General features: G+C 41.8%; 5 protein-coding genes and 1 non-coding gene across 13 annotated transcripts; 2 read left to right on the top strand and 4 right to left on the bottom strand.

Moving 5' to 3' along the window:
- Positions 1 to 1,116: 1,116 nt before the first annotated feature.
- Positions 1,117 to 16,906, bottom strand: UPF3B (UPF3B regulator of nonsense mediated mRNA decay). Of its 2 annotated transcripts, XM_030849779.3 has the most exons (11): positions 16,639 to 16,906; positions 15,874 to 15,980; positions 15,593 to 15,699; positions 11,238 to 11,336; positions 9,827 to 9,937; positions 8,750 to 8,793; positions 8,100 to 8,282; positions 7,657 to 7,695; positions 5,644 to 5,804; positions 5,014 to 5,308; positions 1,117 to 2,120 (listed from the first exon to the last, which is right to left on the bottom strand). In XM_030849779.3, the coding sequence occupies exons 1-11, from the start codon at positions 16,813 to 16,815 to the stop codon at positions 1,971 to 1,973; spliced, it is 1,473 nt and encodes a 490-aa protein (XP_030705639.1). In that variant the 5' UTR covers positions 16,816 to 16,906; the 3' UTR covers positions 1,117 to 1,970. The 2 variants fall into 2 exon arrangements, with proteins under 2 accessions (XP_030705639.1, XP_030705641.1); XM_030849781.3 differs by lacking the exon at positions 7,657 to 7,695 and having other exon boundaries at positions 16,639 to 16,904.
- A 229-nt stretch (positions 16,907 to 17,135) lies between these two features.
- NDUFA1 (NADH:ubiquinone oxidoreductase subunit A1) lies at positions 17,136 to 62,210 on the top strand. 3 transcript variants are annotated; one of them, XM_060292595.2, is made up of 4 exons: positions 17,136 to 17,441; positions 28,456 to 28,521; positions 54,818 to 54,907; positions 57,270 to 57,422. In XM_060292595.2, the coding sequence occupies exons 1-4, from the start codon at positions 17,349 to 17,351 to the stop codon at positions 57,288 to 57,290; spliced, it is 270 nt and encodes an 89-aa protein (XP_060148578.1). In that variant the 5' UTR covers positions 17,136 to 17,348; the 3' UTR covers positions 57,291 to 57,422. The 3 variants fall into 3 exon arrangements, with proteins under 3 accessions (XP_060148578.1, XP_060148577.1, XP_030705636.1); XM_060292594.2 differs by lacking the exons at positions 17,136 to 17,441; positions 28,456 to 28,521; positions 57,270 to 57,422 and adding exons at positions 53,553 to 53,775; positions 60,566 to 62,210; XM_030849776.3 differs by lacking the exons at positions 17,136 to 17,441; positions 28,456 to 28,521 and adding an exon at positions 53,571 to 53,775.
- On the bottom strand, positions 38,681 to 38,753 carry TRNAW-CCA (transfer RNA tryptophan (anticodon CCA)). The gene has a single exon. It is a non-coding gene; the product is annotated as a tRNA-Trp (tRNA).
- Positions 52,276 to 53,506, bottom strand: RNF113A (ring finger protein 113A). Its single transcript, XM_030849774.3, has one exon. The coding sequence runs from the start codon at positions 53,361 to 53,363 to the stop codon at positions 52,332 to 52,334; it is 1,032 nt and encodes a 343-aa protein (XP_030705634.1). The 5' UTR covers positions 53,364 to 53,506; the 3' UTR covers positions 52,276 to 52,331.
- A 4,315-nt stretch (positions 62,211 to 66,525) lies between the features above and the next one.
- Positions 66,526 to 77,765, top strand: AKAP14 (A-kinase anchoring protein 14). 2 transcript variants are annotated; one of them, XM_060292638.1, is made up of 6 exons: positions 66,526 to 66,800; positions 69,309 to 69,436; positions 69,526 to 69,617; positions 74,135 to 74,314; positions 76,980 to 77,032; positions 77,571 to 77,765. In XM_060292638.1, the coding sequence occupies exons 2-6, from the start codon at positions 69,319 to 69,321 to the stop codon at positions 77,758 to 77,760; spliced, it is 633 nt and encodes a 210-aa protein (XP_060148621.1). In that variant the 5' UTR covers positions 66,526 to 66,800; positions 69,309 to 69,318; the 3' UTR covers positions 77,761 to 77,765. The 2 variants fall into 2 exon arrangements, with proteins under 2 accessions (XP_060148621.1, XP_030705635.1); XM_030849775.2 differs by lacking the exon at positions 66,526 to 66,800 and having other exon boundaries at positions 69,085 to 69,436.
- Positions 77,766 to 84,003: 6,238 nt separating this feature from the next.
- On the bottom strand, positions 84,004 to 103,516 carry NKAP (NFKB activating protein). 4 transcript variants are annotated; one of them, XR_009560715.1, is made up of 10 exons: positions 102,985 to 103,516; positions 99,945 to 100,025; positions 95,415 to 95,485; positions 95,096 to 95,233; positions 92,556 to 92,619; positions 90,501 to 90,610; positions 90,328 to 90,403; positions 90,021 to 90,132; positions 88,820 to 88,969; positions 85,632 to 85,769 (listed from the first exon to the last, which is right to left on the bottom strand). XR_009560715.1 is itself a non-coding variant. In XM_030849771.2 (9 exons), the coding sequence occupies exons 1-9, from the start codon at positions 103,371 to 103,373 to the stop codon at positions 85,595 to 85,597; spliced, it is 1,254 nt and encodes a 417-aa protein (XP_030705631.1). In that variant the 5' UTR covers positions 103,374 to 103,516; the 3' UTR covers positions 84,004 to 85,594. The 4 variants fall into 4 exon arrangements, 2 of the variants coding, with proteins under 2 accessions (XP_030705631.1, XP_060148421.1); XM_030849771.2 differs by lacking the exon at positions 90,021 to 90,132 and having other exon boundaries at positions 84,004 to 85,769; XR_009560714.1 differs by lacking the exon at positions 85,632 to 85,769 and having other exon boundaries at positions 88,842 to 88,969; positions 89,155 to 90,132.
- Between the last annotated feature and the right edge of the window lie 18,380 nt (positions 103,517 to 121,896).

The raw sequence follows: 121,896 nt of genomic DNA, 5'->3' as shown, positions 1-121,896 counted from the left end.
CCAGGTCATCAATGATTTGTAAGTCACTGAATCCCATGGCCTTTTTTTAAAAAAATATTTTTTGGCTGTGCCACATGGCAGGTGGGATCTTAGTTCACAGACCAGGGATCGAACCCCCACCCCCTGCAATGGAAGTGTGGAGTCTTAACCACTGGACCGCCAGGGAAGTCCCCCCATGGCCTTTTTTCAGGCATCACACTTGACCTTCCAGCAGCATCCAACCCTGATGGCCACTCCCCTTCTTCATTCTTATCCTTGGGTTAGGTAATATAATACCAGTCTTCTGGTTTTTCACCTGCTCTCTGGCTACTCCTTTTCTGTCTTTATACATTTCCTTACCTGTACAGTATCCTTAGAGTTCTTTAAGGCTGGGCCTTAGGCCTGTTTCTGTTCTTTCTCTACTCTCTCCCCCTAAGTGATTAAATCCAGGCCCATGGCTTCAATGATCACCTAAAAATAGATGAATTCCAAACCTGTATCTCTAGCCCAAATTTTTTCTCTGAGCTCCAAGACCTGTATATCCAACTGCCCCCATCTCCATTTCCCACCTGCCACTCACCCTCACTGTAACATGGTTTCTGCCTCACCAGTTCACACGTGCCTCAATACTGCCAAATCCAGTGAACAGTGCACATTTCTTATCTTTCTTAATCTCTCTGTGGCATGGGACACTGCCAGCCATTCTCCTCCTTGAAAATACCCCTTCCATTATGCCAGTACTCTCTCCCAGTTGAGGACCATTCTCTTTCAATCACCTTCGATGGCTCTTCCTCTTTACCTGCCTCTTGGGCTACTGGTTTCTAAAAGCTGAGTAAACATAAAGCAGTGACTTATAAAGTAAAGGCAAACTGATGTCACATTAGAGAAGATGGCAGGATGGAAATGAAGCAGCAGCTCAAGGATGTTGTCCAGACGTTTTGGTTCTTATGGAACAAGACTGGTGAACAATGATTTGGTCTTCTAGGTGAGCAAAATATAGGCATAGTGCTAGTGAAGGTAGTAACAAATATCATTCATCCACTTTCAAAATTCCCAAAAGGTTAATTAAGTATCAAAAGCTTAATTTCTCAAAACTAACAGCTATTTTGTAAAGTTAATAAACACTTAGCTTCGTACTTGAGTGATGTTGATGTTTATTGATATCGACGCAAAACAAACTAAGATTAAAAGTTGCTATTTAACAGGAACAAATATTGGTGCAGTTTCCTTCCTGGAGACGGTAGGCACTCAGCTCCAGACCTAAGATAAAACAAAGACTGGATTGTCAAGCACCAACTAAGGGTTAAGCTTTAGTAATATAAAAATTGCTAAAGGCAAAAGGAGATGTTAAAAAAGTTTTTTTTTTATGCTAAGCTCACGTAAGCAAACAAAAAACTAAAACTAATCCTAAAACTTTAGGACATAGGATATAGACAAGACATGACTATTTAAATTTTTGCAGAAGCGAAAATCTGTTATATCCTTCACTGTACTTGTATTACAATTACATGCTTGTTGCTTCTACACTACACAAAGTCAACAGTTATCAACAACAATGACTATAACTAGATCTGAACAAGACTTCAAAGTGACTCTGCTCCACTGAAATTAAGAAAATTCAATCCAGGATTAACAAAACCTTTTGATTTTAGAGCCAGTTCCCGTATCTTCTTCTCGTGTCATACCTAATTAAGTCCTCTCTTGACGTCTCCTGCCTGCAAACTGCAATGTATGTCCTCTCCCTCAGCTTTGTCTGACACTTTAAAATTAATTTGTATGAACTGCATAAAAAATGAAATTGTACTTCCAATCTGAACCTGCAATCGGGCTCCTGCTTTGACGCAAAACATACTCCTCTGCAGTGTACCCCACCAGCACAGCGACCCCCTTTCTCTCTCTCTATTCCTTTGCCCTGAAGGCACTTCTGGATTGCTTAATTCGTGCTCTTTGGCTGCCTAGACAGTCAGGACACCTAAGGCCATTTGGACCTATCACTCCTCGCTTCCTTCTTTTCTATGGCTAATACCACTTTCCTGCTTTTTTTCTATGGTTGAATCTCCAGACTTGGTGCTGTCATCATGGGGACAGAGTCGATTTCGGCTTCGAGCTCCTGGTTGGTAAAGCTGCATTGCTGGGCGATCCTAAAGTAAAATGAAATGTTAATGTTACAACATTGCTACTAAGCATTTACAGGGGATTTTCAGAGTCATAAGTTATATATTGACATATACCAAAAAGAACCCACACAAGACCAAAATGTGAGGGCACAGTACGTGACAGTAAGTGCCGATGGTTAATTTGCTTCAAACTGCCCGCTTCCTTTCCCCTATCTACAAAGAAAAACAACCGTTTCACTTTTTAAGCAACAGTTAAAAATACGTATTATTTTATATGCCTAGAGTAAATTTTTGATAAGTCTACTGCCTAATTTTCTCAACCATCTCAAGATGAACTGAATCAGCTTGAATAGTTTTTCCTTAGAAACCATGGCCACTGGCTCTCTTCCCCATCAGTAAATTCACTTTAAAATGCACCACCACCTGAGAAAATTTTAGGAGTAAAAACAAAAATAATAAAGAATGCAAAGTCTTAAATGAAGACCTCCCTGAAGTTATGAGCTCAGACCCTTGTAACTTAGCACAAATATGACTGTCTCTTAATTCAGGTTTAACAAGGTAATAGCCTAGTTTGAGACTCTCTAGGTGGCACTTTAGATCTCAGGTTCCTAAATAATCCTCAATAAAGTCACCAGGTACCCCTCAGTTCAAGTAATGTGTTTGGTTATGACAGTATGACCCTGGAAAACTTACATGTATAGGCCTTTTTTCAAATTCAATAAAACAAGACATGAGCCTTCCTTGCCCTTTCTCTCTGACATATGAAAGTTAGGCTTAAAGCATTATTCCCAAGTGAATAATTCCAGCAAAATATTTCACTATTTTAACAAGATGAAACGTTAAAACAAATGAGACTGCTGCGTAGCATTTAAAGAAACAGATGATGGGGCTCCTACTGTGCAAAGATGGGACAATTTAAACATCCATCAACAAGGACAATAACTGATAGTAACAAGTTGGAGTACACCAAATATTTCTAAATCCACAAGTTCTTAAAGACTAAACGGAACAAAACTCATGGATAGCCCCTACAAGTTGCTGGGACACCAACTCATTACTCTGAATACTGTAAATAAAGGGAAAGGATCAAATGCTTTTCTTGCCTTTCCTCCACCTTATGAAATAACGCATCTAAACAAAATTATCAGGAGAAAAGCTGATAAAAATTTTTATAATATATGGATCAGGCTTATAATACCTGAACTAATTGATCAGTTGTTTTTCCAACTTTTTATCTTAAAAATTTTTAATCTATAGAAATGTTGCCAAACTTGTACAACAAATACCTCATACCTTTCTCCTAGATTCACGATGGTTAACATTTTGTCACATGTGCCTTTTCCGACTCTAGTGTGTGCAGGCATACACGTATATAGACACATTATATTTTTGCAGAACCATTTGAGAGTAAGTGCAGACATCATGACCCTTCATTGCTAAATATTTCAGCCTGTGTATCTTAAGAGCAAGGACATCCTATCACATAACCATAATACGATTACTATTGGTCAATCTTAACGTCACAATAAAAGGATACCCAGACATTGTATGCTTCCTGATATGATGCAGTAGGAACTGCACAACACCACCTATCAAGTATTCTTGCCAACAATTGAGTCTGAATATATTCAGGCCTCTAGATGAGGGGCCACCTGTTTTTGTGAATAAAGTTTGATTGGCACACAGCCAGGCTTATTCTTTTACATGTTGTCTATGCCTACTTTCCTACAAAGCTTACCGGTTGTGACAGAGACCACATGGCCCACAAAGCCTGAAATATTTACCATCTGGCCCTTGACAGAAAAAATTTGCTGACACTGCTCTAGATATGACTACTGGTTTTCAAGGAAACACAGAAGGTAGAGGAACATGTTAAATGATACCACAGGGATGTAATTAGCCAATCTGGACTGTTAGAAGCTCTACAGGGCAAACTGGATTCTGCAACAAATAAATGGTAGGAAAGCAAGAGGAGGAGGAATTGTCTAGATTAAGAGACACTTAAGGGAACATTTCAAGCAAATACAGTTTGTGGACCTTGTTTAGAGCCTATAAAAAAGATGTTAATGAGACAATTGGGAAAATCTGAACACTGAGTAGGTAGGATGCTAAGGAGTTATTGTCAGTTTTTTTTTTTTTTTCTGGTGTGAAAATGATATTAGGGTTATTTTATTAAGAAAAAGAGTCTTGGGCTTCCCTGGTGGTGCAGTGGTTGAGAGTCCGCCTGCCGATGCAGGGGACACGGGTTCGTGCCCCAGTTCGGGAAGATCCCACATGCCGCGGAGTGGCTGGGCCCGTGAGCCATGGCCGCTGGGCCTGCACGTCCGGAGCCTGCACTCCGCAACAGGAGAGGCCACAACAGTGAGAGGCCCGTGTACCAGAAAAAAAAAACAAAAAAAAAAAAGAAAAAGAAAAAAAGCCTTTGGGACTTCCCTGGCAGTCCAGTGGTTAAAACTCTGCATTTCCACTGCAGGGGGTATGGGTTCGATCTCTGGCTGGGGAACTAAGATCCTGCATGCCACCTCGGGGCGTGGCCAAAAAAAAAAGTCTTTACTCTTAATATTGACGTATTTAAAGAAGAGATTATCTGTCTAGGATTTGCTTGAAAATAATCCAGTAGGAGTAAGATAGGCTAGAGTAGAAAGAAGATTGGCCATGAGGTGATAATTGCTGAAGCTGGGTGATGGGTACATCACATTATTCCTCTGTTCTCTCTACTTTTGTGTGTGTTTGAAATACATACACAAACTTATTAACAATAAGTTAATAAAAGGACCCCACCAAGACTGAAAAAAAGGTGCAGATAGTTAAAGTTCCCCTAAAATTCTATAATGAACAACGAGCTAGCCCTTTCCTTTATACTTGCAGGAAAAGAAAAAGAAATCCTCATGAAAATAAGTTTAACGAAAAGCAGCACCTTGTTTCTTATGCGATCTCTCTTAACCACTTCTTCTTTCTTTTCAGTTTTTTCTGAGCTGCCTACTGGTTCTGTACTTTCAGGCTTCTTTCCTTTATCCCGAAGGGCTTCTTTCTCTTTTTTCATTTCTTCTTCCTTTCTTTTAAAAGCCTTCTCTTTCTCGTAGCGCTCCTTCTGCCTGCGGCGCTCTTCCTCCTGCCGCTTCAGCCTCTCTCTTTCCCGCAGGGCGCGCTCTTGGTCTCGTTCATAATCCCGCTCCCTCTCCCTGTATTCTCTGCCACTCTCATCTTCAGGTCTGCGTGAGAAACAAATCTGAGTATGCACCCTCAAAGTTCTTCTAATCACAAATGCAGGAACATTCTGATCCTGACTTGGCCACTACAATGAGGTTGAACTTTTGGAGCAGCATTAAAAAAAAACTACTAGTATTTTGAAAAACAGTAAAAAAAAAACCCCAAAGTCATTCACCCAGATTAAGATACTAAAATATTTGAAACCTGTCCTCCTCATCCCCCTACACCTCGTAAAACCAAGTATCTTGATTCAGGTACAGGTCCAGAAAGTAGCAGTAAAACTAGCACCTAGAAACATACCAAAAACAAATGTACCAAAGAGCCCTCAACTACCGACCTCTTAGGCTTTTCATCTTTAAATTCACCATCAGAACGTTTGGGCAATGGACAACTCTGCCCACTGGCTCTTTCATCACTCAGATTCTCTTTGTCCAATTTCTTGACCTTTTCTCTTTTGTCCACTTCTTTTTCATCGCCTTTTTCTGGCTTCTTGAGCAGCTTTAAAGAGAACAAATTTAAGTTTATTTTGAAGGGTGGGACATTGTCTTCTGATTCTACCAAAGAAAATAATATACTAAATATTTTCAATTTAGGCTATAGAAGGCCCCCGTCTCTACAGGTACTCATAAACTTTCAGGTGAACAACTAGTGCATGAGAGCAGTAATTTGCTAAAAGGACGCTATTAATGTGAAAGTGTTATCCACTCAAATGAAGTGGTTTAATCACTTTGTGGCAATAGGATCAAGACTCCTTTGGCTTAAATGGGTCAACCTTTAAGTAGACCAACGTACACTTTCAAGTATGCCTTCTGTAGCCCAGCATGTTGGCATAACTTGATAGGAAAATATGGTATGAATTTAAAATGCTAAGCAGATCATTACTGCTGGACTATTTTTACGTAGTAATTATAATGACAAATACCTTGGTCACCAAAGGAGAGATCCATTGCAGGAATAATTTTGCCTTGAGTCTGAGAGTAGTTACATACTTATGATGGTACAATCATATTATCATTAGAGATGAAAAGCAAAAATTATTTGGCATTTGATTTAAAAATCCAAATACCTCATACAATGGAACTGTGAAGTTCCATCTGTACTGAATAGGAATTCTGCTCAATGTCATATATATGACAGAATGCAATTCTAAACTAAAAGTGGTTTATAAAGTCCAAATTGCTAACAAAAATTTCTTTCTCATGCCACTGCTATAAATCTCTCTAGAATACCCTCAAGTGTTGGATATTCAGAGAGATTTTTAGTCAAAATAGAAGAATTTCAAGTCTCAGAGTGAAGGCATCATAGAAAGTTTCATCTCAGGGTGAAGGCATCATACAAGCCACCAAGCAAGAGGCAAAGCACCACAAGACTTAAGCATGAAGTGTTTCAGCACACAGACAGCCACTGCAAATGGTGAGTCCAAACTGGACACTAAGAAGGCACCAGTGTAAAGTGAGGATACCATGTGCAGGTTTCACTGGAAGTGTTCTTATTTCTCTAATGAACATCTTTGTTAGAAGCCAAGATGTTCATTACTCTAATAAGAACATTAACGGATATCTCTAGCATGGCTGGCTCTACCTTCTGCCTTGCTGACAGAAATAGCAAGTCAAGTCACTTGTGGCATGGCGGACAGAGAAATCGCTAGAAGGAATTAAGATGGGAACCTCCCCACCCTGCCGCCAAGCCCCTTATCACCAATAATGAGTCCTGGAGAGCCTAGGGGAACCCTAGCCACGTGAACGGCTGAATTTTGAGGAGGTAAAAGGAGACCCTGCCATCACCTCGGTGAGATTTTCTCTGACTTTCTCTGAAGTACTATGTACAAGTACTTCCCCAGGAAGTTCGCTGAAGTAAGGGCTGCCAAGCCATGCCCTCAGAAGGGAAGTAGCAAGGCTGGGATCTTTCTATAGGTTTTCCTCTTCCTACATGCAATATATTAATCAGAATCTGCTGCTCACAGATTCCCAGGTAGATGCAAGAAGGTAACGTGGAGAATCCTGTGAGAGGGGAAAGGACATAATGCAGGGGGTATATCCCTAGTACTCCCACAAGGCAGCCAGTTATGAGAGGCATATAAAAAGAAGAGAAGGGAAAGAGCTCTTTAGGCATGGTTGTCCTCTAGCTGTATATTGTTGAAGCTCCTGGGTACACAGCAGAGCATCAGCAAGTCATCTGAGCTTCCTTCTAAGGTAGGAATTTAAAATGGCTCAGCTTTTAAGAAGACTTAGGTCAGTCTGAAGGGGTTTTCTACAGGTAACACTACCACCACCACCAAAAGGACTTATTAACTAAGACCTGTGTGTGTGACATGATACTAGGTGCTCTGTATCATGTACTTGGTCCTTACATTTTTCTGATTCACAGCTTGTAACAGAAACCTGTGTACCTGAGGACAGTGGAAAACAAACAGATGAGGCAACTTCATGTATCAAAAATGAAGGAAAAGCTGAATAAAACCCGTAATTCATGCCAGCCAGCCCTAAGCCCTTATTTATGAAGAATTGAGAAAATAATAATCCAAAATTGAACATTTTCAATGATTAAAAATAACACAGATCTGCACTGAATACCATGTAAACTACTTAATCTTTAAAATTATCTTAAATTAAAAGAATAATACTATTACTATTATAGGAAAGGCTTCTGTTGATTCACTCCCCCCCCCAAAAAAGACAAAAACAAAACCAAAAAAACTGTTTACACCAACACAAGATGCATGCATATTTGAAGAAGTAGATACAGTACATGCAAATTTCAGCAACATGCAGTCAGTTTAAGTTATTTTCATACCTTAATCTTTGGTTCATCCTTTAATTTGTCCCTTTCTGGAACTCTGTCTATCTTCTTTAGCTTTTCTATATCTTTCCTTTTTCGTTTCTCTTCTTCTTTCCACTTCCTCCTCTCTTCTTCTCTTTGTCTTTTTCTTTCTATTTCTCGCCTCCTCCTTTCTTCTCTCTTTTCTTCTCTCATCCTCTAGAAAGAAACATCAACACAAACCTTCAAACAAGATAACTGCCACCAAAAACTTAGTCTTGAAGGTACGGTGGGCACCCACTTAACTATATCATCTTTCCTTCCCATTTTCTATCTCCTTAACCCCCTCACCACCCCATTCAAAATATGAGAGAGAATAAAGACCAGGGCCTGCTAATATCAGAGTCTCCCAATGCTGCCTTACTACATTATCCAGAGGCTTTCAGGAAATCAAGAGAGTGTCTCTGGAGCAAGCTAAGGACTCCCTGGTTTTGCAGAGTGAATCTTTGGTCCAACAACCAGAGTGAAGAAGAAGGCCAGAGAGTGAGGCCAATGAGCCAACTCTTTAAAGAATAATGGTAGAAGAAGCAGCTATCTCTCCTATAGGATCCCAATGCTCTTATATTCACAGAATGCAAACCAATGAAATAGAAGTATTGAGAGAACTATAAAAACAAAAGGTTTACCTGCTTGTTTTTCAGGAAGCTCAAAAGTGGGGTTGTCTTTTTAGCTACATAAATGTAAACAGATTATTAATAATACTTAATCAACCCCTAGAAAGGATTCTGTTTTCTGACATTCCCTGCCAACCACCCAAGGTGGGAAAACTATACCCCTTAAACAGTAAGTTCACAACTATATTATTGGAAAGAAGTTTTACAGTATTCTATTTCGATTCTGAAGGTTTAAAATAATTTTTTAAAAGTTAAGAAATTCAAATTAAAACAATAAAACAATTATTAAAAAGAGCAATTCCCGGTCAGTGAGAATAAAGTGCAAAGGACATTCTCTTGTTTTACAGATGGGAGTATAAATTTGCTCAACCAGGAAGAAACTGGGGTAAGGGGCTAAAAATATCTAATACTTTTGACCCCATAATTCCACTTCTGGGAATTTATTCTATGGAAAGTATCGGAGATGGGCTTATATTATGCATCCATTAATAAAAACCAAGTTTTAGAAGAATATTTAACTCATTCTTCAATATTCTGAACAATGCTATCTAACCTTGTAGCTAGCTTTTTGCAAAGCATACTTCCTTCCTAGCATAAATTCCTAGGAGTGGAAATCCTGGGTCAGAGGCTGTGCTTATGTTTAGAGCTGATATAGTAGTGACAACTTACTACTAAAACCAATATCCAAGCTAGAATTTCTCAAGTGGTTTTCAATTTTGCAGTAACTAACTTCATTTTTTGACATTTTCAGGTCAAAATTTTTTTTAGGAATATGAGCTTATTACTAGAAAACACCAATTGATCTTCAAAGGCTTACCAACATCTTAAGGTCCTATATGAGTCTTCAAACTTTTTATACTTCTGTTACATTTGTGTGGCACTAAATAAGTCAGAATTTTTCCCATCTTATCAATGCATTCTCATAATCCTGTGAGGCAGGTATTATCTGCACTTTATAGTAGAACAAACAGAGTCTTAAAGAAGTTAGTGCCTTTCCCATGGTCAAACAGCTAGCAAGTGACAGAAGTGGGAGTCTGACAGGTCTTCTGATGAAAAAGCTGTTGCCCTTAATTCCTTTTGCCCACTTACCTATTAATTCTCTATTTTTTGCTTCTATTTCCTCTAGCAGTGTCTCTGGAGTAGATGTCATTTTCTCATTATCTGCAGCATAACTTTCCAAAAATTTTCTATATTCTGGATCTAAATAATTGTTTAAGTAAATAGAAAACATAGCAGACTTTAAACAAAATAGGAAATATTATCTATGGGAGAACTGCAAGCCATAGTTATGGGACCTTCAGAGACTATCATTTATAGCATGTAAGCAGTTTCTGCATCAGTACACCTCACTTTAATTAAACTCAGCATATGAAAATCAGGTGTTCTAAACAGATAAATGAGGGCAGATGTCCTAGATGTGGCACTAGAGGTGATAGTAACTTCTGGAATTCTTTCCTAGATGCCTCCGACATCAGAAAGGGTAACACATCTGAGTCATTATGTTGTATCTGGAGCATGCACTGTGGAGCATGTCACTTGATCTAGTCTTCACGGTCTGAATCTATGATATAATCAATAAGCAGCTGTGTGTTGAGTCTTTTCTGTGTTTTCCTTATAAAATACCCATTATAGTAATAAATAATGGAAACCAAACTAGTTGATTCTAAAATGCCCATCTGATATAAAATATTGCAGCTAAGTCCTTAGCCAACACAACCACATTACAGAGATCTCAAAATCTGGATCCAGTTTACCGTAAATGGCAATTATTTCAGTTTTTTAGTTCTAGTATTTCAGTTCAATGGAATTACTATGTGTGCAGTTAACTGCATATTCAAAGCCTAGAAAACAGGACTGGCCACTACAGATACTTTATATTAAGTTACTCAAGTATAGAAAATTTTCCATCACAGCTCTCAATGATAACGCTTCCTCTTTATAAAAATGGAAACCAAAAGTCAAATAAATAATCATAAAAATGGTAAGAGGCCTCAAGGAGTTGTAATTTGAAACATCTGATTTTTTCCCATTGTCTTCTAATATACCTAAGGTGATTTACTACTCAACAGTCAAAATATATTGCTTAATGGTGAAGGGATGAAAAGCCATTAGCCAAAGAGAGTGAAAACTAGAGGAAACCCACCTCCATTCTAACAAGCAAAGCTTTCATCAGTGAATTACATCTCTCATGAACTTTATTTCCTATGTTTTCTTAATTTAAAAGATTGGAGTCCACTTAATTCCCACAAAGGTAATATTTTTAAAAAACCCATGGCCCTACTATATATACAACACAGGGAACTCTACTCAATATTCTGTAATAACCCATATGGGAAAAGAACCTGAAAAAGAATAAATATATGTATATGTATAACAGAATCACTTTGCTGTACACCTGAAACTAACACAACATTGTAAATCAACTATATTCCAATATAAAATAAAAATTAAATTAAAAAAAACATGGCATTAGCATTACATAACTAGAGCTATACTGTACCATCATCGATAGTCCCAACTTTAGTATCTCTTTTCTTAGTCTTCTTTTTTGCAGCTTTTTGAAAAGGTGCAAATTCTACTATGGCAGGATATTCCTGACCTGTTTAGAAAAAATAGCATACTTGTTGTAAGAAAGAAAAGGTCAAAAGTGGATACAAGAGACTCAACCCACCACTCTCTAGGCTTCCTTTGATGACAGTGGTCTGAATAGGTCTCCCAACAGGCATAAATCACATTGGCACAACTAAAATCAACATGTTGCCAAAGGAGCTCCCAGTTCATACTGATAACTTAGTGAAAAGATATGGGAGGGAATTAAAATACTCACTTAAATTCAACTTCTAAGTGTGATATTGTGATATGTGGGAGAAAAAAATCTACAAACTAATTTTCATTTAAAAAATACATCAGAGGGAATTCCCTGGCAGTCCAGTGGTTAGTACTCGGCACTTTCATTGCAGGGGCCTAGGTTCAATCCCTAGTGGGGGAACTAAGATCCTGCAAGCCATGCAGCATGGCCAAAACAAACAAACGAACAAACAAAAAAACCAGATCACAATACTGATTATACAGGGGTATAAATATGTCAAAAGTCACCAAATGCACACATAAAATGGATGCATTTTAATATGTAAATTATACCTTAATAAAATTGATTTTTTATAAGTGCAAAAATATACACCAGAAATCTCTAGAACAGGTAAAGCTACAGAGATAGAAAGTAGGTTAGTGCTTGTCTAGAGATAAGGAGTAACAGCTAATGGGTACGAGGTTTCTCTTTAGAGAAATGTGTTCTAAAATTAGATTGTGGCGACAGCTGCACAACTCTGTGAATATACTAAAAAACACTGAACAGTACACTTTAAAAGGGTGAATTTTATGGCATATGCATTATATCTCAGTAAAGCTGTTATTAAAAAATACACCAGGAGACACCAAAGCACAGGCAACAAAAGTGAAAAATAGATAAACTGTGCTACATCAAAATTAGGAACTTATGGGGCTTCCCTGGTGGCACAGTGGTTGGGAATCCGCCTGCCAATGCAGGGGACACGGGTTCGAGCCCTGGTCCAGGAATATCCCACATGCCGCGGAGCAACTAAGCCTGTGTGCCACAACTCCTGAGCCTGTGCTCTAGAGCCCGCGAGCCACAACTACTGAAGCCCGTGCGCCTAGAGCCCATGCTCCGCAACAAGAGAAGCCACCACAATGAGAAGCCCGCGCACCACAATGAAGAGCAGCTCCACTTGCCACAACTAGAGAAAGCCTGTGCCCAGCAACAAAGACTCAACGCAGCCAAAAATAAAAATAAATAAAATAAATAAATTAAAAAAAAATTAAGAACTTCTGTGCATCTAGGGACATAATCAACAGAGAGAAAAGGAAGCCTATAGAATTGGAGAAAATATTTGCAAATCATATATCTGATAAGGGGTCAATATACAGAATACGTAAAGAACTCCTACAACTCAACAAAAAAAACCCCAAATAATCTGATTAAAAAATGTTCAAAGGACTCGAACAGACATTTCTCCAGAGATGGTATACAAATGGCCAATAAGCAAATGAAAAGATGCTATGTGCTCAAGCATATGAAAAGATTAAACTATTACCTCACTAATCATTAGGGAAATGCCAATCAAAACCACAATGAAATACCATCTTATACCTGTCAGAATGATTACTATTAAAGGGGAAAAAAACCCCAGAAAATAGCAAATGTTGGCAAGGACATGGAGAAATTAGAACCTTCATGCATTGCTGGTGGGAACAGAAAATGGTGCAGCCACTATGGAAAATGGTATGGTGGTTCCTCAAAAAAATTAAAAATAGAATTACCATATGACCCCGCAATTCCACTTTTGGGTATGTATTCAAAAGAAGTGAAAGCAGAGACTTGAACAGATGCTTGTACATTCATAGCAGCATTATTCACAATAGCCAAATGTCCCTCAACAGATGAATGGATAAAGAAAATGAAGTATATACATACAATGGAAAAGGAGATTCTGACACATGCTACAACATGGATTAACCTTGAGGACATTATGCTAAGTGAAATAAGCTAGTCACTAGAAGTCAAATACTATGATTCCACTTATATGAGGTACCTAGAATGGTCAACTTCATAGACAGAAGGGTGGTTCATGGAGGTAGAATGTAGTTGCAAGAGGCTGGGAGAGGGAGAAATGGGGAGTTGTTTAACAGGTAGAGTTTCAACCTTACAAGAAGAAGTTCTAGAGATTGGTTGCAGAACAACGTGAATGTACTCAACACTACTGAACTGCACATTTAAAAATGGTTAAGATGGTAAATTTTATTTGTGCATTTTACCACAATTTTTAATAATGCAAAAAACCAAAAAAAGTAACGAGGTAATGATACATACTATGACATGGATGAACCTTGAAAACATACTAAGTAAAAGAGGCAGTCACAAAAGGCCACATATTGTATGATTCAGTTCATATGAAATGTCCAGAATAAGGAAATCCATAGTTAGATCAGTGGTTGCCAGGGTCTAGCGGGAGAGGAGAATGGGAGATGACTGCTAATGAATACAGGATTCTTTTTGAAGTGATGTATACATTCTGGAATTACATAGTGGTAATGGTTACAAAACTTGTGAATATACTAAAAACCATCGAATTTTATGGTATGTGAGTTATATCTCAATTAAAAAAAAAAAACCCAAGTGACTACTGGAAAAATACACCAGATCCCTGCTATAGAATAATGTCATACAAGGTATAAAATTCCATCCTGGGCTTCCCTGGTGGCGCAGTGGTTGGGAGTCCGCCTGCCAATGCAGGGGACGCGGGTTCGTGCCCCGGTCTGGGAGGATCCCACATGCCAGGGAGCGGCTGGGCCCGTGAGCCATGGCCGCTGGGCCTGCGCGTCCAGAGCCTGTGCTCCGCAACGGGAGAGGCCATAGCAGTGAGAGGCCCGCGTACTGCAAAAAAAAAAATTCCATCCTTAGATCTTTGGCATGTAAACATAAGCCAGGATAAATTACTAGAATTGACCATTAGGCATCACAAAGCAGTCACACAGGAAACAAGGTTTTAGAAATCCTAGTGAATGCAGAATCCTATTACCTTAATAACTGATACATTTGAGAAGGAACAGATAAACCAGACTGAAACAAAAGGAAATTGTGGAAGACAGGCTGAAAAAAACAGAAGTGAGGCCAAACTATGGAAGATGCTGACTACCAGACTAAGGAATTTGGACTTTTGTTCACAACTGCTATCTTAAGTCACTATTTTCAAAAAGATTAATTTCATGGCAATATAAGACTATTAAATTATACAGAAAGTGGAAAAAAATGGAAAATCCTATAAGGTTAGAGACTGGTTTTCTAAGCATTTGGTGATGAGGATATAAAGTGTGAAAGTATTACTAAGTCTAGATGAACAAGATATTAAAAAGCAGTAAATTGACAAAATCCATCACTTGTTTAAATGTAAGGGATAAAAAAGAGAGGAAAAAAGTTAAACACAACTCAGATTTCCAGGAAATCACTGCTATCTACTGGAATAAACTTGGAGTGGAGAAGTAGCCGGTTTGAGGGGATTAATAAAAGCTGGACAAACACAGTAGCAATCCTTCAACTTTTACTGGCATATTTCCTGACAAAGATTTCCTTTTTACCAACTTTGAACTAATACTGAAAAAACATAACCTAACAAAAAGACACATCATTCACCTATGATTGCAAAGTCAAAAGAAAAGTGGCAAATGGAAGTGTGGACATTCTCTGACTAAATGTTGCAAGCAGCAGATAATAAAATGAGAGTTAAGGCAGAAGTTTTTCTTCCCTATAAACTCCTGGATACAAAGTGGGAAATCATCAAGTTCAATGTTTTAATTATATACAACTTAGAATGTTAAACAGTACTCCAGCTGGCAACTATTGACATAAAGAATCTGACTTAAATAAGTGTTAGTCCTTGAAGCAAGATGAGAAGTAAATATTTAAAATTTGTCATACAAGTTTAAAGAGTCATTTATCAGTATCACTGTTGAAACTAGTAAATACTCAAAACAACAGATCATCTAATACCGGGCAAAAGAATAGTCACAGGAGGAGAAAACTGTGGCAATTTCATTCAGTTGATCAAACTACAGAAATAATAGGTTAATACAAATACCTGAGGACTGTAAAAAGTCATATTATCTATTTATAAGGCTGTCATAAGCTTATCAAATGTGTAAAACTCTTTAAATGTTGCTCATCTTATCACCCAGGATTTTAGAAACGCCATGAAGGCATCGAGAAAACACTGTGATACACACATTGTCTTAAACATACAAATGACAAAGAAACCACCCCCCTCAGTTAAAAGGACTTACCTTTATTGTCGAGGAACACATAACCATCGAAACGATCCCTGAACAAAATAATGTCCTCCTGGTTTTTAAAGTTGATGTATGCTCTGGCATACATATGAGGATACAGGCTGCAGGGAGGAAAGCAATTATGTCAATGTGCTTGCAGGTGTCTGACTGAACTACAAGTATGCATATGTTAAAAAGATAGGCTCAAAAATCAAATGGAAAACATTAGTAGGATTAAAAAGAATGGAAGAAACCTTTTTCATTTACCCCCTCCCTCTTTTATTTATTTATTTTACCTAGTATCATTAGAAAAAAACTCAAAATAATCATGCTCAGGCATAGGCTGAAGATGTTCCTGAAGCTGCTCCTTGGTCAAAGTGGGCGGTAATCTCCGTATTACCACCTTAAGAAATGAATAAGGAAAATAAAATTAGTACAAAGCAATTTTCTGTCAAACCTGAATCACTGTCCCTGAAGAAAGTTGGCCTTTAAAAGATGAGATCACTTATAAAAACCCAAGAGAATGTTCAGAAAGCTCAGAATGATTAGTCAAACATAATAGTAACGTAGTTAAAAAAAACCACCAACTCTCAAAAACGAGAACTGCCTGGAGCAAGGAAAATCTCAGGTTCTGTTAACCTGAAGCCCCACAGTTTACTAGGTCTTCGCCTCATTTTCTATCACCCATTTTCAGCAGTGGTAAGAAATTAGTAAACCAACCCTGGTCTTTTGTGGGTGCCATGAATTCTTGATTTATTAATATTTCCCTACCACATCCAACACATCCTAAAATATAATCCTTACTCAATCAGCATAAAGAATTCAAAATTCTAAGGAATACCACAAATTCCCTCATTGCTCCCCAAATAAGGATGCACCCGATCTGGCCCCCAGACCATAATATCCCCCACCCACCCACTCCCTCAACTAGCCTCTATTAATTTTCCTATCACAAACTACTCCCATCCTTGATGGCCTCTTCACTATTGCCCCTTCCCAACCATCCTCCACGGGTGGCGGAACGGTCCCGCCCTCTCCTGGGCCGACAGCCGGCCAGTCACCTTGCTCAACGCCTCTTTCTTCTCCTTGTTCCGATCCTGCTTATCTTCCGCTTTGATGCTGTCCCCCGAAGGCCCACAGACGCTGCCTGTGGCCCCCGGGGGAGTCAAGAGGGTTACTCGCTTCTCCTTAGGCCTATGCTCCTTCTCCTCCTTCATGGCCACGGTTTCGCTCCTCATCGCGGTGGCCCGGCCTAAACGCCACTACGCCAGCACCTAACGACTCCCGGCCCACTCCGAACAGAACTCCGCCCCCAACGGACGCCCCGCCTTCTAAGCGGAATCCTGCTTTCTTTAGGGCCCCGCCAGGATCTCGCGAGACTTCAGGACGCCTGGTCTTAGCTTCCCGCCCGCGGAATCCCCGCACCGCCCAATCCCCTTGCGACCCAGACTCCCTCGGGGCACGTCATTAGCAGCTCCGCCATCTTGGCTGGGACGAGTATTTCACGGACTACAAATCCCGGCATGCAAAGCACTTACTCGGGCTTCCCTGGTGACGCAGTGGTTAAGAATCCACCTGCCAATACAGGGGACACGGAATCGAGCCCTGGTCTGGGAAGATCCCACATGCCACTGAGTAACTAAGCCCGTGTGCCACAACTACTGAGCCTGCGCTCTAGAGCCCACGAGCCAAAACTACTGAGCCCACGCGCCACAACTATTGAAGCCCGCGCACCTAGAGCCCGTGCTCCGCAACAGGAGAGGCCACCGCAATGAAAAGCCCGCGTATCGCAAGAAAGAGCAGCCCCGGCTCGCTGCTTCTGGCCGGGAGGTCTGGAGTCGTAGGTGTTTCAGGGTTCCTATTTGTAAGTAAATGGAATCCTTAATCTTGAAAGTGTAGTGTTTTTCAGATCTAAAGATACTTTCTGCGGGCTTTGTTTTCCTCAGATAAACCCGATGTTATCCAAAGTTTACCTCACTAGGGGAACGACTTGTATTTTCTATCATTGGTTGTGAAGTGTCCTTTCAGAGTTTTTAGAGGTTTTTTTCCTTATATTGATTAGGATTCAGACACTTAATAAACACGCACAGAACACTGACATTAAAGGATCATTATAACCAAAATGTATGAGATTTGTTTTCATCACCGTTTTTAAAAGTAAAAGGAACCTATCATGGTACTGATGCCCCGCAGGGAGGAGAAAATAAAATAAAACCCAACTTGCTTTAGATGGGATTGCCCTCCTTCCCGCTTTTAAAAAGGCTAATTATGCATTATTTGTAATAGCCCCAAACTGGAAACAACCCAAATATCTGTCAACCGGCTAATGCATAAACAAAATGTGGCACATCCATAGATCTAAATACTACTCAGCAATAAAAATGAAGCGATACGTCCATCCACATGAGTGAATCTCAAAACGATTATGCTGAGTGAAAGAATCAGGACACAAAGAGAATACATGCTGTATGATCTCATTGATATGAAATTCCAGAAAAGGTAAAACCATAGTGAGAGAAAGCAGATCAATGATTGCCAGGGGGCGTCGGGGGTGGGGAGAAGGGATTGACTGCAGAAGGGCTCCAGGGAACTTTTTGGAATTATAAAAAATGCTCTTTATCATGATTGTGGTGGTGGTTGCATGACTGCAGACATTTGTGTAAACTCATTGAATTGTACACTTAAAATTGGCAAATATTATTTTATGTAAATTATATTTTATTGAAATTCAGCCCCTCAGATTAAAAGAAATGCAAAACTTGAAAAATATTGCTCAGCAAAAGCCCCAGGGGGCTCCTCAGGAGAATGGAATGGAATCTGTCTCCTTCTCCAAACCCAAGAAAAATCTTTTTCCGTGGAGGAGCTGGTTAGTAGTGATCTTGAAGAGACAGCTGGCAGTGGAAGTCTTTACAAGAGGAAGAAATCTTTCTCCAAAAAGGAACCAATTAGTGACCCTAAAGAGGCAGGAAACAAGTGTCCCCAAGAAAAAGAGGAAATTCTCTTGTAAATGTCAAGTATTCTGATTTGGGTTTTTTTAATGTTTTATTATACTTTGTTAAAAAGGAAAAATTGTACATTTTAGAATGTTTTTATGAGTAAATTTAATGTACTGAAAATGTAAAAAAAAGAAAAGAAAAAGAGGAAATTCTCTTCCAAGGAGGAGCCACTCAGCAGTGGACCTGAAGAGGCTGCTGCCAGCAAGAGCAGCAGCTTCAAGAAAAAGAAAAAGCTCCAAAAGCTGTCCCAGGGTGATTAGAATTGACATTTCCCTGGTGAGGCATAACTTGCAGAGATATTTCCCAACCCAAGCCTATATCTCAATAAAAAGAAAAATATTGCTTTAAATGATAGAGCGTTTGTATTTCATCAAATTTAAGATACCATCGAATCTAAAACCATTATTTTATATACAAAGAAAGAAAAAATGCTGCCAATTGAACTATGACACACTATCAATTTTAAGATGTATCTTGATTTCAGAGGTGTTAAAATGTGAAAAAAAGTGTTAGTATCAATTGAGCATAGTATATCTCTATTATGTGCAATTAAGGAAAAAGGAGGTGAAATGGGAGAGAAGGGCAAATGATAAGCCAGAGAGAGACACAGACATCCCCAGCAGGCAGGAACCAAGTTAAGGATGCAATAGAAACCCAAGGCAGAAAGCTGGCTCAGGGCCAAGGACCCATTTTTGCTGACGTCTGGAATATATTATCCAGACTCCGTTCTTAAACTGTCTCACTTCTGTTGCCAAGCATATGCTTGTGTTCCTAATTCCTGTTGCCAAGGCTATTTCCCTGTATTTGGGATCTGTTACTCACTCTTGCCTCCAGCACCTGCCCACTCGTACAAGCCTAGCTTAAGTATCTATCTGCCTCTGAACTCCTACTTAGCTTTGCATTTACATCTTGGTGTATGCCTGTTTTGGAGTGCTTGCTAGCTTTAAACAACTGCTGTATTTCAGTCATCAGAGTTGGGTGTTCCAGGGCTCAGTCCTTAGACCCCTTTTCTATCTACGCTCACTCCTCTGTTAGTCTCATCTGTTCTTGTGGATTTTCTCTCTTCGCTGACTACTCCAAAATTTATATCACCAGTCCATACATCTCCTCTGAATTCCAGACATATATCCAACTGCCTAATTTGACATCTCCACTTAGATGTCTAACACATTCAGATTCTCTGAACATGTCCAAAACTGAACACCTGATCACTCCCCACAACGCCTGTATTAGTTTCCTATTACTGCTGCAACAAATTACCACAAATTTTGGGGGTTAAAATAACACAAATTTATTATCTTACAGTTCTGTAGGTTAAAAGTCCAACAGAGGTCTCACTGGACTAAAACTGAGGTGATGGCAGGACTGAGTTGCTCCCTGGAGGCTCTAGGAGAGACTCTAGTTCCTTGTCTTTTCCAGATTCTTGAGGTTGTTCATATTCCTCAGCTTGTGGCCCTTCCCTCCATCTTCAAAGCCAATAATATAGCATCTCTCGGGACTTCCCTGGTGGTCAAGTGGCTAAGACTCCGTGCTCCTAATGTAGGGGGCCTGGGTTCGATCCCTGGTCGGGGAATTAGATCCCACATGCAGCAACTAAAGATCCTGCATGCTGCAGCTAAGACCCATCATAGCCAAATAAATAAATAAATATAGCATCTCTCTCGGACCATCTTCATCTATGTCTCTTTCACTCTCTCTTCTGCTTCCCCCTTCCACTTTTAAGGACCCCTGTGACTACGTTGTGCCCACCTGGATAATCCAGGATACTCTCCTTATGTTAAAGTCAGCTGATTAGCAACCTTAATTCCCATTGCCATATAATGTAACATAGTCACAGGTTCTGGGGATTAGGGTGTAGACAATTTAAGGGGGCATTATTTTGCCTACCACACACTGTAAAGTTTCTTTTTTTTTTTTTAAGGGAATTTCATTTTCATTAATTTATTTTTGGCTGCGTTGGGTCTTAGTTGCTGCGCGCGGGCTTTCTTTAGTTGCAGCAAGTGGAGGCTACTCTTCCTTGCGGTGTGCGGGCTTCTCATTGCATTGGCTTCTCTTGTTGCAGAGCACGGGCTTTAGGTGCGTGGGCTTCAGTAGTTGTGGCACGTGGGCTCAGTAGTTGTGGCGCACGGGCTTAGTTGCTCTGCAGCATGTGGGATCGCCCTGGACCAGGGCTCAAACCCATGTCCGCTGCGTTGGGAGGCGGATTCTTTTTTTTTTTAACTGCTTCTGAAGCATTTGTTTGCAAATGCAGGTTATATATATATATTTCTCAACATCTTTATTGGAGTACAATTTTTTTTTACATCTTTATTGGGGTATAATTGCTTTACAATGGTGTGTTAGTTTCTGCTGTATAACAAAGTGAACCAGTTATACATATACATATGTTCCCATATCTCTTCCCTCTTGCATCTCCCTCCCTCCCACCCTCCCTATCCCACCCCTCCAGGCGGTCACAAAGAACCAAGCTGATCTCCCTGTGCTATGCGGCTGCTTCCCACTAGCTATCTACCTTACGTTTGGTAGTGTATATATGTCCCTGCCTCTCTCTCGCTTTGTCACAGCTTACCCTTCCCCCTCCCCATATCCTCAAGTCCATTCTCTAGTAGGTCTGTGTCTTTATTCCTGTCTTACCCCTAGGTTCTTCATGACATTATTTTTTCTTAAATTCCATATATATGTGTTAGCATACGGTATTTGTCTTTCTCTTTCTGACTTACTTCACTCTGTATGACAGACTCTAGGTCTATCCACCTCATTACAAATAGCTCAATTTCGTTTCTTTTTATGGCTGAGTAATATTCCATTGTATATATGTGCCACATCTTCTTTATCCATTCATCCGATGATGGGCGCTTACGTTGTTTCCATCTCCGGGCTATTGTAAATAGAGCTGCAATGAACATTTTGGTACATGACTCTTTTTGAATTATGGTCTTCTCGGGGTATATGCCCAGTAGTGGGATTGCTGGGTCATATGGTAGTTCTATTTGTAGTTTTTTAAGGAACCTCCATACTGTTCTCCATAGTGGCTGTACCAATTCACATTCCCACCAGCAGAGCAAGAGTGTTCCCTTTTCTGCACACCCTCTCTAGCATTTATTGTTTCTAGATTTTTTGATGATGGCCATTCTGACTGTTGTGAGATGATGTGAGATGATATCTCATTGTAGTTTTGATTTGCATTTTCACAATCCAAGAACATGGTATATCTCTCCATCTATTTGTATCATTTTTAATTTCTTTCATCAGTGTCTTATAATTTTCTGTATACAGGTCTTTTGTCTCCTTAGGTAGGTTTATTCCTAGATATTTTATTCTTTGTGTTGCAATGGTAAATGGGAGTGTTTTCTTGATTTCACTTTCAGATTTTTCATCATTAGTGTATAGGAATGCCAGAGATTTCTGTGCATTAATTTTGTATCCTGATACTTTACCAAGTTCATTGATTAGCTCTAGTAGTTTTCTGGTAGCATCTTTAGGATTCTCTATGTATAGTATCATGTCATCTGCAAACAGTGACAGCTTTACTTCTTCTTTTCCAATTTGGATTCCTTTTATTTCCTTTTATTCTCTGATTGCTGTGGCTAAAACTTCCAAAACTATGTTGAATAAGAGTGGTGAGAGTGGGCAACCTTGTCTTGTTCCTGATCTTAGTGGAAATGCTTTCAGTTTTTCACCATTGAGGACGATGTTGGCTGTGGGTTTGTCATATATGGCCTTTATTATGTTGAGGAAAGTTCCCTCTGTGCCTACTTTCTGCAGGGTTTTTATCACAAATGGGTGTTGAATTTTGTGAAAAGCTTTCTCTGCATCTATTGAGATGATCATATGGTTTTTCTCCTTCAATTTGTTAATATGGTTTATCACGTTGATAGATTTGCGTATATTGAAGAATCCTTCCATTCCTGGAATAAACCCCACTTGATCATGGTGTATGATCCTTTTAATATGCTGTTGGATTCTGTTTGCTAGTATTTTGTTGAGGATTTTTGCATCTATGTTTATCAGTGATATTGGCCTGTAGTTTTTTTTGTTGTTGTTGTAAAGCTGGTTTGGTGGTGCTGAACTCTCTCAGCTTTTGCTTGTCTGTAAAGGTTTTAATTTCTCCATCAAATCTGAATGAGATCCTTGCTGGGTAGAGTAATCTTGGTTGTAGGTTTTTCTCCTTCATCACTTTAAATATGTCCTGCCACTCCCTTCTGGCTTGCAGAGTTTCTGCTGAAAGATCAGCTGTTAACCTTATGGGGATTCCCTTGTGTGTTATTTGTTGTTTTTCCCTTGCTGCTTTTATTATGTTTTCTTTGTATTTAATTTTTGATAGTTTGATTAATATGTGTCTTGGTGTATTTCTCCTTGGATTTATCCTGTATGGGACTCTCTGTGCTTCCTGGGCTTGATTAACTATTTCCTTTCCCATATTAGGGAAGTTTCAACTATAATCTCTTCAAATATTTTCTCAGTCCCTTTCTTTTTCTCTTCTTCTGGAACCCCTATAATTCGAATGTTCGTGCGTTTGTTGTCCCAGAGGTCTCTGAGACTGTCCTCAGTTCTTTTCATTCTTTTTTCTTTATTCTGCTCTGCAGTAGTTATTTCCACTATTTTATCTTCCAGGTCACTTATCCGTTCTTCTGCCTCAGTTATTCTGCTATTGATCCCATCTAGAGTATTTTTCATTTCATTTATTGTGTTGTTCATCATTTATTGTTTCATCTTTAGTTCTTCTAGGTCCTTGTTAAATGTTTCTTGCATTTTGTCTATTCTATTTCCAAGATTTTGCACCATCTTTACTATCATTATTCTCAATTCTTTTTCAGGTAGACTGCCTGTTTCCTCTTCATTTGTTAGGTCTGGTGGGTTTTTATCTTGCTCCTTCATGCTGTGTGTTTTTCTGTCTTCTCATTTTGCTTAACTTACTGTGTTTGGGGTCTCCTTTTTGCAGGCTGCAGGTTCGTAGTTCCCGTTGTTTTTGGTGTCTGTCCCCAGTGGCTAAGGTTGGTTCAGTGGGTTGTGTAGGCTTCCTGGTGGAGGGGACTAGTGCCTGTGCTCTGGTGGATGAGGCTGGATCTTGTCTTTCTGGTGGGCAGGTCCATGTCTGGTGGTGTGTTTTGGGGTGTCTGTGAACTTATGATTTTAGGCAGCGTCTCTGCTAATGGGTGGGGTTGTGTTCCTGTCTTGCTAGTTGTTTGGCATGGGGTCCAGCACTGTAGCTTGCTGGTCGTTGAGTGAAGTTGGGTGCTGGCGTTGAGATGGAGATCTCTGGGAGATTTTCGCCGTTTGATATTATGTGGAGCTGGGAGGTCTCTTGTGGACCAGTGTTCTGAAGTTGGCTCTCCCACCTCAGAGGCACAGCAGTGACTCCTGGCTGCAGCACCAAGAGCCTTTCATCCACATGGCTCAGAATAAAAGGAAGAAAAAGTATAAAGAATTATAAGTAGAAAGAAAGAAAGAAACGAAGGAAGAAAGAAAGAAAGAAAGAAGGAAAGAAGGGATGAAGGAAAGAAGGAAAGAAAGAAAAAGGAGGGAGGGAGGGAGAGACAGAGGGATGGAGGGAGGAAGGAAGGAGGGAAGGAAGGAAAAAAGAAAGAAAGACGATAAAGTAAATTAAAATATAAAGTTATTAAAATAAAAAATAATTATTAAGAAAAAAAATTTTTAAAAAACGGACAGATAGAATCCTAGGACAAATGGTGGAAGCAAAGCTATACAAACAAAATCTCACACAGAAGCATACACATACACACTCACAAAAAGAGGAAAAGGGGAAAAAATCATAGTTCTTGCTCTCGAAGCCCACCTCCTCAATTTGGGATGACTCGTTGTCTATTCATGTATTCCACAGATGCAGGTACATCAAGTTGATTGTGGAGCTTTAATCCACTGCTTCTGAGGCTGCTGGGAGAGATTTCCCTTTCTCTTCTTTGTTCGCTCTGGTCCTGGGGTTCAGCTTTGGATTTGGCCCGCCTCTGTGTGTAGGTCGCCTGAGGGCATCCGTTCTTCGCTCAGACAGGACGGGGTTAAAGGAGCAGCTGATTCGGGGGCTCTGACTCACTCAGACCGGGGGGAGGGAGGGGCACGGAGTGCGGGGCGAGCCTGCGGCAGCAGAGGCCAGCATGATGGTGTGCCGTTGCACCAGCCTGAGGCCTGCCGTGTGTCCTCCCGGGGGAGTTGTCCCTGGATCCCGGGACCCTGGCAGTGGCGGGCTGCACAGGCTCCCCGGAAGGGGGGTGTGGATAGTGACCTGTGCTCGCACACAGGCTTCTTGGTGGCGGCAGCAGCAGCCTTAGCGTCTCCCGCCCGTCTCTGGGGTCCGCGCTTTTAGCCGCGGCTCACGCCCGTCTCTGGAGCTCCTTTAAGCAGCGCTCTTAATCCCCTCTTCCAGGTACGTGGGGAGTTTCTTGCCTTTTGGGAGGTCTGAGGTCTTCTGCCAGCATTCAGTAGGTGTTCTGTAGGAGATGTTCCACGTGTAGATGTATTTCTGGTGTATCTGTGGAGAGGAAGGTGATCTCCGCGTCTTACTCTTCTGCCATCTTCCCTGGAGTATATCGAGGCAGATTCTTAACCACTAAGCCACCAGGGAAGCCCTGTGAAGTTTCTTTTTAATTAAAATTTTAAAGTACAACACGTACAGATAAGTGCACAAATAATAAACATATAGCTTGATGAATTTTCACAGAGTGAATACACTCATGTAACTAGCACTGAGATCAAGAAGTAGAACATTGCCAGCATTCCAGATGCTCTGTTGGCGTTCCTGCTCAGTCACTTCCCCCACCAAGAATACCACCATCCTAACTTCTAACACGATTGATTAGTTTTGCTTGTTTTAAACTTTATGTAAATCGAATCACACAGCATGTATTCTTTTATGCCGAGCTTCTTTCTCTCAACTTTTATTTATTTATTTATTTAGGCTGCACCATGCAGCTTGTGGGATCTCAGTTCTCTGACCAGGGATTGAATCCGGGCCATGGCAGTGAAAGCCCAGAACCCTAACCACTAGACCGTCAGGGAACTCCCTCTCTCAACTTTTATGACTATGAGATTCATTTATATTGTCGTATGTAGCTTTGAATTGTTCATTCTCGTTGCTGTATAATATTCCATTGAATGAATCTACCACACTTTATTTATCTATTCCAATATTTGGGGTGCTGCTCTGAACATTCTAGTACGTGTTGTTTGGTGATCATATGTATGCATTTACGTTGGATACATACCTAGGAGTGGAATTGCTGGATCCCAGAGTAAGCATATGCTCCACTTTATTAGACACTGCCAAAGAGTTTTCCAAGAGGTTGTACCAATTTACACTCTTATCAACAGTGTGTGAGAGTCCCAATTGCTTCACACCCTTCCCAACACTTGCTAATGTCTGGTGGGTGTGTAGTGGTTGCTCATTGTAGTTTTACTTTGCATTTTTCTGATGATTAGTGCAGTAGAGCACCTTTTCATATGTTTATTTTTTACTGTATGCCTTTTTAACCTTTTGGTTATTGCACCATGTTAATATATTATTTATTCCAAAGCAAAATTAAAAAAACAAAACCAAGGTGCGGAGGTGTTACGGCTCCTTTTCACCAGTTAAGGGGGCGAGTAAAGGAGAGACAGAGAGAGAGAGAGAGAGAGAAACTCTCTTCAAAGTTCCTTACATCATTGATTCTCAGCATTTGATTGTACACTCCAAGATCCTTCTTCCCGCTTCCCAAGTTGGCAATATCATGGTTGGGACTCCACCGTAGAAAAGCAGAAAGAAAATGTTTACACATACACAGAGAAAAACCCTTACTTTAAAAATTCTTCCCTGGCCTTCATTGAGCAGACTGCTTTTTATAAGTTGTATTGCCCCTTTTGTATTAACTCCTTTCACAAATAAAATTCCTTGTGGGAATCACGTGGGACTGCCCGATGTTCAGCTCCACCCAGCATAATGGGCAATATAACACTAACACCCAATTTCAAGATCAAAGTGCCTTTCATTTAAATGCTGTTGTGTTTGTTGTTGTTTTTAATTAATTTTTGATCCAGAGCAGCTCTGAAATTACCCAAATCCCAAGCAGACATGAGAAAAGGAGTTGGATAATTTGTAAAGTACAAAAAAAAAAAAATCCACTTAAGTGCCTGCTGATTCTAAAGTTATCTGTAAAGGAAAGGATAATAGTTTACTTTATATATTAGCCAAGTTAAAGATATGTTTGAGAACTTTGGACTCCAATGTAAAAAGGAGGATTACACAGTATAATTATTTAAAGTACCTTCCCATTGGTCAAGGATTATAACAAAAGATGTTAACCAGCTATACCCCATGTGTACTGATGACATAAAACAAGAGGTAATGGGAGATATGACATAAGCAATTCAGTTTCATGGGAAACAAAGGTGAATTTCTCAATTAAAAAAATTTTTTTTCAGTTTAAAATTGGTGTCTGAGGCTTGGAGGAGTGACATTAGATTCTGAGTGAGAATACCACACTTATGTGAACTTGTAAGTAAATAAAATACGGTTTAAAATCCTGAAAATGTATAATTTTCTCGGGTGAATAAATTTACAAGATATAAAAGTCAAACAAAAATTACAAGTTAATCATATTCTCTAATATGGACTTAGAAAGAGCCTATGTACTGAGAGTGAGATTATGTTTAGACAAAAGACTTACAGACTCACAACAACAGAAACAATCGTGAAAAAAGCTCAGTTTTACCCTGTGCTGGGCACATTAGGTGTAATAACTTGTTTAGCCCTCACACCAGCCCTATGAGGTGGCTGCTATTGCCTTCACTGTTTTGCAGTGGGTGAAATTAAGACATATTTTGGTGACTCAAATCCAAAATTACATGGTTAGTAAGTAATACAGCTGATTCATGAACCCAAATTACATCTCCAAGGCTGCTAGTTTAAAAAAAAAACAAACCTAGAAAAAATTAATTATCTTTTATCTTAAAAATACTGGTAAATTCTCAGATGCAACAGTAATGTTAATAAAACGATGTTTATATTATAAAAATATGAAGAGATTTTGTCAAATATTAAACAAGTACAGTAACACATTCTATAGATAGAGAAGTAAAGGAGGACAATTAGAAAGGGAAATAATGAACTTATAGAAATTCAGGTTCGAGGGATTTGGAGCTATAAAAAACCCCAAAGGGGAAAAAGACATCAAAGACGAATATATAAGAAAACAAAAAAGTTATGACCAGAAGTGTTTCTTCTCTATGTATGGTAAACAGCTACTAAGCAGAAACTTCTAAGGCTAAGGGGGAAAATGGTTCAAAATTAATACTTTCCTAATTTCAAGTAGGGCAATGTTCCAAAGACAAAAGAAAGCTTCTAATGTTAAAAGATCTCATAGTGTTACTGAACCAAACTTGTGTCCACTCACCCTATGCAGTCAAGCCAATCTACTGACACTGGATTGTGGTGAAGGAAAGTACAGTGTTTATTATAAGGTGCCCAACATAGGGTCAAGCAAGGAGAATAGCCAGCTCATGCTTATAAGACCCAAAGTCCCTGATGGCTTTCAGGGAAGGGTTTTTAAAGACAGTGTGAGGGAGTGTGATCAGCTCATGCACAATTCTGATTGGTTGATGGTGAGGTAACAGAGTGATGTTTTGGGAATCTCAATCATCAACCTGCTGGTTCCAGCCAGTCTGGGGTCTCAGTGCTGGTGGTCAGCATGCAGTTAACTTTTTCCAATTGGTGGCGGTTTTAGTATCTGCAAAACAACTCAAGGATGTAGCTCAGGATATTATCTCTAGCCATTGAGGAGAAACTAAAGGTCCTTGACTTTGTTTTATGGATAAACTATTATTATGTTGTCTTGCTTGACTACTTTCCTTTGTTTCTGCATTTTCTCACTTCTCTAATTAAATTTACCCTAGGGAAGGCCTAGGAGGCTAAAGCTTTTCTGCAAACAGATGCGAGGGACATGGAGCGGTCTGTCCCAGGTAAGGCCCCTCGGGGTTCTGCTTGGTTTCAGTAGTTCATGTTTTCTCTTTATAGACATTAGAAATCCTTTGCCTTTTGGTTGTTTCAAATACTTTAAACCGTGGTTCAGCTAATCATATGAGTAATGAATAATAGTGAGTTTAAAAATGATGGGCTTCCCTGGTGGCGCAGTCGTTGAGAATCTGCCTGCCAATGCAGGGGACATGGGTTCGAGCCCTGGTCTGGGAGGATCCCACATGCCGCAGAGCAACTAAGCCCATGAGCCACAGCTACTGAGCCTGCGCGTCTGGAGCCTGTGCTCCGCAACAAGAGAGGCCGCGACAGTGAGAGGCCCATGCACAGCGATGAAGAGTGGCTCCCGCTCGCCGCAACTAGAGAAAGCCCACGCACAGAAACGAAGACCCAACACAGCCAAATAAAAAAAAAAAATGAAATCACTGGCCTCTTGTCTTCTAAAATGGCCCACACTCTGTGGAGTGTTTCTCCCAGGGTCATTCTTGCCTTTTGAGACGAACCGCATTCTGTCTATGGAATGTGTTTCTCTCTAAATAAATCCACTTCTTCCCTAAAAAAAAATGATACCATCTAGAGTCACCAGCTAAGAACAGGGTATTCAAAATAGCAAAGATTTATCTTGGGAGTTCCCTAGTGGCCTAGTGGTTAGGATTCCAGGCTTTCACTGCTGTGGCCTGGGTTCAGTCCCTGGTTGGGGAACTGAGATCTCAAAAGCTGTGCAGCACGGCCAAAAAAGAAAAAAGAAAAAATTTATCTTGATGATGTTAACATAAATAATTTTAGATTAGTTTCTGCCACAATTTTAAAAAGTTATTTGGATTTCTTTTCCTAAATATTAAAACAGAAGATTGCTTGCCTAATTAATTCCCCAAATTCTTCCCCTATTCCACTCAGTTTCACATAGAAACAAAGGAAGTAATTATCTATTGAATTTTATTGAAGATGAGCGTTGAGTTCTCTTATAGCCACTGCCACCCACAAACACGCATGTGTGGGCACACAAGTAGAGTCAGAAAGTATCTGAGAGGGAAAATGTACAATACAATTATTTGTCTCTTCTGTCCACTCTCAATTAAAAGAGAAAAATAGACATGGAATATTGGATGAAGAAAAAAGTTTTTTGGACCTAAGATATTCTGTTCATTTATGTGCTTTGTTTTTTTTGTTGTTGTTAGTAATTTTTTATTTTTTTAATATGTGCTTTGTTATAGATTACTTTCCTCTTTACTAATTAAAAAAAAGCTGGAGAATATTTAAGACCTTGTTAGCTAAATAAGAAACCTTAACCATCTTGAAGGCAAATTTCCAAGTAAGAGTAAATTTGACTATGCTTTTCTCTTTGTCATAAGCCATAGGGGTCCTTTCTATTGTGCCTCCCTGACATTTAGTATAAGGAATTAAGGACTCATAATATTTTGCTAAAGAACCTGTCTTTACCCACCCTGTGTTAGGCATGTATTAGCTCCAATAGCTTGTAAAACATGTTTTGGAGAATTTCATGATGTCATAAATATGTCTATTGTAGAAAATAGTTCCAGCTCACAAATTGTATATGTTATTAATCACTCAAGTCATGGCAGACTGATAAACCACAAGTAAATAACAGTAGTGCTTCTAATAGGATTTATTCACAATGCCACATCTTGTTCTTGCATATACTTCCCCTTATCCCATTTAGTTTTATTTCTTTCATTTAATCCTAAGTCGGTGTTAACATTATTATGACTATGTAAATGTTGTTCCTAGCTGAGACATATAATATACCATTATTATGCTTCCTTTCATATATGACATTTTGTTTTTCCTGGAGTTATTAATTACTTTGGTTATTTTATTTTATTTTTTTGGCCACGCCCTGCGGCTTGTGGGATCCTAGCTCCCCAACCAGGGTTGAACCCGCACCCTCAGCAGTGAAAGCGCGGAATCCCAACCGCTGGACTGCCAGGGAATTCCTATTTTGGTTATTTAGTTAGTTTGACTGATTTGTTTCCTCGTATTACCTATTACTAATTTTTCTGCCAAACCCCTCCAGAGATGTAAAGCCATACTCCATAAGGTCAAACAAATCAGGTAATCTAGTTTTTGTTTTTGTTTTCTATTTGGAGACATATTTCCCCCTGAAGGTAGAAGTCATTCATCTACGCTTCTACTCCTGTAAGGATTGATTGATCTTTAGGCCTGCTACACAGATGTTTTCCTGGGACTTCACTTTGCCTTTCTTGGATTCCCCTGTCTGCTGGATGTCATTCTGTTTTTGACTATTTGGGTTGTTTCCAATTTTTGGCTATTATGTACTTTTTTTGGGGGGGGGTATGCGGGCCTCTCACTGTTGTGGCCTCTCCCATTGCGGAGCACAGGCTCCGGATGCGCAGGCTCACTGGCCCAGCCGTTCCGCGGCATGTGGGACCTTCCCGGACCGGGGCACGAACTCGCATCCCCTGCATCGGCAGGCAGACTCTCAACCACTACGCCACCAGGGAAGCCCCTATTATGTACATTTTTGTACATGATTCTTCACATAAGGATTTCTGTTGAGTGTATACCTAAGAGTGGAATTGCTGGGTCATAGGTTGTGCATATGGTGAACTTGTGAAATTGGATGGAAAAAATTCCCGTCTTTATTTTCACTAACCATTAAATGAAATTTAGCATTTCCCTCAATTATGAATGTAGACAACAAACCATAGCAATATTAGCAGTACTTGTGAGTTTGACTAATAGAAATCATAGATCTTTTCCTAGCACATTACAGTTGTTGCACATAACATGAAATACTGTTTTTGCTGATGTCTTCAGTTCCTGAACTTTTCTGGGTTTCTGCAGCACAAACTGGCTTATTTCCTGTTGGCTTTCCCCATGCGTGTACTTAGTCTCATAATTCCTCCATTCAGCTAAGCAAGTTTTATGTCCTTGTGGGTCCATATCTTTTATCCATTATCATTTTAGTGGGATTTCAGAGTGTTGTGGAGATGAAAACATGTTTCCAAAGTGTTCTATATGGCTTTAAATTTAAATCAGATCTGTAGTTATATATCTTTTTTCCAATATTATTTATGTATACCTTTAATCTTTTTAATAGGTCAATATAATTTTTTAAAATTATATTTATTTGTTTTTTAAAATTTATTTTTGGCTGAGTTGGGTCTTTGTTACGGCACTCGGGATCTTTTGTTGCGGTGCACGGGCTTCTCTCTAGTTGTGGCACGCGGGCTTGGTAGTTGCAGCACACGGGCTTAGTTGCCCTGTGGCATGTGGGATCTTAGTTCCCAGACCAGGGATCGAACCTGCATCCCCTGCATTGGGAGGTGGATTCTTAACCTCTGGACCACCAGGGAAGTCCCAGCAGGTCAATCTTGATGGAGGTATGTCTGTTATGTTAGTCTTTTCAAAGAACCAGCTTTTGGTTTTGTTGATGATCTCCACTTTTTTGGGGTGTTTGTTTTATTAATTTTGCTCTTTATTATTATTTTTTCCCTCTATCTTAGGGATGTTCTGCTCTTTCTCTAGCTTCATGAATTGAATGCTTTATGCATTAATTTGGAATATTTTTAGAGGTGCACTTAACACTAAATTTTCTTCATGATTCCATTTTAGATGCCTCTCCTATGTTTTTTATATGTGTTTTATTGTTATTCAGTTTTAACTTTTTCATGATTTTCATTAGGATGTTCTCATTAACTCGTTGGCTATTTAGGGTTGTGTTTTTAGTTTTTAGATGTATGTTTTTGCTGTCTTTTTAGTATTGATTTAAAATTTCAACATGCATGTTTAATTTTTAATGAGTTTAGAGTTGATAGATGGAGTTTCCAGTGCTTTAACTCCAGTCCTTCCAATCACACCATCCACTTTTCTGTTATGGTTGTAAGGTATTTGGGTTTCTTTTTGGGGGGGGGGGCTTCATTTTTTTAACCTCCCCTTTTTATATTAACAGTTAGTACATATTTAGATTTTACAAAGTCTTTACTCACCATTTCTTTTTGCTTTGTTCTCCTTTTTTGGGTTCAATTTCCTTCTTGCAAAAATCTTCATTTTAATAGTTATGTCAGTGAGGGTCTGCAAATAAATAGTAAATGCCCACAAGCTTTATATATCTAAAAATGCTTTTATTTCTCTTTCATTCTCAAATGAAAATTTAGCTGGATACATTTAACCAAGTACCTCACCTTTGCTCCAATGTCACATTCTTAATGAGGTGACCCTGACAAACCTTTAATAACTTTCAAACCATTTCCTGCCCCAGGCAGTATCAATTCCCTTACTTGTTTTTGCCTATTACATAATTCATCTATTTGTTTATTGCTTATTTCCTATCTCTCCCCACTAGAATGTCAATTCTATGAGGGCATGGATTTCTGTCTATTTCATTCACTATGTATCCCAAGCCTTTAGAAAAATACCTGGCAAGCAGAAGGTGCAGAGTTTTTAAAAAATAAATTCATTGCACTTGCTGAGTTTGTTGAATGAATATAGAATTCCTGATTGACTTATTTTCTTCAGCACTTTGAAGATATTATTTTATCACCTTATTCTATCATCTCTGGTATCTTTTTTTTTTTGAGAAGTCTGTAGTTATTCTTCTTTTGTTACTTTTTGGGTACTCTACCTCTCTTATCTTTTAAGATTTTCTCTCTGTTTTTGATGCTCTGCAATTTTACTACAACATGTCAGATGTGGATTTGTTATTATTTATCTTGCTAAGTACTTAAGGTTGCTCCTTTACCTTGAAGATTTACTTTATTTCTAAAAATTTCTCAATTGTTATCTCTTCAAATATTGTCTGTTTCCCATTCTCTCCTTCTTGACTCCCTATTAGATGTGTGTTAGAATGTCTCATTCCCCCTACCATGTAACCAGGTTTTCCTTTTCTTTTTCATTGTTTTGCTGTGTTGGGTTCCAGGTCATTTCTTCATATGTGTATTCCAATTCAGTGATTCTTCCTTGGCTGTGTCTAGTCCATAATTTTTAAACTTTGTTTAAAATTTAATGACATTTTTCTAGTTGTTACAACCAGGAGAGTGCTACTGGCATCTAGTGAGTAGAAAACAGATATGCTGATAAAATTTCTATTTGTATATTTTTCAAATCCATCTTTTTTAATGCTTTAACATGTTTGTTTTATGGTTCTTATTCCTTCCTTTTTCCAAAAGCTCTTTGGGATTGCTCTATTATCTCTAGTTCCTTAGATGTAAATTATCCCATTTGTTGCCTATTGTGACTCCTCCCTCAAGGCAGTTAATTTCCTGATATGGTCTGTAATCTTAGCTGTAAGCCCTTCTTCATTGGGCTTGCTCTCTGTAGAAGTCCCATGTACCTGTGTATGACAATGTCCTTACAGAGAAAGTTTGTGTTTGCCTTTACTGGGTCCCTTGATTCCCACCAGTTCAGATCTGTTTTACTGTTGTTTTTGTTGTTACTATTGTTTGTTTCTCAGTTTGAGGGACCCTGCACTTTGCAGGTGTGAAAAATTTAAACCCTACTCCCAAGCATCTCTGGGCCTGATGCATCCTTGATGTTGCACCCACTTTTGAATTTGTTTACTCTTGTGCAAACTACCTCATGCCTCCTGGGATTCTGTTTCGCTCTTCTGCTTCAATCCAGTCTTGTCTGCTTTGGGTATTCCCAACTCAATTATTTAGGATTAAGTTTAACACTGTTTTAAACAAGATAAAAGTTTATTTCTTTCTGCTATAAATGAAGTCAGAAGGCATGAAGTCCAAGGTGGGTATGGTGGCTTGATGTTCATGAGGGACACAGGCATGTTCTCTATTGTTGCTCTACCATCCTTAGCATGAGGCTTCTGCTTCATAGTCCAAAATAGCTGCTTGAAAACAAAAAACAAAAAAACCTAAAAACAAAAACCCAAACAAAAAACCCCCCAAAATAGCTGCTTGAGCTCCAGCCACTTCATCTGCATTCTAGCCAAAAGGAAGGAGGAAGGCACAAACAGCATGCCCCCCTCTTTTAAAAGACACATACCACTTTCACTTACATCACTTGGCTAGGACTTAGCAAGGGAAGTTGGGAAATGTTTTTACTAGGCAGACATCAGGGCTTCTTTTATTCAAGACAAAAGGAGAGAAAGGATAATGGGGGATAATTAACAGTTTCTATCACACCTATTAAATTATAAACCACCCTAGAATTAGGATTCTGCTTTATACCTTTTATGAAATTCAGTGCTCACAAGGAGCTCAATAAAAATCTCTTAATAATGATGATTAATCCTTTTAGCAAACATTTATTCAGCACCTATTTTTTTCTTTTACCTTTTTTTCATTCAGCATCTATTCTATGCCAGGAACTGTGTTAGGCACTGGAGCTACAAAAAATGAAATTAACACGGGAAACAAAGACTTTACCCAAGAAGTATTGCTTTAAAGCAGGTATTTGAACCATTAACAAAAGTTGTCAGGCAGAGGAGGAGGGGGAAGATATTCCAGGCAAAGGAAATAGTTTATGCAAATTATCAGAGGTATGAAACAGCATGTCATGTTAGGAAATGCTGGCTGTGTGGTATACCTAGACCAGCGGTCTCAACCATGGGCTATTTTTCTAGAAACAGGTGCTAACTTCTCTGCCACCGCGACTTAGTTCCCACCACCCCCAAATTAGGACCCACAATCTGACAAGTTTGATTTTGTTTTATTATCATTAGATAATGTTTATAAAATGCTAGTCACGTGTGTCTCAATAAATAGTAGCAGTTGTATGCTGCAGAGAAGTCAAGGTAAATACTAAAAAATGTAATTTGGAACTGGGTCGTACCTTAGAAAGGTATAAACCTTTTGCTAAGACTGAGTGACCTTAGCAAAAGTCATTACAGTGGAGTGCTGAATTTTTTTTAAAGCCCTTTATTTTTTATTTTTTTGGTCACGCCACACGGCTTGTGGGATCTTAGTTCCCCCAACCAGGGATCAAACCCAGGCCACGGGAGTGAAAGAGCCGAGTCTTAACCACTGGACCTCCAGGTAATTCCCTGGAGTGCTGAATTTATCAGGATAGGTTAGGCTATGTTGCAACTACAGACAATACCAGAAATTTCAATGGTGTAAGATAAGAGTCTCTTTCTCCTTCATCCAAAGTCTGCAGCAGGTCCAGACAACTCCTCAAAACAGCTGCCTTTCTTTTTATGGCTGAGTAATATTCCATTGTATATATGTGCCACATCTTCTGTCATACAGAGTGAAGTAAGCCAGAAAGAGAAAGACAAATACCGTATGCTAACACATATATATGGAATTTAAGGAAAAAAATGTCATGAAGAACCTAGGGGTAAGACAGGAATAAAGACACAGACCTACTAGAGAACGGACTTGAGGATATGGGGAGGGGGAAGGGTAAGCTGTGACAAAGCGAGAGAGTGGCATGGACATATATACACTACCAAACGTAAAATAGATAGCTAGTGGGAAGCAGCCGCATAGCACAGGGAGATCAGCTTGGTTCTTTGTGACTGCCTGGAGGGGTGGGATAGGGAGGGTGGGAGGGAGGGAGATGCAAGAGATATGGGAACATATGTATATGTATAACTGGTTCACTTTGTTATAAAGCAGAAACTAACACACCATTGTAAAGCAATTATACCCCAATAAAGATGTTAAAAAAAAAAAAAAAACAGCTGCCTTCCCTGGCTTGACTAAGCAATTGAATATGCTTTGATATGTTAACTTCACCATCTCAACCTGAGGCTTCCAAGTTCACTTGAGCAGAGGAAGAGAGAAACTGGAGAATCACATAGAGGCTTTGTGCACGTATTGCTTCTGCTCACATTTCCTTGGTTAGATCTAGTCATGTGGCACTGTGTAATACAAGAGTATTGGGAAGTGTAGTCTCCCTATGCCCCATAAGGAAGGGAAACAAGATATTGGTCAGCATTAATAATGTCCCTGAGAAATGGTAAAGCCCAAAGAGGGCTTTTTTGGTGAGCTAAAGAGGAAGTGGGAGGAGAGATTGCATTCTTGTAGACAGCATGAGGAGCTCCATGGACCCACTCCCCAGTGAAACTGGTGAAGATTATTAAAAAGCAACAACCATTTACAGTCTCTGGAAATAATCCTAAGAGTATACACCAAATGAAGAAAATATCTATTCAAGAATATCTACTAGGATTCCATAAGAACAGCAAGAGCCTGTGGTATTTGAACCAGGACTGTTCTCTCCCTTCCTTTCCCAGCTCAGTGAGATGGAAGCTCCATTCCAGATGGGTGTAGCCAAGAATACAGGGCTCGCCCTCTATGCAGCTCCCATAGAGGACTATCTTCCCAGAAGGGGTGGGACATCACCATTTTTCATCCTGCCTCCAGCTAGCTACCTGTTGCTGAGGCTAAGTTCTGGGGTAATGTGGCTGAAAGGTAGGGGTCCCTTCTTTCACCCAGCCCCCTCTGGTGGGACAGAAGCTCTACCTTGAGCATGGTTGGGCTGAAAATACTGGGACCCTGATTACCGTTGCCCAGGCTGGTATGGTGGTTCCACACTGGCAGAGGCAAGCTGAGAAGACCTGAGGCTACCACCCCACCTCTACCTAGCACTTAAGTCCTAAAGTGGGGATGTTGCTCAGAGAGAAGCAACCTCGCCCCTCAATCCCATAGTCTTGGCTTGGAGATTTTTCTTTGGGGGAGAAGGTTACAAAACAGTCCATAATCTCTTCCCAAAGGAACTGACTTCATCAGCAACACAGAATAGGAAGTTCGAGCTTAAGGGTATTCTCAAAAACAGTGGAGGTAGTGGCCTTTGGGAGGAGTTTGGTAGGTTCAGTGGAGATATATAAACTAAACTGTAGGCCACCTCATCTACAAGAGAGAACTGGGTAAGGAGATGGCTGGGAGGAGCCCTCCTAGGCTCAGAACAACTCTCAAACATTGATCTCAGGAACTGTTCCTCCAAAGGAGCTCTAGGGACTTCCCTGGCTGTCCAGTGGTTAAGACTCCATGTTTCCAGTGCAGGGGGTGTGGGTTTAATACCTGGTCAGGGATCTAAGATCCCACATGAAGCATGGCCAAAAAACAAAAACAAACAAAAAACAAAGGAGGGGCTTCCTTGGTGGCGCAGTGGTTGAGAGTCCGCCTGCCAATGCAGGGGACACGGGTTCGTGTCCCGGTCCGAGAAGATCCCACATGCCGCAGAGCGGCTAGGCCCGTGAGCCATGGTCGCTGAGCCTGCGCGTCCGGAGCCTGTGCTCCGCAAGGGGAGAGGCCACAGCAGTGACAGGCCCACGTACCGCAAAAAAAACAAAGGAGCTCTAATTTGTATGCTGCAGAGAAGTAAGGTAAATACTGAAAAATGTAATTTGGACAGTAGAGCAATTTATGCCCCAGGGTGTTGTTGAAGACAATAGAACAATCATTTTGCAAACAGAGTTTAACAGCTGGGCACTGTCAGGAAAAGAGACAAAGAAAAACCTGTTAAAACCACTGTCATCTTGGGAGACTAAGGGTTCACCCAAGGCCGCACCCCTTGAGGACCAACATCAGAGGATTAACACTGGGGGGTGGGGGGACAGCAGGGATAGACTTCAGTAATGATCCAGCCATTCACTAAGCAAGTAACAATAATAAGCCCAGAGTGGTGGCTGGGGGGCCTCCACCCATAGTTAGTATATTACCTAAAACATTCAGTTTCCAAAGAAAATATATTATGGGATATACAAAGAAACAGGAAAGTATTACCCATACACTATAGGGTGGTGGGGAGAAGCAGGTAGCAAAAACTTCCTGTGAGAGTAACCAGATGTCAGAGTTAACAAAGGCTTCAGAGTAGCCATTATAAATACATTCAAAGAACTAAAGGAAACCATGATTAAAGAAATAAAGTATGAGACAATGTATCAAATAGAGAATTCAATAAATATAAATTATATATAAAAAAGAACTGGAAATTCTGGAGTTGAAAAGTACAGTAACTGAAAAGAAAAACTCACTAGAGGGTCTTATATTACCTTATTAGGGCTGCCATAACAAAATACCACAGACTGGGTGGCGTAAACAGCAGGTATTTATATTCTCACAGTTCTGGAGGCTAGAATTCCAAGATCAAGGTGTCAGCAGGTTTGGTTCTTTCTTCCTTCCTTCCTTCCATTTATTTATCTAGCTGTGCTGGGTCTTGGTTACGGCATGTGGGCTCTTAGTTGCAGCATGTGGGATCTAGTTCCCTGACCAGGGATCGAACCTGGGCCCCCTGCATTGGGAGCGTGGAGTCTTAACCACTGGACCACCAGGGAAATCCCCAGGTTTGGTTATTTCTGAGCCCTCTCTCCTTGGCTTGCAGATGGCTATCTTTAACTGTGTTCTCACATGGTCATTCCTCTGTGTCCATGTGCCCCTGTTGTTTCTTTTTGTATCCAGATTTCCTCTTCTCATAAGGATACTGCTCAATGGTAAGTAGACTTATCATGGTGATCATTTTGAAATGTATATAAATATTGAATCACTATGTTGTATACCAGCGACTAACATAGTGTTGTAGGTCAATTATACTTCAAAAACAAACAAATTCATAGAAAAAGAGATCAGATTTGTGGTTACCAGAGTTGGGGGGGAGGGAGAGTTGGGTGAAAGTAGTCTAAAGCTACTGGAAAAAACACATACAATGTAAGAGCTGTGAGCTGAGTCTATTCCGTGTCTTACTGAGGACTGTAGCCCAGGAGACAGCCCCTCAGATAACTCTGAGAAACAGTTCCGAAGAGGTAGGGGAAGAGCCAGCATATATAGTGCAGTCAAGATCTCGGTAAAGGTTTACTGCTCATGAGGATCAAATATCTCAGTCAATGATTTTAGTACTTTTCTAAGTATGGGAAGGTGCGAGCATATGGTGTCATTGAAATTCTTCCTTACATATGCATTTTAACTATCCAGGGGCTCATATATCCAAAACACACAATGCTTCATCCTGAATTCCTTTCAGGGTGCCCTTGTAGGTCAGTGACTGCAGTGGCCAATGACTTGATCCTTGTAGAACTGGAATGGCAGGCCACATTCTCTGTTTACAGTATAAACTTCCAGTTATAAGATAAATAAGTACTAGGGATGTAATGTACAACATGATAAATATAATTAGCACTGCTGTGTGTTATATATGAAAGTTGTTAAGAGAGTGAATCCTAAGAGTTCTCATCACAAGGAAAACATTTTTTTCTATTTCTTTAAGTTTGTATCTATATGAGATGATGGATGTTCACTAAACTTATTGTGGTAATCATTTCATGATGTATGTAAGTCACATCATTATGCTGTATACCTTAAACTTACACAGTGCTGTATATCATTTATATCTCAATAATACTGGAAGAAAAAAAATTAGGACACCACTCAGATTAGATTAGGGCCCACCCTAACAGTCTTGTTTTAATTTAGTCACCTTTTTTTTTTTTTTTTTTTTTTTTTTTTTGCGGTACACGGGCCTCTCACTGTTGTGACCTCTCCCGTTGGGGAGCACAGGCTCTGGACGCACAGGCTCAGCGGCCATGGCTCATGGGCCTAGCTGCTCCGCGGCATGTGGGATCTTCCCGGACCGGGGCACAAACCCGTGTCCCCTGCATCAGCAGGCGGACTCTCAACCACTGCACCACCAGGGAAGCCCAGTCACCTTTTTTTTTTTTTAAGTTTTAATTCTTTTTTGAATTTTATTTTATTTTATTTTTATACAGCAGGTTCTTATTAGTTATCTATTTTATACATATTAGTGTATATATGTCAATCCCAGTCCCCCAATTCATCCCACTGAGTTTTAATTTTTTTTACAGTAGGTCCTTGTTGGTTATCTGTTTTATTTTATTTTATTATTTAAAAAATAATTTATTAATTTATTATTTATTTTTGGTTGCATTGGGTCTTTGTTGCTGTGTGCAGGCTTTCTCTAGTTGCGACGAGCAGGGGCTACTTTTCGTTGCGGTACGCAGGCTTCTCATTGCAGTGGCTTCTCTTGTTGCAGAGGATGGGCTCTAGGCACACGGGCTTCAGCAGCTGTGGCTCGCAGGCTCTAGAGCGCAGGCTCAGTAGTTGTGGCACACGGGCCTAGTTGCTCCGTGACATGTGGGATCTTCCTGGACCAGGGCTCGAACCCGTGTCTCCTGTATTGGCAGGCGGATTCTTAACCACTGCGCCACCAGGGAAGCCCTCCATGGTTATCTATTTTAAATATAGCAGTGTGCATAGGTCAATCCCAAACTCCCAATCAATCTTAAAAAAAATTTTATTGGCATATAGTTGACTTACAATGTTGTGTTTGTTTCTGCTGTACAGAAAAGTGAATCGGTTATACATATACATATATCCATTCTTTTTTAGATTCTTTTCCCATATAGGTCATTACAGAGTATTTTTAAAATATTTATTTATTTATTTATTTGGCTGTGCCGGGTCTTAGTTGTGGCATGCGGGATCTAGTTCCCTGACCAAGAATCGAACCCCAGCCCCCTGCATTGGGAGCATGGAGTCTTAACCACTGGACCACCAGGGAAGTCCTGGTCATTATGGAGTATTGAGTAGAGTTTCCTGTGCTATACAGTAGGTCCTTATTAGTTATCTATTTTATATATAGTAGTGTGTAAATCTCCCAATTTAGTCCTCCCCCTTAGTCAACTCTTTAAAGGCACTATCTCCCAATATAGTCATATCCTGACGTCCTGGCGGTTTCAACATATGACTTTTGGGAGGGAAACAATTCTGCCTATATAACAGGTCTCCACAGTAAATTTGAATTGGCAGAAGAAAGAATTAATAAACTTGAAGATATATTCATAGAGATTATGCAATCCAAAGAATAGAGAGAAAAAAGAATGAAGAGCCTCAGAGAAATATGGAACACCATTATGCACACCAACATATACGTAGCAGAAGTACCAGAAAGAGAGGAGTGGGAGAAAGGAGGGAAAAAAAGATATTTGAAGAAATAATGGCTAAAAACTTTCCTGAATTTATTGAAAAACAATCTACCCATCTAGGAAGCTCAATGGACGCCAAGTAAAACAAATGCAAAAAGATCCATAAACAGACACATCATAATAAAAATGCTGAAATATAAAGACAAGGAACAAATCTCGAAAGCAGCAAAAGAAAAATGACTCATCATTTACAAGGGAATCCCAATAGGATTAAAAGCTGACTTTTTATCAGAAACAGTGGAGGCCAGAAGAAAGTAGGACAATGTATTCAAAATGCTCAAAGAAAAATAAAAAGACAGTCAACTAAGAATCCTGTATTGAGCAAAGCTATCTTTCAAAAATGAAGGTGGGGCTTCCCTGGTGGCGCAGTGGTTGAGAGTCCGCCTGCCGATGCAGGGGACATGGGTTCGTGCCCTGGTCTGGGAGAATCCCACATGCCGCGGAGCGGCTGGGCCCGTGAGCCATGGCCGCAGAGCCTGCGCGTCTGGAGTCTGTGCTCCGCAACGGGAGAGGCCACAACAGGGAGAGGCCCGCGTACCACAAAAAAAAAAAAAAAAAAAGAAGAAGGTGAAATAAAGACATTCCCAGGTATATAAAAACTGAGAGACTTCATTGCTAGTAGACCTACCTTACAAGAAATAGGAAGTTGTTTAGGCTGATATCAAGTGACCCCAGATATTAGTTCAAATCCATACAAAAAACCCCAAAGAACAAAGGTAAAGGTAATTGTTGGAGGAGGTCATCAAGATGTGATCGTTGGTTGACCCAAAAGCTGGACCCAGGCAATTAGAGGCTCCTTATCCCCACTACCTGAGTCAGTGGAATATGTATTCTACCCACCATTCCCACACTAGGTGCCATTTCAAGAATGTAGCCTTGAGAGAGTAATGCTGAATTGTTGAGACCACCTGGACTGAATATGTGACTGAACCCTGTTAAGGCCTCTATGTAAACTTTTAAGATTCTGATGGGTGGATGCAGAGATTTACTTAGCTTGCAACCACCCAAGACACGCCTCCTATGTAAGTTCCCTTGCTTATTAAAACTGCCACCTACAAATCTGGAGTGGTCTGCCTCTTTCGTTGGTATCTCCTTACCCTCCATGTAAGGGGGCCAATTTCAGATTTCACCTGGGGAACTCCTGAGGTTACAAACCAACAGTAGTTGTATAATTATTAAAGACAATATAAATGCATATTTCTTCTCCTTTCTTCTCTTAACCAGTTTATATATTAACTGTAGAAAATGATATGTCTATAGTGTATTGTTGGGCCTATAACATAGAAATGTAATATATTTTCCAATAGTAGCACAAAGGAGGTGGGTGGAACAAAGATGTATTGGGCTAAGGAAAAATGATAAAAAGAAGGTTAATATAACAGAAGGTATAAATATATACTTGTTCTCCTTTCTTTTCTTAGCTCCTGTAAAAGTCATAAAATTATATAAAGTAATATAATAATGTATTATTAGTTTGTAACATTTATAGATGTAATATGTGTAACAGTAATATCACAAAAAGGGGCAAAAGGGAATAGAAGTATATAGGAATGTTTTATATCTCACTGGAAATAAATTAGTATAAATTAGTATAAATCTGAGTTTTTTTTTATAAAGGATATATATATATATTTTTTGCGGTATGCGGGCCTCTCACTGTTGTGGCCTCTCCCGTTGCGAAGCACAGGCCTAGCCACTCCGCGCCATGTGGGATCTTCCAGGACTGGGGCACGAACCGGTGTCCCCTGCATTGGCAGGCGGACTCCCAACCACTGCGCCACCAGGGAAGCCCTAATTAATTAATTTTATTTTTGGCTGCATCGGGTCTTCGTTGCTGTGCGCAGGCTTTCTCTAGTTGTGGTGAGCAGGGGCTACTCTTTGTTGTGGTGAGCGGGCTTCTCACTGCAGTGGCTTCTCTTGTTGTGGAGCATAGGCTTTAGGCGCATGGGTGTCAGTAGTTGTGGCACGTGGGCTCAGTAGTTGTGGCACGCACTCTAGAGCCTGTGCTCCACAACAAGAGAAGCCACTGCAATGAGAAGCCGAAGCATGGCAGTGAAGTAGCCCCTGCTTGCTGCAACTAGAGAAAGCCCGTGCGCAGCAATGAAGACCCAGCACAGCCAAAAAGAAAAAAGACATGAATGGTAAACCCTAGAGCTGCCATTAGGGAAATAATTCCAAAAATGTGAAAAAATCATTAAAGAAGTTAAAATGCTATATTAGAAAAATATTCACTTAATGCAAAAGAAAGCAGTAAAGTTGGAACAGAGGAACATAAATGAAAAAAAGTAAAATACAAACATACATTCAACTCTATCAACAGTAACAGTAAATGTGAATGGATTAAACAACGCAAAAGATAAAGTTTGTCACACTGGGTAAAAAAACAAGATCCAACTGTTATTGTCTACAGGAGACACACCTTTTTTTTGGGGGGGGGGGGCTGTGCCATCTTAGTTCCCTGACCAGGGGTTGAACCTGTGCCCCTTGCAGTGGAAGCAAGGAGTCCTAACCACTGGACCGCCAGGGAATTCCCGGGAGACACGCTTTAGATTCAAAGATATAAATAGGCTGAAAAAGATATATCATGTAAACAGCAACCACAAGAGAGCTGAAATGGCTATACTAATATCAGACATAATAGACTTTAAAACAAAAAAGTGTTACTACAGATAAAGAGGGACATTCTATAATGATAAAGGGCTCAATCCATCAAGAAGATATAACAATTATAAAATATATGCACTTAGTAAAGGAGCACCAATATACATGAGGGAAAAACTGACAGGAATGTAGGGAGAGATGGACAATTCAATAAGTTTTGAGACTTCAATACCCCATTTTCAATAATGGATAGAATAAGTAGGCAGAAGATCAACACAGAAATAGAAAAATCTAACAACACTATAAACCAAATAGATCTAAGAGACACATCCCACTCTTAGAACCCTCCACCCAACAAGAGAATGTACATTCTTCTCAAGTGTACATGGGACATTCTCTAGAATGGACCAAATGATAGGCCATAAAACAAACCTCAATAAATTTAAAAGGATAGAAAGAATACAAAGTATGTTCTCTAGCTACAGTGGAATGAAATTAGAAATCAATAACAGAAGAAAAACTGGAAAATTTATAAATATATGGAAATTAAACAACATACTCTAAAACAATCAATGAATCAAAGAAGTCAAATGGAAAATTAGAAAGTACTTTGAGATGAATGAAATGAAGACACAACATACCAAAACTTATGAGATGCAGCAAAAGCAATGCTTAGTGGGAAATTTATAGCTTTAAATCTGTAGATTAAAAAAAGAAAAACCTCAAATTAATCACCTAACTTTCTACTTTAACACACTGGAAAAGTGTCTTTTCCAACTAAACCTAAAGCAAGCAGAAGGAAGGGAATAATTAAGATTAGAGGGGAAATTAATGAAAGAGAGAACAGAAAAATAGAGAAAAATCAATGAAACCAGAGCTGGTTCTTTGAAAAGATCAATAAAATTGGTAAACTTTTAGCTAGATTGACTAAATAAATAAATAGCAAAAGAGAGAGGACTCAAATTACTAGAATCAGAAATGAATAGGGAAGTCCCTGGCTGTCCAGTGGTTAGAACTCGGCACTTTCACTGCAGGGCCTGGGTTCAGTCCCTGATCGGGGAACTAAGATCCCACAAGCTGTGCGGCGTGGCCAAAAAAATAAAAAAAATAAAAGAGGGGACATTACTGATGATCTTATAAAGATGAAAAGGATTATAAATGAATACCATGAATAACTGTAAAAGAAATTAAAGATTAAAATGAATGGAAAAACATCCTGTGTTCACTGATTAGAAGATTAACATTAATTTTTTTAGTTACTTTATTTATTTTGGCCACGTCGCCATGAGGCTTGCAGGGTATTAATTCCCTGACCAGGGATTGAACCCAGACCCTCAGCAGTGAAAGTGTGGAGTCTTAACCACCGGACTGCCAGGGAATTCACGATATTAATTAATATTATTTAGATGGCAGTGCTTCCTAAGTTGATCTACAGATTCAATGCAATCTCTATCAAAATTCCAGCTGATTTATTTGTGGAAATTGACAAGCTGACTCAAACATTCATAAGGAATTCATAAGGAATTGCAGGAGATACAGGATATCCAAAACAATAGGAGGGCTCACACTTCCTGTTTTCAAAACTTTCTACAAAACAACAGTAATCAAGACCTTGTGGTACTGGCATAAAAATAGATATATAGATAAATGGAATAGAATTGAGAGTCCAGAAACAAGCCCATCTGTCTATGGTCAACTGATAATTTTACAAGACTGCCAAGAACATTCAATGGTCTTTTCAACAAATGGTGCTAGGTCACTTGATAGCCACAGGCCAAAGAATGAAACCAAACCCTTATCTCATGCCATATACAAAAATTAACTCAAATTGTATCAAAAACCTAAAAGTAAGAGCTAAAACTATAAAACTCTTGGAAACATAGGGGTAAATCTCTATGACTTCAGATTTATTTATCAGATTTATGTATTCTCAGATGTGATGCCAAAGTATGAATAACAAAAGAAAAATGGTTAAATTGTACTTCATCAAAATTAAAACCTTTTGTGCTTCAAAGAATACCAACAAGAAAGTAAAAAGACAACCCACAGGTTGGGAGACAATATTTGCAAATTATATATCTGATATGGGCCTGGTATCCAGAATATATAAAGAACTCTTACAACTGAACAACCCAAAGTCAAAGAAACCAATTAAAAAATGGGTAAAGGACTTGAATAGACATTTCTCCAAAGATGACATACAGATGGCTAACAAGCACATGTAAAGATGGTCGTCATTAGTCATTAGGGAGGTACAAATCCAAGCCATGATGAGATACCACTTCACAGCTACTAGGATTGCTATTAAAAAAAAAAAAGGAAGTAAGTGCTGGTGATGTGGAGAAATTGGAGCCCTCTTACATTGCTGGCAGGAATATAAAATGGCACAGCTGCTGTGGAAAACAGTTTGCCAGTTCTTCAAAAAGTTAAAGATAGCATTACCAGGGACTTCCCTGGTGGCACAGTGGCTAAGAATCTGCCTGCCAATGCAGGGGGCACGGGTTCAATCCCTCGCCTGGGAGGATCCCCCATACTGCGGAGCAACTAAGCCTGTGCGCCACAACTACTGAGCCTGTGCTCTAGAGCCCGTGAGACACAACTACCGAGCCCACGCGCCTAGAGCTCGTGCCCCGCAACAAGAGAAGCCACCGCAATGAGAAGCCCGTGCACCGCAATGAAGAATAGCCTTTGCTCACCACAAGTAGAGAAAGCCCGTGCACAGCAAGGAAGAACAAACGCGGCCAAAAAAAAAAAAGATAGCATTACCATATGACCCAGCAATTCTACTCCTAGGTGAATACTCAAAAGAATTGAAAAACAGGTACTCAGAGATATGTACACATTTTCAGAGTAGCCCTATTCACAATTGCCAAAAGGTGGAAAATAAAAAATGTCCATCAACAGATGAATGGATAATAAATTGTGGTATATACATACAATGGAATATTATTCAGCCTCAAAAAGGAAGTTCTGATACATACTACAATGTGAATGAACCTTGAAAACATTATGTTAAGTGAAAGCCAGACACAAAAGACTACATATTATATGATTCTATTTATATGAAGTATCTAGAATAGCTAAATCCACAGAAACGGAATGCATATTGGCGGTTGCCAGGAGATGCTGGGAGGAGAGAATGAGGATCATTTGCTTAATGGGTATGAGGCTTTCTTCTGGGGTGATGAAAATGTTTTGGAATTATATAGAGGTAATGTCATCAAACTGTTCCTTTTAAACCGGTTAACTTCTTGTTATGTGAATTTCACTTCAGTTAAAAAAAATGTTTTAAAAAAGGTTAAACAGTTACCATATGACAGCATTTCCACTTCTAGGTATCTCCCCAAGAGAAATGAAGATGCACATCCACACAGAAATGTGTGTACATGAATGTATCATTACTCATAATAGCCAAAATGTGGAAACAACCTAAAGTCCATCAACTGATGAATGGGTAAACAAAATATAGTATAACCATAAAATGGAATATTATTCAGCCCCCTTAAGGAATGTATTGATATACTGTACAACATGGATGAACGTTGAGAGCACGCTCAGTGAAAGCAGGCAGTCACAAAAGGCCACATATTATATGATTCCATTGATATGAAATGTCCAGAAGAGGTGAATATGTAGAGACAGGAGATTACTGGTTGCTTGGGGGGATGGAGAGTGACTGCTAATGGGTATGCTTTTCTTTCTATTTTTTTTTATTAGCAAACTTTTTTAAATTTTAAAAAATTAGAAAAAATTTTATTGGAGTATAGTTGATTTACAATGTTGTGTCAGTTTCAGGTGTAGGGTATTGCTTTTCTTTTTGAAGTATTGAAAATTTTCTGAAATTAGATAGTGGTGATGGTTGCACAACCTTGGTGAATATACAAAAAGCCCCTCAAATGCATATTTTAAAATGGTGAATTATATGATATGTGAATTATATCTCAATAAAGCTGTTACAAAGAAGAGTACATGGGAGAGAAACAAAAGACATTAAGTATACATTATTCTTGGTTGGGCGAGAGGGAAGGAGAGATAAATAGCTAAAGAGGAAGATCAATGGAAAAAAAGCAAGGGAGTGATTACCATAAAAATCAGCGTAGTGGTTACCTGTGTGTGTCATCTGGAGAATCTGGATAATGTGATGGGCTTCTTGCGTGTTGTCAGTTTTGTATTTCTTGACCTGGGTGGTGGTTATGCAAGGGGTTCCTATGTAACTACTTGTTATACTGCAAAGTTATGTTTTATGCACTTTTCTCTATGTGCCTCTCTCCATCTCACTAAGTGGTACCACTTTCCACCTGGTTGCTCAGGTCAAAAATCTTGGAGTCACCTTGACTCTTCTGTCTTACACCTCATATCTAACCTGTCAAGACAACTTGTCAGTTTTACCTTCAAACTACATTCAGAATCTGACCCCTTCTCACCACCACCTGGCTTGAGGCACTTACCATCTCTCACCTGGACAACCTTTTTTTTTTTTTTCTGGCTGCGTTGGGTCTTCATTGCTCTGTGCTGGCTTTCTCTAGTTGTGGCGAGCAGGGGCTACTCTTCGTTGCAGTGCGCAGGATTCTCATTGCAGTGGCTTCTCTTGTTGTAGAGCACAGGCTCTAGGCACACGGGCTTCGGTAGTTGCAGCATGCTGGCTCAGTAGTTGTGGCTCGTGGGCTCTAGCACGCAGGCTCAGTAGTTGTGGTGCACGGGCTTAGTTGCTCCGCGGCATGTGGGATCTTCCCGGACCCGGGCTCGAACCCACATCCCCTGCATTGGCAGGCAGATTCTTACCCACTGCACCACCAGCAAAGTCCCAACAGCAGTAGCCTTCTAACTGATCTCTGTGCTTCATCCCTTGACCCTCCTGCCCTGGTTTATTTTCGACATAGCAACCAGTTTCTTTTTTTTCTCCTTTGATCTGAAGGTGTTTCTTAATGAGATATAATCACATACAATGAAATGCACATACATGTACAGTCCAGTGAGTTTGGACAAATGTAGACACCTGTGTAACAAATACCCCGGTTAAGATATAAAACATTTCCATTATCCCCCATAAGTTCCAGAAGGATCCTTTTTAAAGCCAGTGTTAGATCATGTTAGTCCTCTGCTCAGAACCTCCCAGTGACCCTCCATGTCACTGAGAATAAAAACTCAAGTTCGTACAATGGCTCATAAGGCTGTACACAGTCTGCCCTCGCCCCCGCCATTACCTTTCTTATCTAATCTTAGAGTTCTTTCCTCTTCCTTCAGTCTACTCTGTACGGGCTCCCAAAACAGATAATTACATTTCTTCCTCACTGTTCCTAGGACACGTCAGGCACTTTCCTGCCTCAGGGCCTTTGCACTTGGTGTTCTGTCTGGAATGCTCTTCTCCCAGATATCTGCTTCATTTAGGTCTCTGCTCAAATGTCACCTTATCAGAAGAGGCCCTCCCTGACCACCCTATATAAAATAACATGCCCCCCCACCCTGCACTCTCATCCCCTTACCTTGCTTCATTGTTCTTCATAGCATTTAGCTCAATCTATTATATATTATGCATGTATAATTCTGTTAGTCTCTCTCATGTAAGTTCTAGAGTGCAGGGACTTGAATGCTTTTGCTTTGGCTGTATCTCCAGTGCTTAACTCAATGCCTGGCATATAGTGGGTGCTCAAAAACTATTTATTAAATGAATGTCCACAGCCTCCGGTCTAGTCCAGTCTGCCATCATATCGCCTGGACTAGTGCACGAGCCTCCTAACTGATCTCTCTGGCTTGTGTCCAGTCTCCACAATCCATTTCCCACACTGCAGAATTATCTTTTTAAAATTCAGATCTGATCATCTCACTTTCTTTCTTAAAACCCTTTGATGGCATCCCTTTGCCCTTCTGATAAAGTCCAGAGTCCTTAACATGACTTGCAATGTGGCTGACTTGGCACTGACTACCATCTGTCTTTTGCCTCCAGCATCCTGGTCTGCTTTGAGTTCTTAGCTGAAGCCAGTCCCTCACTTCAGGTCCTTCGTGTATACTAACCTTCTGACTGTGATACTCTTCCTACCACCCCCCTTTCAGGTCTCAATTCGAGGGTCATCTCCTAGGGGAGCCTCCTCTGAGCTCTCAGACTAGGTTAGCGCCTTCAGAGTCCAGCTGCAACTCATCTCTGCTAGCATGCTTTCTTCCCCCCTCCCCCATATTTATTTATTTTTTGCCACGCCACAAGCCTTGCGGGATCTCAGTTCCCCAGCTAGGGACTGAACTCGGGCCACGACAGTGGAAGCCCGGAGTCTTAACCACTAGGCCACTAGGGAACTCCCTCCATGTTTAATTTTTTTTTAATTTGTAGGAATAACTATTTAGTTTTCACCTATGAAATGAAGTTGCACCATTTAATTGAACGTGATAAAAATATTTCTTTTAAAAACTTTAATCATAAACTTTGTAAACATGAAAAATACCTTGAGTACACCACTGATTTTTGCTAGTCATTGTCCTGTTTCTTTCCATGACACTTTTTAGAACACTGTCTTCCTTTGCGTTCCACCTCAGTGTAAGCTTCTCTTTCTCCATCTGCCTCTACAACTTCCTCTTTCCTGTTCTGCTGTTTTTTTTGTCTCATCTCTTAAATGCTGTTTTCTGTGTGATGCTTTCTTTAGCCCTTTTCCCACTAGGCTTCTCATGTATCCCCACTGTACTTAATACATTCTGTTAAAGAATGTTATCACATTATATCAAGTGAGTTTGATTCTGAACTCTCCCAAAGTCTGGGATCGGCTTAATCCTGAGAGATCAACCCACTGCACTTTTGTTCTTGTACTCATCACACCTGCACTGTTTGATGTCCAGCTCCATGAGGTAAGGGGCTATGTCTATCTTGTTTGCTAATATCCTGTATGCCAGGCATGGTGCCTGACAGAGTTGCTCAAAGAATATCTTTAAATGGACTAATGAATATGAATATAGAAACTAACCCACAATTTATTCTTACATCTGTTTCCTGGGATCAGCCCAAATTCTAGTCAGATCAAGAAAAATTTACTAGTCATTTTCCCTAACTGGCCTCCCTGCCTTCCATCTCCCTGCCATCTATCCAATAGCCTGCAACCACAGTAACATTAAAAAAAAAAAAAAGTCTGATTGTGTTCCCTTCCCCAAGTCTCTATATCGTCATTACCAACGGAATATAGTCAAAGCTCCTCGGCTTGGGTTCAAGGCTTTGGCCCTGATCTCCTTTTTCAAACCTCTGTGGGTTTATTTATTAAGTGCTTATTATATGCCAAGCACTGGCCTGGTCACTGAGGAGTTCACAAACTAGTTGGGAACACAGGTACATAGATTAACTTTAATAGGGCGTGATCAGCTCTATTACAGGGTCTGAGAGAACACAGTTTCAGACAATGGATCATAAAATGTTAGATTTTTGCCCTCTGCAGGTTCACAAGTTCAGTGTAGAACTGCATGTCCAAAACGGTGGCTACCAGCCACATTTCAAGTGCTGAACAGCCACACGAAGCTAGTGTAGTGGCTGTCATACTGGACCACGGAGCATAGGCCATTTCAGTCATCCATGGCAGGGGGTTACCTAAAGGTGCTTTAAGGAGAGCAAGGAGCATCTCCCATACGCACAGGCTGTGGGGCTATAGCTACCAGTCTCCCGACCCAATTCTCCCACTCCCACTGCTGCCCTCAACCCCCAACAGACACACCTTGGCTGGGGTGTATTTTGTTTTGTTTTGTTTTTTGCGGTACGTGGGCCTCTCACTGCTGTGGCCTCTCCCGTTGCGGAGCACAGGCTCCGGACGCGCAGGCTCAGCGGCCATCGCTCACGGGCCTAGCCGCTCCGCGGCATGTGGGATCTTCCCCGACCGGGGCACAAACCCGCGTCCCCTGCATCGGCAGGCGGACTCTCAACCACTGCGCCACCAGGGAAGCCCGGCTGGGGTGTATTTTGAAGTAGTACGCGCTCCCAAGACGGATAATGTATGAAAGTACTTTTGTAAATTATTAAGTGATGCAAAAATGTGATATAATAAATAGGTCCAGTTCTTGCTTTCATCACAGGTTTGGTCACTTCAAGCAAATTCTAGCTCTTTTCTCGAACTTCTCCCATCCCCCAAATTTATGCTAAAGGGTTTTGAAAAGTATCTGTTACACACAGGCAGCATTTATACCAGGTAAAAATCCAGATTATACCTACCTTGGTGCTTTTACAAGCCATCCATCCAGCACCCTACTTCACCACCCGCCTTTTACTCTCACTTTCCCTAGAAAGGAAGGACACAAATTAAGATTTCCAAAACAAAAAAACATTTATTTTGAGATTTGAGAATAATGGGAAAATTAAGTAATGGGAATTGGACCCTCATCGGGGTCTTCTGGGAAATCGGAAGCACCATCCTCTTCTGGAGCTCTGTGCTTCTCCAGTTTAGCAATCAATTCTTTCGCTGGATTGAAGACGCCATTGGTCTGCTGGTCACAGACATAGCAGCGCGGGGTGGTGCGGAAATGCTGCAGGGCACAGCTCTCGCAGAAATAATGCCTGCACTTGGTGACAACTGGGTTTTGGAAGGTCTGGCGACAGATGAAACACTTGAATGGTATTTCCTCCTCATCACTTCCCACTTCATAGTTTTCATCCTCATAGACACCATAGCGACCCTCATCAAGCTCACGTTCGATCTGCCACCCATGCTTGTAATCTGAACGGTCATGAAGGAATTTGCAGCTGTCTCCGAAGCCGCAAAAGCCAGTCTCCTTGTAGTCCTTACAAATGTCGGGCTGGTAATCCCAGCGCACGGTGGCACGCAGATGCTCGGGAGCTCGGATGGGGCCCTTCCTCACCATCCCGGAGGAAGCATTGCCCATAGACGTATCCTTAGGCTTCATGTATTTCTGATAATTATTGATTCCCCGATAGATCTTGTCATCTTCCTTGCCCTTCAGCTCCTCCTGGATCTTCTGGCTGCGCTCAAAGATGGCTTGCGCGTCACGTTCCTTCTCTGTGTCTAGTTCGTAGACAGCAGTCGCCCCCATATCTTCTGGCCCCACGGGTTTCGCCGAGCGAGTGGACTTATACACCACGCCGAGGCTCTCGGGCTCGTTCTCCCCCTCCCCCTCTCCGCTACTCAGGTCGCCGTAAGCCGCATTCTGTTTACCACTGCCACGGGTTTTCTGTATCATCGGATTGTGGGTCGCCCGCTTCTTTTCCGGGCGGATCACAGTGTTGCCTTCGTCACTGCTGCTGCTGTCTCCGGACTCTCGTTTGCAGACCGGGCGCTTTCTGCGGCCTGCAGCCCCTTTTCGCACAGGCTTTTTGAAAAAAAAGGTGCACACCTGGTCTGTCGTCTTTCCTGGAGAAAGTTGCTCTGCCATTTTAAGAGTTTCGAGCTCCGAAACGGCTGTGGCCTGCTGGGTGGCGCGGAGCTGCTTCACGTCACTGCACGTCTTGCACTTGACCGCGAGTCGGTGCAAAATCCGCTGCGGAACGATGGGTGTGGGAGCAAGAGTGTGCGAGAGCGCAGGCGCGCGCCACGCTTGGGCCCTGCCGCGCTCCGTAGCTTCCTCCGCGTACATGACTCCGCCCCGCTCGTTCGCTGCCGCGGAAGTTACGGGAAAGGGATTGAAGCCGGGTCACCTTTAAGGAGCGTGGAAGGAAGTGTTTGGCCTTGGTAACGGTGTCGCGATGTGGTTCGAGATTCTCCCCGGGATCGCCGTCATGGCCGTGTGCTTATTCATCCCGGGAATGGCCACTGCACGCATCCACAGGTTCACTAACGGGGGCAAGGTAAGGCGGCTTCTCCGGCCCGGCGGCTGACTCCACCGGCTGGCGTTACGAAATGGGCGGTGGGGTCGGGAACCCATTAGAACCCGGAGCGTCTCTCCGAGATGGGGAATACCGAGATCGGCCCTTTTTCTTTTTATTGCCTAAAAGCAGAGGCTTGTGGAACGAAGCCGACGGGAACCGTATTCTACTTTAGCAAGAAACAGCTGGCTGCTAGGTGAAGCGTGGGCAGGAGGGCGGAGTAGAGTTTTGGGGGCTGGAAAGATAGGAGATTGAAAGAGGTAGGTCCAAACTGCTAGGCAGAGGAGAGAGGCGTCGATTAGTCTTGGCCCCACTCCATCTGACCTTTGGTCTCCTTTCTTGCTGGATTTTGGTTTTAATTTCTCGCATCCATATCTTGGTATCTTCATGTTTTTCACTTTTTTCTAGCCTTTGTTTTGTTTTTGGCTGCGCCGCACGGCTTTCGGGATCTCAGTTCCCCGACCAGGGGTTGAACCCCGCTCGGGCAGTGAAAGTGCCCAGTCCGAACCACTGGACCTCCAGGAAATTCCCCTTAATTAGGTTTTTTTTACCTTGACATTTTTTTATCCTCCCACTTTCTCTTGCAAGCCTTTAGGAACTTAGGTCATGCTCCTGTTTTTCACATTAGGATTTGTGATTTTCCTCTCTAATTAGTCCTTCACATTATCTCAGAGTATAAATGTACTTACTTTCTGGTTTTGTGATTGTCTTTCACTTGTGATCTACCACTGTCGTTTCTTCTCACTAGGGTCCCCAAAGGGAACAAGTAGTCATGACTTTAAAAAAAAAAAAGAAAGGAGGAAAGAAAAAAAATGATGCTGGTTAAAATAGAAAGTGTAAGAACTCATGGTTACCATCTTAGCTCTAAAGTTTAGTGGTCCGATTTTATTTAGGATTCTGGTCTTATATTGTTAATTTGGTTTTTATATCAGTGATTCCATTTTTCTGGAATGTCACTTATAAATATCCCTCTATTGGGTCACTCATCTTTGTAAACTACAATAACAATTTCTTTTAATTGTAGGAAAAAAGGGTTGCCCATTATTCATATCAGTGGAATTTGATGGAAAGAGATAGGCGCATCTCTGGAGTTAATCGTTACTATGTATCAAAGGTAAGATGGCTCTGACGCTAGCCCATCTGTCAGGGTTGAGGTGCATTCTGGTTAATGTTTTGCCAAAGGTCTTACAGCAGACTGGGAAAATGCAAACTAAAATAGCACTGTCTTTTACATATTTAATGATCCTTTGCATTTCTTATTATGTGGATCATCTGCCTATATCCTTTCTTGTTCTGTTGTCTTTTTCTTTTTGATTTATAAGGCTTCTTATATGTATATTACAGATATTAATCTTTTGTCTCTTTTATATGTGGCAAATATTTTTCTCAGTCTGCTGTCTTTTTTACTTTATGGTGGCTTTCATCAGATAGTTTTTTTTTTAACGTCTTTATTGGAGTATAATTGCTTTACAATGGTGTGTTAGTTTCTGCTTTATAACAAAGTGAATCAGTTATACATATGTTCCCATGTCTCTTCCCTCTTGCATCTCCTTCCCTCCCACCCTCCCTATCCCACCCCTCTAGGTGGTCACAAAGCACCGAGCTGATCAGATAGTTTTTAATCTTGATGTTCAGTTTATCATATTTTTATCGTTCTGGATTTTGGGTTTTATATCTTGTTTACAAATGACTTTTGTACCCAAGATTCTAAAAATATATTTCTACAGTTTCTCCAAATACCATTAAAGTCTTTTTTACATTTAGTGCTCTGACCTGTCTACAGGTCATTTTGGGGTATAATGTGAAGCAAGGATTTAACTTTAGTTTTCTCCAAGAAACAGCCAGTTGTCACAGTTATCTACATATGGAAAAGTCCATTTTTTATTTGAAATACCACTCTAGTAAACTAAATTTCCATATACACATGGGTCTGTTTCATGAATGCACTCTTCTATACTCCATTGGTTTGCCAGTTCCTGCACCAGTACATTAAAGAATTACTATAATTTTTTATTTGATTGAATCATATGAAACTGCTGTTTTTGTGGGTCAAAAATGGCCAAGCAGGGCTTCCCTGGTGGTGCAGTGGTTGGGAGTGCGCCTGCCGATGCAGGGGTCGCGGGTTCGTGCCCCAGTCCAGGAGGATCCCACGTGCCGCGGAGCGGCTGGGCCCGTGGGCCGTGGCTGCTGGGCCTGCGCGTCCGGAGCCTGTGCTCTGCAATGGGAGGGGCCACAGCGGTGAGAGGCCCGCGTACCGCAAACAAACAAACAAACAAAAAATGGCCAAGCAGTAGCATTTTCATATGGTTCAACTTAATAGTATGTTCTTATATATTGTAGGAGTTCATCCTCATTATTCTTGTAAAAATTTTACTATTTTATACTTTCTCCTTGCTGATTCACCCTTCACAGCAAATCTAGGTAAATATTAATTCCATTTTATAGATTAGAAAACAGAAGGTCAGAGTGATTAAATTATAGTATAAGGACTCAACCTATGTGATCTGCCTCTCAGTATAGTGATATTTGAGAATCTAATCTGATGAACATGATGATAGATATCTACTCATCTAGAGTGGTATTTCTCAAAGTATGGTTCAAGAATAACCAAAAAAAGGGGGAGTGGGGGAGGAATTCCTTGGCTGTCCAGTGGTTAGGACTCTGAGCTTCCACTGCAAGGGGCAGGGACACGGGGCACGGGTTCGATCCCTGGTTAGGGAACTCAGATCCTGCAAGCCGCACAGCCAAAAAAAAAGAAAAAAAAAGTATGCCATCAGGATCACCTGGCATGTGAGATAAAATACAGATTCCTAGGACCCTGACTGGACCAAATGAATTAGGATTTTTACAAGGTGGCTCCTAGGACTATGCAATTTTAATTTCTCTCAAGGTGATTCTTCCTTCAATTGAAACGGAATACGTGGAATGTGTTATTTTAACACCTGGAAGAAATGTCATCACTGATTACTCTTTTACTTTGTTGTTTCTGAAGTATTTGGTTGTGAACTGAGTAAGATAGAGTGGTCTTCTGAATAGTGTCATGCTTACAGGGCAAGAGTTCTGGAGTTGGGGGTCCCTGAACTTGAATTCTGGCTCTACTGCTTCCTTACTGACTTAAACGAGGGACTTTAAATCTCTCTGAGCCTCCATTTTTTTCACCTGTAAAAAAGTAGAATGGGGCTAATAATATCTTTCCTGATGTTGGCTGTTATTTTATAAAATGGATTTACCTTACTGTCCTCTGACGCTGAGGGTGCTTTGTAGAAGGATCCAGGTGGTAAATAGTTGCTTTACTTTAGTCTTGATTGCAAGTGGAAGGGGGGGTTGTCTTTTCATATAAAGTGGTATGTTTGCTACTGTCAGAAAATGAAAATTAGGAGCCATTATAGGTTATAGGAATCATTGTAGGTTATAGTACATGTACATCTTTGACAGGAACAGAATTCTCACATCATCCTTTTTAAACTGTTTTTCAGGGTTTGGAGAACATTGATTAAGGAAGCATTTTCCTGATTGATGAAAAATAACTCAGTTACGCTTATCTACCCCTGCTAGACGGTTATGCAGTGTATTGTGTAGCATGCAGTGTATTTTGTAGTGTGTAATAAAAATAAAACAAAAAAGTAAAATCAGAGGTTTTCTTTACTTTTTAGAATGGTACTACACAAGATCAAGCAGTCTACCCAATGTAGCCTTATCACTTTAAAAAAACTAAAGGCAACTGAGGCTTGTAAAATTAGAGACATAATGTACACCAAGTGCCGATCACTGTGCCTGGTGCCTAATGTGTCACAAATGGTAGTTCCTGCTATTGTAATATTACTGAAAACCATTGTTTCTTCAGAGATTGCTAGGAGAATACAGAAAAAGTAGTACTTTGTTTTTTTTCTAGTTCCTTTTCTGGGTGAATCCTATGTGCTTAAAATTCCAGACCGCACCTTCAACTTTCATGCACTCTGTATCCAGCACATAGTATTCACTTAAGTGTTGATTTTTATTTTAGATTGCTGTGTAGAGCAGAAACAACAGTGATTATGTTTATTAAAATGAGTGTACCGACCATTTGAAATAAAGAATTGCATGTTCAGATAATATGAAGATCTGAAAGGGTGTAACTACTGTGAAGATGGTGATACTCCATGTGTACAGATCAACACCCCAGGTGACCACAGGACGTCTGGGTGAGAAAACTAAGTTATTTGTCATCCCCATCTTTTATTTAGTTTAACATTTGATCTGCTGGTGACCTTAAACACACCTGCACTGTATAGTTTCCATTGACCTCATCTTACAGGACAGGGCTTACAGAGGAAGGAGGTGGCAGTCCCACTTAGAGGAATACTGTATATTGTGCCACCCTGTGATGATGAAACTGTTTAAGGAAAGCTGTGGTCATGGTTACAAATTTAATACAACCTCTAGTCTTTATTTAGTGCTACACAGGGCTCATTTTGCTGACTGTTATGAGAACTATCTCTGGAAAGGAAGAGAGAGGGCAGGTAGTACAGATAGGAATACAGGAGACTTACTGACAACATTACCAAATTTGTCACTAAATCTATTGATTTTTAGGTCTGTTCTCTGTCCACTGTACCTCTAGGCAGGGCTCATCCACTAGAGGATTCATCCTTAGATGAATGTCAGGGCTGTATAGCGAGGGGCTACAAAGTGACAGAAAATCAGTTGGTCAGGTTTAGCATTAGCGTCCGAATTTTTCACTCCCTTTTTTGTGGCACTTGCTATGAAATTTAGCCTTATTTTTATACTCCACTGCCAGGGAGTAAACCAGATTAAAATGCACACTTTGAAGCTAGAAGACTATAGTGGTGCGTTGTAGCCTGCATTTCTCTTGATTTTTTGAAAGTGCAGTTAGCCAGAAGGGTTTTCTTACAGCAGCTATGACAGATGTGGTCTGGCTGCTGACCTAGGGTCCATTGGTCACCTGCTTTTAAGGCCAGTTGAAAGGATGCTTGGTAAACGATGCCATTCATTTGGTTTTATTTTTTATTTATGTTTATTAAAGTATAGTTGATGTACAGTATTATATAAGTTTCAGGTACACAACAAAGTCACAATTCTTAAAGGTTACTCTCCATTTATAGTTATTATAAGATATTGGCTATATTCCCTGTCCTGTACAATATATCCTTGTAGCTAATTTTATACATATGGCTTTATTCTTTAACTTTTAAAACAGATACTGTATTCACATAGCTCAAAAATCCAACAATATAAGGTATTCAGTGAAAAGACTTGTTCCAGTCCCCTGCCCAGCACCTGCCCCACTGTCACAGTACCCCAAAGGGTCTCTATGCATGTAGAAATACAAACACGTGTTCTTCTGTCTTCTGTGATGGTAACATTTGATACACAGTTTACCTTTATGTCACTTGTTTGGAAGAATGGTTCTTGTTTGAAATTATATCTGTCAGGCTGCCCTCATTATTTCTAGGGTGAAATGAAATAGTAGGAAAGAATTTGAAAAAGTTTAGAGGAAGCCATACACATTCAGAAGGGGGTTGGAAGAGGATGGCCCTGCCCTTTGGGAAACACTTTTAAATGAAATATTTATGAAAAAAAAGACAACACTCTAGAATCAGCAATTCCAACTTATAAGGACCCTTAGACATCTAGTCCAAATTCTGATTCCTCAGATGAGGAAACAAAGGTTCAGCCATGGGAAGCCATCACCTGGCTAGCTAGTAGCAGACCAGGGACTAGAATCTTGGTGTCTAGACTCCCAACCTAGTGTACTTTTAACTGTTCTTTGTGGCTCACTTCAATAAACACTGCTGAGTGAATGCCACATGCCAGGTACTGTGCCCCAGATTTGAATAAGACAGCCTCGCCCTTCTGGAGCTCAGTCCGGAGGACTGCAAGGCAGTTATAGGATGGGGTGGTGAGTGCTATGACAGGGGTCTGCAGAAGGTGCTGTGGGAGCACACAGCTGGGATCTGACCCAACCTTCAGATGGAGGGAAGGGAGAGGGCTTCAGGTAAGTTCCAGGTGATGCCCACACCAAGCGAAGTCTTGAAGGTTGGGGAGCATTTACGAGATAAGCAACTGAGGCGAGAAAGCAGCGCGAGTGTGAGGACACAAACTAGCGTGGCTGTGTGGGAAAGAGCCGCAAGTATTGTGCAGAACTAGAGCAAAGAGTGAGGCAGGAAGGAGAGGGAAGAGGAAGCAGAGAGGCTGGCAGGGCCCAGAACACCAAGGGCCTGGCCCGTCTCCCTTGGGTGTCAGACTTTGTCCAGGGCAGCTGGAAACCTCTGGGGGCGGCAAGCAGGAGAGTGAGGTGGGGACGTGCATCCATCTGCCGGGCTGCTCTGCAGAGCACGGACTTAAAGACGTGCTTCACTTTTGCCAAGTTTGGAGACGTTTTCACCGTCACGTGGGGAGTCGGGTGAGGTGCTACTGACATCTAGTGGGTAGAGCCTACAGTGCAGGGGCCAGCCCCTCCCAGGACAGTTTTAGGGAGCCCATGACGTCAACACTGCTGAGATCGAGAAATTCTGAAAGCAGCAGGGTCTCCATCAAGCAACACGCCAGGAAGTGTTATTTTTTTTCGCACGGCTTGCGGGATCTTAGTTCCCCGACCAGGGATCAAACCCGTGCCCCGTGCAGTGGAAGCTCGGAGTCTTAACCACTGGACCGCCAGGGAAGTCCCGAAATGTTGCTGTTTTTTTTTTTTTTTAAATTCCTACTTATTCAGGTCAGGAGTCTATGGGAGTAATTCCCCTTTTCCTCTCGTTCCTCGTTCTCTGTTCATTAGAGTTCAGATCCCAGATTCTCTCTCGGCTCATTTGTAAACCTGAACTTTATCTCATCCCTGGAGGCATTTGTTTTCCCATGGATGTATCCCAACTCACTGCGAGTGACGTGCTTCAAGTTGAGAAGACAACAAACCGTTTCTTTTCTGAAGGGCTGTGGAGACTCGGAACTTTGGGGGAATCAGCACATCAGGAGGTTCGCCGCCTTTAGCTGTGTGACCTCACGCAAGTCACTTCACTGCTCTGAGGCTCAGGTCTCCTCCTATCTTCCAAGGGAAAATAATACGCGCTCGGCACACGTCCCTGGGTATCTGAGATAGTCAGGACATCATGTATGTGGAGTAGTTTGTAACTGGGCAGCCCTGTGCCTGTGGAGGGGATCACTGCTGGCGCTGCAAGCACCCCTGGAACAGCTGTCCAGTCCACTCCCAGGTCGCCCAAAGGCACTTACCTGAACGTGGTAGGAGGACCGTCAGGCCCTCTGCGGAACCAAGTGTAGGTGGCGGCAGCAGTCTTGGGTCCTCTCTTAGAATGAGTGATCACACCTAGGGATTCGCAGAACACCGCAACAAAGACAACAGACCGCACTAACCTCTATAAGGACACGCATTGCTCTAAAGGTGTGTTCTGAGAGCAGAGAGGAAAATGCAGTTTCTTGCCACCGTGAGGACCGAGTGCCCAGTTACCCCTCTCGGCAGACGCGGCCTGCTCTGTTCTAGGAGAAGGTGGTGACCGGATGGGACTGAAGCTGGCCGTCCTCAACAGGGAGCCTTTGGATGGGAGGAGGGTAGAGAGTTAAACACCACTTGGTTTTCAAGATTTCATATCACCCTGATACTTTTGTGACCTGAGAACTCAAATGATTCTACTACACTTTTGTGACACATGAGACACACAGAACGGTTATCGAGGTTTTTCTTTCCCAAGTATGTCGATGCAGATTTTACGTATCTAAAGACACTGGCGTTCAGCTTCTTGGTTTGGGTCCCCGTGTGCTTGTGTAATGCTGCCTTCCTCCACCCCACCTCATCCACACACCCCTGACCCAATATTTCATCTCTGAGGTTTGCATACTCGGGAATATTCTTTTGGGATGTGCTCTTCCTTTGCTTCCCACATGAAGCTGGAGTAGAGCCTGAGCTAGACCCTGAGGGGTTCAGAATGTTCTTATGACCTTCACATATGGGGCACTGTTGATAAAAGATGAGGAAATTTCTGTAAGGAATAAATCCAATGCTATGTTTGCATAATCTTTAATTGTTAAAGGTTTCTTTGGCCTATTTGTGTACCCTCTGTGTCTGATGCTGTTGGGCATAATATACCTCTCCCACCCGCAAAGTCTCTTTAGCAGTGCGGAGCCAAGTCACTGCTTTTGGGATTTCCGCAAATCTTGATTGACAACTAAAGACCTAAGTGTTCTTTTCAGGGCATCACTGAGAAAATGGCCTAGCAGATCTTACTTGTGTAAACCCATGTAACTGGTGCTTTACTAGTTTGAACACATTTTGTTTCATCTGTTGTTCTGTTTCTTGGCAGGCGTCTTCCTAAGTTCCAGAAAACATGGAGAAACCAATTATGATATATGGGCTAGAGTGTAGTCAGGTAATAAAATTGACAAACAAGTATGCAATTTCAGTTATGACCCTAAAGGACTGTAATACCAAAGGCAATAGGAAAAAAGGGAAGACAATGGAAACACTGAGCATCGCTGCCCCCAAGAAAACAAGAATCTTTCCCGTGTGTTTAGGAGTTTCTTTGGTATACCTGCCTGTCCCCGTGCGTGCCACCTACTGCACGGCTGGAGAGGGTCTCTTTCACTTAGCAGACAGATTTTTTTCTTTCTAGGTTTAATACCCTTTGTTTCTAGAGGCCAGAAAACAGCACAGGCCCCCAGAAGCCCACTCCGGTCTCTCATCTCTAAGAGCCTGGTCTTTGGGGCAAGGTGGGTCAGGTCTCTAGGGCAACTCTGGAGTTTTCATCCGGTGTCTGTTGGGGGCAGCCCAGTGTGGTTATGACCGTGGAACAGAACATCAAGGCATCACCATCGAAAGTCCAGCCATCCGGGAACAGCTCTGCCACAGTACTTGTGTTCTGAGCATGGCACTGTTCAGTGAGGCACTCGCCCTATGGCAGACCTGCATATGCTCAAGCTGGAACGTTCTGAGTGGTCTTCATGACATCATGACTGTCAGGGATCCACCCAACCTGGGACTGACTGGCACAGTACAGTACTCAGGCTGTGTGGCCTTTATGGATGGAGAATGGGCCTCAGTTTAGGAAAGGCCCTGGGCTCCTACCACCTCCTCTCCCTTCTCGGGACAGTCTGGTGGCCTTTTAGACTGGAAGTGAGGTCACTCTGCCACACACTTAGAACCTGCCCCAACCCAAGATAGCTTGCTACATTTGACTCACTGGTTCTCTTTTCACGTGAGCACACCTTATCTTCCCAACTACATTGTAGGTGCATTGAGGGTGGGAACCTTGTCTCACTCAGCTTCACTTCACCTGTCCACTTTGCCTGCCACCTGTCCTGCCACCTGTCCACTTTGCAGTACTTAGAAGATATGTGCTGGCTGACTGGGCTCACCTGACAGGAGAACGTCAGCATTTAGCCCGAGCTTCATCGCTGAGAACTGACAGCCCTGCTGGACATAGGCAGGGAGGAGGAAAGGCGGGGTGGGAGAGTAAGAAGATAAATAAGGGAAGGGGGTGACGGGGTGAGCATGAGGGTACAAGAGGAGGCGAGAGCAGGAACTGGGAGGGAACTGACATGACTGAAGGGCTACAGGTGGGAAAGAATAGAATCCAAGGCCCAAGGTGTGGCCTCCTTCCTCGTGCGCTGACGTCAATCGCCCCTGCCAGCACCCCCCAACTGCCCTCAATTCAGGAAGGAGCTGACAGCGACGGAAGCAACTCCTCGCTCTAGTGAGCACCGCATCCTGGGTACAAATTCGCCCCACTTCCCATATGCGGGGGGGCAAGTGAGGCCCCTGCCCTCTCCCTCCCCTGGCAGAAGGAAGGAAGCCCGGGAGGCGGGCTCACACGTCTGACCCCGTCTGACCCCGTGTGTCGATGGTCTCCCTGAAGCGGACCGGGCATGCTCCGCGCACTCACCGGGCTGCCGTGAGGGTCTGGAAGGGCTTCGTGGCGGGTCTGGGTCCGCGGGGCACATCTTTGCACGCAGCCTCCACCTTCTTGCAGGGGCCAGGCTGGACCAGGCGCCGTGTGTGTTGGAGAGCGGCTGCCGAGGCTTATTTCCTCCTCCCGTCCTCGGGCCCCACCTGCGCCGCTCCGGGCTCTGTGCCACTTCTCCACACTCAGCTGTGCCGGGAAGGAGGCACCGGAGGAGGGCATGCTTTGGAAGAACCTGTCCTCAGTGCTGCCTGAGAGTTCAAAAGCCCTCTCAACCTGGACAGCCTGGAGGCCAGAATTTGTCGCTTCAGTGAGCGGCCTGGCTGGGGGTAGGAGGTCAAGTTCTGGCCCACCCACTTGCAGCTCCTGCTTCAAAGAGGAGCCTTTCTAATCGTCTGGGAAATCTCTCCTGGCTCCCCCACGCAAACACTTTGTCTTCTAGGAGTTTCTCATCGCTGGCCTGCAAGTCTCTCTCCTCCGGGCAATTAAGAATCCCACTGCCCGCCCTTCCAGGCCAGGTCCTCACGCTGGGCCTCGCACCAATGGCCCCAGGGCTTCTTAGGAGAGGTCTTGCTGCCCCTGCCCACAAAAGCTTGGCATGCAGGAGGCTGGAGCTCTGCTCTTTTGGAATGCATCTACGTAGGGCCTAGTGTTTCCAGTTTCCCCTCTTTCCCCCAGGGAACCCAGGAGGAGGACAGGGTGTGGACCAGGGCCTGTTATGGCACTAGAAGGTTCATGGCAGTTGGTCTGATGGACCTTGTAGGAGTCAGATCAGCAAACAGAACTGACGCCAGTCCTTATCATCAGTCATTTTCGTAGATCAGGAGCCTGTGGGCTCACCAAGGGCAGTGTCCACACGAGTCCTCCTCCTGCTTTGGCTGCTGGGCATCAAGCCTAAACAGTGAGAGCTCAAGACACACCCGCCCCTGTTATCCTAGGCACGTTCTCCTAGCTTTGGGGAAGTGACCGGCTCTTTCTGACTGCTGTACTTTTTTTTTTTTTTTTTTTTTTTTTGCGGTACGTGGGCCTCTCACTGTTGTGGCCTCTCCCGTTGCGGAGCACAGGCTCCGGACGCGCAGGCTCAGCGGCCATGGCTCACGGGCCCAGCCGCTCCGCGGCACGTGGGATCTTCCCGGACCGGGGCACGAACCCGTGTCCCCTGCATTGGCAGGCGGACTCTCAACCACTGCGCCACCAGGGAAGCCCCTGCTGTACTTTTTGATTCTCCCCGTTATGGTTTGTCTCTTCATCGTCATGACTGTGGTACCTAATGGTTATTGGGCACTGTGGACAAAGAAAGTCGCCTGCCATTCTAGTAAACAAACAATGTTGCCCGCCATCAGGCCAGGGGCCACTGCAGCTGCACCCCCAGCCCAACATGGTGCACCCTGAGGGGAATTCAGAAAGGAGAAAAACGGGATACTGGCTATAGATAGTTAAGGTGCATATCTAAGGAATGATTTCAATGAGCCCAGACTCTGGCATCTTCACATACAGAGAAAAGCACTAAAGTCATGAACTTGAGATGTTTTTTGTGATTAGCAATAATCGTTTGATGTTTGACAACATTTTTTTTTTCAGCAAAAACTCCTATATATCGTGGCTCCTCCCTTACCTCTTCGGAATGGTTCCTCAGAGCTCTCTGAGAGGCTGTCTCATGGGCTGTAGTCCTCAGTAAGGTCCCTGAATAAAACAGAACTTAAAACTTTTAGGTTGTGCTTTTCTTTGCTCCAGTCAACAGCACTTAGAGTGTGCCTGTCCTTGTTTTGAGCGCTCTGCATGAATCGCTTCCTTTCATCTTCTTATCAGCCTTGTGAAGTGATGCCTATCAAGATCCCTATTGTACACGTGAAGCTCAGAGAGGTGAAACAACCCGCCTGAAGTCACAAAGCCAGTGCATGGCAGAGCTGGGGTTTGAAATCCTGTCTGTGATCAGAGTCCGAGTTCCTCCATCTAAGCCACAGTACCTCCCACCCCAGGCCATCCCCAGTCCATCCCTACCTCACTACAACCATCTCAGCAGTCTCTGTGTGGGGGTCCTGTATCTGTGTGTGTCTTCCACGCAGTGAGCTCAGCATTTCATCCTGGATAAAGAGGACACTTAGCAAAGCACTTTCCTTTCTTTATTGGGATTGAGACCAACTGTCTTATGGTAAGAAACCAACCACTCCATATATAAAGCACAGTGGTTAAGGGCAGGGGTTCTGAGACTTAGGGCTTTCATGGATTAAGAGAATTAATAAAATAAAACTGGGTTCTAACACAGGGCCAGTGACTTTTGATTTCACCATTTAAAAGAACACTATTTATACTACTACTACTACTATTAATACTACTAGAAATAATACCTAACCATCATAGAGAGAGGCTATGATGTACCAAGCACTGTTCTCAGTCTTTACGTGAATTATCTGATTTAATCCTCATAAAGAACCCTATTCCATAGGCACTGTTATCCCCGTTTTATAGACAAAGAAACTAAGAAACGTTAAGTAAATTGTCCCTGGGTCTGTGCTGATAACCATTACAATATAAGCTCACCCTTGATTCATAAAAGACATCTTTGAAAAAAAATCAAGCACACAAGGGAGACTCTAACCTCAGAATTTGGGGATAAATACGTAAAAGCTCAGTGAAGTTGGACAGCTCTGGGTTTGAGTTTGGGGCAACTTGTTTAATACTCTCTGTGCCTCTGTTCGACTGTAATGAAAGCACTGACACCTACCTAATGGGGCTATTGTGAGGAGTAAATAAGCCCTTCCCACGGTGACTGGCACATAATAAGGACCCCCAGTACATACCAGCTGCAGGTTTACTATTCCTCCTGGCACAGCCCTGCGAGCCCATCTGCTGGGGAGAAGCTGGGTGTGGACAGGACAGCTTGGTCCTGCTTTGCAGGTCAGATTGTTGCTGTGACTGACTATCCCCCTCTCTCACTAACAGAAGCAGTCAGACATTTGGGCTTTACTTCCCATTGGTTGAAATTGGTGTTGCCTTGGCAGCACGTGTAAACATTCTGGCTGGGAATCCTGGGGAAAAGCTGCCCAGAGACTTTCTGAGGCTTCCCGGGCTACTACTGTTCCAGACAAGGATCTGGTCACTCAGGTATCGAGGGTTATTAAGGGTGGGAGGGTTCCACAAAAAGGACCTGCAATTGTTCTCCCCATTCATTGCTCAGACCACAAATTTGGCCCTGGCCCTTCACACCCATTTTGCCCATCTGGCCTCTCATTAGGAAGGGAAGGGGAGAAAAAGAACTAAGAGAGGCAGGTTGGAGGGATGCTTTAGACTGGTGCCCACAGATGTGTGAGGGTAACATCTGAACTTTGCTGAGCCCTGCTCCCCCCTTTCCCTCTGCCACTGGAGCACAGGGCACCCTGGGTCCTTCCATAGACAAGGCCCCTACCTCATTTGCTAGGTGTCGAAGGGCACAGATTTGGTTTCCAGTCAATTTGTCAAGAAGCAGTTTGCTGAAAGCCAAGTCGCTGAATGGCCAAGTAGCCAAATGGGCCATTTTCTGAAGGATCACGTTGCTGTATGGTTAACTCACCAAAGCCTACCGAATTTACCAATTTACCAAAAAACTATTGTCTAACTATAGAGTTTACGGCAAATTGCTTTGGCCAAATTGGCATGGGCCTTGGGCTGGGGAGAGCTAGTTCTCTAGAGCTAAGGGCCTCCAGACACCCTTACCGCCACCCTTCAGGTCCTCCTCACTCTGGGATGGGCAGCCTGAGAAGATTCCACTTTCCTCCAGAGGATGACGCTGTCCACCAGTTGCAGCAACAGGGAACTGAGGCAGAGGCAAACGAGCTTAAAATGCTGACATGAAACCCAAATGAACACGAGTCAGTATTATTCCCAGAATGTTTAAAGGCTGTTCACACCATTTCTGGCCTGACGGCCAGGGGAACTGGGGTTGCTTTGTACAGCACTCACCACACCTTGGGACCCGTGATGTCCAGAAAGGGAACAAAGGGTGACCCTTCTTGAAAGAGGCTCGCAGAAAGAGAGTGCGCACATTCTGGACGGCAGACGGAAATGTGAGATCAGGGCCCCAGGACTCTTTGTGAACCTTGGAGGGAGGAGAGTGGGGTGATTAAGAGCACAGGCTGTGGAGCCGGATGGTCTGGTGTGAGCTTGGCTTCCTCATCTCACATGGTAACAGGAGTCCCTCTCTTTATGACTCAGGGCCCCAGCAGGAAATTGTTGGCATATAGAAAATAGGAGAGGTGGAGAAGTGTTAAGTAAAGGGAATATTTACAAAGGTGTGAGCAGAGGGTAGGGAAAGGAGGGGCTGGTAACAGTGGGGCCATGGGGTTGAGGGGAGAGGAAGGTTACCCTCACCAGACTGACAAGTTGTGAGCAAGCTGCCCCAGGACAGATGGACACCTCCTCCACTCAGCCAGCCACAGGTGACCCTGGAGGCGGAGAACCCCGGTGAATACACTCTTCTCCCTTCAGCCAGAGGGCATGGGAGAGCCCACTGCTGCAGTCCCAGCAGGTCAGCGTTCCAGGGCAGAGAGTGGGGGAGGTGGGGAGAGTGGGCCTGGAAGGGCACAGGGAAGGTCTCCAGCCATGATCTCACAGCGCTGTGCTAAGAGCTAAATGGAACGAGGCCCATTAAACACCCCAAATTGGGAGTTGCTATTTTTACAAAAATAAATAGCTCCCCTGGGAGTGAGCGAGCCACTTTCACGCAGGGCCCACCATGCAGGGATTGCCTACAAGGGATTTATAACTGGCACTAGAAGTGAGTGACTACTCCTCCGTGAGGAGACTTCAGTATAGCAGGGAAAGAAGGAATCCAAGACTCAAGGGAAAAAGATGGAAAACGTGCAAAGACTTCTAGCTCTGTGATGAACCCTTCACAGCCCTGATAACTCTAATCTCCACAGTCTCAACAAATGCTAAAAGCATTTGGAAAATTTTAGTTATCACTTATAAACATCTTACTAAAATAGGAGCAGACAAATGTTTTCTGAATAAATCTCAAGCCATGAGCCAGCATCATACTTACTGGTGTGACACCAGAAAGCACACACACTGAAGCCCGACGCAAAAGAAGCAGGCTCACCATCTCCACTTTCACTTCCATTTTTCTGTAAGTGTTACCCAAAGCTAACACATATATTATAGGAAAAGAGATAAAAAATGATAGTTTCCGGCGGATAATTGTATACCTGGAAAATCCAAGAGAAAAAAACCTGAAAAACGAACCTCTCCTATACTGTACTGCCTCTAATCATTTTGATACACTTTTTTAAAGAGTCGCGTGCCCTCAGTGGCCTAAAGCAGGGGTTGAAGTTCTAAGAAAGACTCAACTGGAAATCAATATTGTTAGAACTCTAAGGAAGTTAGGAATCATTCGGCTATGTCTTGCTGAAGTCTTCATGGTTATGAGAATTGGCAAATCCTTGGTTTTCAGGAATATGGACCTCAACACCATTTCCTGTGTCTTATGATTCTTCAAGAGATAGTCTGTACTTAGACGAGAGTGTACACACGTGCGCGCGTGCACACACACACACACACACACACGCAAAAAGTAACTTTTTGAGTTTTTTTCCAAGCCAAAAGAAAATGAATGTGACTAAAAATGTCAAATTTCAGAAGGAAGTAGATGTGGATAAAGGTCCCTACAAGCCAGATGATGGATACAGAAGACACTCAAAATGTAACTGAACTAGCTCTAGCTGTAGCCAAGAATGTCATCGCTGCTGCTATCAAGTTCGTGGAAGGTAGTAGTGCTGTTGGGGTGCGTAAAGGATGGTCTCATTATGTAACAGCACACTAGGAGGCAACTAATAAACTCATACCTTGTTTGCAGAAGCCAAAAAGCCCATCAAAAATATCGACTGGATCACACAGGGTGAATTCACAGAAGAAAGGGGCCGTAAACAAATTGAGGATTTCGTTTCGGTAAGTCCGTTGACCACTCCAGCTCAGCACAAAGGGGAAGAACAATTAAAAGGCTCCTGTTTGGGCTTCCCTGGTGGCGCAGTGGTTGAGAGGCCGCCTGCCGATGCAGGGGACACGGGTTCGTGCCCCGGTCCGGAAAGATCCCTCATGCTACGGAGTGGTTGGGCACGTGAGCCATGGCCGCTGGGCCTGCGCGTCCGGAGCCTGGGCTCTGCAACGGGAGAGGCCACAACAGTGAGAGGCCCATGTACCGCAAAAAAAAAAAAAGGCTCCTGTTTGATGCAAAGTGGAAGTCCTTCTAGGAAGCCTAAGCAATGATATCACAGGCGACCTGAATAAGTAAAAACTGTCCTCATCTGGGTTGCAAAGTCAAGATGGGATAGTCTTTGAAGGTGAAAAGCCAATTGTATTTTCCAGTGTTTGTATCTTCCTCACCGTACACTTCCCTAGGAAAATCGGATATTCTCAGCTAAGCAATTTCCCCATGCTGCTGCTCTAAATGGGGGCCTAGTGGCCTAAGGAGGGAGATGCCCCTCTAAAACAGGGGTTCTCCAGCCCCAGCTTTAGAGTTCTCATATTAACAGAGGGGATGCACACAGATCACGAGTCTTTTTGATTTAGCTTTGGAATGTATTCACTGTACAGTCAGATGCACATGCTCATGAATTTCTTTTCTTTTTCCTCCTGGTCCTGGCTCTGACCTATTTGTGTGGCTTATCCCAGCAGCTCTGGGGAGAAGGCCCTGGGTGGCTTTGCATAACGGGCGGGGTGGATGAAGAAGAATGGCCTGAAATCCCCACTCACTGTATTTCCTTAGAAGAGAAACCAGTTGAAATTGGTGGAGGCAAACTCCCCCAGCCTGGGAGAAGTCTCCAGCTGTCTCTGTTCCTCTGCTCAGCCCATCCAAGCCTTCCACCCTAAGGGCACTTTCCCAGGCCCAGGAAGGCTTGGTCAGGTGGGAAGGAGGAAAAAGGTCAGGGGTTCCTGGCTCCACACCCTCCATCCGTGATTGCGGCACGGCTCGCCATTGCCATTGCAAGGGGTATCAAGAGCACAGTGAAGAGAAACGGTGCAAAGTACTAGTTACTCTTGGGCCTTCCTGCTCTGGAGCACATCTCCCATTTGGGTTGGGGCAAAAGTGACTGCCTGCTGCACCCAAAGTCTGTGAATCAGACTGAAATTGGACACAGAACAAGCAGGAAAATGTTCCCCTGCAGATCCTACTGGTTCTGAGTAAAAGGCAAAGGTCAGTCCGGACAGTGGCCTATAGGGCCCGACATAATCTGAGTCTCCATCCCCACTTCCTCCCAACTGACTGCTCAGACTCCATCACCCACCACCTTCTCCCCATTCACCTTCCTCACTCCAGCCATACTTGCCTCCTTGCTGTTCAACTGCCAGGCATGCTCCCACCTCAGGGCCTTTGCACTTGCTGTTCCCTCTGCTGGAACCCTCTTGCCTGAGATCTACTCTCATCGTTCGCACTTTCCCTCTCTTCAGGTCTTTGTTAGGACGCCTTTTGCTCACTGAGGCATTTCCTGGCCACCTCATCTAAAATTGCACCCATCTCTCCTCTTATTTTTTTTTTCCATTAGCACTTACCTCTACCTATGATATCAGATTTTATTTACACTATTGCCTTTTTTCCATCACCAGACCACATGATCCATGAGGGCAGAGACTTTTGTTCATTGCTCTGTCCCCAGGCCTTAGAAAGGTCAGGTACATAGAGGATGTTCTATAAATATGTGTTGAATACATGAACAGATTTATTCTCTCCATACCATTATTCTTCACAGATGAAAAGCTAAGTCAAGGGCTGTTGTGAGGACACAGAAAATTAGAAAGTAGAAGGTGATGGAAAAGGTAAAAGCTCTATATAACTCCTGACATAAAATCACCCTGTTCCCAGCCCCACTAATGCAGCAAGCCCTAGAAGTGAAGTCTATCATCTAAGTGCTAGGCATTTCTGATGGAGAACTTTCTCAAGCCTATTGCAGATTTCCCAGAGTCCACCATACACCAGGGGACAGCAAATTAGGAGTTACCATTTCCTGAGTGAGCACTGCTATGTGCCAAGCACCACTAAGCACTTCACATGCATTATCTCATTTAATCCTCACAACAAACCTGTGTATAGGTACCTCAGTGTACCCATTTTACAGATGACGAATCTTGAGGCTCAGAGAGGTTGGGCAATTTGTTCAAAGTCTTTCTTTCTTTTTTTTTTTTTGCGGTATGCGGGCCTCTCACTGTTTTGGCCTCTCCCGTTGCGGAGCACAGGCTCCGGATGCGCAGGCTCAGCGGCCATGGCTCACGGGCCCAGCTGCTCCGCGGCATGTGGGATCTTCCCGGACCGGGGCACGAAACCGTGTCCCCTGCATCGGCAGGCGGACTCTCAGCCACTGCGCCACCAGGGAAGCCCCAAAGTCTTTCTGATTAACCAGCAAAATGAAGTTTTGATCATAGGTCTGTCTGATATACTTCTTCCACCTTAACAGGAAAAGTACTTTTTGATGACAGAAATAATGCAGTTTACTATCAATGAAAAATGCAAATTCAAAAGATTTTAAGGCATTGCAATGTGAAATGGGGCACGGGTTCAATCCCTTGGGAACTAAGATCCCGCATGCCATGCGGTGCAGCCCCCCCCCCAAAAAAAAGAATGATTAAATCTGGTATCACAAGGCTTGTGTGTTTGTGGGGAGGAACTGATGCACTTATACATTGCCAGTGGGCATAATAATTGGTTAATTTTCTTCAGGAATGCAATCTTGCAACAAGAATATACAAATAAGTTCTTAATATAAGAAAAACTGGAAAATCCCCCATGCCTATCACCATACTTAAAATATTTTTACAATAAGACATCATTATTAAAAAAAAAACTCTGAGCAAAAAGACACAAAGTAGAAAATGAAAGTTCCCAGATCTACTCCCTCAAATGTCACTTATCATCGATAACAGTTTTGTGCATATACTTCCAGGTGCCTGTTGATTTTGAGTGTCCAGTAATATGTAATTGGCTAAGCCATCCATGGTAGAGTAGCACAATGAGATACTGCTTCCTGGAAGTGAGTATATGAAGCAATGTTATGTAAAAATGATAAAACATGGGATAACACACACTCACTGCACAGAGATAAAAATGGGAAGAGAGTGGCCTGATGGAGATAGCTGAATTTACTGCGTCTAAGGCTGCTTTAGAAAATCCTAGAACTGAGACATCTGATGGGGTGGAGAGAGCACTGCTCGGGAGCCCTCCGAGCTGGCTGCTCGGGAGCCTGGGTCCCAGCTGTTGTGTGGGATTGTCCCTTCCTATTTCTAGGCCCCAGGATCCTCATCTGCAAAGTGAGGGGCCTTGTTAGATGATCTTTAGGGACCACTCCAATGCTACAAAGTCTGTGATTGTGTGACAGGTTAAACATTAGGCCTGAAAAAGTATCAAGTAACACAGAAAGGTTGGGAAAAAAAAGACATGCTCCAACGGGCCTCATGGGGTTGGCTGTCAGACTCCTTCAATGAAAGGGAAAATGATCTATGTAAGAAGACACAGAACTGATCTCAAGGAATCTAGGGTCTGGTGCTCCTCTCTGGCTAACTGAAACAGCCAATTGGGTATAAGTTTGAAATAAAGTTAGCTGAGGCAGAAGGCCAGCCTACATTTTTTTTTTTTTAAAGGAAGGCCTAAAGTCTTTTTACCATCTCCTCCCAAACTCTCTCTCTACATCAGTGGGATTGTTAGACAATCCTACTTCCTTCCTTCTGTGGACCTGCATCTTAATTCAGATCTTTTTTAGGAAGATTTCTGTGCCCCAATAGCCAGTGCAACGGTGTTCTGTTGAACCTGTTGAACACCTCTGGCATTCAAGGCCTGGTGCTCAGACTCAAGGCTACATCATGCCTTGTGCGGACCATAGGTGTTAGTAAGATCTGTGCTTTGGAGGGGGAAGCTTCTCCAAGGGATCTGAGGGATCTGAATGATCCCCTGCCTGATCTATTCCTTTTCTGACCTTATTTTACCTACCACCTAGGGCTGCAATGAATTGAGTCTGATTTTCCAAAACAGCTTGTGAAATCAGCCCCCTTACTTTCTAGTCACACCTTTAGGTCTTCTGGAGTACAGTGAGCAGAACACGTGTTCTAAGCACTTTCTAATTATTTTCCAATTAACCAAAGTTGCCTTCCAAGAAAAGGTCTGGAAGGAGGTTAGCGTGTATGTGTGTGTGGTGTGTATGTACACACACACTGAGCGTGGGCCCCTGAGCTCCAAAGCCCAATCTCAAGCAATGTCTGCACTATTCACTTATTTGACATTTTAGCTCCACCTTTTCTCTCCCCTACCTGTGGAGATAAGCGAGGGTTGACTGTAGTTTGTATCCCAGTCAAAAGTGTTAGAAATGGATCCAGAAGCAGGGCTGTAACCCCTACTGTTGTGCGCTGCCTTCGTCTAGACAGCTTGAACACAAGTCTGCTTTTCTTCCTTTGTGTGCTTTTTATTTTTTCCTATGAAACAGCACTGGAAGTATCACGGCCGCTGGGTGCACTACACAGAGTTTTTAAAGAGGGAAGATGTGATTCACAGCTTCCACTACATCTACTGTGTACACTGGAGCATCCCAACTGCTCGGAGACCCATACCACGAATCAGTGCCAGTGTCTACTTCACCATCAAGATCAACACAAACAAACCTCCGGTAAGCGCTTTCTTTTCTGCCCTGTTCCCTTCGGTGAGGCTTCGACGAGAATAGAGACTTCTCTTGTCAAGGCCATTGATGGGCCCCTTCTTTGTGAAACAGAACAGTCATATTTCTGTCCTCGTCTCGCTTGGCCCATCTGCAGCACTTGCCATAGCTGATCACTCCCTCCTCCGTGAAATATTCCATTTGGCTTCTAGAACAACATTCTCTCCTGGTTTTCCTCCTGCCTCACTGACCATTCGTTCTCTACTGGTCTACTAGCCTCTCCTCCTCTCACCAACCTCTTCATGTTGGAATGTCCCAAAGCTCAGGCCTTGGATCTTTTCTCTAGCCTAACCTCCTTGATGATCTTATCCAGTCTCCTGGCTTTAAATGCCACCTCTAGCTCATGATTCCCAAATTTCTATCTCCAGCCCAGATTTCTGCAACTTGGATGTTTAATAAACATCTCACTTATTGTATCCAAAACTGAACTTCTGATTTGCCTTTCCAAGTCCGACCTACCTGCGCCTTTCTCATCTCAGCTGATGGCCCAAATCCTTGGCGTCATCCTTGACTCTTCTTTTTCACTCACATCCATTAGGAAATCCTGTTGGTCCTACCTTCAAAAATAGGCCCTGACGGGACTCCCCTGGTGGCGCAGTGGTTAAGAATCTGCCTGCCAATGCAGGGGACACGGGTTCGAGCCCTGGTCCGGGAAGATCCCACATGCCGCGGAACAACTAAGCCCGTGCGCCACAACTACTGAGCCTGTGCTCTAGAGCCCGTGAGCCACAACTACTGAGCCCGCGTGCCACAAGTACTGAAGCCCGCACACCTAGAGCGTATGCTCCACAACAAGAGAAGCTACCGCCATGAGAAGCCCGCGCACTGCAACTAAGAGTAGACCCCGCTTGCTGCAACTAGAGAAAGCCGCGCACAGCAATGAAGACGCAACGCAGCCAAAAAACAATTAAAAAAAAAAAAAGGCCCTGAATCCAAGCGTTTCTTCCCACTCCACCTCTACCACCCTGGGCCAAGACACCATCATCTCTCACCAAGGTTATTTCAATAGGCTTCTAACTAGTCTCTCTGCTTCCACCCTTACCCACATCCTGTCTCTTTTCAGCCAGCCGAGTGAGCCTTGGAAAAATGAAGTTATGTCACGCGTCTGTTTTGAACATTCCAACATGCTTTTCAAACTTCAAAGTGCATGTGAATTACTCAGGGGTCTTGTTAAAAGGAAGATTCTGATTCAGCAGGTCTGGGGCTCAAACTTCTGCATTACAAAGAAGCTCCCAGGTGATGCTGATGCTGCAGGTCCACAGACCATACTTTGAGTAATGAGGGCCTACAGGCCTTGTGTGATCTGGTTCCTTGTTATTTCGACTTTCCCGTTACTCCTTCCCCCTCACTTACCCTGCTCCAGCCACTCTGATCTTGCCACTCCTTAAATAAGCCAGGTATTGTCCCTCCTCAGGGCTTCTGCGCTTGCTGTTCCCTTTGACTGGAACCCTGTCCCCTAGGTACGTGCACAGCCTGCTGGCTCACCTCCTCCACTGCACTTTCTACCCCACCCCCATGATTTTGCTTTCCCTCCATAGCACTTTATCACCTTCTGATCTTCTATGTAACTTCTTATCTTGTTATACCCTGCTCCCCCACCAGAATGTAAGCTTCAGGAAGGCAGGGATTTCTGTCTTGCTGTAAAACAAAGCCTGGTAAATAGCAGGCACTCAATAAATACTTGAAGGAATGACTGCTTGTAGCCACTAGGTCGACCGTGAATATGAAATATGTTGATAGCTGGTGTGAAAGGAGTCCAAATAACATGTATGAATCCAAGGCTAGGGTCCTTAGGACAGGGTTGGTACCAAGCATAGTGCCTGGAATACAGCAGACATAAAAATGTTATTTCCCCTCTGCTTTCATCCTTTCAAAGTTATTTGAGGCTCTGCCTGACTCTAAGGCTTTATATATGACCACACAGTGAGCCAACTATGTCCTATATTCATCCTATCCTAGTACAAACTTACCTAGTTGGAGAGTTTGGAACCTGGAGTGATCTAAAGAGGTAAAATCTGTGAGTTCTCACTTCTCCTGGTCATATATCCTGCCATCAGCTGTCTTGCTAACTGGCGAGCTCTAAGATCGGAACGTGAGGCTGCTGGAGGTGAATGAGACCATGACAAGAGACCACACAGAGAGAGGGCTTGGGAACCTGGCTCTCGCTCAGAATTCCGAGTATAATTTTGGAGGGGACACTGGATGGGGACCACTGAGACGGCATTACAACCTAGATTTTTATGCTGCTTTTAAAATGTTTTTGAACCATGTTCATCTATATGGTTTCATTCTTAGGCCATCCTTACGAGGTAAGTTGGTTGAGTGAAACTGGAGCACGTAAAGAAGGCACATGACTTCCTCATGCTCCTAGTAATGAGAGCACAGCCTCTCTTGACTTGTTTTCAATTTTGTGGATACTCTTAAGGTATTTGTTGCCAAAAAGATCTTTTGGGGAACACAGGTTTGGAGTGAAAAAGAACTACTACCTACAGACCTCCAACTCACAGGGAAAATGAATTCTAGAAATTGAGGAGTCTACTTATGGACACTTGTAGCAATGGAAAGAATCATGAGTTGCCGTGACTGGTCTTGGCTGACAGGTGTCTTTTTCTCTTAGGATACACCCATTGATGTCTCTTACGTCTTTGAGAGCCATTCAGTGGTTCACAGGTAATGAACATTTAGAGACTTACTTTAAAAGGGTGGTGGGAAAACTCATCACACTCCAGGAGCCCAGCAGGCCCACAGCCACAGGTAATTTACGTAATGGTCACTTTTCTTCTTTGGACCACCTACTCCATTAAGATGGGCTGAAAGTAGGAGTCTGCCTTTGTTCTAGAAAATTGTTTTTATTTTTAGTGTCTCGTTTTTCAGTGATTATAAATGTGAGGATTAGTTGCTGGAGTAGGGTGGGGCCAAGGTAGGTCATGTCTACTGTTTCTATGTGAAACTTCACAGTCACATGGAACTAACTCACATATAATAATTCCTTTTATTTGTACAGCTCTCTCTTAAAGAATCTTTACATATAAACTCATTAAGCCTTTTATTGAATGGGCCTAAGGAACAGAGACGACCTTTGTCCCCCACCCACAAAAGGCATTTTGCTCACTAGAAATGTAACAGAGTAAACAGGTAATCAATCCCTGGCTCAATGTTTTGTTTCATTTTAAAAGCTTCTGTTGTGTTTGTTTTTCTTCCTCTGCAGACCAGGAACGACTCACTTTCAAGAAAAATGCCTGAGGGACATTATTGAGGGCAAATATATTTTAATGAATTCAAATATCTTCCAATTAAACAGAGTCAGAATCTTCCCGAATATTTTAGGAATAGATTTCTCATCGGAGTGTGTTAAAAATACAATACTGTACATTGAACCACAGAATAGTATTGAATAATAAACTTGTGGCACACAATCCAGCTGCACTGGTTTTCTTTGCATTCATTCATTTTCCAGTTGGCAACTTCCATCACATTAGCAGAGTAACCAGTAAGTTGTCTTCTATTTTCTAAAAGGTTTTTCCCATCACTGTCTGCATCACTCAGTCTTACAGGTACAAAAGTTGAGTTTAGGGAGTTGCTAAAATTCACCTGTCAGACCAAACTGAGATTGGTCCTTGGCTGCCTGTTCCCCCATTTGAGCCTAAGTCTCTAGCCTGGACACACCTCTTTCATGGGCACAACTAGGGAACAGAAAAATGGCAACAGTTCTACAGCTCATAATATAACCAGTCTGAAGAGTTTCCCTACTCGCAGACCCCTTTATTTACTGCAAGTTAAGCCTCACTGTTAAACAATACATTCTGAAACTATGAAACTGGGTGCGCTGCCTGACACAGCACAGCATCACAACTGTGATGGCACCAGGGTGGCTTGAGGATTGGGTGCAATGAAACAGGGAAGGTTCAATCGCCACCCTTACTATTTCTTGTCTTCTTCCCATCCTCACACCAGATCGTTCCTACCATTCCTGTGAGGTTGTCTTGCCTGGCTGCAAGGTTTTAAAACACCAAAGACAAAATTATGAGTGATTACTTACAGGTACATCAGAATATGTATTTATGTACAGAAGCACTGGAAGGGAACACAGAATACTAAAGACAATTGATGGGGTAAGACTGTGGGTCATTTTTCTTTCTTCTTATTTTCTAACTGCTGCATTTGTGCAATAAATTAAAAAGGAGGGAAAATCTCATCAGAGCAACAGGTGAGGAGGGGGGAAACTAGGTAAGTCTCCTTGGAGAACAAAAAATATATTTCAAATACAATAGCCCTCCCATTTGACTTATGGCTCAGGTGACTAAAACACAGTTTGAAGCAGTAACTCTAATAGGCTGAAAATAAAATACTTTTAGCCCTTTTATTCTTCCCTCCTCTTTCCCAAAGAACATGCTACTGAAGCTATTCTTTGGCAGATCTTTCCTGAAAAAAACTTGATGAAAGATATGATAAAGTTCTGAAATAAATTAATATATTTTCTTTCATTTATTCAACAAGCATTTGTTGAGTATCTACTCTGTGGAGGAGACAGGAGAATCCAATGAAAATCCACAATATTCATATATCACAAAATTGTTGCATTTAAACTACCTTGCCTACTGAATGAAAATCAGAGAACAAACCCATTCAGTCTCTAGGAACCAGTAACAAAAAGTAATGTTCTTAGAGAACAAAATTTTTATTTTAAAAAAATTTTTTGGCCACCTGCGCAGCTTGTGGGATCTTAGTTCCCCAACCAGGGATTGAACCCGGGCCCTAGGCAGTGAAAAACGCCGAGTCCTAACCACTGGACCACCAGGGAATTCCTAAGAAAATTTTTTTTTTTTTTTGGCGGTATGCGGGCCTCTCACTGTTGTGGCCTCTCCCGTTGGGGAGCACAGGCTCCGGACGCGCAGGCGTAGCAGCCATGGCTCACGGGCCCAGACGCTCCACGGCATGTGGAATCTTCTTGGACTGGGGCACGAACCCGTATCCCCTGCATCGGCAGGCGGACTCTCAACCACTGCGCCACCAGGGAAGCTCTGGGTCTTCTTTTTGTATCCATTCAGCCAATCTGTGTGTTTTGGTGGGAGCATTTAGTCCATTTACATTTAAGGTAATTATCGGTATGTATGTTCCTATTCCCATTTTCTTAATTGTTTTGGGTTCGTTATTGTAGGTCTTTTCCTTCTCTTGTGTTTCTTGCCTAGAGAAGTTCCTTTAGCATTTGTTGTAAAGCTGGTTTGGTGGTGCTGAACTCTCTCAGCTTTTGCTTGTCTGTAAAGCTTTTAATTTCTCTGTCAAATCTGAATGAGATCCTTGCTGGGTAGAGGAATCTTGGTTGCAGGTTTTTCTCCTTCATCACTTTAAGTATGCCCTGCCACTCCCTTCTGGCTTGCAGAGTTTGGGCTGAAAGATCAGCTGTTAACCTTATGGGGATTCCCTTGTGTGTTATTTGCTGTTTTTTCCTTGCTGCTTTTAATATGTTTTCTTTGTATTTAATTTTTGACAGTTTGATTAATATGTGTCTTGGCGTATTTCTCCTTTGATTTATCCTGTATGGGACTCTCTGTGCTTCCTGGACTTGAATAACTATTTCCTTTCCCATATTAGGGAAGTTTTCAACTATAATCTCTTCAAATATTTTCTCAGTCCCTTTCTTTTTCTCTTCTTCTGGAACCCCTATAATTCGAATGTTGGTGCGTTTAATGTTGTCCCAGAGGTCTCTGAGACTGTCCTCAGTTCTTTTCATTCTTTTTTCTTTATTCTGCTCTGCAGTAGTTATTTCCACTATTTTATCTTCCAGGTCACTTATCCATTCTTCTGCCTCAGTGATTCTGCTATTGATCCCATCTAGAGTATTTTTCATTTCATTTATTGTGTTGTTCATCATTGTTTGTTTCATCTTTAGTTCTTCTAGGTCCTTGTTAAATGTTTCTTGCATTTTGCCTATTCTATTTCCAAGATTTTGCACCATCTTTACTATCATTATTCTCAATTCTTTTTCAGGTAGACTGCCTATTTCCTCTTCATTTCTTAGGTCTGGTGGGATTTTATCTTGCTCCTTCATCTGCGGTGTGTTTTTCTGTCTTCTCATTTTGCTTATCTTACTGTGTTTGGGGTCTCCTTTTTGCAGGTTGCAGGTTCGTAGTTCCCGTTGTTTTTGATGTCTGTCTGCAGTGGCTAAGGTTGGTTCAGTGGGTTGTGTAGGCTTCCTAGTGGAGGGGACTAGTGCCTGTGTTCCAGTGGATGAGGCTGGATCTTGTCTTTCTGGTGGGCAGGTCCATGTCTGGTGGTGTGTTTTGGGGTGTCTGTGGACTTATGATTTTAGGCAGCGTCTCTGCTAATGGGTGGGGTTGTGTTCCTGTCTTGCTAGTTGTTTGGCATAGGGTGTCCAGCACTGTAGCCTGCTGGTCGTTGAGTGAAGCTGGGTGCTGGTGTTGAGATGGAGATCTCTGGGAGATTTTCACCGTTTGATATTATGTGGAGCTGGGAGGTCTCTTGTGGACCAGTGTCCTGAAGTTGGCTCTCCCACCCCAGAGGCACAGCCCTGACTCCTGACTGCAGCACCAAGAGTCTTTCATCCACACGGCTCAGAATAAAAGGGAGAAAAAGTAGAAGGAAAGAATTAATAGAAGTAGAATAGAAAGAAAGAAAGAAAGAAAGAAAGGAGGGAGGGAGGGAGGGAGGAAGGAAGGAAGGAAGGAGGGATGGAAGGGAAAAAAGGAAAAAAGAAATAAGTAAAATAAAATAAGATAAAAATAATAAAGTTATTAAAATAAAAAATAATTTTTAAGAAAAAAAACGGATAGAACCCTTGGACAAATGGTGGAAGCAAAGGTATACAGACAAAATCTCTCACAGAAGCATACACATACACACTCACAAAAAGAGGAAAAGGGGAAAAAATCATAAATCTTGCTCTCAAAGCCCACCTCCTCAATTTGGGATGACTCGTTGTCTATTCACGTATTCCACAGATGCAGGGTGCATCAAGTTGGTTGTGGAGCTTTAATCCGCTGCTTCTGAGGCTGCTGGGAGAGATTTCCCTTTCTCTTCTTTGTTCTCACAGCTCCCAGGGGCTCAGCTTTGGATTTGGCCCTGCCTCAGCGTGTACGTCGCCGGAGGGCGTCTGTTCTTCGCTCAGACAGGACGGGGTTAAAGGAGCAGCTGTTTCAGGGACTCTGGCTCACTCAGGCTGGGGGGGATGGAGGAGCACGGAGTGCGGGGCGAGCCTGTGGCGGCAGAGGCCGGATTGACGTTGCCCCAGCCTGAGGCGCGCCATGCGTTCTCCCGGGGAAGTTGTCCCTGGATCCCGGGACCCTGGCAGTGGCGGGCTGCCCAGGCTCCCCGGAAGCGGGGTGTGGATAGTGATCTGTGCTCGCACACAGGCTTCTTGGTGGCAGCAGCAGCAGCCTTGGCGTCTCATGCCCGTCTCTGGGGTCCGCGCTTTTTTTAAAAAATTAATTTATTTTATTTATTTCTGGCTGCATTGGGTTTTTGTTGCTGCACGCGGGCTTTCCTCTAGTTGCGGTGAGCAGGGCTACTCTTCGTTGTGGTGCGCGGGCTTACTGCTGTGGCTTCTCTTGTTGCAGAGCACGGGCTCTAGGCACACGGGCTTCAGTAGTTGTGGCACGCAGGCTCAGTAGTTGTGGTTCCTAGGCTCTAGAGCACAGGCTCAGTAGTTGTGGCACAGGGGCTTAGTTGCTCCATGATATGTGGGATCTTCCCGGACCAGGTCTTGAACCCGTGTCTCTGGAGGCCACGGATGCTGTCACCACGGAGACACCCTAGCTCCCACCGAAAGCCAACTTCTAGCAAACCCCTCACCCAGGCTCTAACCCGCTAGCTCCGTCCTAGTCACAACTGAACCCACGGAACCCCGAGGCCATTGAGGAGCAGCCGACTCCTTCAATCGCTGGTTAGAAGTGGGATGGGTGTCTGCGCTTTTAGCCGCGGCTGGCGCCCATCTCTGGAGCTCCTTTAAGCAGCGCTCTTAATCCCCTCTCCTCGCGCACCAGGAAACAAAGAGGGAAGAAAAAGTCTCTTGCCTCTTCGGCAGGTCCAGACTTTTCCCCGGACTCCCTCCTGGCTAGCCGTGGTGCACTAACCCCCTGCAGGCTGTGTTGACGCAGCCAACCCCAGTCCTCTCCCTGCACTCCAACCGAAGCCTGAGCCTCAGCTCCCAGCCCTGCCCGCCCTGGCGGGGGAGCAGACAAGCCTCTCGGGCTGGTGAGTGCCAGTCGGCACTGATCCTCTGTGTGGGAATCTCTCCGCTTTGCCCTCCGCATCCCTGTTGCTGCGCTCTTCTCCGCGGCTCTGAAGCTTTCCCCCTCCGCCACCCGCAGTCTCTGCCCTAGAAGGGGCTTCCTAGTGTGCGGAAACCTTTCCTCCTTCACAGCTCCCTCCCACTGGTGCAGGTCCCATCCCTATCCTTTTGTCTCTGTTTATTCTTTTTTCTTTTGCCCTACCCAGGTACGTGGGGAGTTTCTTGCCTTTTGGGAGGTCTGAGGTCTTCTGCCAGCGTTCAGTAGGTGTTCTGTAGGAGTTGTTCCACGTGTAGATGTATTTCTGGTGTATCTGTGGGGAGGAAGGTGATCTCCGCGTCTTACTCTTCCACCATCTTCCCCGTGTCCACTAAGAACTCCTTTATGGCTCTTCATCTTTCGAAAGGACGTCTGGTCTTTGCACTGGGCGCAGGAAGGAAAAAACTGAAGCTCAAAAGCAAAGTGCAGTGATGGGAAGTGGCACACGGTGGCATTTGGGCAAGATGGAGAAAGGGGGCGCTTGGTTGTGGATGGTCTGAGGGCCCGGGAGGGAAGTTTGCCCGGAAAATCCACCGTCAGCCTCAGAGCACCAGTTTACCTGGGATCGTCTCCGTCAGGAAAACCAAAGACCCTCCCCCAAAACAGCTTTGTGGGATGCCTGAGGAACTTTCAGTTGGATTTGAAACCCCTGGACACCGCTTCTGCAAGCTTTGGGGTGTCTCCCTGCTTGGATGGCTCTTTGGAGAAAGGCATCTATTTTTCTCAAGAAGGAGGTCATGTCATCCTAGCTAACTCCGTGCTTTTGGGGCCAGAATTTAAGCTTGTTTTCAGCATTCGCCCGAAAAGTCTCACTGGAATTCTATTTCACATCGGAAGTCAACCCAGGGAGCTCTTATGTGTTTATATGGAGGCAGGAAAGGTCATGGCCTCTGTGGGCAGTGAGGCAGGTGGGATCCTGACATCGGTCACACCAAAGCAATCTCTGTGTGACAGACAGTGGCACTCAGTGACAGTCACCATAAAACAGCACATCCTGCACCTGAAACTGGACGCAGACTATAGTTCCACCGCTGGACGGCACCCCCCATCCCCACTGCCCACACGCAGGAGCATCTGCACATTGGAGGTGTCCCAGCTAATTTGAAAACCCTGAAGCTTCCTGCGTGGAAATCTTTTTGGCTGCCTGAAGAATGTTCAAGTCAACCACGTTCCTGTCCCTGTCACTGAAGCCGCAGAAGTTTGAGGGACTGTCAGTCTGAATGACTGTCCTGACCACTAACTCAAACCTATCACAAGGCAAGGAAGTTCACCTCCGGAAGCACTGATTACCCAACGCCCCTCCCTCTCCCCTCTCAAGGTCGTTCTTGACTTAAGACACCATCCCGATAGGTTTATTAACAAGTCTCATTTTTAATTCCAATAACACATACCCATCATTTTGGCATTCAGTGCTACATATATATTTTACATAAAAATCCCATTTCTTGAAGAGGATGAACAAATCCTTACATGCTTCTGGTAATATCATTTTCCACTAAAAGTTTGATGTATTTTAAAGAACATTATTTTCCACTTGTTAAAAAAAATATATATCTTTCAAAGCACTTTACAAAAATTTTACATGTGTTAAGATGTTATAATTTATGGGGTTAAATAAACGCAGTGTACTCTTCAAAAGAAAAAACTTTTTTTAAAAAAAAACTTTAAACTATTATAAGGAGAGAGGGCATTTTATAACAGCAAAGTCAGAAATTCCCCATCACTCAGATAATTTAAATTTATCCTAGGCACATAATAATGCAGCTCAAAACAACCTTAACAAAAACAGTCAAAACTTCTACTATCCCCTCCCCCTTCGCTCGTATGTCCTAACAACTAAACTTTAACAAAAGGAGGGAAGGAAAAAGATCACGATCTCACAGTCCCAGAATTTTCCATTTCCTCCAAACTTAAAAGCCAACAGTAGCCATAAAAAAGTGAGAAAGTGAGGGGTTCTATATGAAGTTACAGATTAAACTGAATGACAGATGTAAAAAATAAACTGAAAAGTTTAACAATGCTTAAAATGAAATCTGCTTATTACAAAGGACAGACTTTAAAAACGTTTAACATCATTTTAGCTTCATCCTTATGAAGCAACCAAGTTAAAACAATGAAAACAATGACTCATTATATTTTTCCTTATTAAACTCCTGATCATTGTTGACTCCCATCCATTTCTAGTATTCAAATAATGATCTAAACACAGCTCAGATGGAAATAATGTATACTTACACTGGCACAACAGGAGACTTCCCAATATTTTATATTTGAAATAACCATTTTTAATTAGCCTATTAAGAATTTTAAAACTAATGTTCACGTTTTCAATTCAACAAGTCTGTGGGTTAGTTTGCTTTTTGGTTTGTTGGTTTTGGGGTGGAGGTAGGGACTAAAATCAAAACACATTACTTCCAGAGCTGACAATAATATTGTAATATACAAGTCAACCTTCAAATTCCAGATTTGCTTTTTTCAGCCATGCCTTCATTTTGTTAACAAAAGTGGCCTCCTGTGTGTTTCTATCAAGTCCATTTATAACACCTTCAACATAGAGGGATGATAATTTCTCCCAAGTTCAGTTGGTACGGGTTGGGGAGTGGGCACCATGTAGAGCTAATGGGAGCACTGTCCCGTGGTGTGAGAGTGCAGTTTCTCACCTCACCAGCACCTTCTCTCAATGCCACCTCCCCCAACACAGCAGAGTTTCATTCATAATTTGGATTTTTAAACCAGAAGGTTGTTCTGGTCAATCCAAAATAACCCAAAGAGCTTGCTAAAGTTACATCAATAAGCAGCTTTTTATAGAAGGACTGAAAGAATTAAATAGAAGGCACAGTAGCACTGTAAAGCTTTTTCAGATCATGATAATCTTTTTGTGTGTATATATGGAACCCAAACTTTCTTTTTTGTTGTTAAAAATGTCTGATGAACAATCAGAAAATCCTTATTTGTCCTCTTTCCCTTTAGTTTTTCTGTATACCATCTCTCGAAAGCTGGCCAGAATCTTGTTTTCTCTCTTTCGTCTCTCTTCTTGGTTAAAGGATGCAAGGGCTCTCTTCTCATCAGCACTATAGATCTGGTTCTCTTTTCGCAGTCGCACAGCCTCCATTCGGCGATGCCTGGAGATAATTTTATTTTTTGGCTTAATTTCTCAGTACTTATTTTCATAGTGCTTCCTCACTAATCCTTTCTTAATACAGAGTAGTCTATTTAAAAAGCCGACAAATAGAATCTGTTTCTGTAATGGGTTAGATTTTCAAAAGATCATTCATTTTATCTGCTGACATGTCCTTTGATTCATTTCTAGTATTCAAATAATGATCTCTGCGGTTCTGTCAATAGGGTGAATGTTATTAACTTCAAATACTAAGGGCCTAAGTCTGGTTCTGTTATTTCCAGTAAAACAACTAGGAACAGGCAAATTATTAAACTTCCTAAGTGATATGTAGACTTGATAGTAGGATAAGATTTAAGTTGTCATCTAGCAGGTGGAACTTCTCCAAAGTTCTAATTTATCATACAACCAAAAGAACCAGGTTTAAATTTACAACTGAATTTTTGGGTGAGTTTTGTGGGTGGATTTAACTTCCTTAGAATTCAGTTGCAGCTCAAAGAAAAGAAAGAAGGGATTTTAGCACAAGGACCAAATCAGTAAAGTATAGGGGTCGAGGCAGAGGGAAACTTTTACATCATCTTCAAAAGATCTGCCTATTTAGAAGGAAAACTTCATGAAAACCTGCCTCTTTTATGTATATGTACCCAATCCTGCACAATCAATTCAAGATGAAGCTTCAACTATGCCTAGAAAAACAGAGCAAACTGAGTAAGGAAAAGAGGGGAGAATCATTTCAGGTTAGTGTGAAGGTGGGGGAGTGGCAGGTGGTAAGTCAAGGAGATGACAATGTATTTAGGTTGCTCAGGGTATAGTGAGTAGTTTATCTGGAACGGAAAGTGCCATGTGAATGATGCTGTAATAAACATCAATGTACACATCTCTTAGTACATGGGAAAGATTCTCTTGGGTATGTAGGTATGGAGTTGCTGGGTCATAAAATATGTGAATGCTCAACTTTCCAAGATAATGTCAGAATGTTTTCCAAAATGGTTGTACCGATTTATACCACCACTGGCAACACTTAAGAGAGCCTGTGGATCCACATCCTCTCAAATGCTTGGAATTGTTAGAACTTTGAACTTTTCTCTATCAAATGGCTGTAAAATGGTATTTCCATATGTTGATTTCCATTTCCAATGATAACAAACATCTTTTTTGTATGTGTAGGCCATATATTTTTTCCTTCTGACAAATGCCTGTTTGTGTCATTTTCCCACTTTTCTTTTGGATTGTTTATAGATATTCTTTAAATACTCTCAATACTAACTATCAGTTGTGTGTATTACAAGATCTTATCCCAGCTTGGAACTTGTCTTTTTTACTTATTTTAAGATGTCTTTTGATGAACAAAAGTTCTTATTTTTAACTCAGGCAAATTTATCAATATATTATTTTATAGTTAGTGCATTTTTTTGGTCTTCTTTAAGAAATGCTTCCCCACCCCAAGATCTAATAGAAATCTCCTCATTATTTTATACTAAGAGTATTAAAGTTGTTTTTGATGTTTAACTCCTGATCTAGCTGCAATGATTTTTAAATATGGTGATATGGGGTTCTACTTTCAGCTTCTTCCATACAGATAACCATTTTCTTCCTGCTCCATTTATTGCCTAGTTCATTCTTTCCCCACTGATCTGACATACCAGCTCTTTCATATAACGAAGTTCCATACATGTATGGCTCTGCCCCTGGGCTCTGTATTTTATTCCGTTGAACAGTTCATTTGTTATGCCACTCTTTCCAAAGTGCTGCAAGCTTCATAATAAGCCCTCATATATGGTAGGGCAAATCACCTTCCTGCTCTTCTTCAGAGAAGTAAGATGGCTATTCTTGGCCCGCTAGTCTTAACATATAAATTTTAGAACCATCTTATTACGTTTCATGAAAATCTCAGTTGTGATTTTGATTGGAACTGCACTGAATCTACAGATTAATTTTGGAAGAACTGACAACTTTACAATATTGCCTTCCTATTCATGAACATGATACCTCTCCATTTATTTAGGTCTTCTTTAATGTCTCTTAATAATGTCTTATAGTTTTCCCTGTAAAGGTCTTGGACATCTTTTGTGAAGATTTATTCCTAAGTCCTTCATATTCTCTGATACTATTATAAATGTTTTCTTTTTATTTAACTACATTTTCTAGTTCTTTGTTGCTGGTACATAGAAATGCAATTGATTTTTGGGTGTTAACATTATATCCAACTATTTGTTAAACCTTCCTATTATCTGTAATTCATCTGAAGAGTCTTTAGGATTTTCTATGTAAAAAATCATATCATTCACAAAAAATGACAGTGTTATATCCTCTGTTCTAATTCTTATGCCTCTAATTTCTTTTTCTTGTCTTACTGGTCCTTAGATATAATGTTTTCAAATATCAGTCCTCAGAATTCCAAGATTCTGGAGATGCTTCAGGGGTTCCACAAATATTTGCCTCCAATTTCACTTAAAAATGTTTACCCACTTTTAAAAGTTTATGAAGTTTTAAAAAATCCAAAATTCAGTTTGATCTTGGTACTGATACCCTATTAGTTCACTCTCCTTGTTCTTCCTGGGACTTTGCTTTCTCTTCCCAATTTTGTATTCCTTTTCTCATGCTAAAACTGATCTCTGTCATAATCCTTTTCTGCTCTTCATTCTGAGTCCAGAGAACTAGAGAGTCCAAGTTCTCTGACTCCACAGAGAACTAGAGGCAAACTCAGAAAACAGGAAACACTGTCTTATGTAAATGCTTTCCTAACTACCAGAATGCCACATTCCTCGTGGGGCAGTGATAAATACCTGAATTTAACTATATCCTCCGGAGGATAAACTATCTGTACCAAAATATGGATTAGGACACTGAAAAGACTGATTCTTTGAAGTTGGAGACACAGCCGAGTTGCATACCTACTTGGAATTTTAGACAACTACATTTATACTAACAAAACCAATATTAAGCCTGTATTTATACTTTTCTTTTCATTAGGAATGGTCACTTAATGAAAATGTCACCAAAATATAATTTTGGTAGTGAGAAAGGAAACTGACCTCAATGCCAAGAACATACCTGCTACCACTCATTACATAACCCGAGCATTCAAATGATGCAATTTCTTCACTTGTCAAGCCAATTTCACCTCTTCGTGGGATACGTTTTCCAGCTTTTACATATTCAGCCATAGCTGCACCTTCACCAGGTAACAGAGCATGGCCATAGCTACGAAGTAATATAGAATTCAGAAAAGGTTCATTATAAAAAGTTCATCATCTAAAGAGAGCACAAAAAACCATTTCTCTCAGAGAACAGTAGGAATAACAGTTGCTGGGCAGCATGCTGGGAAGTCCAATGTAAATTACTTCAACTTAACTAGGGAACACTGCACTGTGACCTATATCACTAACCCAGAAATGCAGAGATACTTTGGAAGAATAAAAGAACTGATGTTAGTGAGCATATATTCATGGTTTACAATTATGGATCAATTTTCCCCACAGGTATTGCCTTTATTGCTTCTGCCTCCAGCGAACTCCTTTTACCTTTTTCCCTTTAAAAAAAAAGTAAAGAAATAATATATCTCAAATTAACATATTTATTAGACTTATAACCAATAATAATGCTATACAGTAACGGTTCTCAAATAACTTTCATTCAAGGGGACTTTGAAAACTACCATCGCTTCATTCAATTCATTGAATTCTTCTTGAATAGCTATTAAACTCAAAGCTTGTAATATAAAAATAATCTCTGTTCTTATGGCACTTACATATTAATAAGGATATAACACTAATACAACGTAGAATATGTAACACATTGCACAAAAGAAAGAAAACGCTATGAGGACTAAAGGATTAAAGAGGGGTAGGAGGACTTCCCTGGTGGTGCAGTGGTTAAGAATCCACCTGCCAATGCAGGGGACATGGGTTCGATCCCTGGTCCGGGAAGATCCCACATGCCGTGGAGCAACTAAGCCCATGCGCCACAACTACTGAGTCTATACTCTAGAGCCCACGAGCCACAACTACTGAGCCTGCGTGCCACAACTACTGAAGCCAGTGCACCTAGAGCCTGTACTCTGCAACAAGGGAAACCACCGCAATGAGAAGCCCGTGCACAGCAATGAAGAGTGGCCCCCACTCGCTGCAACTAGAGAAAGCCTGCGTGCAGCAATGAAGACCCAATGCAGCCAAAACAAACAAACAAACAAATAAATAAAACAAAGTAAAAAATAAAGAAATAAAAAATAAAGAGGGGTAGGAATCACACCTACCTGTGGAGGGACGATATCAGCAATCAGCATATGCCCCCTCCTTTTGAAAAGGGCTTTGAAGAATGTTAAGCATTTTAACAGGAAGAAATTGGGGGTAGTAAAGAAATCAGGACTGGGGAAAGAAGGGAAGGCACATTGGGGGAAGAAATAAGGTGAAAGTGCACAGTGAATACAGGGAAGTTTTAGTTCAGCTCAGTTGGAACCTGGCGTCTAAATAAGGGAGTAGAGGAAGATAAGCTTGGAAGAGGACGTTAGGACCATACATTTGGGAAGGTACTTTAGAGATTATAAACACACTCTTACTTACTTCAAAGGTTTATCATCTTGAGAGGCAAGTGTTTTGGGAGCCTCTGGGCCAATCAAATCTGAGGGTTCTTCAGGCTCTGCACAAAAGATGTTCAGAAACATATTCACATTTTGACTAATCAGTTAATTTAATGTTTTATCTGTTCTGAGTCGAAGTCTAGCAGAAGAACCTACTTGATCGATCCTTCCAGGGATTCTCCAGAAACTCTTCTTGGGACTCTTTAGAACTTGAATCACTGGAATCTTTTCTGCTCTTCTTAGACTTCTTTTTCTTATATTTCTTCCTGTAATGATTATAATTTGATATAAATTGATTTAATATTCCCATGCTAAAGGGCATCTTATTTTTTTCAAGGCAATGAAGGACTGACTGAAATGATCTTGATGCTCAGCTAATTCAAACTTATTAGAGAAGAACTTTAATTAAAAAAATCTAACTTATTTAACCAAATCATGTTTCACTATAAAAAAAAGATCCTGGGGCTTCCCTGGTGGCACAGTGGTTAAGAATCTGCCTGCCAATGCAGGGGACACGGGTTTGAGCCCTGGTCCAGGAAGATCCCACATGCCACAGGGCAAGTAAGCCCGTGCGCCACAACTACTGAGCCTGCACTCTAGCGCCCATGCGCCAAAACTACTGAGCCTGTGCTCTAGAGCCTGTGCGCCGCAACGAGAGAAGCCACCGCAATAAGCCCGCAGGCATTGCAACGAAGAGTAGCCCCTGCTCACCAAAACTAGAGAAAGCCCGCGCGCAGCAACGAAGACCCAATGCAGCCAAAAATAAATAAATTTATTAAAAAAAAAAAGAAGATCCCTAAGGGAACAATAAAATACAGTTCTCATGTTGTAGAAAGATAGCAGAAATAAAGCAGTTTAAAAAATAGCTCTTGGGTTTCCCTGGTGGCGCAGTGGTTAAGAATCCGCCTGCCAATGCAGGGGACATGGGTTCGAGCCCTGGTCTGGGAAGATCCCACATGCCATGGAGCAACTAAGCCCGTGTGCCACATCTAGTGAGCCTGCGCTCTGGAGCCCGTGAAACACAACTACTGAAGCCCGCGTGCCACAGCTACTGAAGCCCGTGCGCCTAGAGACCGTGCTCCTCAACAAGAGAAGCCACCACAATGAGAAGCCCGCGCACGGCAACAAAGAGTAGCCCCCGCTCACTGCAACTAGAGAAAGTCCGCGCACAGCAACGAAGACCCAATGCAGCCAAAAATAAATAAATAAAATAAATTTATTTAAAAAATTAAAAAAAAAAACAGCTCTTACCAATTTGAACATCAACAATTTTCAGTGTAATGGATTAAAATACATCAAATGTTTGAATTCTTGGGTTCATAATGATACTAAAAAACCCCAACTCATTTATTTGAAAACTCATAAAACAAAAAAAGGAAGCAATTATTCTGCCCTTACTATACCAACTATACTTCAGAGTAACCAAATAGTTAATAAGGGTAGGTTTCTCATATAGAATTATTCTACCTAATACATGAAGAAAGAAAGCCAGAAGTAGACCATCACCATTTGGCAATGATATAAGGGACCTAGACAATGACTAGTGATGCCAGTTAATATAACAAAAAGAGACAACCAGACATTATCTGCCTCCTGCTGCAAGTACACAGCACCGCCTATGAAGTATTCCTGCCAGAAACTCAAATCTGAACCTTATCAAGTGTCTAGACCTAACTGTCAATCTATAGGAAATACAAAGGACAGAAAACATGTGAAAAGAACACTGTAAGAATACAACCAGCAAAATCCATACCGCAGGAAACCCTCCAGGACAAATGATTTTGTTTCTGCTACAAAAAAACTGCAGGAACAAAAAGGGAAGGGGAAGCTACCTATTTCAGGAGATGTAAGAGACATATCAACCAATCACAATTTATGTACATTGTCTGGATCATAATTTGAATAAACTATACCAAAAACTACTGAGAATTGAATGAACAATTACTGTTAAACATTTTAGGCGGATTAACAGTATTGTACTTTTTTTTTTTTTTTAAAGAATGCCTATCTTTTAGAGAAACTCGCAGCTTTATGGATGAAATGATATCTGGTATTGGTTTCAAATAGTGGGGGGGTAGGCAGCAGAGACTGCCAATGAGTTGATAATTGTTCAAGCTGGGTGATGGTTACATGGAGGTCCATTACACTATTTTATATAATTTTCTATATTTTTGAACTTTTCCATAATAAAAATTAAAGAAAAAAACAGACGATCTGCGTTTCTTCTTCTTTTCCTTTTTCTTGGCTTTCTTTGCTCTCCTTTTTGTATCTTCATCTGCAAATTAAAGCACATTATAATTTAAAAAATTTTTAACTCTAAAACCCCAATACTCTTGAGTAGATAAATATCTTATTACTCTTCCATTTGTTGTTACAGAGAAATTAATTCATTCAAATTCATTCAAACGTTTATTTCTACTTGTTAGAAAATGTGCTAGGCACGGGGGACATAGAAATTAAAGTTGCATTTGGTTATATAGGGTATTATTATTAACCTTATTGCATGAGATAATAGTATTGTGGTTAGATACAAAAATGTCCTTATTGTTTAGAGGTGTATACAGAAATATTTAGGGTGGCAGTGTGATATTTGTAATTTGCCTTGACTATCTGAACAAAAAAATCCCTATTTGAAGCAAATACGTCAAAATGCTAACAAATGTTAAACCTGAGTGACAAGTACTGTACATGGCATTAATTATACTACTCCCTTTAGTTTTCTCAGTGTTTGAGTATTTTCATGATGTGTGTGTTTGGGGGTTTGCTTTCCAGGAGCTCATTCTAGTGGAGGAGACACAGGGAAAGAGGCGAATCTGAGTGAGAGGGAAGCATGGGGTGCTCTGGGCATACAGAGGAGTCTCAAAATCAGGCTGATTTGGGGATAGTGGTTGAGGAATGGTTGACCAGGAAAAGGTGACTCTTAAGCTAGTTATTTTTAAAATCAGTTTCATTACAAACGTAATGCATGCCCATCATAGCAATGAGTAAGCCAAGCCACGTGCAGGGAGAGACCAACATTGTAGGCAGACGGACTCTCTGTATCAAGCGACAGAGTCAAGAGAAAGGATGTGCAGTATCAAGGAGATGGAAAGTCATCCTTAGGCCAAAGAGGACGCTGCAGGAGAGCCACAGGGTACGTGTGATGTGAGAGATCAATTGGGATCTGACTTTACCCTGAAGGCCATGGAGAACTGCAGAAGGATTTTAAGTAGGGACCACCATGCTCAGATTTGTGCTTCAAGAAAGCTCAGGCTTCTAGCAGTGAGGAAGAAAGGTGACAGTGAGGGCCAGGAAACCCAGGTGACATCAGAGGAAGGGGTGCCTTAGTGTAACGTGTCCCCAGAGGAGGCACCCTCTGTCAGTCATCAGCCAGGCATTGTAGGCAGACGGACTCTCTGTATCAAGCGACAGAGTCAAGAGAAAGGACGTGCAGTATCAAGGAGATGGAAAGTCATCCTTAGGCCAAAGAGGACGCTGCAGGAGAGCCACAGGGTACGTGTGATGTGAGAGATCAATTGGTGTTGCAGTTTTCTTATGACAGGGCTGAAAGTAAGCTCATCACACGAGATGAACTGTGCAGAAGCACAGCAGTAGAGGGCTGCTGCTCGCTCAGGCAATACAGCGCCGTCTCATCCTGCTGTGGTGACTTTTATTTAAGCATTATCTATGTTTACATCTTAAGACTTAAAATTTTAACATTCCAGAAATGCCAAAGCAGCAATATATGCTTGTATTGATTAGACAAGCAACAGTGGGCTTTCTTGAAGACATGCCGTGCTTCATCCTTGAGCTCACAAGCAGCACAAGGACATCTCCTTGTGTTCCCATCATTCTGATTATACTGAGGTCATTTCATGGATCAGCGCCCAAAGTATCCAGGACTGCCTGCAGTTCTGGCTTATTCGCTAACCCTCAGTCTGCCGAGGGGTTCATGGGTCACGTCTCCTTTCCATGTCCTCAGTTATTCCTCTACAATTGGGATCTGACTTTACCCTGAAGGCCATGGAGAACTGTGGAAGGATTTTAAGTAGGGACCGCCATGCTCAGATCTGCGCTTCAAGAAAGCTCAGGCTTCTAGCAGTGAGGAAGAAAGGTGACAGTGAGGGCCAGGAAACCCAGGTGACATCAGAGGAAGGGGTGCCTTAGTGTAACGTGTCCCCAGAGGAGGCACCCTCTGTCAGTGATCAGCCAGGAGAAGGCACAAAAAGGTGACTTTTTTGTGATGTGCCGCCCCACAGGAAGTGTGATACATAAATCAGCTGCTGGCCAGAGGGAGTCCCCTATGGTGTACCTTTTTGAAAATTGCACAAAGGTGCCCACTAAGTGTGAGAATCTCACAAAAGAGCTGCTCCACTGGGCTGAGGCAGCCCCCTGTGGCTTGGTTTAGCACCACACGTCTCACAGACTAACCCCAACATGGTTCGGTGCCACATGCCTTGTACAGCTACACACAACCAATCTGGAGTCACACGGCTTAGGTCTGAATCCCAACTGTGTGGCCTTGGGTGCGGTACTTAATGCTCTGCTCTGGGCCTCCATTTCTCCATCTCTAAGATGTGTCCTACAGTGACTGTGTGGATTAAATAGCAATAATGCATATCAAGCACTTAGCAGGGTGCCCAACACAAAGTCAGTGAGTGTTCAAAACTCTTGGCTATTATTGTTTTTAAGAACCTGCTTCTAAAATAAGCTTTCAAGGAAGTACAACTAGTTTTGAAGTAAGGCTCACAGAAGGATGTTGGCTTTCTTACCACTGGAGTCTGTTTCAGAATCAGAGTCACTGTCACTATCATCAGAATACTTCTTGTGTTTTCTTTTAGATGATTTTTTCTTCCTCTTTTTCTTGGACCTTTCTTTTGAATGACTAGACTTCTTCTTCTTCTTTTCTTCTACATAAAATACAAATAAAAAACTAACTTCTAAAGAAGTATTTCTGAGCATCAATTTTATTGTATTAAAAATACTGAAAAGGAATTGATGACAGGCGATTTGAGTAAAGTCTAATGTTCAACTATTTATAAACGTATTTTTTAAACTTCTCAATAAAAAAGTCCTATATTTAAAAAATACCTTCTGAAGTAGAAGCTGAAGTGGTACTTTTCTTTGGCTCTTCGTCCTCTACTGGTGTATGTTCATCAGAGCTGAATTTAAAGAAAACTGTAGTAAGAATCAGGAAAGTGATAAAATATGGACCACAGAGTATAAAAATACATACTTAAAATTTTTCAGTAACAAATTGATTGTCCAAGAACCATTCAAAGCCAGCACCGGACTGCTTTTGTAACAGTACAGCTTATCGGCCAACCACCTTCATAATAGTAGAATAATCATTTACATTTGCATAAAGCTTTCGAGTTAACAAAATGCTATTCACACTGAAAGCAGCATGAAGGATTTATATTTTCGAAGAAACCACAAGGCAAATGCAGGGAAACAGGAACCATAAGGGAAGAGGAGAGAAACTGGAGATAAGAAGGCTGAGGGAAGACTTCATAATTTCATTCTACTTGTGGAACAGACATACGGTAGAGCAGCAACTGTTCTGTCTCCCCAGAGCAAGAATCTAACACACTACAGCTACAGAGATTTCATCCTGTTGTAAGAGAATTCTAAAAATGAGTGTTATTAACATTCTACAATAGCTTAAAAAGGGAATTTCCATATCACAGTCTCTTCCTCTGAAGATCACATCTGGAATAATTTAGAAATTGCCTAGAAAATTATTTTTAGGATTCCTTTCAACTCTAATTCTTTGAGTATTCTTTTAAAATAAATAAATTTATTTATTTATTTTTATTTTTGGCTGCGTTGGGTCTTTGTTGCTGCGCGCGGGCTTTCTCTAGTTGCGGCGAGCAGGGGCTACTCTCTGTTGTGGTGTGCAGGCTTCTCATTGCGATGGCTCCCCTTGTTGCAGAGCACAGGCTCTAGGCACGCAGGCTTCAGTAGTTGTGGCTCATGGGCTCTAGAGTGCAGGCTCAGTAGTTGTGGCACACGGGCTTAGTTGCTCTGCGGCACATGGGATCTTCTCGGTCCAGGGCTCGAGCCCATGTCCCCTGTATTGGCAGGGAGATTCTTAACCACTGCGCCACCAGGAAGCCCTCTTTGAGTATTTTAAAGGCATCTGTTAGAACAAGTTTCAGTATCTCAACATAATAAAGACAATATATGACAAGCCCACAGTTAACATCACACTCAATGGTGAAAAGCTAAACAAGACAAGGATGCCCACTCTCACCACTTTTATTCAACATAGTATTGGAAGTCCTAGCCAGAGCAATTAGGCAAGAACAAGAAATAAAAGGCACCCAAATTGGAAAGGAAGAAGTAAAACTGTCCTTACTTGCAGATGACATGATATTATATATAGAAAATCCCAAAGACTCCACCAAAAGACTGTCAGCACCAATAAATGAATTCAGTAAAGTTGCAGGATACAAAATCAATACACAGAAATTCGCTGCATTTCTATACACTAATAACGAATTATCAGAAAATGAAACTAAGAATACAATTCCATCGAAAAGAATAAAATACCTAGAAATAAATTTAACCAAGGAGGTGGAAGACTTGTACACTGAAAACTATAAGACATTGATGAAATAAATTGAAGAAGACACAAAGAAATGGATTTTCTATGCTCACAGATTGGAAGAATTAATATTGTTAAAATATCCATACTACCCAAAGCAATCTACAGATTCAATGAAATCCCTACCAAAATTCCAATGGTATTTTTTCACAGAAATAGAACAAACAGTCCTAAAATCTGCATGAAACCACAAAAGACCCTGAATAGCCAAAGCAATCTCGAGCAAGAAGAACAAAACTCGAGGCATCATGCGCCCTGATTTCAAACTATACTACAAGGCTACAGAAATCAGAACAGCATGGTACTGCCATAAAAACAGACATATAGATCAATGGAACAAAACAGACAGCCCAGAAATAAATCCATGTATATATGGTCAATTAATTTATGATAAAGGAGCCAATAATATACAATGAGGAAAGGACAGTCGGTTCAATAAATGGTGCTGGGAAAACTGGATAGCTACATGCAAAAGAATGAAATGGACCACTATCTTACACCATTACACAAAAATTAACTCAAAATGGATTAAAGACTTGAATGTAAAACCTGAAACCATAAAACTCCTAGAAGAAAACATAGGTGGTAAGCTCCCTGACATAGGTCTTGGCAATGATTTTTTGGATTTGACACCAAAAGCAATGGTAACAAAAGCAAAAATCAGTAAGTGTGACTATATCAAACTAAAAAGCTTCTGCACAGCAAAGGAAACCATCAACAAAATGAAAAGGCAACCTACTGAATGGGAGAAAATATTTGCAAATCACATCTGATGAGGGGTTAATATCCAAAATATATAAAGAATTCATACAACTCAATAGCAAACAAACAAACAATGTGATTTAAAAATAGGCAGAGGATCTGAATAGACATTTTTCCAAAGAAGACACACAGATGGCCAATAGGTACATAAAAAGATGCTCAACATCACTAGTGATCAGGGAAATGCAAATCAAAACCAAAATGAAATATCACTTCACACCTGTTAGGATGAATATTATCAAAGAGACAGGAGATAACAAGTGTTGGTGAGGATGTGGAGAAGAGGGAACACTTGTACCCTGTTAGTGGGAATATAAATTGGTACAGCCATTATAGAATCCAGTATGGAGGTTCTTCAAAAAATTAAAAATTGAACTACCATATAATCCAACAATCCCACTTCTGGATATATATCTGAAGGAAATGAAATCAGTATCTCAAAGAAATATCTGCATTCTCATGCTCATTGCAGCATTATTTAAAATAGCTAAGATATAGAAACAACCAAATATCCATGAACAGATGAATGGATAAAAAAGAACTGTGAGAAATACACACACACACACACACACCACAGTAGAATATTATTCATCCTTAAAAAGGAAAGAATCTTGCCATTTTAGACAACATGGATGGACTGTGAGGGCATTTGCTAAATGAAATAAGTCAGACAGAGAAAGACAAATATCATATAATCTCACTTATATGTGAACTCTAAAAAACAAAAAACCAGCAAGCTCACAGATACAGAGAACAGAATGATGGTTGCCAGTGGGTGGGGCATGGGTAAAATGTGTGAAGGGTATAAAAAAGTACAAACTTCTAGTTATAAAATAAATAAGTCCTGGGGATGTAATGTATAGCATGGCAACTACAGTTAATAATGCTGGGGCTTCCCTGGTGGTGCAGTGGTCAAGAATCCGTCTGCCAATGCAGAGGATACGGGTTCGAGCCTGGTCCGAGAAGCACGTGCCGCGGAGCAACTAAGCCCATGCGCCACAACTACTAAGCCTGCGCTCTAGAACCCGCGAGCCGCAACTACTGAAGCCTGCACGCCTAGAGCCTGTGCTCTGCAACAAGAGAAGCCACCGCAAAGAGAAGCCTGCGCACCGCAACAAAGAGTAGCCCCCGCTCGCCGCAACTAGAGAAAGCCCATGCACAGCAAAAAAGACCCAACTCAGCCAAAAATTAAAATAAAATAATACTGTATTGCATATTTGAAAGTTGCTAAGAAAGTAAATCTTAGAAGTTCTCATCACAAGAAAAAAAAATTTATAACTATGTATGGTAATGGATGTTAACTAGACTTATTGTGGTGATTGTTTTGCAATATATACAAATATCAAATCATTATGTTGTATGCCTGAAACTAATACTGTATGTCAATTATACCTCAATAAAAAAAATAACAGGTGGGCTTCCCTGGTGGCGCAGTGGTTGAGAGTCCGCCTGCCGATGCAGGGGACATGGGTTCGTGCCCCACTCCGGGAAGATCCCACATGCCGCGGAGCGGCTGGGCCCGTGAGCCATGGCCGCTGAGCCTGCGCGTCCGGGGCCTGTGCTCCGCAACAGGAGAGGCCACAACAGTGAGAGGCCCGCGTACAGCAAAAAAAAAAAAAAAAAAAAAACAGGTGGTGGGAAAAATAATTTTTTTAAGAAGAAAAAAGAACTTTCAGATAATAATGCTTTATCACCCTGTTACAAATAACAGGTTTACCTGTCAAGCACATTGTCTCAACTCAATCTAAAGAAAACACAGAAATAAAGGAGAGGGAAGAAGCAGCTTATGAACAACACCAAAGAGAAAAAAAAATAGGCAAAAAGAAAAAGCATTAGGCCTTCAACAATACTGTATGCAGGAAACTAAACAAACCCATATCAGTATATTCATTTAAAAAAACGCTTTGTAATGCTAATGTCTGACATGCAATCAGTTACGGGATTGAGAAAAAATAATTCAAAATAATATAAATGTATTTGTTTCAACACTGAACCCTTCTATGAATAGGAAATTAGCACCTCATGAATTACAACTTAAAGAGAACAATTAGCATGCTAAAATCCACTAGGAGCATGTTTTAATCCTTAGGTATGTTCAATTTTTTTAAAACTTAACGAGTAGAAGAGCATAAATCACAAGAAAGAGGGAAAAAAAGAGCTGTAGTTAAAGTTCTTAACAAAAAATTTGACAATAGACTCTGGATTTAAACAAATGTTGCATTTAAAAAATATATTTTTAAATCACTTACTCTGGTTCTGGATTCTTTGGAGAAAGTCCCCATACTTCAGGAGCTCCCAATTCTCCAATCCTCTCTCTCTCACTTAATCTCCTAGAAGAGATAAGCAGGTAAATTATAACACCATGGCTAAACTGTTTCCTAAATATATAATAAAAGTCAAAGGAGTCCAGTTAAGTTCCATTTTCCCTTTACAGTTTAAACTTTAAACTAATAAAAACTTGGTTTAAATGTAAACTCAACACTTAGGATCTGATGTTCTGACGGTACTATCAAATGGTACAGACTACAGAGAGCCTGACAGGCCAGGCCAGAAATTCAGCCTGGGAGGCTGTCCTTCCACCGCATGCATGACATAGCTCCTAATTGCTCCTTTCACCTTCTGCAATATGTGACAGAGACAGTCTTACATTTGGAAATAACTTCATTTGTTTATGTATCCTTATGAAAGTAAAGAGAATTCTTTACTTTTGATAAGGTCAAAACTTCTGTTTTCAGAAACTCAGGAATTAATGAAGAAAATAACAACAAAGCATTAGAAGTAGAAAATAAAAGGAGCTCTGAAAGTGAAAGAAAAGTTTTATTTGACAAAAACTGTACTCAATAAGATACAGCACTTGTTTTCTCTGATTTCCCTTTAATTCCTTTTTCAAAAAGGAGTAAATCCTCTATCTACTCTTGGAAGACACAAAATTTTTTGTTTTGTCTTATGTTTGTGATTTCTTCTCTTAATTTTTGATATTACTTATAAACACACACACAAAACACAAAAAAACTAAGGCTTAATTCCTCAAAGTTTAGCTGCTGTGATGCTACTTGTTTAAAAAAAAAACCTTACAAAATAAATATAATTGGTTTGATTTTTAAAAAATAAATTATTTTTCTTCTTTATTCAGGGTAAAAGGTGTAATCAGGCAGAGTCAGATTCAGGTTTCCCACTTGAAGTAACATGGACCTGGAGTCTGTCAGAGTGAAGTAAGTCAGAAAGAGAAAAACAAATACCTTATGCTAACACATGTATATGGAATCTAAAAAAAACAAAAAAAGAATGGTCATGAAGAACCTAAGGGCAGGACGGGAATAAAGAAGCAGACCTACTGGAGAATGGACTTGAGGACACGGGGACGGGGAAGGGTAAGCTGGGACGAAGTGAGAGAGTGGCATGGACATATACACACTACCATATGTAAAACAGATAGCTAGTGGGAAGCAGCCGCATAGCACAGGGAGATCAGCTGGGTGCTTTGTGACCACCTAGAGGGATGGGATGGGGGGGTGGGATAGGGAGGGTGGGAGGGAGACGCAAGAGGGAGGAGATATGGGGATATATGTATATGTATAGCTGATTCACTTTGTTATAAAGCAGAAACTAACACACCATTGTAAAGCAATTATACTCCAATAAAGATTAAAAAAAATCTAATAAGGGACATACTTACAGCCAAATTTTGAATATATACATATAGGACAAAGAATGCTTGACAGGCTGAAAAAAACAAGCAGTCAAGTTCTTATCCCTCCCACCACCTGACTTCATCTGTACTCTTAAGATAAATTATTTATCTTCTAAATGTACAAATGCGAATTTCATCCAAGGAATTCTGACATCTTTTGGTGAAGAATGTCTAATAAGAAAACTGGATGCTTTTTGATCGACACAGCCTGGGGGTAACTTTCTGGAAATTCTAATTTGGAAAAGTAGGTCTCCAACCTAACTCAGGACTGTTTGTACTGTTTCTGCTCCCATGCCCAGAACACTAACAGCTAACACTTAAGGACTATTTATTATGTTCCAGGCACTAAGTCATTACAACTCTTAAAAAGCTTTCGTGCTATTTTATCCCCTTTTAAATGGTGAAGAAATGAAACTCAGAGAGGTTAAGTGACTTGCCCAAGGTCACACAACTATTAAGCAGCAAAGGATGGCTTCAAACTCAGGCAGTCTGATTCTGGAGCCTGTCCTCTTCATCACTACATTTTATTACCTCCCACTCCTGGAAGAAAAAGATTCATGAAGACATCTCTCACCTGTTGGAACCTTAACCTGCTCCTAAATGCCTGTTATACTTTTTAATTTCTTGGTTTTTAAAAAACACATACAGTGTGGTAAAGCATTCAGTACAGTAACTGATACACAATTTAACAACCAATAAGTGTTAGATATTAAGACTTACAAAGCATATAATAACTATATATGAAGTATAACCTTTAAAAATTGTGAATCACTATATTGTACACCTGTAACTTAAAACACTGTACATCAACTATAAATCAATTTTTAAAAAGTAAAAAAATTTTTTAAACTTACAAAGCAATAATTATAACCCTTTTCCTTTCTCCTTCTTAAACTATTCATTTTCCACTCCAATACTCAGTCTCATTAGAGATCTGATCTCACCCTGACCTAATTTTTCATGGTCAAGATTGAGACCACTTAACAAGATCTTTCTTAGTGTAGTCCAATCTACAGTTTAGCAGATCACTTTTCCTACATTTATTCAAACATCTTGTTTCAGAGGTTTTCCTCCCCTCCAATTTAAGCCTTAATCTCAACCCTTCCCAAATCGCTACAAAACAATTCCACTCACTTACCCTATCATCTCAAACCTGTTTGATCATTCAACAAGCAAAAGTTGCGCGCCTACAAAGTGCTAGGCACGGTGAATTTTGTGATCAATAAAACCGGGCTCCTACTTTCCATGAGCTCAGTCTAGTGGGGAATAAAACATGCTCACGAATGATAACGACACACCAAGTAAATGCTATAATTCCGGGACGTCTGAGGCTCTTGGCCATGTCCGCTACAAGCCAGGAGGCAGGAGGGGGTTGCGGGAGGCCAGCGCACTAGATGAAGGGGCCCGGGGATGAGTGAAAACCTAGAGTAGAAAAGGCGAATAAGCTGTTATCGTGGGTGGACTGAAGGAAGGGATGAAAATGGGCGCAAGTCAGGGAGAGAGAGCGAAATGGGTATAGTCGGGAGCAAGATGAACGATAAATCGGACACTGAAGGCTGGTGGGCTCACGAAAGATAAGGTACGTTCGTCTCACTCACTTCTGCCGCAGGCTCTCTTCCCTCTCCTTGTCCAGGAGGCTAGGCCATGGCTTGTCGCTCCCGTAGGGGCGTGAGTAGCCGCCATAATAGGCGGACGAGGAGGCAGAAGCGAAAGGGGCGCCCCGCGGCGCGGAGGGCCGCTCTCGAGAGCGTGACCGCGAGCGGGAGCGGTAGGACTGGTTTCGGGAGCCTTGGTTGGGGCCACTCAGTTGATGGCTAAGGCCATTCCGGTCCCCGGACCGAGAGCAAGAGTGCGAGCGAGAGCGGCGGCCCCGCGGGGAGCGAGAGGATTTGCTGGGCTTAGGGCTCTTCGAAGAACTGCGACGCTTCTTCCCCCCGGAGCCCGAGGCCTCCCACTCCGGGCTGCGGGAGCCAGACACCGGAGCCATAGCTGTTGCTGGGTCCCCGAAGCCGTGGGAGAAGAGGGCGCTCTCGCGAGCTGGGAAGATACCGTTGCCTTGGCTCCCAGGACCAGCAACCGCGACACCACCCGAGCCCGAGAAAACCTTGGAAACAGTTCCGAGTACGTCGGCAAATTCCTTCCCCCGGACGTAGGCGGTCCTGCCAATGGGACGGGATGTGTGTATCCGTATAAAGAAGCCGTGGGGCAACTAGATCGGCTCATCCTTCGGGTTCCGACTGAGGCTGCTCAAATCTAAGCTCTACTGGAGACCTTGTACTTTTTTTTTTTTTTTTTTTTTGGCGGTACGCGGGCCTCTCACTGCTGCGGCCAGTGAGAGGCGCTCCGGACGCGCAGGCTCAGCTGCCATGGCTCACGGGCCCAGCCGCTCCGCGGCACGTGGGATCCTCTCAGACCGGGGCACGAACTCGTGTCCCCTGCATCGACAGGCGGACCCTCAACCACTGCGCCACCAGGGAAGCCCGAGACCTTGTACTTTTTTCAGCTTTGAGTTGAAATAGTTGAAGGGAAGGACGACAGACCACAGGACACATGTCACTGAGCGGCCGTATGAACAATAAGTACATTGTAACTAAATAAGTAAATAAATAAATGTGTCTATGTATGTATGTATAAGTGCGCGTGCACGCGCGCGTGCACACACACACACTTTTTTTTTCTTTACAATTCCAAGCAAATTAAAGGGGGTTTATCTAAATTGGTGGAGAGCTACAATGTCTAAGCCCCACATTGGCCAGTTAGCTTAGAGGTCATAAATTCTGTATTACTGATTTGAGCCTGTTAACATTCCAGTTAGGTTCGCAGCACAGAGGAAAACTGCATATTTACCCCTCAGCCACCCATCGCCACCAATGTGCTCCAGCAAAAGGAATTTATAATCCTCTCCTTGTCTAGCTCCTTAAACTAGTCCCATCATATGTGAGGACAAAAAAAAAAAAGTGTTGCCTGCCATACCAATAAACTAGGAATGTTGCCCTCCCTCAAGCCACCAGCCACTGCAGCCGCCTTGACCCCCACACCCTAACCCTGAGGGGAATTCAGGGTGTTGAAAAAACAGGATAGTGGCCCTAGATAGGGAAGATGCATATCTAAGGAATAATTGCAATGAGCCCAGACTTTGGCATCTTCCCATACAGAGAAAAGCACTAAAGTCATTAACTTGAGATGTCTGGTTGTTTTTTGATTAGCAGTAATCTTTTGATGTTCAACTACAGGTTTTTTGTTTTTGTTTTTCAGCAAAAACTCCTATATATCGTGGGTCTTCCCTTACCACTTCGGAACAGTTCCTCAGAGCTCTCCCCTCCCAGGCTATAGTCCTCAGTAAGGTCCCCAAATGAAACATAACTGGCAACTTTTAGGTTGTGTGTTTTTCTTCAGTCGATATATACTAGCTCAGCAATACATGATTAATGGTCATTATTTCTATTCATTTTATACTGTTTTAAATGAAAGAGCATTAAGACACTAATTATACTAATTTTTTTTTTTTTTGCGGTACGCGGGCCTCTCACTGCTGTGGCCTCTCCCATTGCGGAGCAGCGGCTCCGGACGCGCAGGCTCAGCGGCCATGGCTCACGGGCCCAGCCGCTCCACGGCATGTGGGATCTTCCCGGACCGGGGCATGAACCCGTGTCCCCTGCATCGGCAGGCGGACTCTCAACCACTGTGCCACCAGGGAAGCCCCTATACTAATTTTTAAAATTTATTTTTAAAAATTTTATTGACATATAGTTGATTTACAATATTATATTAGTTGTATCTCATGGTTTTGATTTGCATTTCTCTGATGATTATCGATGTTGAGCATCTTTTCATGTGTCTGTTGGCCATCTGTAGGTGTTCTTTGGAAAAATGTCTGTTCAGGTCCTCTGCCCATTTTCCAAAATATTTATTTATTTATTTTTGGCTGCATTGGGTCCTCATTGCTGCGCAGGCTTTGTCTAGTTGTGGTGAGCGGGGGCTACTCTTCGTTGCGGTGCCCATGCTTCTCACTGCAGTGGCTTCTCTTGTTGCAGAGCACGGGCTCTAGGTGCGCGGGCTTCAGTAGTTGTGGCACATGGACTTCAGTAGTTGTGGCGCACGGGCTTCAGTAATTGTGGTGCACAGGCGTAGTTGCTTGGCAGCATGTGGGGTCTTCCCGGACCAGGGCTCGAACCCGTATCCCCTGCATTGGCAGGCAGATTCTTAACAACTGCGCCACCAGGGAAGCCCCCCTCTGCCCATTTTAAAATCAGGTTGTTTGTTTCTTTGATATTGAGTTGTATGTGCTGTTTGTATATTTTGGATATTAACCCCTTATTGGTCATATAATTTGCAAATGTTTTCTTCCATTCAGTAGGTTGTCTTTTCACTTTGTTGATGGTTTCCTTTCTATTGACCTTAATTTTTGAAGGCACAATGAGTTTGCTCTGGAAATTATTTTTTTAAAATTATTTCCAGTTGTAAAGTACATTTAATGGTAGGAAATCAATAATGATGATAGTAATGGACACCATTATATTGAGCACATTCTACGTGCACAGCACTTTACATGTATTATTTGTATTCCGTATAACAACCAGGGTTAATATTCTACATTTCAAATGTTTTTAAAAAATTAGTCTCAGAGAGACAAATGTGCCATAAATCAAGTAAATGGCAGAGCTGAGGTGCAAACCAAGATATCTAAAAAGCCCAGATTCTTAGAGGTCAATGAAAGGTGGTAGAACATTTTTCCCCTTTCTAATCTCAATCAATCTCTCTTCCACCCTCCCTGTCTTCTTCCGTCCTATACTCAGTTCCCTGCCCTGCCCCTCACCTGCCACTGCTGTGGAAATTCTGAATCCAGTCTATCAGTAGTTAGATGGCCTCTGGGGTTTTCCTCTTAAGAAGTAACCTATCAGACTAGGAAAACTAATGCCATTGATTATTGGAAATCTCCTTTTTTTGGAATTTAAGAGAAAGATGTACAATATAATGTTAAATGGAAAAAGCAGACCACACTACTGGATATCTTCTATGTAACTACAATTAGCCATGGGGTGAGGACCAATAACTGAATTGAGTAAGAGAAGTTATGTTATTTGGGATGGGGATTTAGGGAAATTTCTAATAAGACAGTTTTCAGTGGAAAACCTATGCCTAACTTTTGTGACACCTGGCTGTACACTTTCACATCAATTGCCTGTAAAAGCCAACTTCGGAACAGTGCTTGGTCTACCTGCCCAATGGCTGGTAGGCATGCATTTTAGTTCCAATGAGAAATCCTACCCCTACACCTCTGATTTGCATGTTACGCTTATTGTTCAGCTTCCTTGGAGCAGCCTGTGTTTTTTGACTAGGAAGTGAGGAGGAAGCCAGAGCACACAGGTAGGTGTAGGTAGTGAATGGAGTCAGGCAGATGTTGAGTCCTGTGGAAGCCCAGCCCAGCCAAGACAAGGAATCATTCACACTCACATTGATTCGTTCTTTGCAGGAGTTAAATCATTTGTGTGTTATGGGCTATGAGGGCATTCGGCTTTCGCTAACTACTTCTCTTCGTAATCTGAGCTGCCTGGACAGGTTCATGACTACCACCCAGAGCACTAAGGCTGGGATCTGGGTTGTGGAAATGGGGGTTGAGGTGGTACAAGTTAGGGGGACTCTTTTGTAGTCTGCGTCCATTTGAATTTGTAGGTGCTTTCCAATTATACGAACGATTGTTTAAGAAGTTCCAAGACTAAAACAAAGTTTTAAATTACTAATCTGTTTTGAAAGCATTTGCAGGCTCAAAAGCTGAACTACATACTTAAAAATTTTTTTCTTCCCAAATACTTCTTGGTTGATACATACTTGTGGTCTCTAGTAACTCTGCTATGGTGCCAGCTTTGTCAGTTCCTCTAACACCAGGATTTCTTCTCTGATAATGAATTGATGCTCCATTTATAGGAAGGAGTTTGACGATATTAGGCCTCTAGATGTATGGTAAATTTATCAAACTCTTGGGTCAGCCAATATAAATTTCATATTGGAAAACTGTGCCGTAAATGGACAATTATCTCTAGCTTACCCTCACTGGGAGGAGCTATGTCTGCCAACAGGTAGAAAAGCAGCTGGAGCTTATGGGAGTGTTCTGATGGCCCAAATTAACACAGGATGAAATGGAATGATGTGACCATTGCAGGATATATTTGAGCTAAAGTGTCTGTGTGTGTGTATGCAAAAGATAGAGGAAAGAATGAACAATACACTGTACAGAGCATGGCTTGGATGGAGAATCTGAGTGTTTTGCTGCCCACCAGGCCCCTAGGGGAATAGGATGTTGACCAGCTTTGCTAGAGGCTAGTGTTGAGCGTGGGAAAGCTCATCCTCAATGTCTGAGAAGGGTGGAGACTGAGGAAGCCGCAAAACTTGGCAAATAACTCAGATCCTGAAGCACAGCCAATGGTTGTGGTATCACAGATTCCAAATAAAATTAAACAACTATCAATTCACATCTCTGTGTGAAAGAGGAGAAAAGGGAAAGACGGTTGAATACAGAGGCAAAGAAGATACAGCCCTCCACTCCTGCATTGCTTAATTCCAATTCACTGATGTCTTTATTTGTGGCATTTAAGGTATAAAACTTTGGTTGTGATGATATTAAAAGATAAATGTGCTGCACATTTGCTATTCCTTTAAGGGCAAATGTTAAATATGGTATTTGATTTCCTCGGGCTGCTGTCTTCTTTTCTTCTTTCCTTCTCCTTCTCCACATCTCCCTTCCTCCTTCCTTTGCTTTAAAAATGAAAGAACACGAGTTTCCCAGAATGAGGTTTTGCAAAATTTAACCAACACCACACAAAGTACTTTTATATCTATTATCAGATAAACTACACCAAGAAACCGAAAATCCAAAATAGGCACATCTTGAAAACATTGGATTCAAACAAGCGGAGATGCTAGCAATATTCACGCTTTGATCTTGTCTTGCTTTTTAAAAAAATTAGTAGACTTTATTTTTTTTAGACGGTTTGCAGCAAAATTGAGCAGAAAGTACTGACAGTTCTCATACACTCCCACTCCACTCTAGCTAGCTCCCGGCCCCCCACAGTTTCCTCTATTATTAACATTTTGCATTGGTACATTTGTTACAGTTGATGAACCACATTCATGCATTGTAATTAACAAACACCTGTTGTTCACATTAGGGTTCAGTTCTTTGTGTCCTGATTCCTATGGATTTTGTCAAATGCTTAACGTCATGTATCTACCATTACAGTATCATACAGAATAGTTTCACTGCCCTAAAAACCCCCTGTGCTCCACCTATTCATTCTTACTCTTTCGCTCTCTTCCCCTTCCCCCATCCCTGGCAACCTCTGAAATTTTTACTGCCCCTACAGTTGTACCTTTTCCAGATTGTCATATTGTTGGAATCAGACTGGCTTCTTCCACTTAGCAATATGTATTTAAACTTCTTCCATGTCGGGACTTCCCTGGTGGTCCAATGGTTAAGACTCCGTGCTCCCAATGCAGGGGGCCCGGGTTCGATCCCTGATCAGGGAACTAGATCCCGCATGCTGCAACCAAGAGCCTGCATGCTGCAACTAAAAGATCCTGCGTGCCAGAACTAAGACCCGGCGCAGCCAAATAAATAAATAAATAAATATTAAAAAAATAAAGTTCCCCCATGTCTTTTCATGGCTTGGTAGCTCTTTTCTTTTTTTAAAATTTACTTTTTTTAAAATTAATTTTTATTGGAGTATAGTTGATTTACAATGTTGTGTTAGTTTCTGCTGTACAGCAAAGTGAATCACTTATATTGATACGTATACATATATCCACTCTTTTTTAGATTCTTTTCCCATATAGATCATTACAGAGTATTGAGTAGAGTTCCCTGTGCTATACAGTAGGTCCTTGTTGGTTATCTATTTTATATATAGTAGTGTGTATATGTCAATCCCAATCTCCCAATTTATCCCTCCCCCACTTTCTCCATTTGGTAACCATAAGTTTGTTTTCTACATCTGTGACTCTATTTATGTTTTGTAATAAGTTCATCTGTACCATTTTTTTGTAGATTCCACATATAAGCAATATTATATGATATTTGTCTGCCTTATTTCACTCAGTACGATAATCTCTAGGTCCATCCATGTCGCTGCAAATGGCATTATTTCTTTCTTTTTTATGGCTAAAATAGTCCACTGTATATATGTACCACATCTTCTTTATCCATTCATCCGTCGAAGGACATTTAGGTTGATTCCATGTCCTGGCTATTGTAAACAGTGCTGCAATGAACATTGGGGTGCATGCATTTTTCGAATTATGGTTTTCTCTGTATATATGACCAGGAGTGGGATTGCTGGATCATATGGTAGCTCTATTTTTAGTTTTTTGGGGAACCTCCATACTGTTCTCCATAGTGGCTGTACCAATTTACATTCCCACCAACAGTGTAGGAGGGTAGCTCATTTCATTTTATCACTGAATAATATCCCATTGTATGAATGTATCATAGTTTATCTACTCACCTATTGAAGGACATCTTGGTTGCTTCCAGGTTTTGGTGATTATGAATAGCTACTACACACATTCAAGAGAAATTTTTTTTTGTGTAGACATTACTTGTCAACTTACTTGGGTAAATATCTAGGGGTGGGATTGTTGGATCGTATGGTAAGAGTATGTTTAGTTTTGTAAGAAACTGCCAAATTGTCTTCCAATGTAGCTGAACCATTTTGCATTCCCACCAGCAATGAATTAGAGTTCCTGTTGCTGCACATCTTTGCCAGCATTTGGTGTTGTCAGTGTTTTGGATTTTAGCCATTCTAATAGGTGTGTAGTGAAATTTTGTTTTAATTTTCAATTTCCAAATTACTAATGATATTGAGCATCTTTTCATATTATTTGCCAACTTTTTATATTCTTTGGTGAGTTATCTGTTCAAACATTTTGCCCACTTTTAAATAGCATTGTTTGTTTTGTTGAGTTTTAAGAGTTCTTTATATATTGTGAATACAAGTCTTTTATCTGATATGTGTTTTGCAAACATGTTCTTCCTGTCTGTGGCTTGTCTTTTCATTCTCTTAACAACGTTTGCAGGGCACACATTTTTTATTCTAATGAAGTGCAAGTTATCAGTTTTTCTTCATGGATTGTGCTGTTTGTGTTGTATCTAAAAACCCATTGCCAAACCTGAGGTTACCTAGATTTTTCTCCTATATTATCTTCTAGAAGTGAAAGATGTGAGATTTGTTTTTTTGTTTGTTTGAAATGTGAATGTCTAGTTGTTCCAGCACCAGTTGTTTCTTTCTCCATTGTAATATCTTTGTTCCTTTGTCAAAGATCAGTTGACTATATTTATGTGAGTCTATTTCTGAACTCTATTCTGTTTCATTCATCTATTTGTTTATGCATTTGGCAGTACCACACTGTCTTGATTACAGTAGCTTTATAGTGAGTCTTGAAGTTGGTAGTGTCAGTCTTCTGGCTTTGTTCTTCTTCAGTATTAATTTGACTATTCTGGGTCTTTTGCCTTTACATATAAACTTTAGGATCAGTTTGTCAATTTCCACAAAGTAACTTGCTGGAATTTTGATTGGGATTATGTTCAATCTATAGATCTAGTTGGGGAGAACTGACATCTTAGCAATATCAGGTCTTCCTATCCATGAACATAGAATATCTCTCCATTTATTCAGATCTTTTGATTTGTTACATCAGAGTTTTATAGTTTTCCATATATAGATATTGAGATATTGCACATATTTTGTTAGGTTTATACATAAGTATCTCAGTTTTGGCATGCTAATATAAATGGTGTGTCTTTAATTTCAAATTCCAATTGCTAATTGCTGGTATATAGGAAAATGATTGAATGTGTCCTGCAATCTTGCTATAATCATTTATTGGTTCCAGGAGGGTTTTTTGGTGTTTTTTTTTGGTCAATTCCTTGGGAATTTCTACCTAGACAGTCATGTCATCTGAGAACAAAGACAGTTTTATTTCTTCCTTCCCTGTCCCTATACCTGTTTTTTTTAAATAACAGTGAACTTTTAAAAATAATTAATTAATTAATTTATGGCTGCGTTGGGTCTTCATTGCTGTGCGCGGGCTTTCTCTAGTTGCAGTGAGTGGGGGCTACTCTTCGTTGCGGTGCGTGGGCTTCTCATTGCGGTGGCTTCTCTTGTTGCGGAGCACGGGCTCTAGGCACGCAGGCCTCAGTAGTTGTGGCACGTGGGCTGTAGGGCGCAGGCTCAGTAGTTGTGGCACACAGGCTTACTTGCTCCATGGGATGTGGGATCTTCCCGGACCAGGGCTTGAACCCCTGTCCCCTGCATTGGCAGGTGGATTCTTAACCACTGCACCACCAGGGAAGCCCCCTATACCTTTTATTTCACTTTGTCTTAGCGCATTACCTAGGACTTCCAGTATGTTCTTCAATAGGAGTGGTTAGAGGGGACATTCTTGCTTTGTTTCTGATCTCAAGGTGAAAGCATCTAGTTTCTCACCATTATGATGATAGCTGTTAGTTTTTTATAGATGTCCTTTATTGTGTTAAGGAACTTCCCCTCTATTCCTAGTTTGTTGAGAGTATTTTTTTTTTCTTGGCTGCCCCACGCAGCTTGTGAGATCTTATTTCCCCGACCAGGGATCGAACCCAGGCCCACGGCAGTGAAAGCACCAAGTCCTAACCACTGAACAGCCAGGGAATTCCCTGTTGAGAGTATTTAGCATGAATTGGTGTTGGATTTTGTCAAATGCTTTTTCTGCATCTGTTGATATGAATATGTGATTTTTCTTCTTTAGCCTCAAAAGTCAACAATTGACTTTTGAGTGTGAAACAGCTTTGCATACCTGGGATAAATCCCACTTGGTCATCATGTATTGAATATAAATCTTTTCATACATTGTTGAATTTGATCTGCTGATATTTTGTTGAATATTTTTTGCATCTATGTTCATGAGAGATATTGGTCTTCAGTTTTCCTGTCTTGTAATGTATTGTCTGGTTTTGGTATTAGGGTAATGCTTACCTCATAGAATGAGTTAGGAAACTTTGCCTCTCCTTCTATTTTGTAGACCAGATTGAAGAGAATTGGTATCATTTCTTCCTTAAATGTTTGGTAGAATTTCCTAGTGAACCCATCCATGCCTAGTGCTTTCTGTTTAAGAAGGTTATTAATTATTGATTCAATTTAAAAAATAGATTTAGGTTTATCAGATAGTCTATTTCTCCTTGCAGGAGTATTGGTAGATTGTATGTTTCAAGGACTTGGTCCATTGCTTCTAAGTTAGCAAATTGTGGCCATAGAGTTGTTCATAATATTCTTTTATTGTCCTTTTAATATCCATGGGATCATTAGTGATGGCCCCCTTTTTATTTTTTTTTGTAAGAGTACTTGATAGCACCTCCCCTTTTATTTATTTATTTATTTATTTATTTATGTTTTGGCCGCACCACGCGACATGCAGGATCTTAGTTCCCTGACCAGGGATTAAACCCGTGCCCCCTGCATTGGGAGCATGTAGTTTTAACCACTGGCTGCCAGGGAAGTCCCCCATTTTCATTTCTGATATTAGCCATTTATACTTTCTCTCTTTTTATCTTCATTAGCCTGAATAGAGATTTGTCACTTTTATTAATATTTTCAAAGAACCAACTTTTTGTTTCATTGATTATCTCCATTGTTTTCCTGTTTTCAATTTTATTAATTTTTGCTCTGGTTTTTATATCTTTCCTTCTGCTTACTTTAGATTTAATTTGCTCTTCTTTCTCTGTTTCCTAAGGTGGAAACTTAGATTATTAATTTTAGATCTTCTTTTCTAAAAATATATGCATTCAATATGATGAATGTTCCTTTATGCACTGATTTCATTGCATCCCACAAATTTTGACAAGTTGTACTTCATTTCCATTTAGTTCAAAATATTTTTTCAAATTCTCTTGAGATTTCCTCTTTGACCCATGTGTTACTTAGAGGTCTGTTTTATGGCCTTGAATGTCGTCTATCTTAGTGAATGTTCCATGTGAGCTTGAGAGGAATGTGCATTCTGCCATTGTTGGATGAAGTAGTCTATAAATGTCAATTAGATTCAGTTTACTGATGGTGCAATTAGTTCAACTATATCTTTACTGATTTTCTACCTGCTGTATTTGTTAACTACTAATAGAGGGGTGTTGATGTCTTCAAGTACAATAGTAATTTGTCTGTTTCTCCTTGGGGTTCTGTCAGGTTTTGCTTCATGTATTTTGACCGTGTTGTTAAACACGTATATATTAAGGATTATTATGTCTTCTTGGAAAACTGAGGTCCTTTATTGTTATGCTATGCCCCTCTTTATCCCTGATAATTTTCCTTGTCCTGAAGTGTGCTTTGTCTGAAATCAATATGGCTATTCCAACTTTATTTGTTTAGTGTTAGCATGGTATATTTTTCTCTCTCTTTTAATCTATCTGTGTCTATATATTTCAAGTGAGTTTCTTATAGACAACATATAGTTGGGTCTTGTTTTTTTAAATCCAATCTGACATTCTATGTCTTTTAATTAGCATGTTTACATCACTCCCTTTTAAAATTATTATTGATATATTTGGATTAATAGCTACCATTTTTGTAACTGTTTCCTATTCATTGTCACTGTTCTTGGTTTCCGTTTTGTCTTCCACTCTTTTTCTGCCTTCTTTGGTTTTGTTTTGTTTTGTTTTGTTTTGTTTGGCCACGAGGCTGGTGGGATCTTAATTCCCCAACCAGGGATTGAACCCAGGCTCTCAGCAGTGAAAGCCTGGAGTCCTAACCACTGGACCGCCAGGGAATTCCCATGCCTTCTTTGGTTTTAATTGAGCTTTTTATTATGATTCAATTTTCTCTCCTCTCTTAATGTATCAGTTATACTTAAGGAAATTTTTTAGTGGTTGCCCTACAATTTGAAAAATACATTTACAATGAGCCTAAGTCCATTTTCAAATAACACTATATCACTTCACTGGTAGTGCAAGTACCTTATACACAGTATTCCCAATTCCTCTCTCCTGTACTTTATAACGTTGCTGTCATTCATTTCACTTATCCATATGCTATGATCACTGAATACAGTTTTGTTAATATTATTTTGAGCAAACTGTATCTGTTAGATCAATTAAGACTATGAAAAATAAATTATTTTATTTTACCTTCATTTATTATTTCTCTAACACTCTTCCTTTCTTTATGTAGATCTGAATTTCTGACCCTTATCATTTTCCTTCTCTCTGAAGCATTTTTAACATTTCTTGCAAGGCAAGTATACTGGTGACAAATTGCCTCAATTGCTGTTTGTCTGAGAAAGTCTTTATTTCTCCTCACTTTTGAAGGATAATTTTGATGGATACAGAGTTCTACTTGGTGGTATTTTTCTTCCAACACTTTAAATATTTCACTTCACTCCCTTCTTGCTTGCATATTTTCAGAAGAGAAGTCTGATGTGGCTCTTCTCCTTGCTCCTCCATAGGAATATGTTTTTCATCTGGCTTCTTTCTGGGTTTTCTCTTCGTCTTTGATTTTCTACAGTTTGAATATGAAATTCCTCAGTGTAGTTTTTTGGATATTTATCCTCCTTGATGTTCTTTGAACTTCATGGATCTGTTGTTCGGTGTCTGATATTAACTTGGAAAAACTCTCTGCCAGTATTAAAGTATTTCTTTCACTCCTTTCTCACTTGCTTCTCCTTCTGGTATTCCCATTACACTAGGTTATACCTTTTAAATTGTCTACGGTTCTTGCATATTCTGTTCTGTTTTATTTTTTTATGAATTTATTTATTTATTTTTGGCTGTGTTGGCTCTGTTTCTGTGGGAGGGCTTTCTCTAGTTGTGGCAAGCAGGAGCCACTCTTCATCGCAGTGCACGGGCCTCTCACTGTCGTGGCCTCTCTTACTGCGAAGCACAGGCTCCAGACGCATAGGCTCAGTAGTTGTCGCACACAAGCCCAGTCGCTCCGCGGCATGTGGGATCTTCCCAGACCAGGGCTCAAACCAGTGTCTGCTGCATTGGCAGGCAGACTCTCAACCACTGCGCCACCAGGGAAGCCCTCTGTTCTGTTTTTTAAAAAATTCTTTTTTCTCTTTGCTTTTCATTTTGGGATGTTTCTATTGTCTATTGGGATGTTTCTATTGTCATATCTTTTACCTCACTGATTTTTTTTTTGGGGGGGTACGTGGGCCTCTCATTGTTGTGGCCTCTCCCGTTGCGGAGCACAGGCACCGGACGCGCAGGCTCAGCGGCCATGGCTTACGGGCCCAGCCGCTCCGTGGCATGTGGAATCCTCCCGGACCGGGGAGCGAACCCGCGTCCCCTGCATCGGCAGGCGGACCCTCAACCACTGCGCCACCAGGGAAGCCCTACCTCACTGATTCTTACCTGTCTTGTCCAGTCTATTGATAACCCCATCAAAGGCATTCTTCATTTCTGTCACAGTGTTTTTGATTTGTATCATTTCCTTTCGATTCTTCCTTAGAGTTTTTATCTCTTAGCTTACATTACTCACCTGTTCTTGCATTTTGTCCACATTTTTCATTACAGCCTTTAGTATATTAATCATAGTTATTTTAAATTCTAGATCAGGGAATTCCCTGGTGGTCCAGTGGTTAGTACTCTGCGCGTTCGCTGCCAAAGGCGCAGGTTGGATGCCAGGTCGGGGAAGTAAGATTCCACAAGCTGCATGGCGCGGCCAAAAAAAAAAAAAAAATTAAAAAAAAACTCTAGATCAAATAATTCCAAATATCTATGCCATATTTGAGTTTGGTTCTGATGCTTGTTTTAGCTCTTCAGAATATATTTTTTTTTAATTTTTAGCGTGCATTATAATTTTTTGTTGAAAGCCAGACATGATGTATTGGATAAAAGAACTGAAGAACTGAAGTAGATGGTCTTTTGGTGTGAGGTTTTGTGTTTATCTGGCTAGGAATTAGGCTGTGTTTACTGTTAGTAGTAGGTGTCAGAGGCTAAAATTTCCACTAGTGTCCTTGTTTTGTTTCCCCTGTCATCTTTGAGTTTCCTTAGAGGCTTATTCTTTTTTTTCTTTAAGAGTTATTTATTTATTTGGTTGCACCAGGTCTTACTTGCGGCAGGTGGGCTTCTTAGTTGCGGCAGGCAGGCTCTTTAGTTGCAGCACGCACGTGGGATCTAGTTCCCCGACCAGGGATCGAACCGGGTCCCCTGCATTGGGAGCACTGAGTCTTAACCAGTACACCACCAGGGAAGTCCCGAGGCTTATTCTTTTTTTTTTTTTAATTGATTAATTTAATGTATGTAATTTTGGCTGCGTTGGGTCTTCGTTGCTGCACGCGGGCTTTCTCTAGTTGTGGCAAGCGGGGGCTACTCTTTCTTGCGGCGCACGGGCTTCTCATTGCGGTGGCTTCTCTCGTTGCGGAGCATGGGCTCTAGGCGCGGGGTTCAGTAGTTGTGGCACACGGGCTCAGTAGTTGTGGCTCGCAGGCTCTAGAGCGCAGGCTCAGTACTTGTGGTACGTGGGCTTAGTTGCTCCGCAGCATGTGGGATCTTCCGGGACCAGGGCTCGAACCCGTGTCCGCTGCATTGGCAGGTGGATTCTTAACCACTGCGCCACCAGGGAGGCCCTCAAGGCTAATTCTTAAATAGAGTCTGATGCTTGCAGATTATTTCAGCTACCATCCACTGTTATACAGGAGCACTGTTGATGTGGTGGTAAGGTTGTGGAGAGGGGAAGCAGTCTATAGTCCTATGATTAGATCTCAGTCTTTTAGTGAGCCTATCTCCATGGGCTGTGACCTTTACAGGTGCTTCTCAGCTTTCCCACCCTTCCCTTTAGCTGAGACAGGAAGGCTAGAAGGAGCTGGAATTGGGTATTTCCTTGCCCCCTGGTCAGCTGGGCTTTGGTGAAACGCAAGTCACTTAGGCTCTGGTACAATAACTTCCCTTCGGGGCAAGTCTTTGTTGAAGAAAACAGAGCTCTGGACATATTTCAAAATGCTTACCTTTCAGGAATTCCCTGGCGGTCCAGTGGTTAGAATTACTTGCTTTCACTGCAGAGAGCCTGGGTTCAATCCCTGGTCAGGTAACTGAAATCCCACAAGCCATGGGGTGCAGCAAAAAAAAAAAAAAGAAAAAGAAAAAAAGGTTAGTTTTCCTCTCCCCTTGCTGTAAGCCAGAGGGGATTTTTCTCCAATCTTTACAGTGACCACTTGGTGGCGCTTCCTAGAGGTAAAAGTCATGAGAGTGTGGAGTCCCCTTAAGGAACTCTGCCCTCAGTGTTAGCTCTCAAGGTAGTCCATACTGAGCTTCTAGAAATTCCTCAATTACAGTGTACTGTGTCCCTACTCATACTGGCTCCAACTGTGGGTTTCTGCTCTTGGGCTTCTGTTCCTGGTAAACTGCGTTTCTCTTTATCCGTCTGTCTCTCAAGTTTTCAGGGCAGCACTTTGCCCTGTGACTTCAATTCTCTGATCTAGGAAGAGTTGTTTTTAGTTTGTTCACTTTTTTCTTGTTGTGAAGATGAGAATGACTTCCATACCCTTTACATTTGGGGCTGGACACTGGAAGTTCTTATCTTGCTTTTTGAAGTGTGAGAGTTCTATATTTCCATAATATTGTGTGTTCACACACTGCTTACCGTTGACATAGGGAAAGGGACATTGTGTTTTCTTTGAAAAATAACAGCTTAATCCACTAACTTAAAAAAACCACCACTTTTCATTTTCCTTTTCTTATTGTATGTATGTCTTATATGTTGCCTTAAATCCTAAGACAGAGAATAACTGGATGAATGAATGAATAACAAAAAAAGATAGTTGAAAGTAAAGGGAACTCATTTAATTGATGCAGGTACAAGAATAAATGAGAACTACCTGGTTCATGCCCAATGGTTTAATCTGCTTAATTTTTGTCCAGAAGGATTGCATGGTGATATATGAAAGTGAATCCTTAATTCAGCAGAATGGCTAAGGTATGGGGTTTTTCTGGTCAATGAAATGTTATGATGAACTGAGAATGAACACAGAACCTATGTTTGTTGTTTATTTCCATCTGTCCTATTGAAAAGAAATGTGAAGGGCTTCCCTGGTGGCACAGTGGTTAAGAATCTGCCTGCCAGTGCCGGCGACACGGGTTCGAGCCCTGGTCCGGGAAGATCCCATGCCGCACAGCAGCTAAGCCTGTGTGCCACAACTACTGAGCCTGCGCTCTAGAGCCCACGAGCCACAACTACCGAGCCCGCGTGCCACAACTGCTGAAGCCCGCGCGCCTAGAGCCCATGCTCTGCAGCAAGAGAAGCCACTGCAGTGAGAAGCCCGCGCACCGCAACAGAGAGTAGCCCCCGCTTGCCGCAACTAGGGAAAGCCTGTGCGCAGCAACAAAGACCCAACTCAGCCAAAAATAAAGACATTAATTAATTAATCAAAAAAAAAAGAAATGTGAAAACATTCACTAGTGCAGGAGACCCAACCCCCGGGGCCATGGACTGGTACTGGTAGGTCCGAGACCTGTTAGGAACGGGGCCACACAGCACGAGGTGAGCGAGGGGCAAGCGAGTGAAGCTTCATTTGCAGCTCCCCAGCCTCCCCCATCAATCCCATCGCTCCCCATTGCTCGCATTACCGCCTGAACCATCCCCCCTTCCCCATCCATGGAAAAATTGTCTTCCATGAAACTGGTCCCTGGTGCCAAAAAGGTTGGGGACCGCTGCCCTAGTGCATTTTCTCTCAAATTCAAAGAATTTAATGAAATGAATTGAATATTTGATTAAATGAATTCTGTTGTAGCCACTTGTCAGCTGTGTGACTTTAGGCATATTATTTAACCCCGGGGTCCCCTACCCCTGAGCCGAGGACAGTACTGGCCCGAGGCCTGTTAGGAACCAGGCCCACAGCAAGAAGTGAGCAGCAAGCGAGCTAGGGAAGTTTCATCTGCCACTCCCCATCCCCGCCATGGCTCGCATTACCACCTGAATCATCGCCCACCCCCCCCATCCCCCAGTCCATGGAAAAATTGTCTTCCACAGGACCAGTCCCTGGTGCGAAAAAGGTTGGGGACTGCTGATTTAACCTCTCTCTGCGTTAGTTTTCTCCCCTGCAAAACAGAACAACGATAATTCATGCATATTGCTTAGCACAGTACTTGGTACACGTTAAGCCCTCAGAAAATTGTAGCTGTTTTTTTTTGTTTTTGTTTTTGTTTTTGCAGTACGCGCGCCTCTCACTGTTGTGGCCTCTCCAGTTGCGGAGCACAGGCAGCGGACGCGCAGGCTCAGTGGCCATGGCTTACGGGCCCAGCCGCTCCGTGGCATGTGGAATCCTCCCGGACCGGGGCACGAACCCACGTCCCCTGCATGGCTAAGCGGACCCTCAACCACTGCGCCACCAGGGAAGCCTCTGTAGCTGTTTTAATTGTCATTATTCATGATTGTAAAGCACCACCTAGCCAGCTGTATTGAGGGAAACAAAAAAGCTAAAGACTCAGTGGGTACTTCAGGTACTTTCTGTGCAGGTAAGGGACACAGGATTTATATCACAAAACAGTTAAGTTTCATTGGGAGGCCGTTGTTTATGACCTTTCTTGCCAAATGAGTGATCCACACTTCAGGTTTTTAGGAGTTCAGGTAGGGGAGACACCAGGTGCGCAGGCTAGGATGAAAAAGGAAGGAGGAAGAACGAAAGGAGAATAAGGCAAGACCTGAATGAATTGTCTAGATGAAAAAGCGGGAAGAGGAACAGAACAAGCAAACTGTAGGGTCAGAAATGAGCGACATGTTCTGGGGATCCGCTGTGAGGTTGCAGTGTCTCAGAGTCATCGTTCTGGAGATCAGATTTCATTGTCAGAAGACTACAGCTAGAAAATTTGACAGAATGTGTGCTGAACCCTGGGACTTTTCTCTGAATGGTTACAATGGAAACAGTAGGAAAAATAAAAAAGATTAAAACTCAGCAAAAGAAAAAAAAGACTCTTCCTGGCAATTTGCCTTTTCCTGCAGTAAATATGCAATCCTATGAACCAAAATTACCTCCTAGTATGTTTCTATGTAATTGAGATATTGCTGTACAATATTACAGGACTACCAGTGGTGAGGGAGAGCAAGCCGTGCTTGTGCAAAAGGCCCTGAAATGGCAAGGGAGTGTTAAGAGCTATTGAAAGTACCATTGGTCTGTTTCCTGTGGATTAAAGTCATCTTATGGCTCTCAGGGGAAGGAATGGTGAGAAGGAGCAGGGTGAGGCTCATGGATTTCAATTTCTGGCCTTGGATTTGGTTACTATTCTTGGACGGCTGCCTCATGACTATGAGCTCTCTTTCCTTATCTCTTCACACTCCCATCTTGGTGTGGTCAGCCTTCTTTTTTTGTTTTTCTTTTTTTGTTAATTGAAGTATAGTTGATTTACAATATTGTGTAAGTTTCAGGTGTACAGTATAGTGATATGTTTTTCTTTTTTGCAGATTATATTCCATTATAGGTTATTATAAGATATTGAGTATAGTTCCCTGTGCTATATAGTAAGTCCTTGTTGGTTATCTATTTTATGTATAGTAGTTTGTATCTGTTAATCCCATACTCCTGATTTATCCCTCCCCCTTCCCTCTCCCCTTTGGTAACCATAAGTTTGTTTTCTATGTCTGTGAGTCTATTTCTGTTTTGTATATAGGTTCATTTGTATTATTTTTTAGATTCCACATGTTAGTGATATCATACAGTATTTGTCTTTCTCCATCTGACTTATTTTGCTAAGCATAATATTCTCTAGGTTCATGCATGTTGTTGCAAATGGCAGAATTTCATTCTTTTTTATGGCTGAGTAATATTCCATTGTGTATATATACCACATCTTCTTAATCCATTTGTCAGTTGATGGACATTTCAGTTGCTTCCATGTCTTGGCTATTGTAAATAAATAGTGCTGCTATGAACACTGGGGTGCATGTACCTTTTCAAATTAGAGTTTTTGTTTTTTTCAGATATACAACCAGGAGTGGAATTGCTGGGTCATATGGTAGTTCTATTTTTAGTTTTTTAAGGAACCTCCATACTGTTTTCCATAGTGGCTACACCAATTTACACCCCATCAACAGTATATGAGGAATCTCCCTGGTGGTCCAGTGGCTAAGACTCTGCGCTCCCAATTCAGGGGGCCCACGCTCAATCCCTGGTAAGGGAAGTAGATCCCACATGCCACAACTGAGAGTTCACATGCCGCAACTAAAGATCTCACATGCAGCAATGAAGATCCTGCATACCGCAACTAAGATCTTTATTTATTTGGTGCAGCCAAATAAATAAATAAAATATTTTTTATTTAAATAAATAAATAAATAAATAAAATTTCTTAATAAATAAATAAATAAATAAATATTTTTGAAAAACCCAAAAAACAGTGTATGAGATGAACACTCTTTTATTTTTTATTTTATTTTTTGTTTGTTTGTTTTGTTTTTTGCGGTACGCGGGCCTCTCACTGTTGTGGCCTCTCCCGTTGCGGAGCACAGGCTCCGGACGCGCAGGCTCAGTGGCCATGGCTCACGGGCCCAGCCGCTCCACGGCAT

This window comes from Globicephala melas, chromosome X (genome assembly GCF_963455315.2).
Source record: "Globicephala melas chromosome X, mGloMel1.2, whole genome shotgun sequence".
In the NCBI taxonomy this organism is placed as follows: domain Eukaryota; kingdom Metazoa; phylum Chordata; class Mammalia; order Artiodactyla; family Delphinidae; genus Globicephala; species Globicephala melas.
Note: the sequence above shows the minus strand (reverse complement) of the source record. Positions and strands in the feature narration are given on the sequence as shown.

Excerpts from the sequence above, each read along its gene's own strand:
- UPF3B (XM_030849779.3), bottom strand. The coding sequence starts at position 16,815 with ATGAGGAGCGAAACCGTGGCCATGAAGGAGGAGAAGGAGCATAGGCCT. Across the intron at positions 11,337-15,592 it reads TGTGTTCCTCGACAATAAAG|GTCAGGAATATCCTGCCATA; the intron begins GTAAGTCCTTTT and ends TTTTCTAAACAG. Across the intron at positions 9,938-11,237 it reads AGTTGGGACTATCGATGATG|ATCCAGAATATAGAAAATTT; the intron begins GTACAGTATAGC and ends ACAATTATTTAG.
- RNF113A (XM_030849774.3), bottom strand. The coding sequence starts at position 53,363 with ATGGCAGAGCAACTTTCTCCAGGAAAGACGACAGACCAGGTGTGCACC.
- NDUFA1 (XM_060292594.2), top strand. The coding sequence starts at position 53,674 with ATGTGGTTCGAGATTCTCCCCGGGATCGCCGTCATGGCCGTGTGCTTA. Across the intron at positions 53,776-54,817 it reads GGTTCACTAACGGGGGCAAG|GAAAAAAGGGTTGCCCATTA; the intron begins GTAAGGCGGCTT and ends TTTTAATTGTAG. Across the intron at positions 54,908-60,565 it reads ATCGTTACTATGTATCAAAG|AGTTCAGATCCCAGATTCTC; the intron begins GTAAGATGGCTC and ends TCTGTTCATTAG.
- AKAP14 (XM_060292638.1), top strand. The coding sequence starts at position 69,319 with ATGTGGATAAAGGTCCCTACAAGCCAGATGATGGATACAGAAGACACT. Across the intron at positions 69,437-69,525 it reads TGCTATCAAGTTCGTGGAAG|AAGCCAAAAAGCCCATCAAA; the intron begins GTAGTAGTGCTG and ends CCTTGTTTGCAG. Across the intron at positions 74,315-76,979 it reads TCAACACAAACAAACCTCCG|GATACACCCATTGATGTCTC; the intron begins GTAAGCGCTTTC and ends TTTTTCTCTTAG.
- NKAP (XM_060292438.1), bottom strand. The coding sequence starts at position 103,373 with ATGGCTCCGGTGTCTGGCTCCCGCAGCCCGGAGTGGGAGGCCTCGGGC. Across the intron at positions 90,611-92,555 it reads AAGAAGAAGAAACGCAGATC|GAAGAAATATAAGAAAAAGA; the intron begins GTCTGTTTTTTT and ends TAATCATTACAG. Across the intron at positions 90,404-90,500 it reads TCCCTGGAAGGATCGATCAA|AGCCTGAAGAACCCTCAGAT; the intron begins GTAGGTTCTTCT and ends TCTTTTGTGCAG.